Consider the following 144179-nt stretch of genomic DNA (forward strand, 5'->3'; position numbering starts at 1 on the left):
AATGTTTCTATTCAACAAAATTCTGCAATAATCGCTGCAAAGCTACATTTACTTTCTCACAGTGTATTCTGGCTTACGGGCCGTTTCACACGGCGCATGCGCAGGCAAACGGGGCATAAATACGACAGCAACAACAACAACATGTTAGTTAACCCATTGAAGCCTATACAACTACCACATATGAATGCGCGACAACTGCGCTGCTGCGGCCGGCAGCGTCGCCGTTGCTGTCGCGTCGGCAGCGCGCGCCTAAGCTGCGGCTGCGGCTCAGTTGCCGTAGCACCTGGCGCTCAGTTGTGGGCAGCGCGGCGAGCTAACAACAACGGCAAACAAAACGCAAACGCAAACGGCAAAGGCAAAGCCAATCGCATTCGCGACGTGCTTAGAATTTTGTTATTGTTACGATTTTGTTCGAGATGAGTTAGAACTTAATGTGGAGTTCGTTTGGGCGAAGTAAAACGAGAGAGAGAGAGAGAGCGAGCGTACGAACGAAAGATAGAGAGTCGAGAATTCAAGGAGCACAAAAAGTGAGAGCGTGAGCGCGGGAGTGTGTGCATACGTGTATGCCTGTGTCTTTGTGTGCGTCTGCGTCTGTGTGTGTGTGAGATCAAGATCTACTACAGACAGCAGCTAGCTGCAGCTTCTCATCGCCTGGCTGCAGCAGTTACGATTCGTGCGCGTCGCTTGCAACATCAAATTGTTTTTCGGTTTCCGTTTCGGCTTCCATTTGTTGTGTTGTGTTGTGTTGTGTTGTGCTGTGTGTAACTGTGTGTGTGGGAAAAAATGCAACAAAAATGTGTGTCCATTAGTTGTAAACGTTTTGGCGCTTGTAATTGGCGGCAGCTGCTTTTGTTTTGCCTTTAAGAGCAACCAACAGTGAAACAGGTGCGTCGACGCATGAAAACCTACCAAAAAAAAAAAATTAAATAAAATAAAATGAAAACAAAAACAAATATCCATTACAAATGCAGCTATAAAACTAGTTGAGCCTAGGATAAAAAATAGTAAAAAACATATAAAAGCAATTAAATCATTAAAAATGCATTATAAACAACAACAACAACAGCAGCAGCAACTCAAGGGAAATTCTGTAGTGGTCAGAACACCTGCAATGACTGGTAGAAAATTTACCAACCATATGCATTCGCTGTGAAGATGCTGCGACTACTACACTGATCTCTGCCCCTGGAGCGCAGCTTCGACCTGTTCCGCACTGAGTCATTAGTGCGATTCGCACTAAAAACGTACCCACGCCATTTTCAAGTGTTTTATATATCGTGTGCTTTTCGGACTTTAACGACCAAGCCAAATAACAAACAAAAAAAAAAACAAATTTACTAGCTCATACTCAAGTTTGCTTGATTTGTTGAGGCATTGGACTTGGCTAAAAGAATCGCTTGAATTGGCCAGCACACCAACGCAAAATACTTGATTCTTAATGTTTCGGCTTATGGCTTCTATGCGTGGGCTCAATTTGCCTGGCCAAGTTATGGCCACTAAGGCTACTAAGCGGCGAAACCGCGCAATGGCCAAATGTTCGTTAATCAAATGCCATGATATGAGTGCAAACTTTTAATTGTTGTAATTGAAAAATAGTTGGCATCGTTTCGCTCGGTGTGTGGGCTGGAAGATTAAGGCACTTAATGGAGCTCTGCTGCGTCTAACTAGAAGTTGCAAGCAATAAAGAAACTTTATACTTTTCGATATAGCAATAGTTTTATTATAAAAAAATCCAGTTTTCTTTATGTCTTTATTTTGTTAAATTCTAATTTTAAAATTTTAGAAAGCACCAATAAATTTTATAGAATACATATATATTTTATTAGCTCGTAAAACTTGAAAATATTTTTTGCTTTGATGGAGATATTTTAAGAAGATAATGCATTTTTTCTGATTATTCAATTTTGAAGTTATTTATGGCTTAGATTTTTAATATGTTGGAATAAAAATTTGATTGAACAGCAAAAGAATGTAAATATTCACACGAATCACAAATCAAATTCATTTTGCGGGATTATCCGAACTATTTGTCATCGAAAATATATAAAAGTTCTTGGAGCTTAAAAAACCAAATATAATTTTGCTTTGAGTTGAAAAAATCTATTTTAGGCAGGAGTCGTAAAGCTGAAAAAGAAATAAAAATATAACTCAATTTGAAAATGAGAAAAATATATATGAATATATAATATAGACTTACAATTATTGTAATGATTGATCGATCATCTCATTAAATCTCAAGCAAGCTTTTAAAAGCTTAGGTGTGATGGACATAATTAAATAATTTAAATAATAAACAAATTAAAGAAGCTATACAACATTTTCTGTTTTACAAAAAATATTAAAGTACTTAAATTTTACAAAACCTTTTTAAAGATTTGCTTATGATCTATTATTATTAAATTAATATTCACTGCAACTCAATGAGATCTCAGCGTCTTAACATTCTAGGAAAAGCAAATATCTAACTGCACTGTCTGGTGCATGACTTTATTATTGATTCATGTTCACGTCTTTGGAGTCATGCAGGCTGTCGCTTGAGTAATTTATCTAATGGATACTTGAACTGCTCATCAAGTTGACATAAAACAAATGTTAGGCATAAAGCTGCCTGCTCAGCATAACGAAACATGAACAGCAATAACCGCAACAATCGCTCTAACAACTTTACATTTGCAGTGAACTACAGCGACAGCAGCAACAGCAGCAGCTGAAGGCAAATGCATTCAAGGTGCGCTTAATTAACATGCAACTGGCAGCAGCAACAGCAACAGGCAAGCAGCAGCAACAACGGCGAGAGGCTAACGACAACAGCACGTCAAAGAGCGCAATCGCAGTTATCAAAAGAAACTAAAATTGCCGGTAGGCAGCAGCAGCAGCAGCAACAGCAACAACAACAGCAGCAACATCAGCGAAACTTTGCCAATCAGTCAAAGGCTAAAGATGAGTTGTGCAGCTGTGCCCTGTAGCAGCTAATTAAAGCGCACAACGACAGCAACCGTTGCAGCATCATCGATAGCAACAGCAACGACAAAATCAGCGACAACAGCAACACCAACAACTGGCAATAGCAACAGCAACTTGGCAACGGCAACGGCAACAGCAACATGTAAGTAGCAACATGGCATTTGACTTTCTTTCAGGCTGCAACAGCAGCAACAGCAGCAACTGCAACTGCAACAGCAGCAGCGGCAGCAGCAGCAATTGTTGACTTTCTAAGCCAGTTGCCAATTTGGTGCAATGGCAGGCGGCTGTTTTGGCAACAACAACTAGCAACAGGCAACAGGCAACTCGGCAACTGGCAACTGGCAACTGGTAACAGCCATTGCCAGTTGTTCATTGTCGCTTGGCTCCCGACAATTGTTTGGGGAACCACGGCGACTGGGTCGCGTGTTTGACACAAATGCCGCGCATAGTTTTGAAGGCGGTTCGGAGCAACTGCGCCTTATGGTCAAAACCAGCAAACAGTTAGCAAAAGAGGGGAAACAAAAAATCAGTATATATACCTATAAACTATGCATGTGTGTATGTGTGAGCAGTAACTGCTTCCTGCGCTGATTGCACTTTAATAAGCCAGCCGCGTATCTCAGAGATACTTTTGCCTGGCCCGGCAAAATGTTGCATGTTTGCTTAAGTAGCAAACAAAAAATAATAAGCTGAAGGCGGCACGCAAACAATGTGCAGACAAAATGCGGCTCTCGGGGGCTCCGCATCGCGTGCCAATGCCCATACCACAATGGGTCACAATGGGTTAAGCTGCCACATAAAGTATGCTGAAGTTGCAAAAAATAAAAGAAAAGAGAGAAAAGTAAGACTGCGGGGCTGCCAAATAAATTATTAGCAAATTCTGTTAAGATTTTATCTGAAAGGCATAGAGACTTGATATAAAAAGTATTTTATTGTAGATTAAATTTATATCTAATAATAATCTTCAAATATTTTATATATTCATAAAAATAATAAATTATATATTATTAAATAGTTGTTTAAGCTTCTTAGAAAAAATTATACAAATTATAACTACTCTACTTAAATTTAATTAAATGTTTTCATCTATTCTCTTTAGACATTTTTTAAAATTTTTTTAGTTTAAATAGAATTTTAACTGAAGTTTTAGCTATTTTAAAATGTCGAATTTCTCATGAAAACATATTTAATGTTTATTTAATAAACACCTAAATATATTGATAGTTGTTTAAGGTTCTTAGAAAAAATTATACAATTTTTAACTACTATACTTAAATTTCATTAAATGTTTTCATCTATTCTCTTTAGACTTTTTTTTTTTTTTTAATTTAAACAGAATTTTAAACGAATTTTTAGCTATTTTAAAATGTAAAATTTCTCATATTAACATATTTAATGTTAATTTAATAAGCACATACATTTCCTCACTGATTCATCCCCTTCATACAGCATTTTTTGCGCCATCAAGCTGAGTGCTTTGAAATTAACATACTTATTGTTTATTAGGGAATGATTTTCATTATTTTCTCATTTCTGACCCACTGTAAGGCACATTTCATCCCATTGAATGGCGGCAACTACTTTGATGCAAAGATCTCGGGCTTCGGTTTCGACTTGGAGTATTGTTTTTTTACGCTCAGACTCAGTTATTTGGCAATTTGTCCGATCGCACATTACGAGTAAAAGAGTTTTTTTTTTCCAGTTGGTTCGTTGGTGGCATAGTTTTGAAAAAGTATCTTTTATAAGCTGTGTGCGGCGAGCGCATTGCACATTGCCTGAGTTGCTTAGCTGTTAATAGGCTTAAAGCGGTTGAGCAATGGCTGCAATGGCGGCGTCGGCTCGTCTGAGTGGCATTATCCATCAGGCTATTTGCCACGCCTCGTACAACTGAATTAACAATACAATAATAACGACAACAAAGCTGGGGGTCAACTGGGAATCTTGTCTCAGACGAACTTGGCTAACAAAGTAAACAAATAAACAAGCACAAAATCATAAACAAGCGGCCAATAAATGTTTAGAGTGCAAAAGGCCATAATAATAAAGTTAAATAGAAACACCACACGAAGCAAAAATGAAAAAAAAAAAAAAACAATCTAACGTTGAGTTTAATGTGAACAAATTTGTGCGCTAGTCAAGCCATTACAGCAACAACAACAACAACAACGACAACAATTATTGCTGCAGTGCCTGCTACTGCCGCTTTTTATGTTTTTCTCGGGGTCGCTTAGCATTTTTTTTTTTAGTGTCAGTCATTAGCCAAAATATGAGCGGCAAAGCAACGAGCTACCCGGACTGAGTAGATTAAATAAGTTAGCTAACAAATTTATGCAGGTCTTACAGACATGACGATCAAGTGGTATTAGCGGAAAAGCGGGCGCACATAGAAAATCTAATAAATGAACTATGAAAATCATTTTGAAGTGCATATAAATAAGAGACACTAAATGAGTTGCTTGGATGACAATATTAATATTAAAATTAAATAATTCTGCTGGCTTGAATTCCATCTTCCAGTTTTCTTTTAAATTTCAATTCGAAATCCACTTTGCATTTCAATTCCATTTCAATTTAAAAAGCTTAGAGCAAGCAAAAAAAAAAAAAAAAAAAAAAAATTGGTTTTCACAAGTAGCTGAAAATAAAATATGTTATTTCTTTGACTACACATTTAAAATATGGATATTTCATATATCGCCGAATTTTTATAAAAATAATTGTTTGAGCATAAAATATCTTGCCTATATATTTAAAATTGTTAGTTAAAAAAATTAAATTCAATTTAAATAAAAAAAGAAAAATGAAAATTTGTAGTTGTTGTAATATCTTGTTTATTATTTTTGATATTATTCTAAGAATTTTCATATTTCCTGAAAATCTAAATTTTAAATCTGATCAAAATAACTAGAACTAGAATTACAAAAAATTATTTTGTATAAATTTAAAATAAATTCTACAAATTTGCATAATTTTGTGGAGTTTTTTACTAGAATAAAAATTATTAAAATTAAATAATAATAATAAAAAAAATATTTGTTGACATAAAAAAAAAAATAAAACACGAATTAACACATTTCTAATTACAAATAAACTTCCCATTTTATGGCAAAAAATTTAAATAGCTTTAAATATGCTAATAGTAATATAGTCGATTGCCAAACCAACCAAGTGGCCTAATATGTATTTAAGACGTAGTTCAAATAAGCCAAAGATGAGCAAGACTATTGTTTTTGTCGATATATGTATCTCAAATATGTTCACTAAAACCTGGTGGGTGCCTAGTTATTTATGCAGCATCATGTGTTGGGGGAGCTTATCTAAATGCACACGTTTTTCTAATCAATTAACTGAAATCTGAGACGAGCCAAAAACGCATTGTGTGGCTCTTTTTTTTTTTTTTTTTTGGTTTTTCTAATATCTCCACCGCAAGTTCCACAAAACGAGGCAACAACAACAACAAAACTCTAAAGTTGCGCGAGTCGTGTCAAAAATTGCTTTGTATTTTATTATAGTATTTCTTTTGGTTGTTGTTGTACTTTTTCTTATTTTCGATTTTTGTTGGTGCATTGTTTGAGCGATTTGTTTGAATTTTGCCGACCGGCGACGATTGGAAACTTGGAACTTGGAGCTTGGGCAGATGTGTCTCGCCAGTGCCTGGGTCCGAAGGGGTCCGAAGGGGTCCGATTGACTGTGTCTTGAGTTGGGTTGGCTTTGGCTGGCTTGGCATTTTATCCAGTCACGCTGCAAGTTATTTGCGTCGTGCCCAAGAAGTGCTCTGTTCTCTGTTATTATGCCAGCCGGTTCCATCATCAGTGCCATCGTGAGGAATAACGCTTGCCTCTGCAGTTTCTGGCCCTGGTAACTCGAGCTTTCATTTTGATTTATGCAGTTGGCAACAGAAATTGTTGCGCTTGCCCTAACCAAAAGGGTATATTGGGTTTGGGGTTTGGGTTTGTACAATTTTTAATGTGAACATTTTTGTGTGAAGTGGGAAATAGAGCTGATATGTGTTTAATTATTGCATAGCTTATTTAAATATTAAAATTTAGTATTACAATAATAATATTTTAATTTTTTAATTAAATAATTTATGATGTCTTTATGTCTTGCATATGATTTTGGCCATACTACTAAATAAATTTAAAATGATTATAAAAGTGCATTCATACGTCTTGAATCTTGTATACTCTTTCTTTTATTGTGATTTTGGACATAATATAATTATACAGAAATGAATTCAAATATTATAAAAATGTATTTTTACGACGATTATTTCTCAATTTGGTCTTTAATTTTATATACTATATTTTATTTATTTATTTTTTTTATTTTTTTATTTTTTAAAATTTTTCTCTAATCCTAGACGTAATACAATAATTTAAATATTTATAAAAGTGTATTCATATGTCGACTACTTTTCAATTACGTCTTTATTTAAATTTTTTTTTTTTTTTTTTTTTTTTGCATTTTGGGCTGATTTAGTTTTGTATGTTTATATGATATGAAATCCACTTGATGCTGCACTTGTTGAATTTTGATATGTTGTGGGAAAGTTGTTAAATGGGTTCCCAATTATTCTTGAGTTGCACATATTTGTGGCAGCAGCTGGCCAAAATGTATGCATAAATATTGATGCTCATTTCGTATGCAGCAGCTGCCTGAGATTGCCATTTTTTTTTATATAATTATATCTCAGTAACTGCCCTGCCATGTTTTGAGCCCGCAATTTGCAAGTAATTCAAGTCGAGTTTTATTTTGTTGTTTGTTTGAATGAATGAATGAATGAAATCGAGGTGGCCTTGGAGACAACTTCCGTTGTTTGGCAGCGAGTGAGTGCCAATTGTGAGAGTCACTTGTCGACGCGTTGTCTATTGTGTAGATATGTCGGAATAGCACTCTACACTCATCAGCTTAATGTCCAATTATAATTGGTCGACTGAAGGCTGCGCTCCATTGTCGTGAAATTCGCTCAGTGTAATGAGCACTCGTAACCATAATGGCATAATTATAAAGCCCCCAGGCCCAATTCCAAGTGTTGAAAAAAATATTAAAAAAAAATATATTTCAGTTTTGCCCGCGGTCCATTTCGTGTTGCGGTCAAGTGTCTCGATGATTATGTACAAAGTGTTTGCATGCGCTTTGAGGCTCTAGCTCTAGGAGTGGAAGTATCTATTACAGCACTTTAGACATATTGAAAAGGTACAAATGCCTTATGGGAAACTCATTCTCTTTGACTATCAGATATTTTGATATTATATCATGGCATGCATCCCTTTGTCCTACGCCTCTGTGTGGAACAGGTTTTCGGACTTACTGCGAACTGTCAACGAGGTTCTACGTATTCACAACTCATTATTTACACTCGACATAGTTGCTATTTTTGGGCTATCGAATTTCAGTTATTTCTGCTCGGCTCTGTTCTCACTGCCTCGTTTGCATATGACACAAATACGATTTCCAGATTCCACCACAGAGTTGAACAAAATTATGTTTTCTGTTTTTGTTTTCTGAGCGTGTCTTATGACCAAAGACGACTGGCGTTTAAAATATTTACAAGTTGTCACCATTTCGGGGCGATTCGTTTGGCCTCCAAATATTTGCATATACAATACATATTTATTTATTGACGGCCTCTAGAAACGTTCCACCTGCTCAATAAGCCGATCTCAAGCTAAGCTGGCCAATTGCGCAGCAGCAGAAAAAACAACAAATCAAAAATTCGATTTCAACTCGGAAATTGTTATGAGTAAATTTAGTTTTTTATTTCTTATTTTTTGCTTTTGTTTATGCCCTCACGACTGGCCAGCAATATTGAAAAAAAGGAAGCAAAAACACATTTTCTCGAGTCGACGTCATCGATTGCCGCGGCACCTCTCAATTGAAATTTGCAACTCACTTTCACCGACATGCATTTGAAATTTGAAATTTGAAATTCAATTACGGAGCCCAGTACGCCCAGGTCTTAAAAGTCGCTTCAACTTATCGCCGGCGGGCAATCAATGCAAAGAGCGTAAATGTTTATTAATTGGCGGCAAGCGGGCAAAAGCCAAATGCAACTTTTGCAAAACGGGTATACACGACTAGGAGGTATCCATTAATTGTGCAGCTATGAGTATAGAAAAAACTTATATTTATGCATTACAGTGGAGGCAATTTTTTATTCATATTACTTATGGTCAAAAATTAAAATTTCTTATTTTTCGACTTATCAGCTATAAAAAATTAAATTATTTTAATTGTATTTTATTTCAATTGTATTTATATTAATGTTTCTTTTTTAATTATTATTATTTTTTATAATCTAAATTTTAAATGAATTAATTATTTAAAATTATTTAAATAATTTATTATATTTTTTATTATTAAGAAAATTTTAAATAATTAATAAATTTTAAATTTTGTTAATAATAATAATTTTAATAATTAACCAATCATTTTGATAATTATTTAAATATTTAAAAAAAATTATTAATAATATACGAAGATTTTATAAAAAAAATGAATTAATGAACATTTTGATAAATAAGTTTAAAATCATATTAATGTTTCATACTTTAATAATATAAGAAGGTATTAAACTAGCAATCGTTGGAAATTTTATTTATAATAAATTGATGAAAAAGCTTTTTGCCTTCAAATACCCTGTATATTTGACATTTAGCAGTTTAGTCATCTGAATTGTCAACATGTTCGAAATCGATTAATTAGCAAATAGCGTAATGCGAATATATAAACTTTTCTCATTATATACAACGTGCATCATCTATTAACAATTTAATGGGAACTAGTTATAAAATTCACAGGCGAGCAGAGCAACATAGAGTAAGGAGTTGCTGAAGGTAAGTGTATGCAATGCATGTGCCGTGCCTAATGAAGCGGCGTCATCGCATCACAAGCTGCGACATATGCAAATTGCGTATACGCCCCGCAGCTCAAAGCGTTAGCCAAATGCCGTAGCTGAGTGTAACAGCATTTAGTTCAGCTTTGTAGCTGTCTGTAATCAGCGCTCAGTGCTAAATTGTTTGTGCCATGATGCAATAAGCGGATTTGACTCTGCTTTACAGTCCAGAGGCGTGCGATTGAACTGGCAGCGGATCGGTCAATGCGATAATTGACAAATAGCCCGAGCTGAGCTGAGCTGGCAAATATGCTCCGACTGTGGGTGGGCAGGTCGAGCGATGATCATGACTGAGATGATTGAGCTGGAGAGTTGCTCACCTTTTGCTAGCCGAGTCCACGTTCGATTGTAATCAACTCGAATACTATATTTATGCCGCCTGCCCCACGGCTGTCGCAGCTTGGCTTCACTGTAGAGAGCCTATCATAATTTACGACTTGCAGGGTAGCCGGGCAACCAGGCAACCGGGCAGGCGTCAGGCCTCAGCGCACGCGTTTATTCTGTTTTCGATTATGCGCCTCATGGCATTTGGCAGTCATAAGCTGGCGATTGGGTCGCCGGCCTTGATGGCAGCCGCCTTTGGCGTTTGTATCTTGCGCCTGCATCTTGTATCTTGTATCGCGCTGGCCGCCGTTTGCTGACCACATGGGGCGGCAGCAGGAAATTTGTTAGCCTGCCATAAACAGCGCCGAAACGTATAAATTATGATTGCAACGGGCCGCGACTAGACGCTTATCGATATGCAAAAAATAAACGCGGGCATAAATGAAATTGAGGGAGAGAGAGAGAGATGAATAATGAAAAAACGAAGCATATCCCAGCTCGTTGGTCTAGCGGGCGAAAGTGTTGAATGATGTTCTAGCAAAACGTTTTCAACAGCCGCCCAGCGGCCAAAAGCAATTTCTTTTAATTAATTTCCAACAACGATGTGAGCCGCTCTGTCGTCTAGACGCAGCCAGCCAGACAACAACTCGAAATACTTCACACGCCGACGCTCGAACCGTGTGACAGGTGCTGATTGAAATGACCCCAAAAGAGCGAGACATCGCTCTAAGTGGAAATCAAGATGGAGCTGCCATTCACACTTGTGCGGAAAACTAGCGTAAATACTGTGCACACAAACAAATTAAATGCCTGCAACAAAAAACTATAAATAAGACGAGAAATTCACATTTGATTTATTTCAATAACAAAAACATTCACTTTACAATTCAATTCCATTCAATGCAATTCATTTGGCTTGAGCTTAGGAGAACAAATCTTTAACTGCGTCGACAGCATCGTTCTAAAAAATATATATATTAAATATATTTATATAGTATATATATTCTATAAGGTTTATGCTGAATGCCAACCTACAAAGGTATCCTTAATACTGTCCCATAGATCACCGTTGGCCACATCCGCATTGACCGCCAACAGGATAACCGTTAAAATTAGTAAACCGTTGTAATTCATATTGAAATCGCGCTTTTATTTCTTTTTTTTTTTTTTTGTACAATTTTCGATGATGCAGATGCTGCTGGAATTATACGACTGTCGTCTTATCTGGTTGGCGTATAAATAAATAGCTTTACAGACGCAACGCAGCTGATAACGCTCAATTTGCCAAAAAAAAAATTAAATTAGAATTTGTGTCTTAGATTTATAGAATATGCAATACTCTGAATGCGAGATAAAATAAAAATCTAAATAAGAATTTGAAAACTTTTTTAAAGATGTAAAATAAAATAAATATTGAAAGTAATTCAAATCTTTTTTTTAACTACTCAAGCTTGAGATAAAAGTAGCTAATACTTACAAAAATATACCTATTTGAAGCAATCATTTAATTAAAAATAAATAAAAATTAATATATGTTCAACAACTTAAATTTTCTAATTAACAAAAAAAAACAAAAAAAAAAAAAAAAAAAAAAAGAAAAAAAAAAAAAAAAATAATAATAATAACAAATAATGAAAATAAAAGTTAAATATATTTTTAAAAAATATACATTTAATTTAATATTTACATTATTTTCAACAACTAAAACTTTAGCATTCTCATGATGCACATCTAGTCACCTATGCTATTGCAGTGTATTATTCTAATAGTTGTTTATTCCAAACTTGACTCCAGCATTCTTGTCTTCCATTTCCATTAGCAAACAAAGCAGAGTACAGCAATTGCTCATAAATGTGCTTTACATATATGTATGTGTATATGTATATATACTTAATCAGCTTAATATGTCTCTTCTTTTATAAGAAATGTTGTTCATATTGGGTATGCCCGACGACCAAATACTTAATAACTAAAAGCTGTACATATACATATTAAATTCCCATTATTACAAACATATTTCAGATTTGTCTTCTTAGTTCTGCGAAAAGAAATCTTGAGCAAAGATTTTATCCTAGAATGTAATTATTGGAGATTATTTATTTATTTATTTAAAAAATTATAACTTACGAGATCTTTTCCCATATTTTCGACTTCATTGCCTGACTTTTCCTGTATTAAAAGGTTCTCTTGAAATATGTTGACAGACTTCTTATATATATTCTACTTACAACATCTGCACCAATATCGTTTATCCAATTTGCATAGGCTTGAGCCATATTTATGGCCAGGAATAAAGCCCATAAGGCAAAAAATCTGACAGAGTTCATCTTGAAGTGAAATGTTGTTTTTCCTGTTGCTGCTGCAGTTGAACTACTGAAATGATTGCAAGATCTGTGACTTTTATATGAGATGCGATCAGAGATTAGTACGGGTTTAGATTCTGATTGGGATTTCCCCATCAGATAAGGGCATATGAATTCATTTTGCAATCGGATGTGATTGACTGTCTAATACAGGCTCAACGTTTGAAGAGCTGTCTAGCTTATAAGGGGCTTCTTTAAAATTGTGTGAATCCAATAAAACGAGAAAACATATTCCACATTTAAAGACTCTTTGGAGTTTACTGATTATGGAATATACTTTTTTGAGTCCTTGTCTGATATATAAAATTTTAAAAAAATTCTAGAGTCGAATGTTATTTTACTTAGAGCTGAAACGTATAATTTTTTGTATGATTTGGAATTTTAATTTTAGTATTCTTACTCATTATTATTATATATATTTTATTTTTATTTTATTATTTATAATTTAGTATTTATTTATTTTTTATTATTATTGAAAAATTATTTTAGCATTATTATTCTTATTTTTAATTTAAAACTTATTTATTTGCATTCATTAGTTTTCTTTTTGTTATTATTTAGAACTCTATATCACCACAAACGAGCGTTATGCAGTTAGTTGCGCCAGTTTACAATGTTCTAAGACTTGTTTTAGTGGCTGACTTTTCTCGTTTCTCAAAAATAATAAAGGGGCTCGCATCTGCATAATTGTTGGGCATTTCCAAAGAGCAAGTGATTAGCAGTCTCTAAGTAATAAATTGTATTATAGAAGAGAAAAATATCAATTAATTACACATACAAAATTCTAATACAAATATTGCTTGTTAAGAACTTTTTCAATGCGACAGTCATTCAGTTGACATTCGCTGGACAACTTTATTAAAGCCCCAAGCTAACTTACAAGCCACACAGTAGTCCATTGCTCTGCGGGGCTTCTGTGAAAAAAACGTCGAGTCGCACAAGTTGTAAAATTTAAACAGAGAAAAAAGGTTAAAAATGACAAACGCCATAAAAAAAAAAAGACTGATCCACGCCGGCGGTCAAGGCACATAAAAAAATAACCAAGTAAGAAAAAAAAAAAAACAAAAATTAATGACTTCCAAGCAAGGCGGCAACAATTTAAACAATACAAAATTACATTATCCACAACACATCAATAAAACATTTTCTTGTTGACTTCGATAGCTGGAGAACTGGAGAGCTTGAGAACTGGAGAATTGAGACCCGCAGAGGCCTCAGGCACCGGCTCAGCCAGCTATCATGGCGAAAAATCGATTGGGTGTGACGCATAAATGATTGCAGTCATTTATTGAAACATTTATTGCGGTGTCCGCAATGAGATTTCCATGTGCAGAAATCTCTAACGCATAATTAAAAGCCGCGAAGTCCGCAGGCCAAACTTGTTTATGAAATCATAGATACATATACCAAAAATACGATACGATACGATACGATATATGAATGCGAATTATAACCGGCTCACTTATCTCTTTTGAATCGGGTGTCTGTGCTTCTTTTATATTGGTTTTTTAATTTTTATTCTGCCAATAAGTCGCAGCTAATTTGTATCTACGTCTCGACGCGAGGGTCGCGACAATTAATAAGCAACGAAATTTCATGGAGCATGAAATTTTGCTGTTAGCTCATTAACAGTTCGGCGAACCAACTTCAAATTTCAAGCATTTTAATATATTCATTCCGACGTGCTTCCATCGACCGAACACATTAGCATAAATTGAAAAACAAACACATAAATCAATATGCAACTAACTAAAGCGTTTGCCTTCAAATAATGAAGAAATAAAAACAATTTCATGGACTAGTTGCAGTTCAATAGACGCCAAGCTGATAACCGACGTGACATGGAAATCTATTGGAAATATTAAGCATCGCCTATAAGGCGGCAATTGTGTAAATAGAGAGCCATAATGAGCCATTCATTGATAATTATAATTGCGGCTACAGGCAAACATTTCAGTTTCATTTACAATTTGAACAAGAAATTGACATAGCTGAGGCTTTGTGTCGGACGACATGAACAGAGCGCTGTATTAGTATTTTATTTATAGATATTTACATAGAGAGGAAAATAGTATATGTAATATATAGGAAGTCAATATATTGAAGTTGCTTATGAATACTTCGTATAGCAATATGATGCTGGGCTTAATATGAATAATAATTAATATTTTATTATTGCAGTTTTATTAAATTTAGTTTTAATTTGATGAACTGTTTTTAATTTGCTTCTTAACAGCTAGTTTGACATAAAATATAAATATTATAAATACATAACAATATTTTATACATCTACATTCCCTTTTTTATATTTTTAGCAATATATTAATTATTAAAAACAGTAAATAAAATTTCTATAATAAAAAAAAAAAATCGAATTATTATTATTTTTATTTATTTTATTTTTAGTTAATATAAATTGTATATTAATGATATTCCAAAAGGTTTCAATAATGCCTGTGTCAAATTATATATAATCTTCTCATATTATATGTAATACAGTACACATTGGCTATAGCAACAGCGAAAACAATTTTATTTTCTTTGTATAATATTTTTATTCATTATTTAAACGATTTTTACGCATTATTAAACATACATTTCAATCATTCAAGTAATAAAAATTTGCAATAAATATAGATCCTTTTTTTTTTTTTTTTTTTACTTTGATAAACATTGAGAGTGTTGTTAAATACAATCAGCTACGATGTGAAAATTTGCGCTGCTCCTCTGTTTACTAAACATTTTACTGAGTCTTTTTATAGCTGCTAAAATGTTTACATTTTAATAACATACATAAGAGCTCAATATTATTTATTTATATTTTATTATATTTTACTATATTTATAAGTGTATATTTATATCTACAAAAAATTTGTTGCATATAAATATGTTTTTGAAGACTTTACTATATTTATGTGAATAAATAAATAAGAAAAATATTTTCATTTACTTAAGATATAATTTCAAGCTTTTATGTTCTTCAGCCTCAAATGTGTAAACATCAAGGGCTCTTGGCACATTGTTATGTTAACGGTGTCTGTTGTAGTGCGTGTACTGACAGACTGCATGACATGCAGTTTGACACCTTGTAATGGCTGAAAGTGTTTAGGTGTTATCTTATCGCTGCTTGTCATGTGTGTGTGTGTGTGAGTGTTACACATGCTTTTTATTTTTTGGGGGCAACAATAACATTTTGCTTGCGATTGGGAAGTAGTTGGCGTCAATTCTGGTTGTTCTTGTTGTTATTGGATTTACTTTGCCGTTTCTGTTTACAAAGTGGGCGAATGCACTCGATTCTTGCAGCAATATTTACTCATGGCATATATGTATGTATGTATGAGTATATAGACAAAGTTGTCTGATGACTTTGCTAATTAAAATTGAACGACTCGATAATTATGCTGTTATATTGTCTCTAACAAATAGTAATTTTGAGCTGTTGCTGATATATATAAACGAAATGACTCTGCATTGCCTGCAACATGAAACATCAAAGTGAACTCTGGCTCCGTTGCCAGCCCTGCGACAGGCAGGCGACACCTTTTGGCTTCATCAATCATTTTTATGTGCACTGGAGGCGCAATAGAATCAACCATATCGACGCTTCTGTGGCCAGCCTTTTAAATGTGCACACAGAGAGAGGGAGAGAGAGAGGGAGAAAGAGAGAGAGAGAGAGTGATTGAGAGGGGGGGATATATAGACACTCTCAGCTAGCTGTAAGCGCTTATCGGGCATGACGCTTGTTTAGGTGTTTCCAACAGGTTACGACGACGCCGACTCCGGCGAACTGTTCAACTGGTTTGCTGAGCTGCTGCTGCTGCTGCTGTTTATATTTATTAATTATCGTATCGATAATTCTACCATCTGTGAGCTGAGCTTCGAGTTGTCTCAAAAGCAAAAATCAAATGAGAGAAGAAGAAAAAACACCAAAACACAAAAAAAGTTCTGTCTTGCTGCTCTTTGTGGCCGTCAGCAAGCAAAATAAAAGAAATAGAAATAAAAAGCAATATATAAAAGCAAATACACACACACACACATACAGATACAAGACAAATACATATGCATACAGAGCATAAAGTTTAGCGGCAACTCGTAAAGTTTTTCTCTGCCGCATTTCAGTTCGATTCGAGCGATTTTCGAGCGCGGAGCGTTGCGTTGCCTCGTTCACGTTGAACTAAAAAAGAAATAACACTAAATAAATAATATAAAAAAGAAGAAAAAACATTTTTACAAAATAAATCGTTTTTTGTTTGTGAAGTGTGTTACGGCGCTGAGTCAGCCGAGAGTGCAGCAAGTGAATAATAATAATAGTTCATGCAATGTGCTTTCTAGTGCCCGGATTCGCATTCAAATCTGAAGTGAACGTTGTCGCCATGGCGTGGCGTTTCGCTGCCAATCAAATTTAATTAATTTCGGGCCTAGAATTCCCATTTGGCCAAGAATAGTGTGCATGCCAATTAATTAGCCAGCTGACTCGAAGCGAAGCCATTCAGCATGAGTGTGAGTCTTGGTGATATTGGTATCGGAGTGGGTAGTTTACCCGGCGATTTGCTGTCGTACGATGAGTCAAAGTTTGCCCAAAAACTAACACACCTGACTCCCACGGAACAGGAAGCCGTCAAGCGTTTTTGGAGGTAATACTGATAAGCAGATAGGTATATTTGTGCGTTGGTCTCCCCACTAGCTCCACATTGAGGCCGGAAAGCCTAATTAATTGGGCGCTGTTTAGAGATTAAAGATCGCTCGTTAGACGCATTCAATGTGGCGGCTGCGACGCCTCTCCACGTGGGTGTGAGTTAAAGGTGTGAGTGTGAGTTCCATCTAGACCCACAAAAGTGCCAAGATGTGGGTAACAAAGCGAACCGCTTAAACATACAAATCAAATGTGACATAGTCCCAAGCTAATTGCTCAGAGGTGATAATGAAAAACCTGTTATGCGGCTTAAAGCAAAATGCCAAAAACTTTGATAAAGGGATTGCTTAAATAGATTTTTTTTTACCAAAATCAAACAAGACTTTAAAATATGCAATTTTTAAAAGCATTTCAGAGTATGTTGGATTTAAAATAGGGTTTGACAGCTTTATGAAACTACGAAAATTGAATTAACAAATATAAACAACAATTTGTAGAGTATTTTGAATGAAATTTTTTCTATATATATTTTATAAAATAATTAATACAACTTTTTGTTTTAAGCAATTTTTGTTTAGATATTTAAAATATTATTATTAAAAAATTAGTATTATCATGTAAGCAATAATAAGGAAAGTATTTAATTATTTAAATTACATGAAATATATTATTATTAAAAATAATAATAATAGTAAAAAAAAATAAAAAAAAAAATATAATAAATAAATAATATAATAAAATATAGTATAAAATTTGTAAAAAAAAGAAACAACAAACTTTGCTCGTAATGAAAAACTATTGACAGTAAATAAAGTCATATAAATAAAATTGAAAAATGAATAATTCATTTTTTTTTTTTTTTTTTAAATTTTTTTATGAACAACTTTAAGACATTATTTAATTTTAATTTTTTAAATTTATTTTGTTTTTATTTTCATTTTTATTTTTATAAAGCCTTACTATAGAGAAATAACAACAACATTGAAAGCGAATTTGACATTTATGTATTTTTTGCTATATTATTTTCAAAGTTTCTCATAAAATATGTTTTGATATGTGATTGAACATATGTACTGAAATACCACAAAAGCTGTCAATCAACTATTTTTTGTTGGTCCGCGTGCAAAAAGTTGAGCAAAGCCTGTGAAAACGCGCGTAGAACGCGTGTAAAACGCACAGGAAACGCGTGTAAGCTCTGGTGCACAAATATTTGTTTGGCTATTGACAACTGTTCAAATAGAACTTATCTATACGATTTATAAATAAATTAATGCTTTGGCTTTGTTAGTCAAGGGGCTGAAGGCAGCTGTCGCATAGAATGCAGCAAAAATGCGCTGTACAGATGCGTAGATACACAGATACTAAGTTGAGGCGCAGATACAGATACAGATACTGATGCAAAGATACAGAGATACTGAGCACACTTGCTGCGCCTCAGGGTGCACTGCTGCAGCAGTTGCTCGACACAGGAAAATTATAATAAAATATATCAAGCTGTCAACATTTTGAGTTTTGCCTGCGGCCCCTTTTGTTCTCATTGTTGTCATTGTTGTTGCTATTGTTGTTGTTGCTGTTGTCGTCGGTATTTTGAAACATCTTTGAAACTATGCGTGCCACAAAATCCACAATAATCTGTTTGCCATGCCATCAAGCACAAGGGTCTGCGACTATTTCATTTTCAGGCACTCATTAGTGAACTTCGCTCTCCCCTTTAGCTGCAGCCCCACCATTTAGAATATATATATACATTTCTTTTTTTTTTTCCTGGAAAATTGTACATGCATGCAGCATTTCTCATTTTCATTTGTTTCAACGGAAGCTGCAATTATTTATAATTTGTTGTTTTTACTTTGGTTTGGCCAAGTCCTCTAACCTGATGCAATTAGTCCCAAAAATGGGACTTGTATGGAAGCGAAGGGGGGGGGGGGGGGGGGGTAGACTCAGCCAGCGGGCATATCTTATTAAATTAATTGCCTGTCATGTTGCTCCACGCTTTCGGCAGCAACAAGCAGGACAGCAACAACAATGTTTGCTGAATATTAAAATAAAATAAACAAATCATGTTGAAAGCCGTCTTGCGATTTGCTGCCATAATTTTGTTCACATTGCGCTTATTTCGATTCCAAAATTTATGTAAAATGAAAATTTATGCGTCAACTGATTTATGCGGTTTTCCGTATCGCATGCATGACATCGCCATAGAGCCACAGCGCCATAGAGGCCGCCTCCCCCGCAGCTGATCATCAGCTACTCCCCCCTCGCCCAGTCTGTCAAGTTGCATCCATGTGCGACGAGCGACGAACGACGAGCGACGAACGACGGCGTCGCTTATTTTTGGAGCGCAGTCCAAATTAATATGTGTGTTTATGATTATGATACACGTATCATTATGCTTACACATAAATTTGTCTTTGCCTCCGAGCTGGGGGAATAACAACATTGTCAAGCAATCGACTAAGACTCTCTGGAGGAGGAAAAGTCTCTGTGTATATGTCGAGACGTCATATCGGAGCATAAACCCAAATCCAAGTCTGTCTGTAATATATTTTTATTAGCTCTTCTTTTCGAATAGTTGGATTATGCAATATTTTTGTTCGAGAAAATTGTTGAATGTATTTTTCTAAGTGAAAAATGTTGTTAAGAAAATTGTTTGGCTGATATAGAAAATATAAAATGCAAATGGGAATGTCTAAAATTATTTCTGGAATAGTTATTGGAGCGAATAAAATAAAGTCATCCGTGATTACTTTTGATTTAAAATTTTTAAGACTGTTTATAATTATCTTTATATTTTCCTACTTCAGACTTAAAACCTGTATTTTATTTATTATTGTATTTTATTTAATTATGTAAAAAAAATATTTCATCGTGTTTATCATATATCATATATAATTAAAATTTTTGTTGTTATATCTACAAATTTTTGTAAAGGGTATTTTACAATAATTTCAGAGTTTAGACTAAGAAATAGGCGTTTTCTACTTATATAGTTATTTAACTATTTAATTGTTAAAAAAAATAGCTCTACAATATTATTTATTTTTTAAATTATATGTTTATAATAATCATATTTTTAAGACATTATTTTCCAGGGTAGCCTTAAAATTTAAATTTATTTAAAATCAAATCACTTCAATTCACATGAGCCAATTATTTAGCATTATATAAGTAAATAAACTATCATTGCAATATTTAAATATGTTTTCTATTTTGCATTTCTCATAATAAATTCTTTTCTTTACTCCATTTGCAGGTCACTCGTTTTGCGGAGTCAACGCGCCTTCATTGAGGAAAATGGTACGTAAAGCAGCTGGGGCTGGGCGTGGGTTTTTATTTGGCCATAAAATCGCGGCTTAAGCCCACATGAGTGCCACTCTGGTGGAATTGGATGTGGGTCAACTTGACGCCCGCACAGAGCTCAGAGATTGGCGATGACGGCGGCAACACCCACCCACCGTCCATAAAAATGGCAATGTCTTTGCTCTGCGCCAATTTGTCGCAGCAGCAGCAACAGCAACAACAACAGCAGCCGCAGCGGCAACTGCAGCTCTCAGATTGGCATCGGCTGCACATGCAGGAATCAAGGCACTTTCCAGTGTCCATTGGCAGTGTCGAGAAAGAGAGTCAGCTGGCTTTGACGACAGTCAGAGTCGATTACGCCTCCAGGCGATATTTGCAATTCCACAAAATTTGGCTGCACAAAAATTCGCATTTGACTTTTAATTAAGCCCGAGAGCCAGAGCCGGTTTTTGGGCTCTGATTGATATAGATGGAGTTTATTCATTATTCATTCATTCATTTGGCTATGGCCAACTTATGACAGCGGATGTGAGTTGACGTTTTTGGGTGTGTGGGCGTGGCCGGTTTGCAGGCGTTAATTGAGGCAATTAAATACGAAATGTATATGCCAGCCGAGTACGAGCCAAGTCTGTGCCAAATTGGGCTCATTAGCCACACGCAGTTTACAATATTTTTAGTATTTTTGTTTTCTTTTCGTTTTTATTTACATTTTCATTTCGTTGCGTTTACACATAAAATTTATGACACGTGGAGCATCATAATCAAGAAAATAATAATAGCAACCAGAGCCAAGAAGCCGTGCATTAATTGGATAATCAAATGCATAGAAAATAACCATAAATTGGCCCACCGAGTCGTTCCGTGGGGAGCACTTTAAAGCAAATCAAAGCGAAGACCTGGGCGAACAACTGCAGCAATTAAGCAAAAATAGCTGATGCACTAAAAAAAGAGAGAGTCATTTAAATTGACTGATCATGAGGGATACTAAGATCGTTATGGGATATTTATTTATTTTTTAAAAGGTCTTTAAAGGCTCTTTTAGCTGTTATGTGAGCTTATAAAAGTGAGTAGGATATTTATCATCGTCTGATTTGGCTTTTGGTTGACCAATCAGCTTTATAGTTGGGCGACTATAACTATATCTTAACTATTGCCATCGAAATTTATTTATGGTGTGAAGTTTTTTATTTATATTATTTAAGAGTTGATATGAAGTAAACATAGTGCCATTAAATAATGATTTAAAAGAAGCCAAGAATTATGTGATGTCTACGACTATGCTGTATAGTCTGTGTAGCCTATTTATTATTATTACTCTTTATATCTTTTATATATATGTAAGCCCGACTTTATATCAGCTTTCATATAAGAACATTAGCATTCAGATTTCTTGTAAAAGATATGATATTCTTATATATTCATGGTATACTCTGAGTCATTAATTTTATTGACTATTGATTAAAGTGCCATAAACTCTGATTTGCGCACAATTTAGATAATCCACATCTACATTGATCAAAGTATTTGTTTACATTAAATTATTATATATTTCTTCCTTCTCGGCTGCTCCTAAAATTCCTAATTCATTAGCTCATTTGTATATTATATATATGTATGTAATGGAACTTTTAAGGAAGTAATTATCGCTCTTTGAGCTCTCGGAGCTGCCTTTGCTCGTCCTCCTTCTGTTTGCTCTCCCTATGCTCGCTGTTCCTCTGATTACTTACTGATTAAAGGCACTGTTAAGTAGAACGCTGTTGCGATTTTTGTGAATCTTCATATCAGAAGAAGAAAGCCGCAAGTCTCTTAAAATTCCAAGAAAACCATGATATAAGAATATAATATAATGATAATATAGCATATTTTTATTCTTTAGTAAATTAGAAAATAAATCTTAATAAATGATAAATAATAATTCACTGCCATAGAATGATAAAAAAGGGAACTTTAGGTCCTAAACAGTGACGACCTGCCTTTGAGCTAATTAGTATAATTTGCCATACAAATTCAGATTTCTTTCATTTGCTCAAATTTTCTTAAAAAAAAAAAAAAAAAAAACAAAAAAATAAATTAAATAAATAAATTACCATCGACTGCTTACATAGACCATTTCCCCTAGGTATCAATAAAAATAAATTATTGTAGCATTTTCTGAATTTATTTTCCTGCTGCTGTCACTCGAGTTGCGGCATGGAAAATAGATTGTGCAGCGGTTGCACGTGTTTAGCATAATTAAATTTTTGCACTTTACGGCCATTTGTTGTTGTTGTTGTTGCTCTTGTGGTTTGTGCTGTTTTGCTGTGGCTGGCATTGCACCGTTAGCTTCATTAGCTGCAGCTGCAACAAACGCCTACCCACTACAAATACCGACCCAGACACAGCGTCAGCCCCACAGCTCCAGCATATGTGGCTAAATTGGATGATGTATGTATCAGTCGGACATATGTATTAGTCGGGCAACCAGTTTTAATTTCAGTTTGTTTTTTGCTGCCTCCTTTGCTCTGTGGCTGTCTCTTGGCTGTCGGTCGGAAATTCATTCACAAGCCGGCTTCATTTCGTATGCTGGGCAGACGACGACGTCTTGGTCTGGGTCCGAGACGCCCACACAGAAGATTTAGTCATTACAACTCGATGATGATGATGGCGATGGTGATAATGATGAGAATGTGGAGTGCCTCGTTTTTGGGGTCTGTCTTGAATACTTTTGTCTTGAATACGAGTCGAAGACGGAGTCGGAGTCGGAGTCTGTCTACGTGCCTGGCCAGAGGCCTGGGCATGCTCGTAATTTACCTTTACTTGCGGCTCAGTTTGTTGCCTGTCCATTGGGCTAATTTCTTAATTTTTTTGTGCGCCGAGTGCGCGATTTATGTCATTGTACGAATAAATAGGCGCCTTTTATGGTGGCCCCAAAATCGTGTAAATAAAGTTGTTCACGTTGGCCAGCACACAATGTAACGATAACTGATTGAAGGGGTAACCGAAGCTGGCTCTTGGTTTATTTACTTTTGAAATGAGTCATTCGTATGAAAAAGGTGATGAATAGAGGATTTGCTACGTTTTAAGTTAATCTTGGATAATCATTATTATCATACTGAAATATTCCATGTTTGCCTAAGATAAATTCAAGCAGTGAAATAATGAGAATAATGAAATTTGTTAGATAAGACATTTAAGTAGGGTATTCGTATATACAGCGTGGCACATTAATATTCGTATTTTTTTTATTTATTTATTTATTTTTTTTTTTGTTCAACTTAAATGCAAATAAACATATGAAATTTATAAAAATAATCAAATTTTAAACAGACTTTGAAAAATAATAATGTATTTTCATAGGGATATACATGAAAATTATTAAATTGTTTCATAACTAGAAAAATTATATATAAACATATATATTGTATTTTCATTTATACATACATTTATTCATTTATATACAGTCGAGTCTCGATAATTCGTACCCCGCTAAATCGAATATAACGATAAATCGAAAAAAAAAAAATAAAAACAAAAATTATATCCCCTTAAAAGAAATTCGTTCTCAATAATTCTTGAAATTTTGAATTTCTTTGTAAATCAAACAAAATCGTATCCCCTTCCCATTTCGAATTATCGGGATTCTACTGTACATACAAAAATACACTCAAAAAAATATGCGTACGTTCAGGTTCTGAAATTGCCTAAAGTCAAATTTATTGATATATATTTCTATATTTATATGTATATTTGTATACATATTTATATTTTTCTATATTTATATATAAAAATATTTATATATTTCTATATTTACTATTCATCGTCGCTATTACCATATTGTTCGGAACGAGAAACCTGATGAAAATTTCAATTTGGTTGACTCTGCGGTTGGCGCTATTAGTTGATTATAAATCAGTCATCAGTCAGAGCAAAAGTTGTTATACATATATAGATTTGTTTATTCTCTGTTATATGTTAATTTATGCCACATATGAAATGCATAGAATTTTAATACAAATATATATATAAGCCGATGATCTAAGCGCTTCTATTTGTCAGCGATGCTAGCATGAGCTAAGCAAGACTTTAACTTTCACTGTTTTTGTCGACTTTTAGTGTTTTCTTGTTAGCACCGGCCAAGGTGCACATCTCTGGAAAGTGCTAATTATTTGTGGGCTAGTGAGCAGCTGTAAGTGCCGCTTGAGAAATATGGCTAGTATTTAAATAAAAAGCATTGCACTCAGCTCGTTTCACATGCCCATTTACACGTGCCGCGGCACAGCATTTACAACAGTCAATCAAGTGGCGACCATGTTTTGCAATTGAAAACGGCCAACACGCTGACGCGACATATACAAGCACTTAGCCAGACGAGCCGTTGTTGGCCACCAATTAGGCGACATTAGGCAGACTGCATTCCTCGACGCCCACAAGGCAAACGCAGCACATGCCAAACTCAACTCAAACAGCTGTGGTTTTAGTGTGTGTGTGTGGGTGTCCAATACAGCGATGATAATGAAGCCGGTAAGCAGCGTCATTAACACCACGCCTTCATTTAGGCCTACGCCCCCGCCTCTGCGATCGACCGTGGCCGTGACTGTGGCTAATTAGCAGTAAAACAAGCGTTGCCACTCAGCTCATCAATATGCAGTTTGTTGGCCTGGTTAGCACTGGAGCAACCTGTCCAAACACTTTCACAAGCGTCGCCCACAGAACGCCCACACAGGCAAAGAGCTGCACGCTTTTTATGAATGAATGAATGCCCACTGAGTGCCGTTGAAAGCGAAACCGAAATCGATTTCAGCTTTGCAGCCGTCACACATAGATGGCGCCACACGACACCGTGAAGAGCGCGCTGTTTAGCTGCCTGATAAGCGTTCTAAATGCTGCGTATCTTATCGCCAATTACAACTAACTGAGTGATGAGCACACTAAGAATTTTGATTCTTTTCCGATCCAGTTGGGTCGAGAACGTGCACACCAAATGGTCGGTCAATCGAAACTGGGCATTTGCTACGCGTATTTCTCAATCTATCGATTCTCTTGGGGCTCGCGACTGGACGAAGGTCAATAGATAATGCTTTGGAATTTCTTATGGTTTGCGGTACTCTGGCTGTTCTATGAGGCAAGAAAGCCTCGGCAGCGCCTGTGCGACGCAAGTGAGTGTGGCAGGGAAAGTGAAGTTATACATTTAAATATATATTAGATATATGTATATTTTTGAGGTGTGGCCGTAATTGCTTATATATATATAGAAATGATAGATAATTTTTTTATTTTTTTTATTTTTATATTGAGATACAAATTTTCATCTACAGCAAAGATTTAAAAATCCACTGTTATCTCAGCTTTTAAGTTTTTATTTATTTTAATTTTTATTCATTTATATATATTTTTACTATTTTTTTTCTTAATTTAATTTATTGGAACATTTATTTTAATGTTAAATATTTATAATTTTTTAATTATTTTTACAAAAAATCTTGTAAATGACGTAATTAAAATTACGTTATTTAGTTACTCTATTTTCAGTTTAATAATAGTAATTATAGAATGAAAATTCAATAATTTCTCATTTGGTTTTAATAAATATCATGTTTAATTGAAAAACAAAATTACTGAAAATTGATAGAAGCGGAGCTAATGGGCCCGCATAAAAGGCAAGTCAAGGCTTTCAAATTGCTGTTGACTCGCGTGCATAGTTCGTTATCTAAATTAAGCAAAATTAGTTATTATATGACGCAATTAAGCATAAATATAGCCAACGAATCAGACAAGAGCCAAACAGACGAATCTGTTCTGGGAACTGCGTTTGGGCGCTGCTGCGTTTGCGTTTGCGTCTGCGGCTCCGATTACCAAAAAGCTGAAACGTGTTTTAGAGCAGCGGCAGGTGTGGCTCAGGGACTACCAAATGCCTGCCAAACACAAAAACTAAGCCAGACGCAGACAGAATACACACAAAAAAAAAAAAAAAAGAAGAAAAGAAACCAAAAGAGTCAAAGATGCTGTGCGTGTGTGTGTGTTGCCAATACCAAGAATCAGATGCAGACGAACTCAGACGGACGTGACCTTGATAGTGACATTTAGATACACGTTGTCTGCATTTCAGATACAATTTTGTTTTTGTTGGCGCTGCTCATCCGGTCTCACTGCTTCTCTCTCTTTCTCTCTGCAGCACGTCAATTGCCGGGCAGTGAGAGTGGCACCCCGAACTCCACGCTGACCAGGTCGGTGCGCAGCTGCAACTGCTGTCCGTATGGCTACCACATCGACCTGGACTTTGTGCGCTACTGCGAGGCCCTGGCCAATGCCAAGCCCAGCGAGGAGGAGCTGCAGCGACGCGATCGTCGACGCTCGCGCAAGTCGATGGAGTTTATGTTGGGCTTCGAGAGTCTCTTTGGCAGCGACTGGCAGCCGGAAGGCCGTGTGCAGCCCAAGCTAATAGAGGTGAGTCGAATTTGGTGGGCTTTGATCTGCGGGCAGATCAAAGCGAGGCGCATTTCACATTTCGCACTTGATTAACTTGTCACCTGTTTACATTTCACAGGCCGCACATGAAAGCGAACCGGATTCGCCACGCCCCGCTGCCGGGCAGTCGGCCGGCTATCGGCCGCGCTCGGCGTCGGTGCCACGCTTCAGCTACGGCAGCAGCAGTTTGGCACCGCGCCCCGAATCGCCCTACGGCACTGCCTCCTCCACCTGCTCCTCGCTGCGCGGCGGCATCGAGAGCGATGCGGGCATCTATCCGTCGCCGAGGAGCCAGAGCAATCACAGCTACGGGCATGCCCGTCCGGCCGTTAGTCCGCCGGAGCGACGCGCCTTCCTCCACGAGGCACTCGACGAAGTCTGCAGCGATTTCGAGCGAACGCTGGAGCGGGCCTCGACCAAGCGGCGCAAGGCGGGCGCCTATAGCTCCCACTCCACTCCCATGGATCGCAACAACAACAGTCTCAGCCTGAGCCTAAGCCTCAACAATGGCTACGGCTCCAAGGAGGCCAAGGAACGCCGCATGGGCCATAGCACGTGGGATCGTTACTTTGATGTCGCCGCAGGTGAGTGAATATCTCTGAATATCTGCTCGCGTCTTGCGTCTTGAAATAGTCGAGGAAATACTCATGGCTGCTCGCTCTGCTCTATTCGGTTCCAATGCTGCATGATTCATAGTCGGCAGACGACTTCACTTGTATCTCTAAGATACTTTTGCTTTTTATTTCGCGCTTGCGTTTGCCGTTGCTTATCTTAGCAATTAGCAACGCCGCCGCGCGTGTGACACTTGAACGCATGAAAGTGTGAAAAATTTTGAACAACTGTTGCAAGCTGTCGAAATCCTGCACAATGGAGCGAATAGAATGAGTAATTGTATTAAAAATATGGCCTACAGTGGTCGTGCAATGAATTTAATTGCAATTTTCTTAAATGAAACAATTGCAATTACAGCAGAAATTGCGCTTGAGCGCAACAAATAATTGCCTTCAATTTTAGTTAGCGATGTTTTTAATTAACTAGCGGGTTTTTTGGGTTTGATTGTCTGACTAGTACCTCTATATATTTGGGTATATATTCGAAGATCTCAACATTGAGTAATGCTTATAACAAATAATAGTATTTCTTATATTATTAATTATTTTCGTAAAAACATCTTAGCAAATGCTGCTAAACTATATTTATTTCACTTGCAATATATATTTAAAAAAAAAGTCTTTTCATGCAATGAAGAGATCTGACACAAAAATTAATATGATGATGCCTTTTCAGGCATTATAATTTGTTGAAATTATTAATCAGGCACTTTGATTTGCATTGAAGTTTTTAATAGTTGTTAAAAAAAAAAAAAAAAAAAAAAAAAAAAAAACAATAAAATAAAATAAAATAAATAAATAAAATAAATTTAAAAAAATTTAAAAAATTAAAAAAAAATAAAATAAAACTAAAAATAAATAAATAAATAAATAATAACAAAGAAGTAGATTTAAAAAAAAAAATAAATAAATAAAATAAAGAATTAAAAAAGTTGGTCTACTTCTTTTTATAATTTTTATATAAACAGTATTTATTACATTTAAAAATATCGAAACATGTATATATTCATATATTATTATTATTATTTTCTGTTTTTTAATTCAAAGTATTTTTAATACTTAAAAAAATAGATATTTGCATATACAGATTAAAAATATTAAACATTAATTGCTAAAATATATTAAAAAAATTTTCATAATTTTTTAAAATCGTATAAATATAAAAATAAATTATATAGCTTGAATATATAATATACATTTGAATTTTCTACGTTTATATTTTCTACATAGGATTTATTTTCATATAATAATTATTAAAATTTAATTTTTTTTTTTTTTTTAATATTCAAAGCAAAAAGAACAGAAAATGCCTCTTTATAAATTTTTATTAAAAACTGCAAAACATCTGCAGGTCAAACATATATAAAATCCTTTAAAATATATTCCATCAATCTAATTTATGTTCCCCACTAATTTGAGTGAAGTTTTTACCATCCCATCGTACACTCATGTTTTTTATAGCGCTGCAAAACGCATGAAGCTGTCAACTCGACACGCAAACAGCTCAGATCAAAGCAATATTTAAATGTGCTTCCAAAAAGCGAGCTGCCACGACATAATTCAATTTTATTTTGCGTCGGGCTCCGCCCAGAAAAGTGTCTAGTCTGCCTCCAATCGGGAGACATTAAGCTGCATATAAAACGTTAAGCTGGCTGCATAGGCAAAGATACATAGATACAGATAGTTTATGGCCAGTGCAGATACAATCGCTTTGCATCTTTGGCATTTCAAACTCAATTGGAGTTTACAACCAACTTCAAGGCGATTCGAGGCGTTCGTATCTTAAATCAATTTTGAAATGCGCATTTGGCGCTCAATTTGCATGCAAATGCTGCTAATGTTGTTGTTGTAGTTATTCAGTTGTTTCTTTTATTTTTGTTTTGTTTTGTGTTTTAAGCTGCTAGCTCGTTTTTCTTGTATTTGTTTATGCCATAAATTTGCCATAAAGTGTGCAAAACGCAATGCAAGAAACTCAGCCGAACATAAACAAATCAAATTGTCGCTTTTTGCTCGCGGACCTTTCAGCTGGCCCAGGAGCATAGAGCTGACATTGATTAATGATAACTGTTGGAGTGATGGCGTCGCCGATAAGTAAAAGACCGGCTTGTAGTTTCCTCGTCTTTATTTGTAGATTAGAGCTGTGTCGCTCGTATAGTATTGTGAATATATAGTTGTATCGAAATGTCAGTACCAGGAGAGGCAAGTGACAAGTGTGTGAGAGGAAGTACTCAGCAGTACACAACAGAATGCTGTTAATAACATAACATTGTGTGGTGCGGGAGGAGCAATTCTTGTTAATGAGATTTGGCATTAACATACTCCCCCCCCTTGCAAGGATTGCAAATTAGGACGTCGCGTTTGAAGCTGGAGACCCTTTGGTGTGCGGATCAAAGCCGTCAGCGGAGCTGTGACCGCCTTTTTGAGAGCCGAGGCGGAGTGACGTGCTGATCCCTGGAGATGCAGGAGCGTGTGGTGATCCTGGCCACACGTTTTGCAACGTCCCTTGTTGCGGCAGGATTGCCCGGAGTGCTCGTGAGCCAAGCAGTTCGTGCAGTACTTATGCATAAGTACCGCACTCAGCCGTTTCTCCTCTGAAAGGCCCAGAAAACGCTGGCAATTCCGGAGTCCGTGGGTTCCTGGGCACACGCGGCACTGGAAGGAATTGGTACCGCGTGGCTTGCTGCTTTTGGATGACGGCGTCTTTATCTGGAAGATCGGATGAGTTGGAGGTTGAATTGCTTGCTCGTTAGAACACAACATGGAGGTCAGTTTGACAGCACAAGGAGGACGAGGATCGGGTTGGAATAATGGGCCTGAACAAAGAATATTATTCAGGCTGTCATTCAGTGCTGGACGGAGAGCATTGAAACCGACCCTCACTTTCGGAGTGGTGCTGTCGGGAGCTCGGAATGGAAGAGCTTCGTCAGATGATACGGTTGGCAGAGACTCAAGTTTCGCCTCTTCCGAAACAGAAACTTGAGTTGTGAAGGAGGAGACCGTTCCTGGTATCATCTGTGAAAGTGGGCCTGTCAGTACCCAACCGAAAATAGTCTCCAGACCTATAAGAGGCCCACAAATATTAGGGTGATAGCCTCCCTGAATGATAGTCGGAAGGATATCCGCGCCTATCAGGACATCAATTTCCGCACTCTTGTAAAACTCGGGGTCAGCTAGCTGAACTTTCGGAAGTTTGTTTAACAAGAGTTGCGGAACTGGGGACGAAGGGATGTTACCAGCCAGGTTTGGCACGACGAGAGCAGAAGCTTTGATTCGCAGTCTCGGCTTCAACGGAGAACCAATATCAAAGTTGCATAGCTTGTGTGCCTCAGCTGTCACTGCTTGATTCAGGCCGGATACCTGAGTATGCACGGATTTGAAGGGCAACTTGATATTATGGAACAGTCGCTCAGAAATGAAAGTCGCTTCGGACCCTGAGTCGACTAAAGCACGGGCGGGATAGGTTGCGCCGAAGTGGCATATATTAATCACCGCCGTGCCGAGGAGGACACCTCGCGTGTTGGCAGCCAGATACGTTTGGACGTTGGACATACCTGGAGTACGAGTCGGAGCTATAGCTGTTGCGGAGGCAGCAGCGGTCCGAAGAGTATTGTCCCTATGGAGTAGGGTGTTATGTCGACCATTGCACGTGAAACAGTTGTGAGTACTGGTACACTCTCGTAACTGGTGACCTTTAGCGAAACAGTTTAGGCAAAGCTTCCTTGATTTTATGTAACTCTCTCGTTCATGAATGGATAGTTGGAGAAACTGAGGGCAGAATCGGATTGGATGATTCTCTCTTGAACACAGATCGCACCTTGTACCGATTGTGTCCACTTGCGTTCTGAACGAGTTCAGTCGTTTCGGAAAGGCAGGGTTCGCAGATCTCGGAGTTGAGTTTGGAACTTTTGGAACAGAACGGTCACCTTCCATAGCCTCAAGAGCACGAGCGCGCTCGCTAAGGAAGTGACTAACGTCCTGCCAGGCTGGGATTTCGGTTTTTCGTGTCAATGAATGCTCCCAGAGAGATCGAGTGTGATCTGGCAAGTTGGATGTGCACACGAACACAAGGATACAGTCCCAATTCTCCGTAGAGATTTGAGCATGCTCGATTGCAGTGACGCATCTATGAATGGTGCCATGCAACTCTCTGAGAGCGGAGCCTGATTCCTTGGTGATCTTGGAAAGGTTGAGAAGAGTTCTAAGCTGGCTGTTGACTAACAGCCGCTTATTCTCGAACCGATCACACAAAGAGACCCAAGCCGATGCAAAGCCGTCGTTTGTGAGAGGATACTCTGCGACTAGTGCGTTTGCATCGCCTGCTGTTTTCGAATTAAGGTGGAATAGCTTTTCCACCGGAGTTAAACACGGATTTTTGATGTAGATCGCAGTAAAAAGATCGCGGAATGTTGGCCAGCGCAAGTAGTCGCCGTGGAACACTTCCATATCAACGGGTGGAAGGCGACAGCCTTCAGACGAGGCGAAAGGAGCGGACATAGGAGCGGGCGGTGTACTCGATGCGGAAAGTGCATCGATCTGTACACTCAGGTGGGTCGTACACCGCTCGTAGACAGCGTAGCAGTTGTCGAACTTGGCCTCCATGGCTTCAACTTCGCCACTGCTCGCCCCTTGGCTCAATGCTCTGGCACAGATCTTATATTGCTGCTCAACATCATCCCACAATGCCTTGACCCGATCTCGGCGGATCTCGAATGCTCGGAGCTGAGCCGCCTGGGTGGCGTTAGAGTCTCCGGGACCGTCAATGCGCGACTCAAACTTGATGAGCCTATCCGCAGCCGAGATGAAGTCAGACAACGACATTTTAGACGGACTTGCGGGCTTTGGACTGGATCGGGTGACGACCGGACTACGCTTGAAAGTGCTACTTGTCTGCGGTTTCCCGGACGGAATGGGTGATGCAGAGGCACTGCGCTTGATCAGACGCGAAGCTGATACACTAAGTTGCGCTCTACCCGAACGATCAGACATGGATGCTAACTAGAAGTTAGCTGCTGGAAATTTCTGATATGGAGGCAGAAATTAACTCAAAGAACAAAGTAATTCAGTTGACAAGAGCAAGAATGTTGTCAACTGAACGTAGAGCAAATTAGAAAAGAATTATTGCCTTGTTGCAAGTAAAGCGAAAACAAAGAAGAAGAAAAGGCAAAAAATTTAATTTATTTAATTAGGATAAATTAAATAATCAAATTCTTAATTTAAAATTCGGCTTTGTAATTAATTATTTTAATTAGGATAAATTTAATAATTAAATTTGCTTTACAATGTCTCTTTGAAATACGATAAATACTGATCGTGACACAACTATCGTTACGAAATTGTGGCGGCCGCTGATAGCTATTGAAAATGTTATCGATACTAGTGACGATCTCAGCTGCTTGGACACAACACAAAACAACCAATTTAACAATTTAAGATTATTGTTTAGTAAATGTGTAGTGTATATGTATGTGGAAGTTGCTATTGTGAATTTATATGTTAATTGTGTTGCTGGGCTGTTTGTACGCGAGTGAAATATGAAGAAGTTTCAAGATGCTCATATGTGCATACATGAATGTATGTATGTATGAGCGTATGTTCGTACAAACAGAAGAAAGCGGACACACAATTAGCAAATAGATAAGTAAAACTAGTAGAAATTAATTATTAAATTGCAAAATAAAACTATTAAAAACAACAAAGGATACTGTGTTTTATTTAATAGTTGAGCGAGGAGCATGTATATATGTATGTATACATATATATGTCTCTCTGCAGCCGGCGACTAGTTACATATGTATATGAGTACATATGTATGTATGTGCGGATGGATGAAAAGGCAGAATATGTAAATAAATTTATTAAACGATCAACAAAGGATATTGTTCTTCTCGTGTTAATAAATATTAATCGGATTTAAACACAGCTTAATACATATCTATATATATAAGAATATATACATATAGGCATGTAGTCGAAATATTGCTAGATTAGTACATATATATGTATATACAAGGGAAGGCGGATGAGAGGTGCCAGTGTATTTATGCATATATATATGTATGTACTACTCTAGACAAGAATGGGGTACTTATCTCGACGGCCGATGGAATGCTGGTGTGAAGGTGGATGAAGATCCGGCTCGAAGGACCAAATGTTGGAGTGATGGCGTCGCCGATAAGTAAAAGACCGGCTTGTAGTTTCCTCGTCTTTATTTGTAGATTAGAGCTGTGTCGCTCGTATAGTATTGTGAATATATAGTTGTATCGAAATGTCAGTACCAGGAGAGGCAAGTGACAAGTGTGTGAGAGGAAGTACTCAGCAGTACACAACAGAATGCTGTTAATAACATAACATTGTGTGGTGCGGGAGGAGCAATTCTTGTTAATGAGATTTGGCATTAACAATAACTGTTGTATAAATATATATATTTGTGTATGTGATATATGAGCACCTTAATAGCGTTTGCATAGGCTCGTTATAAATGGCTTATAAATTGCGTTTAATCGAATACGCGTTGCCAAAATATTGCTTGCCAAAAAAAAAAAAAAATCTTTACAATTGACGCCGAGCTGAGAGACGAGCCCAGCAGACTATCTAATTATAACCAAATGCCAAAATGTTAAAATGCGATATCATGTAGATATATGCTAACCTTGAGGCCTAAAGGCAAGTCTAGACAAGTACATCGAGAACAATTGAAAATTTGCAAAGTTAGATTCAAGATACACTCACGAAAGAAAAATTATAGATTATGAATGTTCTGTGTGTAATTAGTCAAAGTTCTTTATGAAACTTAGGTAAAAAAATAAGTATAATAAATATATATGCATATTATATATTTATTTTACATACATATATTTTTGTATAAAGTATGTAGACAAATTTGACACAGTTTTATATTTTTAAAAATTACAAAAGACTGAAATAAATTAATTGTGTTACAAATAAATGTATTTAATTAAAATGTCAAAAATTAATTTCAGATTATATAATTATAAATTGATATAATATTGATATTTAAGAAGCATATATATTTTTGATTATATATAAAGAGTTGCTGTTGCTTAGACTTTAGCTATATTTTGGCTAATTAATTTGAAAGATAAATGACTTCATTAAAATCTTCATTCCACTCCCGATTTCTTAAAGAGTATTTACTCTCATAATACGCATAACCCGTACCAAATTTAGATATATTTTTCTCATGATAATTAATTATTAGCAACTTCACTAATCTTATTTTTAGCTAGTTAAAAATTGCTTAATCATTGATCATTCGGCAGTAGCTGCAAAATATAGTCATGACTGACTGCTCTTGAAAATATGCCATGCGTTCGCCAGTGTGCAATAATCCCTAACAGAAAACATATGAGCAGAAAGAAGCATTAGCTTATCTAAGCTTATCTATATTTCAACAATATTCGAGTTACCTTGTTATATATGCTGCTCTATATTTAGTTACACATTTTAGCAAATTTTAAAATTATAACTAATTGCTTATAAATTGATCGATTGCCCACAGCTGATCGATTGACTGCCCCACAAATTTGTGGGGCGTTTTTTCATTGAAACCATAGAGCATAATATGTCAAGTCTATGCAAGGCAAATATTGAATACGAACACGAATCGATAGGCAAATAGTCAAATAAAACGTGTTAATATTTGTCTGTAAAACGATGAGGCAACCCAAAGAGAAGATCCACCTTGAAACGTAGTGGCCCCGCTCTTATGTGTAAATCTAAATATATATATATGTTTCTCTCAATATATGAACAAGTATATGTATTGCCAAATACTCTCTTCGCGTCATTATAATAATCAGCATTATCATTTATATGCATTTAGCTTATCTGCAAACTGTTGTCTAGTTTGACTTTATTTTTATTTGATTTTTCTATTTGTTGCTGTTGTACAATTTGTGTTTGCTGAGCGTGCGTCGACCTTATCGCTGAGGCTCTCCACTCGCGAACCTCTCTCAGTATAATATACTATTCTCGCTGTTTTTCCTTTTTGTTAGTAATACATAACAATTTATTTATTTATTTTTTTTTTTTTTTGTGCTTTGCTGTGCTCTGCCACAAGAGCTGTTAAATAATAACAAAATAAAATACTGTTGCTAAATAAATTTTGTTGCTTTTACGCCGCTGCCAGCAGCTCGAAAATCTCAGCGCAGTTTGTCGACGACTTTCGAACGAAAAACATAAAAAAAATGTGTCTAGCAGCGAAATAAAAAGCAATTAAACCAGCGAAATGATCTAAACGAGTAATTTAATTAAACCGAATGTAGCCAGACATATAATTTAATTAGAATATGCAAAATAAGTGCAATACAAAATAATTAAAATAAAATCAATTAACAACTAATCAGCGAGAAACGTGCGGACGGACACAAAAAAAAAAAAATTTTTTTTTTTAATTTAAAAAAAAAGTACGAGCATCGACAAACGCCGAAGAACCAACGAACTAAGATTTTATTTATAGAACACCCTGATAAAATTTTTTTGATTAACTCTCATTTAAACTACAGTAAATAACTGAATTCTAATTTTATACCGGAAAACGATGAATAATCGAATAGAGATCAAAGGAGAGCACAAAAAAATACACGAATTTGCGTAGGAGTTGCGTGAAAATATATGATAAGAATAAATCAATCGAAGAAGACAAAAAAAAAAAAAAAAAAAAACATCAAAGAGAAAAATCTAAAAAAAAAGACAACGAAATAAATTATAAAGAAAAAAAATTACATGAATAAATTCGACAAACAGTTTTTTCAATTTGCAATGCCAATGCTAACGATTTTGAAGCGAATCAAATATGAATTCATGCAGAGTGAGTTGCGAATGGTGGTGCACAGAATTCTGTGCAGCACTGTGAGAGATAACGCATGACGTCCATACGATTCGCATCGATTTGTGATGTGAATGTGCCAGCCGTTTGCTTGATAGCTGAGAAATCAAATCAAATTAATACCGCAATGCTTCAATTAACAGCGAACGAAAAAGCAAACCAGGTCGTCAAAAAAATTGTTAATAAATTACATTTTTATTATTATTATTTTTTTCTTTTTGTATTTTATTTTTCGCGCATTAACACAAAGTGCAATGGCAGCCGCCTTGACTGCTAGCTGAATGTGCTCTTAATTGTGTAGCTGCTTTTGTTCGAAATAATTGTGCTATTAACAAACTAAAAATCAAAGTCAACTAACAACAACAACAACAACTATAACAACAACAACAATGTTTGCCACAGCCAGCGATACATTGCGGAACAAGGAGACAACTCGAAAGATCAAAACAAAGTCGACGACGTCAAGGCAAAGTCCATTGAGAACCTGGTGGAATGATTGTAGGTTGATTAGCCACAGCGGGAAATCCAAATGTGATACTATAAATATATATATTTATATTAAATTGGACATTAGCTGGGCAAAGCTGGGCGGCTTTTTGATTTTCATTTCGCTAATTTTCTGGCCCATGAAAACTGATTAATTATGGCCCGGTCAATGCTACCAAACACGCGACTTGCGCCCCTTGCGGCCAGCCTTGCCTTGACCATCTTTCTCGACAGCTGAGCCAACTTGGCAGCGCACAGCGCGCACAAAATAGAAATCTTCTCTGCTATTTTATTTTTATTTCATTTTGTTTTTGCTTTCTTTATTTAAATCGTCTTAGCCAGAGTTCAGTGCACAGAAGTCGCTCGCTTAGCATAGAATTAAGTAATAGTAGCAAATGGAGCAGCGACAATAAAAAAAGACTTGGCAGCCGGCAAAAGCGATGAGTAACAACTGTCGAAAGACAGTGCCTGAGAAAGCTATGCGTACACGCAGATAGAATTTTTGTTGAATTTGAATTATTACTGCGGCATATTGCTTTGTGAGTGCTTAGGAATTATGCATTAGCAGCAATATTTAACTTGCAATTTAAACTGATAAGACCTTGAAATATGTACATATATATAATATGTATGTTTATTTATATTTTGGGTTAAACTTTGATATTTTCATAGACCAACTGATCAGTCTGCAGCATCTTGAATAATTTGTAGATATATTATTATTAATTATATATGGAATAAAGTAATTCAATTGTGGAATATGAATTATTTGTTAATTTATTTCATAGATTTCCAACATAGCCTTCAAATGTTCTGTAAAATTTTCTAATACATATACACTTGAGGTCATGGAAATAGTAGTGCTGCAAAATACAAATATAAACTTCATATTCGATCACTACTTAAAAATCTGTCTATTATTACCTTCACAGTATTACATTATGTTTATTACGAAATTATTGATTATTTCTAATTCATGAATCCACCCTTATTTAATCGCAGTATTTTATTTTTTTTTTTTTATGTAATTTTTCTATTTGAGAGTAGATTTTAATTTTATATATTTCATCTTTATTTAATCACTTAATATTTAAATTAAAAATAAAAGTCTTGTAAAAAAGAAACATCATATAAATATATGAAAAGATACTCAACTGTTCGTAACTTATCGAGTCAAACAATTTTGAAGTATCAATTCTAGAAATGGAAAACTTACTATTGAAGAAGCATTAATTTATATTGTTATATTCATGATGGAAATTTTATTTTACTTATAGGCAGATAAATATATAAAAATAAATATATGCCCAAAATTTATAAAAAAAAAAAAAAATAACTTTTATTCATTGGTAAACACCTACAACACTTCAACTTCACAATTTTTGCATTTGTCAGCGATTCATGGCCAGATCGTAGATATACATATATGAACTAGTTGGAGATAAGCATTTGCCACTATCAATTGGAATGGAAGTCGGGCAGTGCCCGAGTCGGGCGGAAGGCTCGTTGTCTCTTATATAAACAAACGAGTGCAATATATTGTCTGTATGTAGGTAAAATCAATATTGAATAATAGCGACAACAGTCGGCGCCCCGACTTATCAGCAGTCAGGCAGAAGCACACAGAGGACAGAGAGAGAGAGAGAGAGAGAGAGAGAGAGAGAGGGAGAGAGAGAGCCAAGTCTCTTTTGGCTTTTGGCTTGTGGCTTTTGCCTTCTGTCTTTTGGCATTTACACTCAGTTTGCAGTTTGTTTATTTATTTCGCTTCTTTCATTGTGTGTGCAAATTATGCGCGCTGTGGCACAGTTTCGATAGATATGTATTAACATTGTTTTATCACTAATATTAAAATATTAAAATAGCAAGCGAGTGACTTTTTTTCTTCGGCCGTCGCGCCGTCAGTAGCAAACTGTGAGCGTCTATGGCAAGTCTGCAAATTAAAATAGTTTTGAGCAAATCCATAGACAGAGCAAGTAACCAGCCGAGAAGTTGGCTAAAAGCGAGCCGTGGTCTAAACTGTATTTGCATCTTTTTATAGACTCCTGCATGGCTGGCAACCGCTCGCCGCGCTCGAGCACTCCGCATCTCTTCCAGCGCTCGAACACGCTGCCTCTGCAGCAGCGGCCCAGTCCCGGCGAGGTGCAGTACGAGAGCTATGTGCTGGCCACGGTGGCGGCCAATGCCAAGTCGCCGGTGGAGCAGCTGGAGCAGGTCAAGGGCGCGCCACCCCCACCGCCGCCGCGTCGCCATCATCTGACGGCCACGCCCAAAAGCACCAAGGAGACCAATGGACACGACACTGCCAGCCCGCTGCAGTCGCCCGCCAGCTCCGAGGCTGGGCAGACCACGGCGGATGCGCAGGCACTCTGCCAGATACGCGAGCAAATGGCGCTGAGCCTGAAGCGACTGAAGGACTTAGAGGAACAGGTCAAGGTCATACCAGACATGGAGGTGAGTCAAATATAAGTAAAATAAATATAAATTAAATAAATTTGTATGAAATCAATACAGAAATATATAAATAATATAATAAAAATAATAATAATAATAGCATAATAATAATTTGTAATACATATAAATTAATATATAGAAAAATTAAAGAGGTACGTGTATAATAAAATGATAAAATTAAAAATAAGAATATAAATAAATTAAATAATTATGTAAAATATTACAAATTTAAAAAATTTATATAAAAAATAATAATATCAAAAATTAAATAAATAATATATATAAAAAATATAATAATAAAAATGTAAATTAATAAACATCATATTAATAAATAAAACATAAAAAATACATAAAATAAAAAAATATGTACTAAAATGAAAAAAATATATTTAGAATTAATCATAAGGTTAATAAATATAAAAAATGAAGAAATAATTAAATATTTACAATAAAAATATAATAATTTGTAAAATATTCATATATGTAAATAAATATAAATATAAATATATATTCAATAAAAAAAAAAATACAATATTTTACTGTCAGTGTAAATGTCAGTGAAAATATTAAACTACCTAAAAAAAAAGGAAAAGTGTAATATATTTTTTAAAGAATACATTTTTTAGTACAGTACTATGATGTTGGAAATAAATGTAATCATGCAGACCTGCAATGGATATACATATACATATATAAACTAATAAATTCTGTCTCGTCTTGCAGCTGGAGCTGAATTCACTCCGCTCTGAGAAGCAGCGCCTGCAGCGACGCAACGAGGAACTGCTGCGCAGTCAGCGCCAGACGCCGTCGCCACCCAGTCCGGGCGTCAAGAACGGCTCACCCGTGCAGTTTACGCCGCAGCGCATCAGTCCCGTTTCGCTGGAGAGCTTGGGCGCGCGCATGCGGAGCAGCTCCAGCTCGCCGAGCATCATACGACGCGATGTGGCCACGCAGGCAGCGGGCAAGGTGACAGCCACACGGGATGCGGCCGTGGGCGCCAAGCTGAGCGTACGGGATGTGGCCACGCAGCAGGCGGAGGCGATCTACTCACAGGCGGAGCTGAAGCAGAGGATCGAGCAGGCGATCGGCGAGCGGAGGCAGCAGCGGCTCAGGCAGCTCATTTCGGTGGGCACCCAGATGTATGTGCCGCAGCGCGAGCAGCGGGAGAAGGGCATGCAGACGGTGCCGGAGCGGCCGGTGCTCAAGCACAATGTGAGCATCAGTGCCAAGCCCGCGACGAGGGAGAGCTTCACCAGCTGCCAGCCGGAAGTGCGCAGCGTGGGCAGCTCGGAGCACCGCACCACGGACGTGCTCTGCGAGAAGTGTGCCATTACCAAGCGCAGCGTAAGCGTCAGCTGCGGCACCGAGGAGCCGCTGGAGAAGCCGAAGCCAGCTCAGCTGCTGCCGGGACGCAGCAACACCTTCAGTCTCGGCGAGCACGAACAGCTGGCGATCAAGCGTAAGGCCATCGGCTGTCAGACGCTCTCCACTCCAGTCCACTCGGCATCGAGTCAAACCACAACGGCCACAGTTCGCTCGACCGGAGCTCAGGTCATGCCGGAGCAGCAGCAGATGGCCACCCAATGCGCGCCCGTGGAGGCGACCAGCCGGCAGACGGACACCAACGGCCTGCAGCGACTCACACGCAGCAGCGTCAGGGCCGAGCAGCTGATGGCGCCACTCGTGCGACCCGCGACCTGCCACACCGGCAGCAACACCGAGCCGCCGCCGCTGCCCAAGCCGGAGCGCCTCACGGTTCACTCCGCCTGCAACACGGAGCAGGTGCGCAAGCGAGACGTCGGCTGTGGCGACATCGTCAAGCCGCACATTTCGATCGCCTGTGCGGCCAACTACTGTGATTCCTGCAAGGAGGCCATCCAGGTGCTGGCCAAGGATTTCTCGAAAGCGGAGACAAGCGACTTGGCTCCCGTCTCCCCAACAGCTGCAGCAGCTACGCCCACAGCTACTTCCTCCACCACTTCCACGGTGCGCCGCTCCTCATCGGCGGACTCTCGCATACCGCGCCCCAAACATCTCACTAGTCCCAGCCCGGTGCGCAAGCAGTTCCAGCGACAGAATACCTATACGTTGCCAACGGCCGCAGGAGCAGCAGCGACTCCCAAGAGTCCAAAGGCGGAAGGAAAAACGCTTCTGAGGTGAGTAAGAGGGATGGGGTAAGGGGTATGGGTAGGGGAAGGGGTAGAGGTAGAGTATGAGTAGAAGTAGGAGAATTCAATTAATTATACTCATTGAAGAGGGAAATGTGTAAGTAGGTTTAGTTCAATTCCTGTCCGTTCCCCCTATGTCTCACTCTCCTTCCGGCCCTTCGTTCATACATCTCGCCTTCCTCCTTTTTGTATGAAATCAAACATATTTGCAGCTGTTAACATCTACTCTCTCGTGCACCCTCTTATAGACTTTTTAAAAATTTCGATGGGCGTGGCAAATCGAAAATGTATTTTCCGATTCTCTCTTCTCGCGTAGGCGCACGGCCGAAAGCTTCTATAGTTTTGCTAAGTTATGAGCTATATAAACTTACCTATTGAGGGCGTGGTATATTGTAAAATTAAAAAGCTGGTACCGCAGTCAGTAACGTCCGGTTGCAACGTTCTTATTTGTTACTAATTGTTCGAGAGCAACAATAGTAATATGTATCGTTCCACTGTGCCGCAAGTTTCAGTGATTGCTCTCGCTCTCAAAAAAAAATATCTGTTTAGCCGCCGTAAATTTCGCTTAACAAAATATATTAACAAATTAACAAATAATTACCATTTAAATAGCTTTGTTCCACTTGGCTAGATTTTTCCGCCTAGCTACAACATTTGTTCCACTGTATCACACAAAAGCTTGCACTGCAAGCTTTTAGCCAAGTCACGAACCAAGCGCAGGCAAATGCTGGTCATGCGCACTGCAGGCAACGACTCCGATTCGGAGTCCGAATTCCCGAAATGTGGCAAGCCAGTCGCATTGACCTTCAGGCACAGTTTTCGTTTTTGCTTTGGCGCGTTTGCAGCTTCGCCTCGTTTATCGACTTTTTTGTTTATTGTTTGGCTTTTCGTTCTTCCCATGGTGTTCTCAATGTTTTCCGGGCTGAGCAGCTTCACCTGCTACCCGCTGGTGGTCAGCGGCTGCTCCGTGCTGCTCCTAACGTGTGTCGCCCTTGGCTCAAAGTTGTCAATATTTTCATTAACTTCATTTCTTTTCGTTCAATAGCTCGCTGCAGGAGAAGCCGCCGAGCGCTGCGCTGGACGCGTCGCCGGAGTCTCAGAGCTTTATCAAACAGCCGTCCAGTAAGTCAACCGCCACGTCCAAGGATCTGGACTTCACCCAAATGGGCGACGACGAGTTGATTGTGCGCGAGGAAAAGCGTGTCAGCATTAGCTGGTCGCGCGATGCCTCGCCAGCCCCGCTGATGACATCGTCTGCCACCACGACGACCAGCACCAAGTCCGCCTCGCCGGAGCAAGCGTCCAGCGATTCCAATGTGGAGCGCGAGATTTCGCAGGGCGCGCGCAAGAAGTCCAGCACGCCCCTCAAGTCTAGTCAGAGCGAGGGCTCCCAGGTGACCGTCATCGAGCGGAAGACAGAGGATGCGGAGCCCAACAGCACAAAGGAGGAGCGCCCGCCCACCAAGGCCCAGCTACATCAGCTCGCCCAGGCGCCAACGGAGCCCAGGCAAAAGTGAGTTCGGGAGTGGAGATGTACATTTTTATTATTTGATATACTTTTTTAGTTTTTTAATTTCTCTGTAAATATTTGTTATTTCTATTTATTATTATTAAAATTTAATTTTTTATTTTTTTTATATCTAAATAATTTTTATTATTTTTTATTTATTTATTTTTAGTTATTTTTTATTTCTAATTTGTTAATTTATAAATATTTTTTGTTTCATTGTTATTTATTATATTTTTATATTCTTGTTTTATTTATTTATTATTTTGTATAATTAATTTTTGATATATAAATTATTTGTATTATTTTTAGCTATTTATTTTTCTTTTATTTTTATTTATTTTTATTTTTATTAATCTCGCAATAATTTAATTTATAAATATTTGTATATATTTTTTGTTGTATTATTATTATTATTTTATTTTTAAATCATTATTTTGTATATATCAAAATTATGTTTTATGTATTTTTTTTTTTATTTACAATTTATTTAATTGCTCTATTAATTATTAATATTGTCTTGTAACATTGTATGTATATACTTATATATTTCTATTCGCCCGCAGATCTGAGTTGGCCAAGGAGCTGAAGGAGGCCCTCAAAGTGATCAATGATTCGCTGCTGAAGAAGCTGGGCTCTCGGCCAATCACTTCGTTCAGCCTGAAGGCATCCAAGGCCACCATTAGCGACCACTGGTTCCGCATATCCAGCACGGCCACATCCAATCCCCACGAGGTGGAGGACTACTTGGACTACTTTGAATCTCTGTCGGTGCCACTTTTGGAGTACTGTGTCAATCTCTCCGATAGCAATGTGAGCAGGATTATTCCAGTCCGACCTTAACTCAAATATTAATATAATATCCCTCTCCTCCCTCAGGGCAACACGGCCATGCACTATGCGGTCTCGCATGGCAACTTTGACGTCGTATCCATACTGCTGGATTCCAAGGTTTGCAATGTAAACCAAATGAATAACGCGGGATACACGTGCGTCATGCTCGTCTCGTTGGCCAAGCTGAAGCAAGCGGCGCATCGGACAGTCGTGGAGCGACTGTTTCAGATGGCCGATGTCAACATACGAGCCAAGAAGGTAGGTAAAGGCCTGTCACCGGGTCGATTGGCACTGCATCACTCATACGGTACTATTGATTGTTCCACCCACTAACTCACCTCATGCCCGATCCTTTGTCCCAAAACGAACTCTTGCAGCACTGCCAAACCGCATTGATGCTAGCTGTGTCGCATGGTAACAGCGACATGGTCGAAATGCTGCTCGAGGCCGGCGCCGATATCAACATCCAGGATGAGGATGGCAGCACGGCGCTGATGTGCGCCGCCGAGCACGGCCGTGTGGATATTGTGAAGCATTTGTTGTCGCAGCCGGAATGCGATTCACTGGTTCAGGATGTGGTGAGTATTCAATGTCTGCTCTCAGCAATTCCTTTGCTCAACCACTTCCCACTTGATTCCCATGCAGGATGGCAGCACGGCCTTCAAGATCGCCTGGCAGGCCGGACATCGCGACGTTGGCTTGCTGCTGTACGTGCACGAGCAGATGCTGCGCAGCAAGCTGCCCAATCGTGGGGAGCCCGTACGCAAGTCTCTGCCCTTGCCCGCGCGCCCCAAGCAGCCAAAGTGAGGCGCAGCGGCTGGGCCGGGCAGCCATTTTTGTATTAGCGGCCAAAATGTCGAACAAAACGTTAGTGGTAAGATTTTGAATTAGCATTTCGTAGCGCTGCCTAGGGAAAGTAGCTAAAAAACCATTCCATATCGGTCAAGCATAACTGTAAAACCAACAAACAAAATTGTTCATAATTTAGCTAATAGTTAACACTCACACAAACAAATGAAAGGCGCAAACAATACTTTTTAATATTAATTTTAAGTCGTATTTAATTTATTCTCTTATTAATTTTGTTTAATGTCTAAAAAGCTCACAGCTGAAAATAATATATGCAAGAGTTACATAAGTAAATCTAAGTTTTATAATTATGCAACTAAAATCAAGTGGAAAATTGTCAAAACTTAATAACAAATATTAACTAAAGTATACAATAATTTACAATTTCTCTTAAGAAAATACTAAATATATGAAAAAAATAAAAATAAATAAATAAAAATAAAAAATCCACATTAACCTGGGCTACATACAGTAGCAGCCATAAAGCAACCATATCAGCAAACGACAATGCGAAAAACGAAAAGAGGACAACTTTAACAAAACACAATTGTAAACAATAAATTAAAATGTAATTAAATTATTTTTGCAGAGCTACTTACAATAAAATTAAAAATATATATCTATGTATAAAAATACAAATGTGGTTGATAAATAAATATTTATGGGAGTTTTAGCTACCCGAGCGTAGCAACAATTTAGTCAGAAAGTATACGTCTATTCAAATCTAATGCGGCATATTGTATTTAATAGTATATATATATCTGTATATGTATTCATTTGACGATCAACTATTTTAGAGCATTTTAAATAAATAAAATTTATGTTATGTTTAGTTTGTGCTCTCTTTTTTCACGGATATTAACTTGAATTCGGATTTTATAGAAAAGGGGTTTCGAATTGTTATTTTATTTTATTTTATTTTATATTACTATTGCTTCAGTTCCACAGGGAATTTCTTCGATATTTATTATTTTGGTAATTTATTTAAATATTCACTTCAAGCTTTCTAAACCTTCAAATTATTTTTATTTTATTTTATTTTATTTTTATTTTTTATATGTATGATACTCGTTTATGCCTTTGAAACTTTTAGTTTTTGTTTTCTACATATTTATAATATATATATATATATTTGTATTATTATTATTATTATTTTTTTTTTTCAAATATATTTTAATCGAAGTTATTTGTTTTACTAGTCATTCGAATATCCTAAAAAATTTGAATGTTATTTAATACTTTTTGCTTTTGTTTTGTCTTTATTTTTGAAACTATAATTTGACTTTTTAAATATCTTATTCTTTAATCCCAGTTAATTATCTGAATACTTTCATATATTTTCATATTTCGATACTGTCGTTAATAGTTAAAACTCTCCAACCATTTTTAATATAAATATCATTTGATTTCCTAAATTCATCTACTCCTTATATAGCTATTTCATTTATTTAATATTATATATTATATCCACTGTTTACTTTTAAATATCATTAAGCGTTTGCTAATATGCTTTTATTTTTCATTTGATCGTCATATCTTCCTTCATTTCCTTTACTTGGACTTCTTCAAGTCCAACTAAACTTTATTCACATTTTAAATTCATTATTCGTAGTCACACTCGATTTTAGACCGCACGCTCCTCCAGCCCGGGCTCGACCACGCCCAGAGGCGTCAGCTGCAGCGCGATGCCGTCCTGCAGGCTGACCAGAGGGCGTCTCGAGTTCAGACTGAACTCGAATTCCAGCAGCAGCAGAGCGAGTGCCACGCGCAGCTTCAGCTCTGCAAATTGCATTCCAATGCAGTTCCGCACCCCGGAGCCAAAGCCGAACCAGGTGCTCTGCTCCTTGAAGGAGTCGCGCGGACTGCCCCAGCGCTCGGGCTTGAATCGGTCCGGCTCCGGGTAATACTCGGGATCGTTGTGTATGGCGTGCGTCGGGATGATCACGAATATCTCCTTGGCTAGCGTGTACTTCATGTGATCCGGCACCGTGTAGTCGTTGAGGCAGCGTCGCATTATGTACGGCGTGATGGGATGCATCCGGAGCGTCTCGAGTATGACGTGGCCCATTAGCGTCAGGGATTGCACACACTCGTAGCTGAGCTGGTTCTGGTGCTTGGCCATGACCTCCTTCAGTTCCTGGCGCAACTCGCGCTGCACCTCCGGGTTGAGCGCCAGCTCGTAGAGAGCGAGGGACAACGTATTGGCGGTTTGCTCGTATCCGGCCTTGAGGAAGACGAATGCATGGGCGGCCAGCTCGTGCTGCAGATGCGCCTTCAGCTCCTTGTCGGCCTCGTACTCGTGCGTGGTCAGCTCCACGGCCTTGATATCCAGCAGCAGCTGCAGATAGTCCTGTCGCCGCTCCCCCGCCGCCTCCCGCTGCGCCACAATGTCCTCGAGCAGGCTCAGAAAGTAGTCCTCGGCCGCCTTAGGCGTTTGACGCAGCCGCAGCTTCCGACAGACGTTGGGAAAGCGTATCATCAGCAGATTCATCAGATAGCCGTGCTTGCGTGTGCTCAGTGCCAGCTCCGTCATCTGCTCAAACTCGTCCAGCGAGTACTTCTGCCGCTGCTCGGCGTTCACGCCGAACACACAGCTGGCCAGGGCCGAGAGCACGTAGCGTCGCATTAGCTTCTGTATGTGGAGCGTCGAGTGGGACTGCTTCATCAGCGTGCTGCTGACCGTTAGCAGCAGCTGCTCCGCCTCCTGGTAGAGGCTGTCATAGAGCCAGGCCATGCGGTCCCGCTCGAAGCAGGGATCGAGCTTCTGGCGCATCTCCTTCCACTTGTTGCCCCGCAAGCCGTACAGATCGCCCGACAGTGGATCCGACTTCTGATTGCAGTAAATGCCGCGATCATTGAAATTCCAGAAATTCTTGATCATGATCTGCCGTATCAGCTCGCGATCAAGGGCCAGAGCACGCGGCTGCAGCAGCGCATAGAATCCGCAGAACGGGCCGCTGCCCTTGAACTTGTTGTAGATGCTCGTATAGTGGGCGACCTTCATGTCGTCGGTGCTGAGGGACTGCGTGGCGAGCTGCTTGATGATGGGCCAGAGCTTCTTCGGCCTCTCGTGCGGTATGTCCAGATAGCGCCAGTAGTCGCGCTGATAACGCGCGGCCATGACGAGCAGTATCAGCAGACAGAGCACGATTAGGCCTAATATCATGAAAATTATCCACATGTCAGCCATTTTCATGTTTTCTGCGCTTTGAGCTCTGCACGGCAATTAGCGATCCGCAAATACATATAGACACGCACTATACACAGCTATAATCAGATACATATATATGTATATACATACATATATGTATATTATATCACAATATCACAATTTTGGCCAGTGACTCTTTTCGGGGCCGGAAGCCGTATCCGTCAATGATCTAATGCGAGTCGCGGACGCGTTCTCAGCGACAAGCTGAATCTGTTACGTTCATTACCAAAGCGCGCCGTTCGACTGAGTGCAATTGAGTAAAACATATTTACGATACGCTCCGCGCCGTAGCGAGCTTTTCATTTGTGAGGAGGGAATGGGGGGAGTGAGTGTTGGGGCCTGGAGTGCGCTACACTACAGCCATTGCTGCTTATGGCCTGACTTGGCTTAAATGCGCTGCGAGTGGGCGTTCGAGTGAGGCCAGTCTCAATAGCAGTCGCAATGTGAGTAAGTCCGGGTGTAGGATGAATCCATGAGTCGAGCATGAGAAAAAATAAATAAAAATAAAAATATAATAAACCACAAATAATCTAGCTCAGCGCACTTGTCGCTCAGTGTAGGGCATTTCGTCAGTCTGTGCGACAGCGCGGACAGAAATCAATTTAAAGTTCATTTTCGTTTGTTATCAGCTTCATTGTACACCTTTTATTTTGTTGCTTTTGTTATAGATAAAAGAGCAGTTGTTACCTTTGGAAATTTCGCTTTGAGGTGGGGTTATCTCAATTAAAAGTCGAGCAATAAACTAATTGCACCGAGTCAAATAGCTATTTGATGACGATGAGCAAAGCCAAATAAATGCTAAAATTTTGCTTATCGACTCGAAGAATGTCCATTCCTTAGTATTTACTTATTTATAATGTAATTTAACTTTAGTCATGTCATTTTAGCTGCATTTTACAAATCTTTAGATTAATCTGAGTAAACTTATTCGAGTGCTCTTCAAAAATTACTCTCTAGAAATTACTCGCGATGTACTTGTTCAGGTGACCTGCTGAATTTAACATTCAATTAGCGCTTTAATGCTACAACAAAAGCAAAGGAGATGAACGACTAAGAGGTATCCTATACTATATTTAGTAAAATTAGGTAAAATAATTTGGGATTTCTAAAATTATGAAATAAATATATTTATCTAATTTATTCATTCTTAACAAAATAGTTTTGAATGTTTAAAAATATACCCTACTCACTGTTATAAAAATTCATATAGATGTCGCCAACAAAAATAAACAATATAGAAATTTATTTTAGTTCATTTACTGCCATTATTGTTGTGTTATCCGCACTTGAAATCTAATCAAATGTCAAAATAAAATGCGACAAAAAGTAAATACTGGCAGCGTTGCCGGATCACTGTAGGTAAATATAACAATTGTGTGTACTTAAATGACTTAACATACATATATCACAGTGAGCCAAAAAACTTTGCCTCACCTGGCCAACTTATCGCACCGGCTCTCCGTATCTACGCAACGTATAGACCGCGTAGCTTAACTGCCTCATAGAGCTTGTATACATTATTCACAGGAGTCGGACTTGCATCGTGAGTAATCAGATATGAAGCTAGCAGAGCTTGCTTCGCTTTTGATGAGCATTCCTAGCCTAGCATTCCATATTAGCGTAACGTTTATATTGCTGCTTGTAAATTCGAAAAAATGTAAGATAAATGATTATTAAGTGTTTTTATACCCTGAACCCATTTTCAATGGGAAATCAGGGTATAATGGTTTTGTTGAAATGTATGTAACAGGGAGAAGGAGGCGTGGCAGACCCCACAAAGTATATATATTCTTGATCAGGGTGACGAGCTGAGTTGATTTGGCCCTGTCCGTCTGTCTGTCCGTCTGTCCGTCTGTCCGTCTGTCCGTCTGTCCGTCTGTCCGTATGTATGAACGCGTCGATTTCCGAAGATATAAGAGCTAGAGACTTCAAATTTTTTTTAAAATGTCCGTAATTACAGCGCGCATATCAAGTTTATCATTAAAATTCGATAACTCATCCCGATCTTTTTTTATCGATAAAAAACCTTATCGAAAACCAGTTATAAAATTATATCTTCTACACCTTTATTGCTAGAGTCTCCAAATTTTTAATGTATGCTTACATGCAATTTATACAATTTCGGTTTTTGTTAAAATTTACCCCCCACCCTTAAATTCTGCCCCTCACCCTCACTTTTGTAAAAAGCGTATTTCAAATACTAGAGACTTGTGCTTTGGCAATTACATGCATATCCATGTTATAATCATAATCTAAAAGTTTCATGAAGATCGTACGTCCATAAAAAAAGTTATTAAACAATTAAGTTCTCATAGTAAGCGCACACTGCAGCCCATGCGTGTTTATGCGTGGGTGCTTGTGTGTGTATGTGTTTGTGTATGTGTGTGTATGTGTTTGTGTATGTGTGTGTGTATGTGTATGTGTGTGTATGCGTTTGTGTATGTATGCGTGTGTGTGTATGTATGCCTGTGTGTGCGTACGTGCCTGTGTGTGTGTGTGTGCGTGTTTCTTGTGTAAGCTGAAAGACGCGAAAAATTATTGAAATATCTATTGCTCCAAGGGTTCAGGGGATCTCGTAGTCGAGCAGTCTCGACTAGAGCTTTCTTACTTGTTTTCTTTTAATTTTTTTTTTTATTTTTTATTTTTTTTATTAATGAAATGGTATATTTTTACAATATTTCAAAATATTACTTATTACTATTACTATTACAGTTTTGATATTTTTATAGTTAATTGACAATTTTGATTTCATTTATTTATCTAAGATTGTTAGATAGATAATTAAAAAGAATCCGTTTGCTGTCCCTAAGACTCAATAAATAGCCAAATCGGATTTTATTTCAACTGTGAGTCAATCACCAAGCAGCTCCATACTAAAAGCAAACCCAAACCACTTTTGTTAAGTAAGACTAAAAAAGTTTTTTCCACTACTTGCCACAAGATGGCGCTGCTAACTCATTAATATGTCTGGCTAGTTAGCCAACTTTAACAAAAAACAAGTAAGAAAGCTCTAGTCGAGACTGCTCGACTACGAGATCCCCTGAACCCTTGGAGCAATAGATATTTCAATAATTTTTCGCGTCTTTCAGCTTACACAAGAAACACGCACACACACACACACAGGCACGTACGCACACACAGGCATACATACACACACACGCATACATACACAAACGCATACACACACATACACATACACACACACATACACAAACACATACACACACATACACAAACACATACACACACAAGCACCCACGCATAAACACGCATGGGCTGCAGTGTGCGCTTACTATGAGAACTTAATTGTTTAATAACTTTTTTTATGGACGTACGATCTTCATGAAACTTTTAGATTATGATTATAACATGGATATGCATGTAATTGCCAAAGCACAAGTCTCTAGTATTTGAAATACGCTTTTTACAAAAGTGAGGGTGAGGGGCAGAATTTAAGGGTGGGGGGTAAATTTTAACAAAAACCGAAATTGTATAAATTGCATGTAAGCATACATTAAAAATTTGGAGACTCTAGCAATAAAGGTGTAGAAGATATAATTTTATAACTGGTTTTCGATAAGGTTTTTTATCGATAAAAAAAGATCGGGATGAGTTATCGAATTTTAATGATAAACTTGATATGCGCGCTGTAATTACGGACATTTTAAAAAAAATTTGAAGTCTCTAGCTCTTATATCTTCGGAAATCGACGCGTTCATACATACGGACAGACGGACAGACGGACAGACGGACAGACGGACAGACGGACAGACGGACAGACGGACAGACAGACGGACAGGGCCAAATCAACTCAGCTCGTCACCCTGATCAAGAATATATATACTTTGTGGGGTCTGCCACGCCTCCTTCTCCCTGTTACATACATTTCAACAAAACCATTATACCCTGATTTCCCATTGAAAATGGGTTCAGGGTATAAAAAAAAATAAATAAATAAAACAAAAACAAAACAAAACAAAACAAAAAAAAATAAAAAGCTTCAAAATGTCTACTGATAACACTTAAGAATAAAATAAAAATAAAATGAGTAAGCATTGACTTCCCTGAAGGTGGGCCAAAGTAGTGATCGTTGTGTGTGACCAGTAATACTTCACGCGATACCATAATACAAATCATTGTGACAATAGAGATAGCGAGTTATAAAGCCGTGCAGGCAACCATTTGAGTTCAGTGGTGTACGAGCATTTGCTTACACTACACGCACTGAGTTTAATTTTGAAGAACAGCAAATTTCTGTGATCATTATGGGTGTCTTCACCTTACTACTTACTTACTTACTTACTGCGCTAATAGCAGTGATCGGGTATCTGTTCATACGACTGTATCAACGCATGCACTATTGGCAGAGAAAGGGCATTCCCTGCGAGGAACCCAGCCTTCTAATGGGAAGCATGAAGGGCGTTGAAAGTGAGCGAGCGTTTATAGATATTTGGACGCATCATTACAACAAGTTCAAAGGAACTGGACCTTTTGCGGGCTTTTACTGGTTCCAACGTCCAGCTGCATTTGTATTGGAACCTTTCCTAGTGAAGCACGTTCTGATAAAGGACTTCAATAAGTTTTCCGATCGAGGATTCTTTAGCAACCCCGAGGATGACCCACTTTCTGGGCAGCTATTTCTGCTCGATGGCCATAAATGGAGATCTATGAGGAATAAGCTTTCATCCACCTTTACGTCTGGCAAAATGAAGTACATGTTTCCCACGGTAGTGAAGATAAGCCACGAGTTCATCAAGGTCTTTGGAGATATGGTAGACAGGTCTCCGGTGATTGAGGTGAGAGAGCTGATGGCTCGATTTACCACGGATGTTATCGGTAATGTCGCCTTTGGCATTGAGTGCAACAGTCTTAAGGATCCTGAAGCGGAATTCCGCGTTATGGGTCGCAAATCTCTATCTGATAGACGCCATGGTTTAGTGGGAACCGCAATAACGTCTAGTTTTCCAAAGTTTGCAAAACGGTTACATTTGAAAGCGACAGCGGAACACATCGAACAGTTCTTCATGAAAATCGTTAGAGAAACTGTTGACTTCAGAGAGAAAAACAATATTCGTCGCAACGATTTCATGGACCAACTGATTGACTTGAAAAATAATCGATTGCTAAAGACCGAAACAGGAGAGGACACGAGTCTGACAATTGAGGAGATAGCTGCTCAGACCTTCCTGTTCTTTGCTGCTGGATTTGAAACTTCTTCAACGACAATGGGCTTTGCCCTGTATGAGCTGGCCCAGAATGTGGAAATACAGAACCGATTGAGGCAGGAGTGCAAAGAGGTTCTAGCCAAGCATAATGGAGATCTTACCTATGAGTGTATCAAAGATATGCAGTATTTGAACCAGGTCATATCGGGTAAGCAAGAGAGTAAATTATATAATAGTTTTGTTAAATATAATAAATTTTGTTTGTTTTTTTTTTTTTTTTCAGAAACCTTGCGACTATACACGGTTCTTCCAGTTCTCAATCGGGAGGCCCTAGAGGATTTTGTTGTACCTGGATATCCGAATTATGTGATCAAGAAGGGCATGGCTGTTGTTATACCTGCCGGTCCTATGCATCGCGATGAAAAGCTATATCCGGAACCGAATCGCTTCAACCCAGATAATTTCGAGCCAGAAAAAGTGAAGAACCGTGAATCTGTGGAGTGGCTTCCCTTTGGAGATGGACCACGAAATTGCATTGGAAAGCGATTCGGAGAAATGCAGGCTCGCATTGGTCTCGCAATGCTTATTCAGCAGTTTAAGTTTTCAGTGTGCGATAAGACAACGATACCGATTAAATATGACAAAAAAACCTTCATAGTAGCCAGCGAGGGCGGCATTTACCTGAAGGTCGAGCGAGTCTAAAAAGTGTGGTCACAAATTTATTTATAATAGTAAAAATTGCTTAAATGACTTTGGCAATAAATAAAATGTATAGGAAGCAATGGACTAAATGGATAAGTGAATGTCTTCAAGCAAACATAGACACAAAAATTTAAATTCTATTTAGTAATTGATCACTTATTATAGTCATAAATATATCAAAACATTATTTATTTCTATTAGACCCAGGGTCACATGTAACACTTAAATAAAACAATAAAATTATTGTACTATAGATAATAAACTTATTCATACATTTCCATTATTGATAATTTTGGCTAATCGCAGTAAAAATACTTCAAAAACTACTAAAATTTTGTACTGTCATGCAGACTATGAAAGCTTCTATCTGCCGATAAAAAGAGACCCGCGTTCAGTCTGGCTCTCAGTATGCCACGAATGCTTATCGGCGACGGAAACGACCATGGCTTTCGGAATTATTCTACTTACGGCAGTTGTTGCCCTCTTGGGCTACCTCTTCTTGCGAATGAACCAACGGATGCACCATTGGGAGAATGCAGGAATTCCCTGCGAGAAACCTAACATTATCGTGGGATGCTTAAGGGGCGTGCAAACTAAGCGAGCTTTCCTGGACATTTGGATGCAGTACTATAAGAAATTCAAAGGAACTGGACCATTTGCAGGCTTTTACTGGTTCCAACGTCCAGCTGCATTTGTATTGGAACCTTTCCTAGTGAAGCACGTTCTGATAAAGGACTTCAATAAATTCACTGATCGAGGATTCTTTAGCAACCCCGAGGATGACCCACTTTCTGGGCAGCTATTTCTACTCGATGGCCATAAATGGAGATCTATGAGGAATAAGCTTTCATCCACCTTTACGTCTGGCAAAATGAAGTACATGTTTCCCACGGTAGTGAAGATAAGCCACGAGTTTGTCGAGGTCTTTGGAGATATGGCAGACAAGTCTTCGGTGGTTGAGGTGAAAGAGCTGCTGGCTCGGTTTACCACGGATGTTATCGGTAGTGTCGCCTTTGGCATTGAGTGCTGCAGTCTTAAGGATCCTGAAGCTGAGTTCCGTGTCATGGGACGTAGGGCTGATCTGCGTCATGGCAACCTGGGAATTGCGCTTCTCAATAGTTTTCCGAATTTTTCACGACGAATGCATATGAAACTGACACCAGAACACATCGAAAAATTCTTTATGAGAATCGTTAGAGAAACTGTTGACTTCAGAGAGAAAAACAATATTCGTCGCAACGATTTCATGGACCAACTGATTGACTTGAAAAATAATCGATTGCTAAAGACCGAAACAGGAGAGGACACGAGTCTGACAATTGAGGAGATAGCTGCTCAGACCTTCCTGTTCTTTGCTGCTGGATTTGAAACTTCTTCAACGACAATGGGCTTTGCCCTGTATGAGCTGGCCCAGAATGTGGAAATACAGAACCGATTGAGGCAGGAGTGCAAAGAGGTTCTAGCCAAGCAAAATGAAGTACATGTTTCCCACGGTAGTGAAGATAAGCCACGAGTTCATCAAGGTCTTTGGAGATATGGTAGACAGGTCTCCGGTGATTGAGGTGAGAGAGCTGATGGCTCGATTTACCACGGATGTTATCGGTAATGTCGCCTTTGGCATTGAGTGCAACAGTCTTAAGGATCCTGAAGCGGAATTCCGCGTTATGGGTCGCAAATCTCTATCTGATAGACGCCATGGTTTAGTGGGAACCGCAATAACGTCTAGTTTTCCAAAGTTTGCAAAACGGTTACATTTGAAAGCGACAGCGGAACACATCGAACAGTTCTTCATAAAAATCGTTAGAGAAACTGTTGACTTCAGAGAGAAAAACAATATTCGTCGCAACGATTTCATGGACCAACTGATTGACTTGAAAAATAATCGATTGCTAAAGACCGAAACAGGAGAGGACACGAGTCTGACAATTGAGGAGATAGCTGCTCAGACCTTCCTGTTCTTTGCTGCTGGATTTGAAACTTCTTCAACGACAATGGGCTTTGCCCTGTATGAGCTGGCCCAGAATGTGGAAATACAGAACCGATTGAGGCAGGAGTGCAAAGAGGTTCTAGCCAAGCATAATGGAGATCTTACCTATGAGTGTATCAAAGATATGCAGTATTTGAACCAGGTCATATCGGGTAAGCAAGAGAGTAAATTATATAATAGTTTTGTTAAATATAATAAATTTTGTTTGTTTTTTATACCCTGAACCCATTGAAAATGGGAAATCAGGGTATAATGGTTTTGTGAAAAAGTATGTAACGGGCAGAAGGAGGCGTGGCAGACCCCACAAAGTATATATATTCTTGATCAGCGTGACGAGCTGAGTCGATATAGCCCTGTCCGTCTGTCCGTCCGTCCGTATGAGTGCGTCGATCTCAGAAGTTATAAGAGCTAGAGAGCTGAAATTTGGCATGCATATTCGTGAGTACCATACGCAGTACGAGTTTGCTTTATTTTTTCGATAAATCGTCCGATAAATTTTTTATCGAGAATAATCGAAAAATTGATTTTGTTTTTTTAGCCTAATTTGAACATTTTTAGACCTGGAGTCTTCAAATTTGTGTTGTATATAAAGTTAATAGATACAAAGATTTTGTAATTTACAGATTTTGGATACCACGCCCCCTTCTCCCCCAATTTGTAAAAAACGCATTTCAAGTACTAGAGACTTGGGCTTTGGAATGTACACACATATTTACCATATGATTACACTCTGAAAGTTTCATTAAGATCATATGTTTACAAAAGAAATTATTCGACAAATAAATTCTCATAATATTGCCCACACTGCAGCGCAGCCCAAGCGCAGTCGCTGCTTACTGCGCAGTTAGCAGAGCGCAGGCTTATGCGTGCGTGTGGATGCATCTGTATGTATGTGTGCATAAAAGAAGTGCAGAATGATTAGAATATCAGCTTGGAGGGTTCAGGGTATCTCCTAGTCGAGCAGTCTCGACTAGAGTCTTCTTACTTGTTTTTTTTTTTTTTCAGAAACCTTGCGACTATACACGGTTCTTCCAGTTCTCAATCGGGAGGCCCTAGAGGATTTTGTTGTACCTGGATATCCGAATTATGTGATCAAGAAGGGCATGGCTGTTGTTATACCTGCCGGTCCTATGCATCGCGATGAAAAGCTATATCCGGAACCGAATCGCTTCAACCCAGATAATTTCGAGCCAGAAAAAGTGAAGAACCGTGAATCTGTGGAGTGGCTTCCCTTTGGAGATGGACCACGAAATTGCATTGGAAAGCGATTCGGAGAAATGCAGGCTCGCATTGGTCTCGCAATGCTTATTCAGCAGTTTAAGTTTTCAGTGTGCGATAAGACAACGATACCGATTAAATATGACAAAAAAACCTTCATAGTAGCCAGCGAGGGCGGCATTTACCTGAAGGTCGAGCGAGTCTAAAAAGTGTGGTCACAAATTTATTTATAATAGTAAAAATTGCTTAAATGACTTTGGCAATAAATAAAATGTATAGGAAGCAATGGACTAAATGGATAAGTGAATGTCTTCAAGCAAAAATAGACACAAAAATGTAAATTCTATTTAGTAATTGATCACTTATTATAGTCATAAATATATCAAAACATTATTTATTTCTATTAGACCCAGGGTCACATGTAACACTTAAATAAAACAATAAAATTATTGTACTATAGATAATAAACTTATTCATACATTTCCATTATTGATAATTTTGGCTAATCGCAGTAAAAATACTTCAAAAACTACTAAAATTTTGTACTGTCATGCAGACTATGAAAGCTTCTATCTGCCGATAAAAAGAGACCCGCGTTCAGTCTGGCTCTCAGTATGCCACGAATGCTTATCGGCGACGGAAACGACCATGGCTTTCGGAATTATTCTACTTACGGCAGTTGTTGCCCTCTTGGGCTACCTCTTCTTGCGAATGAACCAACGGATGCACCATTGGGAGAATGCAGGAATTCCCTGCGAGAAACCTAACATTATCGTGGGATGCTTAAGGGGCGTGCAAACTAAGCGAGCTTTCCTGGACATTTGGATGCAGTACTATAAGAAATTCAAAGGAACTGGACCATTTGCAGGCTTTTACTGGTTCCAACGTCCAGCTGCATTTGTATTGGAACCTTTCCTAGTGAAGCACGTTCTGATAAAGGACTTCAATAAATTCACTGATCGAGGATTCTTTAGCAACCCCGAGGATGACCCACTTTCTGGGCAGCTATTTCTACTCGATGGCCATAAATGGAGATCTATGAGGAATAAGCTTTCATCCACCTTTACGTCTGGCAAAATGAAGTACATGTTTCCCACGGTAGTGAAGATAAGCCACGAGTTTGTCGAGGTCTTTGGAGATATGGCAGACAAGTCTTCGGTGGTTGAGGTGAAAGAGCTGCTGGCTCGGTTTACCACGGATGTTATCGGTAGTGTCGCCTTTGGCATTGAGTGCTGCAGTCTTAAGGATCCTGAAGCTGAGTTCCGTGTCATGGGACGTAGGGCAGTGACTGATCTGCGTCATGGCAACCTGGGAATTGCGCTTCTCAATAGTTTTCCGAATTTTTCACGACGAATGCATATGAAACTGACACCAGAACACATCGAAAAATTCTTTATGAGAATCGTTAGAGAAACTGTTGACTTCAGAGAGAAAAACAATATTCGTCGCAACGATTTCATGGACCAACTGATTGACTTGAAAAATAATCGATTGCTAAAGACCGAAACAGGAGAGGACACGAGTCTGACAATTGAGGAGATAGCTGCTCAGACCTTCCTGTTCTTTGCTGCTGGATTTGAAACTTCTTCAACGACAATGGGCTTTGCCCTGTATGAGCTGGCCCAGAATGTGGAAATACAGAACCGATTGAGGCAGGAGTGCAAAGAGGTTCTAGCCAAGCATAATGGAGATCTTACCTATGAGTGTATCAAAGATATGCAGTATTTGAACCAGGTCATATCGGGTAAGCAAGAGAGTAAATTATATAATAGCTTTGTTAAATATAATAAATTGTGTTTGTTTTTTTTTTTTTTTTTTTTTTTTCAGAAACCTTGCGACTATACACGATTCTTCCAGTTCTCAATCGGGAGGCCCTAGAGGATTTTGTGGTACCTGGATATCCGAATTATGTGATCAAGAAGGGTATGACAGTTATCATACCGTCTGCAGCTATGCATCGTGATGAGAAGCTATATCCGGAACCGAATCGCTTCAACCCAGATAATTTTGAACCGGAAAAAGTGAAGAACCGTGACTCTGTGGAGTGGCTTCCCTTCGGAGATGGTCCACGAAATTGCATTGGAAAGCGATTCGGAGAAATGCAGGCTCGCATTGGTCTTGCAATGCTTATTCAGCAGTTTAAGTTTTCAGTGTGCGATAAGACAACGATACCCATTAAATACGACAAAAAAAGCTTTTTGATAGCTAGCGAGGGCGGCATTTACCTGAAAGTAGAGCGAGTTTAAGCAGCAGGTTTGGCAGCGAAAGCATTTTGTTCAAAGTAAAATATTTTTGTAGAAATTATAAAAGACATACATGTGAACTTCTTGGTGTATTAAGTGTAGTAGGCCAATAAGAGACTAAAGGGAATGGTATTATGGTTAACTATCGATGTTTTTGTTTTGTATTTTTATTATTATTTATATTTTTACATTTACTATATAAATTATATATATAATTTCTGCATGGCAGTCGGCTTTTTAATTTGTTAATTCTACATATATAAAATAAAATGTACATAAATATAAAAAAATTTTGCAACTCAAAATCCTAACAGCTCCCACTGTACGATTGGCAGTGCGTACAATACAACACACCCAGAGCGCAATCAATAATAGATAAGCACCCGGATTTATGCCGTTTGATAATTAGTATTATACAATGGGTGCAGCATGAAATATTTATATTTAATACAATATATATAAATATTAAATATGATATAAACAATATCAAACAAGTAAGAAAGCTCCAGTCGAGACTGCTCGACTAGGAGATACCCTGAACCCTCCAAGCTGATATTCTAATCATTCTGCACTTCTTTTATGCACACATACATACACATGCATCCACACGCACGCATAAGCCTGCGCTCTGCTAACTGCGCAGTAAGCAGCGACTGCGCTTGGGCTGCGCTGCAATGTGGGCAATATTATGAGAATTTATTTGTTGAATAATTTCTTTTGTAGACATACGATCTTAATGAAACTTTCAGAGCGTAATCATATGGTGAATATGTGTGCACATTCCAAAGCCCAAGTCTCTAGTATTTGAAATGCGTTTTTTACAAATTGGGGGAGAAGGGGGCGTGGTATCCAAAATCTGTAAATTACAAAATCTTTGTATCGATTAACTTTATATACAACGCAAATTTGAAGACTCCATCTCTAAAAATGTTCAAATTAGGCTAAAAAAACAAAATCAATTTTTCGATTATTCTCGATAAAAAAGTTATCGGACAATTTATCGAAAAAATAAAGCAAACTCGTACTGCGTATGGTACTCACGAGTATGCATGCCAAATTTCAGCTCTCTAGCTCTTATAACTTATGAGATCGACGCACTCATACGGACGGACGGACGGACGGACGGACAGACGGACAGGGCTATATCGACTCAGCTCGTCGCGCTGATCAAGAATATATATACTTTGTGGGGTCTGACACGCCTCCTTCTGCCCGTTACATACTTTTTCACAAAACCATTATACCCTGATTTCCCATTTTCAATGGGTTCAGGGTATAAAAATATTTGCATTATATATATCACAAGCATGTATAAGATTACAATTGATATACTTGAATAAAAAAGCTTTTACTGTCGGAATTCTATTTTTGCTACCCGTATTTGGTATTGTAATGTACACAATGAAAGCTTCGAACGGGCATTTAATATGAAAACGCAGCTTTGTTGCTCTCAGTTTATCGTGAGTGCTAGCTTGCAACGGGCACGACCATGGCTATCGGAATTTTATTACTTACGGCAGTGATTGCCCTCTTGGGCTATCTGTATTTGCGAATGCATCGCAATATGCAGCACTGGCAAAATGCGGGCATTCCCTGCGAGGAGCCCCACATTCTGATGGGCAACCTGAAGGGCATGCAGACTGAACGATCATTTCTGGACATTTGGATGCAGTACTATAGGAAATTCAAAGGAACTGGACCTTTTGCCGGATTCTATTGGTTCCAGCGTCCAGCTGCATTTATTTTGGAACCCTTTCTGGTGAAGCACATTCTGATAAAGGACTTTAATAAGTTCACTGATCGAGGCTTCTTTAGCAACCCCGAGGATGACCCACTTTCTGGGCAGCTTTTCCTATTAGATGGCCATAAATGGAGATCTATGAGGAATAAGCTCTCATCCACATTTACGTCTGGCAAAATGAAGTACATGTTTCCCACGGTGGTGAAGATAAGCCACGAGTTCGTCGAGGTCTTTGGAGATATGGTAGACAAGTCTTCGGTGATTGAGGTGAGAGAGCTGCTGGCTCGGTTTACCACGGATGTTATCGGTAGTGTCGCCTTTGGCATTGAGTGCAGCAGTCTTAAGGATCCTGAAGCTGAGTTCCGTGTCATGGGTCGTAGTGCCTTAACCGATCAGCGCCATGGAGCCCTGGGAATTGCGATCCTCAATAGTTTTCCGAATTTTTCTCGACGAATGCATTTGAAAATGACACCAGATCACATCGAAAAATTCTTTATGAGAATCGTCAGAGAAACTGTTGACTTCAGGGAAAAAAACAATATTCGTCGCAATGATTTTATGGACCAGTTGATTGACTTAAAAAATAATCGATTGATGAAGTCCGAAACAGGAGAGGATACGAGTCTGACAATTGAGGAGATCGCTGCTCAGGCTTTTGTCTTTTTTGCTGCTGGATTTGAAACTTCTTCGACGACAATGGGCTTCGTCCTCTATGAACTAGCCCAGAATGTTGATATACAGGATCGATTGAGGGAGGAGTGCAAAGAAGTTCTATCCAGGTACAATGGGGATCTTACCTACGAGTGTATTAGGGATATGCAGTACTTGAACCAGGTCATATCGGGTAAGCAAGACTGTAATATAACTAAATAGTTAATAATAAATTTGACTTCTTTTTAGAAACCTTGCGACTATACACGGTTCTTCCAGTTCTCAATCGGGAGTGCCTAGAGGATTTTGTGGTACCTGGATATCCGAATTATGTGATCAAGAAGGGTATGACAATTCTCATACCGTCTGCAGCTATGCATCGTGATGAGAAGCTGTATCCGGAACCGAATCGCTTCAACCCAGATAACTTTGAGCCGGAAAAAGTGAAGAACCGCGACTCTGTGGAGTGGCTTCCCTTCGGAGATGGACCACGAAATTGCATTGGAATGCGATTTGGAGAAATGCAGGCTCGCATTGGTCTTGCAATGCTTATTAAGCACTTTAAGTTTTCAGTGTGCGATAAGACAACGATTCCCATTAAATATAACAGGAAGACCTTCCTGGTGGGAAGCGAGTCTGGCATTTACCTGAATGTAGAGCGAGTGTAATGACGCAAGAGTAGTAAATCACACTTGCTGATTTTTGTTTTGTTTTAGGCATAATGGTAGTATATTTTATAATTATATAGCAATTTTAGAATATGATCCGAGCTAAATACATTCTTATTAAAATAACATGCATGATGTCACTTTTACAATTGTATAAAACTGCGTCGTATCATAACAAACATTTTTTATTGCTTATAAACATATGATTATTTATTTAATTTTTTTTTTTATTGTCATTGTGTGGAATTTTAAGCATCTACAGTAGCTAAAGTTCATTCACAATTTGTATGCGAAGTGGGAGAGAATGAATAAGAGCTTTTAAGAGCTTTACTCTCGCTCTCTCGCTTTGCCTCTTTATTCCGCTCATTCTCTCTCGCTCTGATCGTTAGAACGTTTCGTCTATTTGATTTCAGTATCAACATTCATGTTAAACCAGTTTGGCTGCTAAATTTAGTATTACGTTTGTTTTGTTTTTATCAATCGTGAGTGTTTAGAGAAAAGTTTAAAAAGAGGCAAAAACTATAAAAATAGATGATCGGTAAAATAAATAACTAGATAACTAGAAATTTTAACCGTAGCTTCTAGCTCAATGGCTCCAACTGCAGCCGGAATTCCTTGGGATGCAGCAGGAATGAGTGATTCTTGAATTGCATCGGCTGCGGGGTGTCGGGCGCTAGGCTAAAGCGAAAATTGCGTATCAGCGTGATGAGACCCACGGCCAGCTTCATGCGGCCGAATCGCATGCCAATGCAGATGCGAGGCCCCTGGCCGAAGGGCAGGTAGGCGCAGGTGGGCCGCTGCTGTATGGCCTCCTCGGTGAAGCGCTCAGGCTGAAACTCTTCCGGTTCCGGGTAATAGGTCGCATCATGATGGATGGAATAGACGGGTATGACCAGCTGAGATCCAGCTGGTAAATAGTGCTTGGGATAGTTGGGCACCTCAAAGTGTGCATTGACACGGCGCAGGTGCTCCGAGGCAACGGGATACATGCGAAGGGTTTCTGCGAGATGGTCGAGTGATGATGGAGATAATGGCATCGAATTTTCCTTTCCCCTCTACTTACCCGACATCACCTGCTCGAGGTATTTCATCTTCTGCATGGCCTCGTAGGTGAGTTCTCCGTTCTCTCCGTAGTTGGCAATGACCTCCTCAATCTCCTCCCTCAGCTGGCACTGAATGTCCTCATGCCGCGCCAGCTCGTACAGGGCTAGGACTAGAGCTGTGGCCGTCGTCTCGAAGCCCGCCACAATGAAGACGTACATCTGGGCGGCGATCTCGTTGATGGTCAGGCCCTCGGCTGTGTCGCCCCGCTCGTATTTCTGCTTCATCTCCACCATGATGTCAACGAGATCGTTGCGCTTAATGTTGTGCGCCTCCCGGTGGCTGATGGTGTCCTTGACCAGCCGCATGTAGAAGGCCTCCACGTCGGCTGGCGTCCGCTTGATGTGCAGCTTGAGGCTGAGCTCGGGAAAGAATAAGCAGAACAGGTAGTCGATGCGCTTCTTCAGCATCGCGTTCAGGCCCATCTGCACAAAGGGCGCCTTGGCGTCGCGCAAACTGTTGCACTCCAGGCCGAAGATGGCGCTGCCAATGGTGTCCATCGTGTAGCAGGCCAGCAGCTTGGTCACCTCCAAGGCGGCAACGTGTCCGCCACACCGCTCATGCACCGCACTGGACAGCTCGCGGGCAATGCGCAGCATCGATGGGAACATCAGCTTCATCTTTGCTCCGCTGAAGATGGGCGTTAGGCGTGGCCGCAGATTGTGCCACCTGGGACCGTCGATGGCAAAGAGATGCGCCGAGAGAGGATCGTCCTGTTCATTGTAGAACAGGCCTCGGCTGTCAAAGTTGCTGAAGTCCTTGATGAAGATCTGCTTCAACAGATCCATATCCGTAACCACATACAAGGGCTTCATGAAGAAATATATGCCGAACAGCGGACCAGAGTCCTTGTACTTCACATAGAGCTTCTGCAGCATTTGCGAGGTGTGCTGAGTGATTCGCCAGCCGAAAACATTGCCAAACACTGGCCGGGGATCCTCATGCGCAATGCCACGTCGTTTGAAATAGGAGAAACAGTGCCGCATCCACAGATAGAACGCGACCAGGACGCATGCGATGAGCGAAATTGTGGCGGACATATCAGTTGGAAGAAATAGTTTAGACTAGGTAGCAGAGCTATAACTCTGTGGCATTTATAGCGCCTGCTCCGGCACGTTTAGGAGGTCAGGATCTCCATATAAGTTTATGGTGTTGGCCACTGGGTTCAGCTAAAATTCTTTATACATTATGCTCGGCTAGCTAAACACTCAAATCGAGCGAGTTTTTACATAGGCACAACTAATTTTATTAGGAAAATATTTGTAAATAGAAAACTTTGAACTTAAGTTATCAAAAGACTTGAGATACATAAACAAAAATTCTTTATGGTAATAAGCTATAAGCAAACAAGTATGCATGCTCTTGTCAGTAGTGGACGACTAGAAAATACCCTGACCAGTACTTTAATGTGTGCGCTTGGATATGAGTTCTGGTTATGGGTTGCTATGTAAAAGCAGTTACGATCGACCTCGGTTCCATATGCATTTTTTAAATGAAACTTTTAAAAACTAATTTGATGCATTTGCTAAAGCAGACCCTCTACAGTTTTAAGCCCATATGCCATTTCTTAATGAGATTGTCAGAAAGTAATTTGATGCATTTGCTAAAGCAAACGCCTCTACAATTCAAAGTATATATGCACTCTATGTGAATATACATACATATATATGTATTTACACAGATCAGTAATGAAGAGAAGAGTTTTACACAGCAGAAATAGCTACATGACGTGACTGATAAATATATAACTAATGTTAAAGTTATAACGTTGCTGTTAAAGACATAATATTGCCCTTTTTATTTTGATACGCTTTCCACTTTTAAGTAAATTCCGTTCTGAGGTGTCAAAAATATATTTCTGGTGATCAACTTCATGGGTATTTGGGTCTGTGGTGACACACTGAACTTGAAGGCCCTGATCAGGTGGGCCAAGCCCACAGACGTTTGCATCATGCCAAAGCGTGAGCCGATGCAATTGCGCGGACCATCACCAAACGGCAACCAGCTGCAGGCTGGCCGAGCGGCAATCTCCGCCTCTGTGAAGCGTTCGGGCTTGAATTTGTCTGGCTCCGGATAGATGTCGGGATCGTAGTGTATACCTAAAACGGGTATTACAACTGAGGTGTCCTTTTCAATATAATGCTTTGGATCTCCGGGCGAATAGTCTGAGATGGCCTTTCGGGTAAGATGGGGTAGCACGGGGTACTTTCGTAGAGTTTCTGCATTAAAATATTCCAATTGTATTCAGGTTATTATAGAAAGATATATGACTTTACTTACCCATGACAACTTGTTCCAGATATTTCATTTCCTTCACATTATCGTAGGTGTATTCATTGTTGTGCCTACTCAACACCTCGTTGATTTCCGCTCTCAGCTTGTTCTGTATGTCCTGATGCAGGGCCAGCTCATAGAGAGCAAATCCCATGGTTGTGGAGCTGGTTTCGAATCCGGCTACGAAGAAAATGAATGCCTGTGCGGCCAACTCCTCAAACGACAGACCTTCTTCGGTGTTACCCCCCTGCTGTTTCAGGTACATTTCGATGAGCATGTCCATGAAGTCGTTGCGCTTCTCTTTGGTACTCAGGTGATAGTCGATGGTATCGTGAATGATGCGCATATAGAACTCCTCAACCTCTTCTACTGTTAGTTTCAGATGCATGCGACGTGCCAGCTTTGGGAAGCCAAATATGAAGAAATCAAACAAGCCATGATACCGTCGCTCCGTTAAAGCCCGTTTTCCCACGCGGACGAAATGCGCGTTTGGATCACGCAGGCTGTCGCAGTGGAGCCCAAAGGCGCAGTTGCCAATTACATCGGCCGTGAAGCGTCCCACCAAGTCGGTAACTTCAAGGACCTGGGCTGTGAACGTCTTCTCCTTGAAGACGTTGGCCATTTCCTCGGCCACGCTCAAAATTATGGGCAGCATGTTCTTCATCTTGTTGGAGGTGAAGGTGGGCGTCAGCTTGTGGCGCAACTGCCTCCACTTCTGACCCTCAATGCTGAACAATGTCGCGGACAGAGGATCGTCGAGTTCATTGTGGAATATGCCACGATTCTCAAAGTTACTAAAGTCTTTTATTAACACACGTTTGACCAGCTCCATGTCAGTGACTACCGCGGTCTTCCTGAAGAAGAAATAGAAGCCAGCGAAGGGCGCATTTCTAATTTTGTACTTTAGATAATAGTCCCTGTAAATGACGCCCATTTGACGCCTCGTCGGCCAGCCCGCCTGCCTTTCGGGAACCTAGGCACATCGTGTGGAATGCCACGGCGATTCCAATAGTTGTACCTATGTTGTGCTGCATAATAGAGCAGGGTCACGATGATTCCGATCAGCACTAGAATTGTCGACATTTCGACATCTCGATGCACACTGAGTCAATGATGCACCGAGCACGGGATATTTATGAGCAAAAGCTCTGTGTTTAGTCAAAATCACTCATATTAAGTTTAAGTTGAAGTTTTATACCTACATATGTTCTTGAGGTTCGGGACCACTCTAATTACTTGCGACTCATTGCATTATATGCTTACACTCATTCGTCTAACTTTAGGAAAACAGCGCTTGCCTAGAGTTTTCTGTAACTTAGTGTACTGAGAGCTCTACGAAAGAACGGTTTATTAAACGCACATCTATGTGCCCACATCAGTATTAAATCATCGTTTTTGATTTATCTTTTTTTTTTTTTTTTTTTTTTTTTTTTTTTAAGAATGTACCCTTCTACGTGTTGAAAATTCGGATAGTTGAGTATTGGTAGCGTCCTCTACCGATAAGCTAAAAATAGGTTCGACTCCTTGGAGGCGTAGCAGCGCAAGCAGTACAAGCAATCAAATATTTATTATTTAATGTCTAATAAATAATTTTAAGTAACTATTATTGTTCTTACGGATAGCACTCTTCTTAATTTAATGTTTTACGTTAATATATGTATATTATATGTATTATATTTTGATTAACAAACAAAACATATAATATAAAGCCCAGAGAAGGATCTCAGGGATCTGCTGTGCATCATAGAGGCCTGAGACGCCTGCCCACTTCACTTATTAATAATCACGGCTTTTCACTGATTTACGTTATTATACTTTTCTGCTATCCCAAACATCCTACTCGCACCAACTATCCCTCGCATCGACGCATGCCCAACAAATACCTTCCCTCCCTTCCCTCCATCCCGGCGAGCCATAGCAGGAGGCAAGAGTCTTTATCATCCGTTCTCTTCGCGTGCTCGAGTTAAAGGGACTGAGCTTCAGCTCTCTGCGTGGCTATGCGCCTTGGGCTTTGTGTTGCTCTTTTGCTCTGTCTCTTTCTCTCTCTCTCTCTCTCTCTCTCTCTCTCTCTCTCTCTCTCTCTGCTCTGCGCGGCCGATCGTTGCATTCGTCTATGCAATAATTCTTGATGTCGCGCGCCAAGCTGTCACCGTCCGTATTATTGCAGTATGTGTGACTCGTCGGCTGCACAGCTGCAGAGGGGCGCCGTTAGTTTTCTGTGCGCTGTTCTCTGCTGTTCTTCTGCCGGTGCATTAATGTGTGCGCTGCTGCTGTGCTTTCATATGTTTTCTCTGCCTGTGCATTCGTTGGCACTGTCGTTGTTGCTGTCGCGAGCTATGGCGTCGCTTGTCCTTACTGTCCGTATGTCATGTGCCGTGCTGTTGCTCTGAGTGAGCCACTGGACTGGCTCACTAGCTGTAGAGAGGCTCCGTTACCTTGGATGAGCACCGTTAGATTTCTCAGTGTTGTTCTCTGTCAGTGTCCCTTTTGTCGTTGCTCCTGTCCGGCGCCAGGCTGTGTCGCTGTGTCGCTCTGCTGCTCGCCGTTCTCTCGCTAGCCTATACTATGAGATTCTTCACAGCTGTTTATGACCAATATATGTATGTTTTTATTATCAAGCAAAAAATGTATGGCAACAAGAAAAGAACTTTATAAGGTTAGAGCTTTACAATTACTTGATACCTTTCTGTCTGCAAGATTAGATTGGAAGGGAGCAAAAGTAATGACAACAAGTAAGAAAGCTCTAGTCGAGACTGCTCGACTACGAGATCCCCTGAACCCTTGGAGCAATAGATATTTCAATAATTTTTCGCGTCTTTCAGCTTACACAAGAAACACGCACACACACACACACAGGCACGTACGCACACACAGGCATACATACACACACACGCATACATACACAAACGCATACACACACATACACATACACACACACATACACAAACACATACACACTCATACACAAACACATACACACACAAGCACCCACGCATAAACACGCATGGGCTGCAGTGTGCGCTTACTATGAGAACTTAATTGTTTAATAACTTTTTTTATGGACGTACGATCTTCATGAAACTTTCAGATTATGATTAAAACATGGATATGCATGTAATTGCCAAAGCACAAGTCTCTAGTATTTGAAATACGCTTTTTACAAAAGTGAGGGTGAGGGGGTGAATTTAAGGGTGGGGGGTAAATTTTAACAAAATCCGAAATTGTATAAATTGCATATAAGCATACATTAAAAATTTGGAGACTCTAGCAATAAAGGTGTAGAAGATATAATTTTATAACTGGTTTTCGATAAGGTTTTTTATCGATAAAAAAAGATCGGGATGAGTTATCGAATTTTAATGATAAACTTGATATGCGCGCTGTAATTACGGACATTTTAAAAAAAATTTGAAGTCTCTAGCTCTTATATCTTCTGAAATCGACGTGTTCATACATACGGACAGACGGACAGACGGACAGACAGACGGACAGGGCCAAATCAACTCAGCTCGTCACCCTGATCAAGAATATATATACTTTGTGGGGTCTGCCACGCCTCCTTCTCCCTGTTACATACATTTCAACAAAACCATTATACCCTGATTTCCCATTGAAAATGGGTTCAGGGTATAAAAATATACATATATAACATTGCTATTAAAGATATGACACTGATGTTAACGTTTTAACATTGCTGTTGAACATAAAACAGAGTAAACTTCCTTAATATTAAGTCTCTGCTTTTATTTTGATACTCTTTCCACTTTTAAGTAAATGCCGTTCTCAGCTGACAAGAGTATATTTTTAGTGACCCACTTCATGGGTATTTGGGTCTGAGGCGACACACTGAACTTGAAGGCCCTGATCAGGTGGGCCAAGCCCACAGACGTTTGCATCATGCCAAAGCGTGAGCCGATGCAATTGCGCGGACCATCACCAAACGGCAACCAGCTGCAGGCTGGCCGAGCGGCAATCTCCGCCTCTGTGAAGCGTTCGGGCTTGAATTTGTCTGGCTCCGGATAGATGTCGGGATCGTAGTGTATACCCAAAGCAGGTATTACAACTGAGGTGTTCCTTTCAATATAATGCTTTGGATCTCCGGGCGAATAGTCTGAGATGGCCTTTCGGGTAAGATGGGGTAGCACGGGGTACTTTCGTAGAGTTTCTGCATTAAAATATTCCAATTGTATTCAGGTTATTATAGAAAGATATATGACTTTACTTACCCATGACAACTTGTTCCAGATATTTCATTTCCTTCACATTATCGTAGGTGTATTCATTGTTGTGCCTACTCAACACCTCGTTGATTTCCGCTCTCAGCTTGTTCTGTATGTCCTGATGCAGGGCCAGCTCATAGAGAGCAAATCCCATGGTTGTGGAGCTGGTTTCGAAACCGGCTACGAAGAAAATGAATGCCTGGGCCGCCAATTCCTCAAACGACAGACCTTCTTCGGTGTTGCCCGCCTTTTGCTTCTGGTACATTTCGATGAGCATGTCCATGAAGTCGTTGCGCTTCTCCTCTGTGCTCAAGCGATATTTGATGGTATCGCGAATGATGCGTAAATAGAACTCCTCCACCTCCTCCACTGTTATCTTCAGATGCATGCGACGTGCCAGCTTTGGGAATCCGAATATGAAGAAATCCAATATGCCACGATATCGTCGTTCCATCACAGCCCGTTTGCCCATGCGAACGAAATCCGCGTCGGGATTGCGCAGGCTGTTGCAGTCAAGGCCAAAGGCGCAGTTGCCAATCACATCGGCCGTGTAACGTCCCACCAAGTCGGTAACCTCAAGGACCTGGGCTGTGGACGCCTTTTCTTTGAATATCTTGGCCATTTCCTCGGCGACTCTCAGAACGATGGGTTGCATGTTCTTCATCTTACCGGAGGTGAAGGTGGGCGTCAGCTTGTGGCGCAACTGCCTCCACTTCTGACCCTCAATGCTGAACAGTGTCGCGGACAGAGGATCGTCGAGTTCATTGTGGAATATGCCACGATTCTCAAAGTTACTAAAGTCCTTTATTAATATACGCTTCACCAGCTCCATATCAGTGACAATCGCAGTCTTCGTGAAGAAGAAATAGAAGCCAGCGAAGGGCGCATTTCTGTTCTTGTACTTCAGATAGTAGTCTCTGAAGATAACGCCTAATTGGCGCTTCGTCTGCCAATCGGCAATGTTGCCTTTCGGGAACCTAGGCACATCGTGTGGAATGCCACGGCGATTCCAATAGTTGTGCCTATGTCGAGCTGCATAATAGAGCAGGGTCACGATGATTCCGATCAGCACTAGAATTGTCGACATTTCTACACTTCGATGCACACTGAGTGAATGATTCGCTGAGCACGCGATATTTATTGGCAAAAGCTCTATTTATCAAAAAGCTTTTTCCATGAGCAATGAGCAAAGGGTGAGAAGGAGTGGGAGAGAGAGAGAGAAAGAGGGTGAGAGAGTAATATGATCATAAAGTGCACTTTAGAGAATAATGATAAAGTTGTGAACTATTAGAAAACTAACTTTTATTATATACTTAATACTAGTTTTCCAATAATTGTTGACTTAATTATACTCGCATTAAGCTTACATTTGTATTTTTCAGTCATTTATCTAATCTAAGTTCAGAGTATGAAATATCGCAATATTACACTGAGCAGTTGAAATTGAAATTGTATTGGAAAATGAATTTAGCAAAATCTTACTTAGTCATTGTGGGATATGAAACTATTTTATTGTACATCGTTTAAGAAATTGCTAAAATATTTATTTTTTATATGTATTATATTATATTATTTAATTATTATTGGCATAAGTCAGAGCTATTTTTTAGTTTTTGTTTTGGTAAAATTATTTTATAATAAAATTATTTTTTAAAGTTTTATATGTATATTTAAATTTGACTTATATATGTATATATATTTTCCTATGTTGTAGTACATTAATATTATAGAATCATAATCCATTAGAAAATGTTTACACTAACAACTATCAACTTTGATTTATTTATTTAATTAAAAAGAAAAATAAGATTAATTTTAAAGCAAAATAAAAACATATAAAAGTCAGACAAAATTCTATTTTAGTTTTATTTTAAAGTTTGTAATATCAGATTTTTTAAAGAACATTATCCATTATCAGGCAGTGGTCAATATAGTTATGGCTATAATGTACTATAGAAAATAAATGTATTTAAGTAGCTAACGAATTTATGGGAATTTAAAATCCATTACAATTTATTTCTTAAGCTCTTCAACTTTTAAGTAAATGCCCGTCGCTGGGCACAGCAATAGATTCGAGTTTTGAAATTTGATTTTGGGCTCTGTGCGCGGACAGACGCTGAACTGAAACCGTCTAAGCAGATGGAAGAGGGCGATGCTCGTTTGCATCTTGCCGAATCGCATGCCGATGCAGTTGCGCGGCCCATCGCCGAAGGGCAGCCAGGATGCCGTGGGTCGCTGGGCCATCTGGTCGGCCAGAAAGCGTTCCGGTATGAACCGGTGCGGCTCGGGATATAGTGCCGGATCGTGATGTATGCCATAGACGGGTATGTAAAGCATCTGGCCGGGCTCGATATAAAAGTGTCGATTGCCCTTGGCCGCATAGTACTTCTTGGAGATGCGCGAGAGATGCGGCAATGTGGGATACTTGCGAAGCGTCTCTATGGTAATGGAAAATCAATTAATATCTCTGTCTCTCATATCTCAAATATGACCTACCTGCTATAACTAGTTCCATATAGCGCAGCTCCTGCATGCACTCGTAGGTGAACTGTCCGCCGTGTGCCTGTAGTGCCAGCTCGATCTCCTCTCTTAGCTTCACCTGGATCTGCGGCTGTTTGGCCAGCTCGTACAGGGCGAAGGCCAGGGTCGAGGCGGAGGTATCGAAGCCGGCGGCAAAGAATATGAACGACTGCGCCGCGATCTCGGGCAGCGTGAGTTCGCCGCGTTGCTTCATTTCGATCAGGAGATTCATGAAGTCGTGGCGCACAATCCCTTTGGACTCGCGCTCCTTGACCGTATCGCTGACGATGCGCATGTAGAAGTCCGTGATGTCCTTGTGTATCTGGCAGAGCCGCAGGCGTCTGGCCAGATTCGGAAAGCTTTCAATGAAGCCATCGATGAGCTTGTTGTGGCGCCGATCTGTAAAGGCGCGTCGTCCCATGACGGCAAACTCGGCCTCCGGATTGCGCAGTCCATTGCACTCCAGGCCAAATGCACAGTTGCCAATCACATCCGAGGTGTACCTGGCCATCAGTTCGTTGATCTCCAGAATGCCGCAAATGGAATTGCTGGCCAGTTCGCCGCACACCTGCGCCAGCTGCTCGCCCACGGCGGAGACGGTGGGGAACATGAACTTCATCTTGCCGGAGCTGAAGGTCGGCGACATCTTCTGGCGCAGTGGCCGCCACTTGGGGCCGTCGATGCGAAACAGGTGTCCCGTGAGCGGATCATCGCGCTCGTTGTGGTACATGCCGCGATCCTCGAAGTTGGCAAAGTCCCGGATCAACACCTGCTTGGCCAGCTCCAGATCAAGCACCAGCACCACTGGTCGCAGCATAAAGTAGAAACCCGCAAACGGTGCTCCGGTGGACTTGAAGCTCTCATAGAGCGGCGTCAGAATGTCCTTAAAGTGCTTCGTGCTGCGAAAGCCTTCCAGATTGCCCATGGGAAAGCTGGGCCGCACATGGCTGATGCGACGTCGTGCCCAATAGCTGAGCCGGGTGCCCACGAACCAGAAGCTGACGGCAAGCGTCACGAGCAGCAGGGCTATCACGTCCAACATATTGTGCGTTTCACTTTCAACTGATCTGAGCCTGAGTCTGAGTCGGAATCTGTTCTCCGCAGAAGCGCCTAATCAGCTGCTCTGAGCAGAGTACAAAGTGCGTTTCAATGTAAACAACAACTCAATGGCAGACAGCTTCGTTTAATTGGCGCCCTGGAAGAGCGACGCTTGCCGATGATCATGAATGTATGTATGTATGTGACTGGAATTGGCGTGCTCTCAGCAGTTCCAGTTGACAGTGAGATGAGCGAATAGAAAGAGAGAGAGAGAGAGAGAGAGTGGTAGAGAGAGCTGAAAAGTGCGCCTTCAACTTGAATAATGGCATTGCAATAACGGCATTGCACACAAGGCGCCGGGTAAGAGAACTAATGCCATGAATTACAGTTACATTCGCTTTGTGGCGGCAATCACGTAAAGCGGGGGTCAGCTAGTAAATACCCTCTATTTTACTTATACATACATACTTATTAATAAATCGGATTAGCATGCAATTTATTTATGGAAGTAATTATACATTATTTTGATTACATTGTTACATTCTTATCAATTAATTTATATATATTTTTTTATTTTAATTATTTTTATATGTCAAAAGCTTGGAAATAATTAAATAGAGATGTCGAATATTTATATTCTAATAAAATAACATTTATAGCTTTATGATATTGAATAGAAGTTTTGATTATAGTAATATTTAATTAAATATGAGTACAAGCTCATTTTTACTTATCTACAGGGTATATTGAGTTACGAGTTCACTCTATTGGCGTGCATATGCATATGTGTGTGTGTGCGTCGGCATGAATGCACAAAGTCGTTTACACGTTTCATTTATTCTCGACGAATGTCGAGCAAGCGTAGGCAGATAGAAAGAGAGAGAGTGAGAGGGGGAGAGTGAGCGAGACAAAGAAGCAGAGAGCAAGAACAAAGCAATAACAAAGCGAGTAATATGAGGTTCGTCAAGTGCTGGCGCTCGAATTGAGCTTTTTCGCTTATCAAGTTTATTTTTAGTTGCAATGTTTGAATTCGCGTGGATACAACAATTTGTTATATTTCATCAATTTGGTGCGTATTGCAAATAACCGTTATCTTAGTACCTGACCTATGGCAACATTTTAACAATTATACTGAATTCCATTGAAAACGAAACTTATGAGTAAAAAGATTGAAGTCCAAGTTATTTGCTGTAGCTTTAGCTGTAATATGCGAAATGGCAAAAAGCTTGGCAAGTGGTAAAACGAGAATCGCACAGAAGACGCTCCATGCCAAAGCAGCTATGGACCTGAAGCATGAAGAGTATTCCCTAAGAGCCAAATTGGGCTTTGTCCTAAAGAGACGTTGGTTGTACTCAGTGCAAATATTCTTATCCACTCTCACTAATACATTCAAATCTGATGAGTTTCTTATTTGTATATTATTATTTACATTCTCCTCTGTTTCTTTCCAAAATAAAAATAATATATGTGCAGCTACCGCACTGTCAACGTTCTTATTGGTATTAAGTCGTTATCTGTGGTATTTAATTTGTGGCCCCCACAGAGGCTCTTACTCATGCTTTCTTATCTTCCGTTTGTTTATTTAATATTTTTTGGGCAAACTCATCGCGAATACACAAATATTTTGAATTGTTGTTAAACTACTATGAACAAATTAGGATTTTATTCAGTTCAACATCTTGCGAGTAATTAGATTAATATGTTGAGGTTAAAGCGCGTCTCTTCAAATACGCTCTACTTTCAGAATAATTCCATCTTGGGTGGACAACGAAAAGTTACGCTTATTGAACTTTAATGGAATCTCAGTGTGCTCGGAAACACTGAACTTGAATCGACGCAGTAGGGAGATTAGGCCGACTTTAGCCTGCATTTTACCGAAGCGCTCGCCGATGCAGTTGCGAGGACCGTCGCCAAAGGGCAGATAGGCAAACTGATGACGGGCCTTGATGGCAGTTGGCTCAAAGCGTTCGGGATCAAAGCGTTCTGGTTGGGGATAAATCTCAGGATCATGGTGAATGTTATGCACGGGAATCACTATGGAAGTGCCCTTCTCAATGACGAGGTTTGTGCCAGGAACTGGGTAATCAGTTTTCGCTAGTCGCATCAGATGGGGCAGAATGGGATGCTTACGCAAAGTCTCTGTATGAAAATAATGAAGGATGGATTATTATAGTGGAATATGGGATTAATATTTAGTTTTCCTACCGGCAAGCACTTTCTCCAAATAGCTCATCTGGCTAACGGCTTCGTAGGTGACCTCTCCATCAGCTGTCTGTTTGAGCACCGTCTCGATCTCTTCTCTCAGTCGCCGCTGTATATCCTGCTGCAGTGCCAATTCGTACAGACAGAAGGCCGTTGTGCTGGAGGAGGTTTCGAAGCCAGCTATGAAGAAGACAAAGGCTTGGGCGGCCATTTGCTCGATGGTCAGACCATGGGACAGATCAATGCCTTTGCCTTGACGTGCTGCCTCTTCGTTCTCGGCGCGCAGCTCGATCAGTTGATCGAGGAAATCGTTGCGCTTGATGCCGTTCTTGATGCGATGATCGACCGTCGATCGCACAGCCGTCATGAAGAAGTTCGCCACATCATCGCGCAGCACTTTCAAATGCATCTTTCGAGCTAGATTCGGATTTGTGAAGATGAAGGACTGAATAATCTGGGGATGACGCGGATTCTCGAAGATCAGACGGCCCTTGGACCGGAACTCGGCAAAGGGATCGGCCAAGCTGTTGCACTCCAGGCCAAAGGCGCAGCTCCCGATCACGTCTGTGGTGTAGCGAGCACAGAGCTCCTTTATCTCCACATCGCCATTCTCAGCGCTTGCTGCCGCTACCTCTTTGTCCATTGTGTCGGCCAGATGACGGCCGATATCCACAATTATTCCAAACATGTGCTTCATCTTGCCGGACGTGAAGACAGGCGTCAACTTGTGCCTCATGGAGCGCCATTCGTCGCCCTCGAGCGTAAAGAGATGGCCGGTCAGCGGCTCATCGCGCACATTGTTGAAAATGCCGCGATCCTGAAACACATGGAAGTCCTTGATCAACAGCTGCTTGATCAGATCCAGGTCGATTATGAAGGCGACCCTCTTGAAGAACATGTATAGGCCGGCAAACGGTGTCTTGCCCTTGAACTGATCATAGATCCGCTGATTAATGTCGCGGAAATGGAGCCTTGACCCGATGCCTTTCATATTTCCAATTATTGGCAGTGGCTGCTCGTATGGCACCCCCATGCGTTCCCAGTAGCTGTACGTATTTTGATAGAGGCTGTATAACAGCGCCAGGACCACGCCCAGCAGCGCGATCGTTAAGAAAAGCATGGCGAATGTATAATAATATATATTTTTAATTACAGTTTGAAGTGAATTAGGCACGCGTCGTGGGAGAACTGAATTGAAATACGAGCTTTTTATTCTATTTATGCATAGCACAGCTTGATAAGCTCCGAGAGCGTGCGGTTTGTAAACACTCTGAGCTCATAGGTTCTCTATAAAGCGGAATTCGAAATGAATATCTGATTTGTTTACCCTTTTATTTATAAAGTGGCTAAACCGGTTTGGAAGCTTTACGCTAAGTGTGGGAGTAAGGTGCAGATGCCTAGGCATATAGATCAATTTTTTACGTTCTTTCTTTCTAAATATTAAGAGTAGGAAAATTATCGAAAATACATTTAGAATATAAAATAAATAAATATAAAATATGTAAAAAATATAAAATGTATAAATAAATATTAATATCACTAAATGCATATATATATATTAGTATATTTTACATATGTATAATATATTATTATAAATACATAAATATAAATAAATAAAAATGTAAAATATTTATTAAATTTAAAGGAAATATTCATACTACTAATCAATTAGCTAAAAATACTTATATACTATTAAACACTTATAAATATTATGAAATAAAGAATACATACATATATGATATGTAGAAATCATATGTATTTTTTTGAAATTTAATAATATACAGATAAGAAACACAAGGTGTGGATTTAACTAATAGGACTTATCAGCTTAGAGTTTTTGTTGTACATTTCATTTCAAACATTTAATACAACTGTTATGATTAGATAGAGTATGGGAAAGCGAAAAGTTGGTCAATCATGAACTTTAATTTCGTAGGTCTTAGTCCAGTTTCACATAAGAAATTACACAAAAGTGTTTTCTGTTGTAATTATTATGCTGTTTTAGGTAATTGTTACTCATACAAAGTTCATAAAGAGCTTGCAAAAGAAAGAGAGAAATAAGATTTGATATGAAATAACTTTACCTCTTACTTTCAAATGTATGCACAATTTGTCGCTTTTCTTGTGGACTCACACCGTTTCAGGTCTCACTCCTTGTCCACCTTCGATTGTCTATTGGTAAATAATAGGTAATCGAGCTAGAGACGGATGACATTTTTTAATTAAAGTCTGTTTGGTTTGCGACTTTCCAATTGAAATGACAGCTGCTGCTTTTTTTTCTTCAATCTATTGGATTTCGTTTTGCGCCGTGTGTTGTTTGCCTTGATTGTGTTGGCTTCTGGTATTGTTTTAATTAAATTTGTCCCGTGGTAACTCAAATCTTCCGTGAACTCTATAAAGCTCACATTAAATTGAGAATCGAACTCCGCCAACGGCGCAGAGGCCCAGCGGGTGGAGCCAATTGACTGGCAGCAGCGAGACGGGGTGTCCGGCTTTATTACAAACTCGCGCGCAAATTTATGCGAAAGCGATTAGAGGTCCATAAAACGTTGATTTTGATGGGCAGCATCGCCGGAAGTTGGAGCGGCGCCCGCTGATTTCAGTGGCTCGCGCTCCTCCCGTCGTGCGTCCGGCTGCTCCTCGCATGTGCACGCTAATAAAAAGCCGTTGCGTGTGCCACATTGTGTGTGTGTGTGTGTGTGTGTGTGTGTGTGTGTGTGTGTGTGTATGAGTGTATTGGTACTTAAAGGATTTGGCCTAATGCCCAGTGCCTGTTTTATGCTGCTAATGCGCCATAGCCATTTTCGAATAGACATAAAAAAAGTGTAGCCCTGCGTTCTGGCCAAACTGCTCATGAAGTGGGTCGCATCAGATTCACAGCGGGACAAATCGAAAGTAAAGCGTGCAATCTGAGGCTTTAAGCTCAGTGTCTAGACACAAAATTTTTTATTGCAGTTACAGAGGCGAGAAGCCAGTTGGATTTTTATAATTTCAATGACTAAAATTTACAAAATGTTTGAAGCCTCGATAACGATAACGGAGAAAGGGGCTAATGCAATGATTTATTGAATCGAATTGAGGAATGGAAATGGGGAAAATGTGTGTATGATTTATGAGCCGTTATATAGCAGCACGTATGCGGATTAAACTCAAAGTAATATCAACTTTTTGCATACTAATAAATCTTTTTTTTTTCCGCCAATTTAATATATCTGGGGCATCTCGAAGCTCTTTTATGACTCAAGCTTAATTGCCGAGATGAGAAAATGATAAAAATCAAAATATGAGAAAATCTATATTTAATATATATTAAAAATTATATAAAAATATTATAATACAAGGAATACATTCATAATAGGAAAAAGTAAAATGAATAAATGTAATTGCCAAATATATTGTGCATATTCAATTTAGAGCCACTTTACAAATTTGTATCTACTCTGACATTTAGTTGCCATAAAAGGCTCCGCTTTTACAGCTTAAACGAGGCTGAAAGCAATGAATCTGATTAAAGATTCAGCCAACGGAGCTTAGCCAACTTTTCTGCTGGAGGATAAATAAAATAAAATTTTCGCACTCGTTAAGCCTTTAGCCCAATAGCCGAGGGCATTGCCCATGAATTATTTATTTGTTGGCAATATTTGGGTTTTTATGATGCTTATTGCTGCCCGAAAAAACTTTTCTAGGAGTGCGCGAGTAAAGACTTTGGCATCAATTGACAATCCAATTTGTGTGCACTTAAAGCCGTCTGCAGCACAAGATTTTTATTTAGATCGTTTCGGTTAGTTACCAGCGAACATTTATTTCCATGCTTAACTTTTATTTATTTTTATATATATAAACTTTTTTTTTTTTGCGTAGAGATAATTTATTTTGTGTAACGCTTCCTTGTCCTGCCTGGGTGTAACCAATAAAATTGGTTGGGGAAATTACAAAGGCAAGCCAATGGGACGCCAAAAGCAATTTAATGTGTCACTTGCTCCGTTGAATTGTGGTGCGAAATTGCTGGTGGCTTCGCTTGCCCAGCTGAACAACCACTTCAAAGTAATGGTCAATGGCTGAGGCTGCTCCAAATATTGATCTGAGAACGCAAAGGCGCAGATGACAATATGTTCAAATGAAACATGATATTCGGGCTCATCGAGCACAGAGCGTTACAATGTGATATATATATTTGTATTTTATTTTATTTATTATTTTATTTTATTTCTTTTATATTTCGGGTTTTATATTTTATATTATATTTTATCTTTTATATTTTAGAGGGAGATTTTATATTTTAGAGGGAGATTTTAGATTTTAGAGGGATATTTTAGAGGGATAGGGAGATTTTATATTTTATATTTTATAGGGGAGATTTTATAGGGGAGAGGGAGATTTTATAGGTTTATAGGGGGATTTAGAGGGGAGATTTTATATTTTAGAGGTTTATAGGGGAGATTTAGATTTTATATTTTAGATTTTTATATTTAGATTTTATATTGTATTATTTTATATTTAGATTTTAGATTTTTTATATTTTACATTTTATATTTTATATTTATATTTTATATTTTTATTTAATTTTATCTTTTATATTTATATTTTAATTTTATATTTTATATTTTATATTTTATATTTTATTATTTTATATTTATATTTTTATATTTTATATTTTATATTTTTATATTTTATATCTTACTATTTTATATTTTATATTTTATATTTTATATTTTATATTTTATATTTTGCATTTTATGTTTTATATTTTATAGTCATATCAATTTTTATCATTTTAAGCACTTTAAAAGTCAAACATAAATTTGCAAATTGAAGTCAAACACTTAAAGTGCAACTGCAAAATTTGTTCATCTCTCGTGTTACATCCATAAAGTGGTCCAGAAGAGCCCTTGGAACTTTGCCAGCCAGCTGTGCGCGTCGGCGGAGCTATTTTGGCGAGAGAGTTTAGGATAATACAGCAGTCGAGAAAACTTTTTTGCAGCACAATTTGACAGTGCAGTCACGGATGTGTTAGCCCTAAGGGCGCTACATTAGGGAGCAGGAGAGAAAAGTTTGTAAGCGAACAAATGCACTAATTAGCAGCATGAAATGCCAAATAAATATGTTGCGAGCAGCACACCAAAACCAGCGGAACTAGTTCCATTTGGCTCTGAAAAATGGAGTGAAATACAGTAACATGCGATTTAAAGTTCGTGCTTTAGTTCCATTTGCAGACAGCGAAATAATTGCAACATGGCAGATGGCCATCTGTCAATAGGCAGCAAAAAAAAAAAAAAAAAAAAAAGAAAAGAAAAACAGAAAACGAAACAAAATTCCATCCACTCATGATGCTACGTGGCAGAGCAGGCACAGCTATTGTGGGCGGCGCGCACTTCCATTGATTTTTGGCCAATTGGCGGCGTTGTCTTGTCCGGCGAACAGCTGCCATGATGTGGCGTTAAATTATATTTGACTAGCGCGTGTCCAGCTACAGTTGGCCATAATTTACTTGCAACAATTCCAATTTTCGATTACTTCACAGGCGTTGATGACATCATCATCATCAGCAGCAATGCCATCATCACCATCACTATCAGAGAGCAGGCCATTATGCTATTTACATTTATTATTGATTCCCAACAAATTGCCAAACATTGACTAATGAGCCTATATTGTGGCCGAGAGGTCAACATCCAGTTTGTGGTCAGCAAGAGACTTCGGCAAGACTCTCCGCGTAAAGTGTGTAGGTAATTAGGCTTGTGCACAGGTGTTTTAGCTAGAAGAGTATGTCAACAAATATATGAAAATAAATGGGATAAATAAAATAACTAACGAAAATTTAAATTTGCATTTCTTTTAACCAGTCCAATTAGCACGTATTTAGCTCACAATTTAGATTTCATCTTGACCTGGTTAGGGTAGTATGAAGTCGTTGCTTTTGACACTTATTCTTATGTATTTCGCTATAAAGTCGAGATTTATGGGCTGCGTCTATATAAATCATGCTTAGGTCACAATTCATTATGCTTAGCTGAGAGTCACTTGGTCTTTCTGCATACCAATTTGCCGTAGCATACTTTTCCGGGCAGCCCGGGCGAGAATGGCCAACGGCAAAGGTGTTCATTTTTACGATCCACGGACGGTGCTTTGGCCAACAAATGGCTTGGCAGCCAGACTGCACAAATTGCTAATTAGTTGAGCGGAAAAGGTGTCCAGCTACAACAAAAAATGGGTGAAAAAATGGGGAAAAGAAACAAATTTGCCAAGTTCAAGCTGACAAAGCGTTTTGTAAACTTATCAAGCACTTTATTTATGCTTTTTATTGGGTTGCCTCAAGCAATTTATCTAGAGAAAAACGCGAGCCATTGAAAATGAAATGCAAAATCAAAACACAGCGAAATTCATTTCCACCTGGCCATGAAACGCAGTCCACTGGAACAAAATGGCTTAGTAAGGAAAGCAAAAGTAGAGGATTTGGTTTTTCTGTAGATTTAATACGCTTACGATTTAATATTATAATGATATATATATATTTAAAAAATTTTTATTTATTTTTTAAATTTATAAAATAGATGATAAATTAATTTTTATTTCTGCATATATATATATTCTGAATATTTATATTAAATGATGCGCAAAGTCTCATCATGTTTTCTTTCTTATTATTTTTTTTGTCTTTCTCTATGCAAATCAATTTTTTCTTTGCTTTTCAATGTCTGCTTACTTTTCTTACACTTTTTCTAGCGAAGTTTTTTGTTCGTTGTGAAAGTGTATAAAAAGTAGTATAGAAACTTTTTCGGCAACATATAATTTATTACACTTTCTTGCAATTCTGCTTTGTCATCGTTTATTGTTGTTCACAGTGAATTGGGCAAACATTTTGTAATTTGTTTCGCTTAAAACACGATTTAAACTCCAATTTCATTATTTCCAATATTATTTCTGCAAAATTTATTGAATGCACTTATTTCATTGGCAAATTGTGCGTAACTAAGCGCCAACAATAATATTAGGCATTTGGCAGCTACAGCAGAGAGAAAAAAAAAAAAAAAATAAATAAATAAAAATAAATAGATATAAACGTGTTTTCAGTTTATGGTAATTTTGTTTACAACGTATTTAATTTAAACACATACCCTGTCCACTGTGCATAGAGGGCTTAAGGGGAGGGATTGTGATTTGAATTTAGAATTTGTATAATTATTATTTTTTTGTGAATTTGATAGCATTCTAATTAGCTTATGTTTTTTATTTTATTTATCTGCTAATTATGTCGAACATTTGTTGTTCTATATTCAGTTTAATATTTTGCAGACTTTTTAATGCAGTTAGCTTTAAATAGTCAGAAATGCTGTTACAAATAATAATTTCTTAACTTTTAATATTATATTTTATACTCTCTATAATGAAAATGATGTCCGATATAAATTATTATTCAGCCTTTTATTTAAAAATATTTTAAATTGCTACCACTCTATTTTACAGGGTATCTGGCACAGATCGCCACCTAGTGCAGCTGTTAAATTGTTGATTGCGTAAGCATTTAGCTTGACCCGAATCGCCTTAGATTAGTGGCAGTCGGCAAATGAATGTGTGAACACAATCAATTTTGCAAATCGTTTGCTGTCCACGCATTAGGCTGTCAAATGAACTCATGCAGGGTGCGTGTGTGGGACCAAAACAAACGAAAGTGCGCATTGCAAATGTCAGTGGGAATGAGAATAATGGGGTGTGTGTGTGGGTGAGGTGTGGCAGCAGGTCACGTCGTCCCTGTTGGCAGAGATCCTTTGGCACTGTCAGTCAAGGCTTAGACTGAATGAGCTGTGACTTTGCCGCTTGCCGTTGCCAGCTGTCGCCGTTGCTGTCGCTCATTGATTAATGAGTTGATGGGTTGGCACTTAGCTCGGCTTGGCATGCATGGCGTATGCGCAACTTGGCGCTTTGTATGCATTGGCTGCTTGCCACGGGCACGTGAACCAGCTGAAGTGCAGCTGTTGACAATGCCATCGTCAGCGCGAGCAGCGAGCAGCGAGCAGCGAGAAAGAGTTGTCATCGGCAGTGCGGCACGTGTTGCTGCCACGCACAGATGCCTCGAAAGGATGCCAGGATGGCAGCAGTGCCAGAAGCTGTCGCTAATGCACTCCAATTTGCCAATGGGTTATCACACGGCGACTATTACAGGCCGAACACCTTGATGCCGCCATCCGGTCGAGTCTGCAGTCACATTGTTGGCTTCTCTGTTGACTTTCTGGCTCGCTGCGCTCAATTGAGTGGCGAAATTGGCTTGTGGCTGAAACAATTCACTCACACCGTCTGTCTGTGCTCATTATGTCAGGTTTGCCTCTGCCCAAAGCCCGCTCGGCCGTGCACCAATTGCACTTCCCGTTCCGCTTCCCGCTCACCTGTGCAGCAGCACTGCTCACATCGATCGAAAGACCCGGACAGCTAATTCGCTATGCATGCCAGGCAGACAGCTCACGTGCCGCTTTAGCTGCTCAATATTTTATAGGACTTTCAGCCAGTTCTATGTACATGTGTCGTATAAGCAATCTCTACTTTTAGTTTGCCGCTCTTTCTCTCCCGGAATGAAATGAAATTGCTCGCATTCGTGCAGAAAACTTTGCTGCAATCATATATTTTCGAGCTGTCTTCATATTTTTTATGATTTGCATATCAATATATGCATGCCGAGCAGCCAAAACCTGTTACCAACGAAGTAACCAGGTAAAATCTGCATACATTACACTTTTGTTTTTCTCTTTTCTCCTTACGTTTTGTGTGAGAACCAATTGCAATTTTTGCTGCATTTTATGCGTTGAAATTTTGAATATGAGTAGTAATTGTAATTGTAGTAGTAAGTCTAGACAAATATCATATGATGTATAAATCATTTATATGAGAAATTTTCTAAGCTAAATCTTGGTAAATATAAATATAAATATAAGACATATTTAAGACATTTTAGCAGTGTATAATTATTTTATATTTTTATGCAGATATACTGTAAGTATTTTAAAGTTATATAATATATTTATTATATAATATACATATATTTTGTAGATATTCTCAGTTGATTTTTTTTTTTAATTTTAACATAAATATACTTATAATATAAAATATAAATATATATTTTTAAAAATATTTATTTTATTTTTTTTTTGCGTTACAGAATTGTGTTATTTAATTTTAAACAAAATCGAATTTTTATATTTTATTATTGTATTTTCTCGTTTTTGTAATTGCTCATTTTTGTGTTTTCTCCTTTATCTGTATGTTAAATAATAATCTATCATTGGTATTACCATACTCTATAGTACCACAACCTTAAACTTGAATTTGCTTGCTGTCAAAGCCACAGTCAAGGCAAAAGTTGCTCTCATCGAAACAAAGTAAATTTATGTTTACTTTGACACAATTGATTTCGAAGTATGGTTGGCTCTTTGATAGTTCTTTGAATATATAGTATATTGATTCAGTGCAATTGTCGTCTTGCTATTCGCCCATTGTCTGTCTAAAAGCAAACATTGTAGATGCTGTTGCAGCTTGTGACTTGAATATAGGAGCACTTTAGATTCAAGTTGAAAAATAATATGCCTGTGCATATATGTATCTAGGACAATAGGTAGCTTGACAATCGGTTGAAAAAGTTGCAGTCTCTAAAGTTTTATAGCCAGAAAATTTGTTAGTTGAATTACTGTCGACCTTTTCTATTGATTTATTGAAAACTTTTTTACGCCACTTAAGGGAGTGCCTAGCGTGAGAAAGCTGTATATTCCACAGTTTTCCCAAAGTTTGACAGCAAAGTAACTGTGCATCGCTTCTTAAGTCGGAGAAGTCAGCGGCTGCTGGTCATGCTCGACTTTTATACTCTGGCTTATAAGTTGACTTGTATTGTAATGGAGCTATAGCTTATAAAATTTAGATATTTACAAGAGTTGGAGATGGACCCATTCAAGAATTACTTTTCTACATAAATATGTGGACTTATATTAATTTGAATGTATTGCATGTATATTCATATATTCACAGTTTGTCTTAAGCTTCAGCAGCTTTCAGCTTATATATGTTATATTATTATTATATTTATTTTTTTAATTTAAAATATTTCATATTCCTTCTTATGTCACACGTTTCGCTGTCAGGTTTTTTCTTGACACTTTCTGCTCTGTGCCGTCAGGCTTTGATATTTAAATCATATTTGTGTCACCTTTCTGGTGTTTTTGTGCGTGTTTCCAGCCAAATTGGACATTGGCAATGTGTCGAGCAGACAGCCCAAGGCCGAAAGCCTTAATTTGTATGGCGCTGCCTTTGGCTGGATGTTTGCGTATGCAATTGATAAGCCAAATTAGGCTGCCAATTCACTGCAATTATCATTTAGAGCTCTAGAGAGACGTATCAGCAATTTGGCCTGCAACAGCTCCACTCAGCTCCATTGACATTGGAATGGACGTGCGAGTCCGGTTGGCTCATATGGATGTGGATAACACGTTCGTTGACACTGCAGATACTTTTAGTGTGCAGCGCGTTATAACCGAATTATCAGGCGAGTTATGTCGCCGTCTGCTTTGACACGCCGCAGAGAGTCGTTGACATTGCTCGACTGTAATGGCATAATTTAAGAGGCTTTAGACAATGCCTGGCAGCGGCCTCTCGCCGGATCTCACAAGCTGCCTCACGGCCAGCTGCTGTCCCTTTTTGTTGCTGTTGTTGCTGCTGCTGTTGCTTTTGTTTCTTATTTTTGTAGTAATTTATGTGCGTTGCTTTTTCTGTCAAAGTCGTTTGCTATGATGACAAACGCAGCCAGCAACAATTGTAAAGTACATGACATGGGTCGTATACGTTATATTTTGCGAGCCAACTTTTAACGCACAAATTGTAGCGATGTAGTGAGGCGAAGCGGCAGAAGAAGACGAGCTGGAGGTGGCAGTAGATATATGATTCACACACAGCCACACCCACACACGCACAGGGAAGCAGGCAATTTCCTTGAGGGTGTCTTGGCTTGCGACACGGGTGGCTGAGTTATATGTGCAACTTAATTTGCAGCTGCCACACCTGTGGCTTCTGAGGCTGGCTGTGCCAGCCTTGGCCCTTTTTGACATGAATTTATGAGATAATATTCGTGGCTCTGCATATTACTATATGAGTGCGTGTGTGTGTGCGTGTGAGGTGATGCGTTATGCATGTATGTGACATAAAACTGTTGCAACATTCATTAAAATATATTCCGTTTAATAAATAAATGTGGTAATGTATTTGCCTGACAGCGATGCTAACAGAGCGAATCCTTAAGAGCCACAAGAGTCTGTTGAAAACTTAAGAGCGCACGCCCTGTAATGTAAGTCAGTGGGTTACAGCTACTAGGGCTCGGCTGTTAACAGTCCACGCTGTTAACTCGGACACGTGTTGCATGGCTTTCACTTTTGCTAACTCTGTTAAAATTTCCCTCCAGCTCAGTCTAGTCGGGACCCTTGCGCACGGCGCCGCTCAGTATGCAGCGTAGCCGCGTGATCGTCTGACGTGTGTGTGTGTGAGAGTGAAAGGGAAGCGCAGCGCAGCGCTGTTTTCGTAATTCGTATTAACGTATTCCTATGCAAAAGGACGTAAGCAAATACTGTCAAAAGCAAAACCGGGCCTATGGAATTATTCATGAAGCAAAGCGCTGAGCGCCGTCGTTTTTCTCCGCCCACTTGCGAGGCGGCATGTGTATGATGCGTTATCCTTTGTGCGTTTCCCTGTATGCAAAGATATTTTGTGCTCGTTGTCCTCGGGCGGTCTTAAAGTTTTAAAGCTTCGAAAATTTGAGAACAACCAGTCAAAAAATGCGACAGCAAAGTGAGTGAGTTCAGTGAGTAAACAAACAGTGGATAATTTTGCAGAGAAATAATAAGTATAAATTAAATAAAAATATACTGAAGTGTTCCAGTTTCTTAAATTCATTCTTTTGTGAGTTTGGTAAGTCCTTGGAATAATCGTAGAATAATTCAAAAAATAATTTAATTTCGTTTCAAATCTCCTATACATACATCAATATATTATATAAAAAAGTTTTTATTTATTTAAAATCAATGTCGTCTTTATATATTTATTTAATTTACTTATTTGCATCTGTATCTGTATCTGCATCTGTATCTGTATCTGTATCTGTATCTGTATCTGTATCTGTATCTGTATCTGTATCTGTATCTGTATCTGTATCTGTATCTGTATCTGTATCTGTATCTGTATCTGTATCTGTATCTGTATCTGTATCTGTATCTGTATCTGTATCTGTATCTGTATCTGTATCTGTATCTGTATCTGTATCTGTATCTGTATCTGTATCTGTATCTGTATCTGTATCTGTATCTGTATCTGTATCTGTATCTGTATCTGTATCTGTATCTGTATCTGTATCTGTATCTGTATCTGTATCTGTATCTGTATCTGTATCTGTATCTATATCTGTATCTAAATCTGTAAGAATATATTCATTCATTCATTCATATATTATAAATGCAGAATATTAGTATTGCTGTCTTTAGAGTCTTGTCATGCTGCTGACAGTTCAGAGCAGGTAATTAGTAATCTTTTATTGATTACAATTTGAAAGCCTCTTATTGGATTTATGATATTCGAATGACTGAATAAATGTTTTTCTGCAATGATTAATGATTAAACTAATCAAAATTTGAGTGCCGCAAGAGACAGAGTTTAGAGTCCTCAAATTCTCTTTCATGTCATGATTGATTGATGGCTTATGAATAAACCGAATCATACTGAGGCCCCAACAAGAAACCTATTAAATCTTAAATATTTTTTTAATCTGTGAATTTTAATGGACAGCTGTCCTTACCACCAGTTTCCAACTCATCTCTCTCTCTCTCTCGCAACAAACGAAATCTCTCTGACAAATTTAAACAACTTTAAAAATATGAATTGGGAATTGAAGCAAAAAAGTTGTTTTTACATATATGGAATATATGCTTTTGCAAAAAATGTCTGTCTGTCTAGGGATATCAAGTGTAAACCCGAAACGTATCTAAAAACATAAAATAACAATAATTTTTATTTTTTTTATATTTTTATTACATCCAATTTCGGGTCATTGAGAGGCTTTGAATAATATATTATATTATTAATACATTTATTTAAATATATAATATATTGTTTTGGGGATGTTTGCATTTGTTCACATGAACATATTCATTAATTCATTCAGTCAAACACTTTGTTGTTTACCCACAATTAATTTTGTACTATGTAAAACATTTTGCACAGTGCACCGAGAGACAGGCGGCCCTGTAGATGAATTTATGACGAACACGTGTGAGTGCTAGCTACTATTGATAGCTCCAATGTATTGCATAGACACATAGGACATATATTATAATACATATATACTATGTATACAAGAAAATATATATATTTGGTTGCGTGCTTCAGGGCTGGAATTTATGTGAGGCAGCCGAATTTATTGTTATTGACTTAACGCATCGAGATTTTGGCTCCCGCATATAGTATAGTCGAGCACTTCAGAATATTGGGCCAGCCTTAATAAAAAGTCAATTTTGGGCAGCATATTGGAATTATTTGTGGCTGCTGCATTGACTTTGAAGAAATTCGAAGTTTATATCCCAAGAAAATTGGCTGATAATAAAACATTTAATTAAATTGGCCTAAAAGACGAACAAACAATTTTTATTTAATTTTTATTTGTTTATTTATTTGTAAAAATAAAAGTAAAAATAAAATTAAAGTAAATAAATTAAATAACTTACAATAACATAAAACAGCTAGTTTAAGTGATTTTTAATTTTTTTTTTTAATTATTTATAGAAAATTGAGAGCTTATATAATTTATTTATATATTACAAATTAACATACATCAACTATTAAATGAAGTAAGACTATATTTATTCTTTTGTTTTTATTTTTTTTTTATTTTTATTTATTTTTTTTGTATATATGCTCTTAAAAAAATTGAATCAAGATATTTTTATTATTAAATAATAATAAAATATAGTACAATCTTTTTTTTTAACTTACTATTGATTTTAATTCTTTTTAATTGCAATTAACATGATCCAACCCCTCATTATCTTTAATCAAATGCATATTGCTCTCGTCTATCTGCCTGTTTCTGACTGTAACTTTAGAAAAACGCATTCCATTAGTGCACGTTTGCTGCTAATTAGCAACTACTACAGCTGCAACGGGGAACAATGCGAATGCAAATTCAATTAGTAGTAAGGCATAAGACGCATTCACTTCCAGTTATTCACAACGTGAAACTTTGCCAGAGGGCTTACAAATGCATTAAGAGTTGTTTTAAAAGGAAATAAATCAAATTGTGAATCAGAAAAATATTATCTAACCAAATAAAATTATCTTAGCTCGGAATGCTGAAGCAGAAATCAACTTATTTAGCTTACTGCATTATAGAAGGATTTCATGAAAGTAAATGAGAAAAGGCTTTGAATGCTGGGATATTTTGCTCACTTACAAAACTGTTGATTAACAAAGTTCAGTTCTCAGAAAATATTTAAAAATGCACATTTTTACTATAAATTTTCGAATAGTACAAAATGATTTTCTATTTGAACTCGATTGAATTGAATCTAATAAAAATATTAATGTTGCAATAAAATGATAAAAAATTATTAATTTAAAGATAAGCTCTTATTGCTAAAGAATTGATATATATATAAAAAAAAATAATAATAATAAATAAAAAAAAACACACAATTTCATTCTTTGGCGAATTTACCATTATTTTGAAAGACTTACGGATTTATGTCAGAGCATTTCTCTCTCGGGGAAACCATCAAAAAAGGAATGCCTTTTTTGGTACGAGACGTTAACTTTAAGAGGCTTATAGTTTTATTTCTAACGAATTATATTCCTGACTCTTAGCACTCAACTATTTTTTATTCCTTTATTTCGAAATATTTCGTTTGCTCACTTGCATATTTGCTGCGCTACTGGGCGTCGAAGGCTTTGCTCTTACTTGCTTTGTTTAGACTTTTGCTTTATACCCTGAACTCACTGAAAATGTTTTTAAAGCGTAAACAAATTTTATGGAAATTGATGTAACAGGCGATTCATTAAAGTCTGTATGTAATATATATAAAGAGATAAATAGTATATATAGATAGTATAATATATAATATAGATAACAATTTTTAATTTACAATTTGCAATTCTAATTTATAAAATCGATCCCACTTTTTGTGTGGTATTTTTCTGTATTAAATATACTGAGTGCTAGTTTTTTTTTTTTTTTTTTTTTTTTTTTTTTTTTTGTTAATATATCCCGTAATTGCGCTCAGAGTAGAAGAGGGCTGTGTGCTTTGGCACATACATAGACGCTCAAACCGAACCCCTGCTTAATTGTGTGTATTATTTTTTCTGTATATATTATTAGTAAAATCGGTTCCATACAGAGTCTGAGTAATTTCTAATCTCTTACCTCTGACTAGAGCCCTCTAGTTTCTGCTATTTTTTCTTCTTACTCAACTATGCTTAAAATTCTTCATAGTCTGTGCTCACTCACATTTATTTGAGCATTTAAAATGCAATTTTCTGGTAACAAGTGCCAACATACGAAATTGTGCAACTCTTTCTTTTCTTCTCTCTCTCTCCCTCTCTTTCTTTTTTGTTTTTGATATCCTGGTTAGCCAAAGTATTTGTGTAACATGAGTGAACCCCTACAAGTATGCACATGTTTGAGAGTTATTGTTGTACTGCTGTTGTCGTTTGTCACGTGATAGTAGTGCACTTTCCACAACTACCAGTACAACACCCTCATCATGTGCTGCCTTATCACAGCTAACTTGCAGCTGCTGCACCAGCAGCTCGTAAAAATTACAAATTGAACAGCAACAGAATATGAAATGGAACTTGCCGCACTGAGTGCCGGCTGCTGTTCTTTCAAAAACTTTTCCGGCCGTACTTGCGTTTTCTTTTTTCTTTTCAGAATAAGTAAATGCAATGCATGGACATTGTGCTGCGAGCATAACTTAAGTTAACTGAAGCGAATGTGCGCAAATATTGTTAGAGTCAAACAATTTGATTTTTGGCAAAAAAAAAAAAAAAAAAAAAAATTCAAGAGAAAATATTTTGGCAAATTGCTGAACATTGCGTAAAGTTTGTTTTTATTTTATAACTATATAACTGTTGACTTGCTTTAATGTTTAACATAGATGAGAAATCAGAAATTCAATGAGGTCGAGCATATCTCTTAGTCAACCAATTTGGCGTGTGGCACTCATGCTTGTTTTTTAATACATTTTATATTATGTGTGCAACATTTTTGGGTCCTCTTTTGACAAAATTTGCTTATGGGTTTGCAGTTGTACCCTGTATGACTGTATAGAGAGTGAGTCTATTAGCTGTTGAGTGTAAACCGAGCGAATATATATAGCATATAACATATGGTACCTAAATACTTTCCCTTTGAATATAAATGAGCAAAAAGAAAATTTGAATTTAGACTAAATTAATAACTATCTAAATATAAATAAAACTCATTAGAAACTAATTTTAGCCCAAATTCCCATCTAGCAATTTGTGAATATAATTACGTGAAATTTTAAATATTATTAAATATTTTTTGTTTATTTATTGATATATTTATTTATTTATTTTAACAACTTAACAACTTATTCTACAAATATTTCTAAAAACGAATATAATTTACTTCGAACTCTTTTGCTGAGTATCTCATAGTCACCTACTCTCACAGCGTCCGTCCTCACTGGCATAATTTTATGTGTTTGATAATTTGGTGGTGCGCTTGGCTCAGCTGTGCAAGAGGACGCGCTTATATGGTACTATGTCTATACAGCTGAAAGTGCTGCTGAGAATTTCATAAGCATTAAATGTGCAGGCGGCGCCAACGGCAACGCGCACACGTCGCCAATTATGTCCTGAATGTGGTCATGGGATGTCTGTGTGCGTGTGTGAGGGAGAGTGAGTGTGTGTGTGTGTGTGAGAGAGTGTGCTGCTGGCTTGAGTGGTCTCAAACAGCGGACAAAGTCTTTGTGTTTTGTTTCTTGTGCCGTTCTTCCGACTTGTCTTGCACTTCCGTAAACATATCATTTGACGTGCAGGGGCTGTGGTCCGTGCGTGCTTTTCGCTGTCTTCAGCACAGTTTACGGTCTGAGAGCCTCGACTCGAACGGATTCACGTGCGGCGTCCTTTTGATTTTTTCTGCTGCTCACAAAAGTGAAGAGAGTATATTGGTTGTGGCAAAATATGAAAAGCTTTTGGAACTAATATATAAATATATTTTATGTGGCACTGCCAGCCAAAAGACTTCCATTGATTACCACAAATTGTACATAAATCTGTAAAGGGACACGGCAAATCCAAGCGAGTATTATGCAGTCACTCCCACCCGATTGCAATAATTCCCTTTGTTTGTGCACTCTGCATGAGTCGCGGCTTCATTTAAAATTCAATGTAGTACACGAGCTGCGTGATTTCCGAGCGCGTTGTCATGCCACGCCTTTCACGGCATTCCACATACAATTCCAATTCCAATCGCAGCCGGAGACGAAGAAGCAATCTGAAGCAGTGCGTCCGCCCTCACAAAACGGTAAATATTTGCATTTCCGTGCCGTGTAATGTTTGCCGCACTTGCGACAGCGCTGAAAGGATCTCAGTCGCATTCCTTTGCCACAGCATGGACAGGTTTACAATTAGCGCTCGTGCAGCCAGTTTGGCCAACCCAATCGAGATTCATGATTACAGCGCGGCACGTACTCAGCTATAGATTGAATGTGGAAGGAAGAGTGCGGGTATATGGCAGACAGAATTTCGTAGAATCCGGTTACGGATTCTGAACATTACATAAACAGTTTTTATATGAAATGCCGAAATGATTTTGTTAATAATAATACTTAGAAAAAAGTAAATATGAATTAACAAATTTGGAATATTATAGTTACTTCAAAAGTCTTTGACGATTGCAAATAAAAAAAATATTGATTTAATTAATGAATAATTTTGTTATCATAACTAACAAGTTTTCTGCTAAGCAAAATAAATAATAAATTGATTAAATATAAAGTGTCCCATATAAATAAATAATAAGATGTGTGGCAAATATAGAACTGATGTTATATTTATGGAAACGTTTTATTATTTATACTATAATATTATTTATTATTTATTTTTTTATTTATTATTTATTTTTATTTATTATTTATTTATTTATTATTTATACTATAATACTAATTAGTTTTTTTAATATAATACAAAAATCAATCAAGAAGCACTGGGAGAGTTAGCGCAGCGAGCACTGAATTACTTATCCAGTTCCAAAGGCGACCTCTTCTATTTATAATCAGAGCTCTCTAGTATATATAACGTTGTTCTCTCCTTGACAAAATAGTCTGAGTGCGACGGTTTTGCAACTTATATTCAATGAGATCGATCAAGCTCTTTACTCTAAGAGCTCAATGCAGCAAAAGGGCTTTTGTGTATGTGTTGGTATGCAAGCGACTGCTCTGCTCAGCCTACGTGAGTGAGGAATGTGTGCAGGTGTATGTGAATGTGAAGACTGTTTGCAAAGACATCAGCTATCTCTTACTCACTGAGTATTATCGTGCGAGCGTTAATCGTTTCACTCACCAAATGAGGCTCTTTAAAGAACATCAGGCAAATAGTTTAACCGAAGACGTAAATGGGAAAGACATGAATAGTTTCGCTCAGAGCGAGTGGGTACTGTGTATGCATTTTTTCAGTTTATCTACGTTAACAGTTATTTTCGAGCTATGCTTATAATAGTTTTTAGTATATAATGCATTCAATTGATTTAACAATATATTTTTTACACATATTATATATATATTATATATTATTTTATTTTATTTTTTTTATTTATTGTTTTAATTCATTCAAATGATTTAGCACCATAATTGATTTTTGATTTATTCATATATTTGTTTTTTGTGTTTTTTTTTTTTTTTTCATTTCACATTTATTTATTTATTTTTTTATTTTTATTTATTTATTTTTTTTATTATATAATTTAAGTACTTTCATTATTCTACAATACAACAGCAGTGTGCTATTAAATAATTATAAAATAAATAACAGCTCAAGCAGCTTGAAGGCGGTCTTTATCATGGCTTCAATACGTACGCCATTCAGCTTACAGCTGAACGCCTCAAGTATGAGTAGACCCTTTCAAATCTTCACCCAGTATTAAAATGCATATTGATGGGAAGTCAACAAAGAGTAGATTAATCTATACTCAGCAGAGTTAACAATAGTTGAAAACTTTAAGATAAGCCAAGCTGCTTATTTAGTTGATTTTAATTATCCCTACACAATGCACCGCATGTAACCTGAACATTGAGCCATTATCAACCGTATTACTATAAGCTCCCGTATTCATATAATTACTATACTGACTCTAAGGCAGCTGCAACGCAAACTAAGCCCGATTAAAAGACATGAGCACACATTAAATTGCTCTACGATTTAAATGCCGTCCATTATACTGTCTGATGGAATACTCTCTAAAGTAAATAAAAAGGTTAATCTTTGCCGTGCAACTAACAAGGATAAGTTCCCAAGGCCGCAGACAGACTTTCGCAAGTGAAAGGATGAAAACAGAGAAGAGTAAACTTTATGCAAAGCTTCATTAATTTTTGTGTGCTTCGCATCGAGGTCTGAGTGTCTGCGGGGGGGGATTGGGGCAGCAAGTTTTTGGCCAATGAAAGTGGGTCAGGCGCTGCGCTGCTAGACACTAAATCGGTTCGACACTAAAGCCATTTCAGCGCTTCGATTCACTTGCACTTGAATGTCAAGTGCAGGAGGCATTGAGTGTCTGGTCCTGGTCGGTGTAGCTGCAGTTTGTTGGCTGTTTGTTTGGCCAGCGTCGCTCGAGAGTTGGCCAACTTCTGGCTGGGCTTGAAGAGCCTCAACTTGGCTATTGTTGTGTTACGCCCCACTGTGTTCCACTCCCACTTGCAACAGGAGCCTCAGCCAACTGAGCTGCTCTTTTGCATGGGTATGCGCGTGTGTGTGTGTGTGTGTGTGTGTGAGGCATTTGCTGACCGGCTCTGCTTGCTTTTTATGGCAGCTCGTAAAACTTAACGCTCCTACATTGCTCTGATTTCGGGCAATGGAATTTTAATAAATTCCCGCCACATTGCAGCTTATTTACCGTTGCCAAGTCACAGACAAAGTCGCTTGCTCAGGTAAAAAATACTTGCCTTATTTATTTGCTCTGATCCGCTGCTGTGCACTCGCTCGGTCAGCTTGTCGTCATTAAATTCACGCGTAATTAACTTGATTAACATTTAATTGCAAAACGCCCACTGTGCGTTGAGCTATGCTGATTTTCTAAAAATAAAAGGGAAATCTCTTAAAGAGCCGTCGGCCACATCGCTCGGGCATTGCATAATCCGCCACGCTGCATGGCTACACGCTGAAACATTGGCAAATAATTAATGCAAACTCAATTAGAGCGCGGAGCTGGCACGCCAATCACACATACGCACTGTTAAACGTTAGCGCCGTGACAAGCGTAAAATTTACGCGTTTCGTTATATGGCTTTAATCTGCACGAAGGCCAATCAAAAGGGTGTAAAAATGTGGCAAGCAGGCAAACGAACCCCCACACACCCACACAGTCAGATAGAGTCGCCCAAAAAAGTATGCAGTAAATTTGGCACATTTTACGACTGCGCTTCGATTTGCAGCTGGCGTCGCAGTCAACCGCAGGTACAATCAAAACTTGAGTCAGAGCACAAACGAAAGCGAAAACAAAAGCGAAAGCGAAATCGAAAGGCTTACACACAAAGCATTTGATTTTTATTGCATTGCATAAAATAGCCAAGCGACAGTTACACGTATGCGTATACGCAGCGTCGAACAACTGAAATTGGAATCTAAAGAATATTGAGATATACTCAGCGCACAGAGACAACAATACTGCGCGAGTGGATGGCAAAATAAATGATAGTATCGGAGTGAAATGTTTAGCTGTTTGGGCGTTAAATGTGGCACATAATACGATTGCGGCATCGAGCAACTCCAATACAACCAGAGAGACTGGAGCCATGGTCACGGCTAGGATTTTTCCTTGTGCTTCGTTTTCGTTTTCGTTTTCGCTTTCGTTTGCTTTGCCTTTTAACGTAGTGCAATAAAACAGCATACAAATGCTGGGCATGCGGCACTTATTTATAGTGTAAGTATGCCCACAGTTAGCCTGGGAAATGGGAAAAGCTGTTTTCGCCAGCGCCAAGCGTGGGGTGCCAGCTACCCTCAAGAGGGCTCTATCAATGGGGAGGCGACTGAATTGCCTGGGCCTTAGCTGTGTAGTGGAAACGTTATCTCGGCTCAGCTTTAATTTTTGTACTTTAATTTAGGAAGTCATTAATTTTTAATTTCATTCGATTTTCAGTTGCCATGAGAGCTGTTTATTGAATTATTAGCTCAGTGTTTTAATTATTTATAGTAGAGCTCTAATGGTGCTTCAGCTTTATTTGTTGAATTTCTATAGACAAAGCAAAAATCGCAATGAATTTCTAAAATAAAGATATTTTCCATTATTTAATTAGTAATTCATATCGGGTTGCCTAATGGAATGTAAATAAAAATCAAAATTGGAAGTTATAAATAAATATGTAAATAATTAAATATATATAAATAATATATAAAAATAAAATTGTACATATTATTAAAAAATATATATACATTATAAAATAAATAAATGCAAACAAAAATTATAAAAATAATAATATAACAATAAAATAATAATAAAAATAAAAATAAATGCATGTATAATACATTTATTCATAATACAATACATTAATTGTAGATAAGTCAAAAGTGTTTAGTTATTAATTTATATATATAGAAAATAATAAATAAACACTAAATATATATATTTTTTATTATTTCAATATATTCATCATAAAAACTAATTTTCTATCATTTATTTTTTTTATTATTTTTATTATTTTATTTATGGTTATTAAAACATAATTCAAAAAAGTTTTCGAAATATTAAAAAAAATCCGTTGCACAATAAGTAATAATGTTTAATGGGGTATATATAATTTATTATATGTAATATATGTAAATAGCTATTACAAATGTATGTATATACACATAAATACATATCCATCCCCTTTGGCTGTATGCTCTTTGAGCAAGAGCTACGCCACTGCATTATCCATATATTCACTTTTATATATATTTTATATGGCTCGTTTTTTATATTAGCCCACATACGCAACATTTAAGTGGCGCCAAGGCCTACACACACACGCACACATCAAGAATGAACACTATCAAATGGCTAGATGTATGTATCTGTGTAAGTTGGGGCGGGTGGCAGCATTGGACATTAAAGGCATGAACATGCTCATTGCCTTGATATGCTTTTGTTTGCCATTAGGGCGAATGAATACAGGAAAAACTTGGCTTTCATTGCTGAATTGAATTTTTACAGTCTGCTGCGATTTTTCTCTGGGTGTGTGGATGTTATTTTATTTATTTATTTATTTTTTTTTTTGTGCTTTAAAGGCAAAAATGAAGTTGGAACAATGTCAGCTGCATGCGAGTAGAGAAGCTGAGTGAGCGAGTGCCACAGACTTGCTAAATTAATTAACTAATCTTCCCTCCCTTTTATGTCCCTGCCCAGATCTGTCTAGCTCTGTCTATCTTCATGTTTTGCTCATTTTCCTTGGATTGACTTAAATCAGCTTCTTTTCTTTTTGCCGCATGATTTTGCCATTTGCTTGATTTGCCTTTAGTTAATTAATCAGCTGTCGAGTGTGGAGTGGCAGAAACAACTTCAACTTGAACAGCGTCACCATCGTCGCTCGCAGCCGGAACTGGAGTACGGAACGGACAGCTGCTTGACATCGTTTTCCAATTACGAATATTCCGGCTGTTTTGGTGTCCTCGATGTAATCAGTCGTGAAATTATTTTGCAGCTTCCCATGCTCGGCGCACTAATTGCTGCGCGAAAATAAACTACTCGAAATTATTAGCCGGACCGGGTCAGACCGGACCAGAGCGGGCTTGTCACGCTTGTCCGCGCACAAAAAATGACTTTAAATTAGCTGCAGACACTCGACTTAATTTGTTATCTAGTATAAAATTATAGAGAAACAGACAAAAAAACTGACACATCATTTGATTCCAGCTGGATTTTCCGGCATTCAGATTTATAGCACGCGCAAGTTAATCAAGTAGAAGTAATAGGCGGAAAAAGTCATATTGGGTTCACATGGGGCAATCTTATATTAAAAATCTACAATCAATTTATAAAATTTATATAAAAAAAATCGATTTCAAATTCTTTCAACTTCAATGCAAGAAGAATTTATAAAGAAAAGGGAACAAGCGTAAGTATAAGAATAGAAAAAAAAAATTATATTCTGTATAAAGAGAAGAGAAATTAATATAAGAAGAGAAATAAAAACAAACGTCTAATAATTTACATTTAAATTGTACTTGAATTTAATGTAATGAAAATGAAAGGGAAACAAAAAAGGGCAAAAATCTAATTTAGATAATATTTCTTCAAGTTTTACAAAATAATAAGACTTAATGTAAGCTTTTAAAGAGATATCGTAAAGGGATATCGTAATATAAATATTTTTATTTTTTATTGTTATCATGTGGAAATTTATTTAAGATATTTTTAAATTAATTTTGTTGACCCCAAACTTTGCTATAAAATATTCATAAGCAAAATTGAATTTTTTATATATTTCTAATTTTTTATATCAATAAAAACATGAATAAAAATAAGCTGATAAGTAGTTAATTTCCTATTTAAGCATTCTAATTTGTCTGAAAATTTTTGTCATATATGTATATGTATTTTGGCATATATACCTCTGTACAAACGCATATTGCGTATACGCCCAGGTAGCACGTAGTAATTCCTTAAAATATGTGGTGAAAATAACCTGATTTATAAGCACTGCTGGAGTAGCTGCAGCACTTGCTGCACCGTCGAGCATTAAGCTGCCGTGCAGCATTTGCTTTCAGCTGGAAGACAGCTGAGCTGGGTCGGTGTAAAAAAAATTGTAAATTCTATAAGCAAACAAGCCACTTGGGGAAAAAGTGATGCCAGTTGGCGCTGCTCAAATAACAGAGAGAAAAGAAAAAGTTGTATTTTCACGGTAAATAAGGCTGTCAAAAGCAAGAGCAACAAGGACAATGGCCACACAGAATGACAGACGGCGAGAGTGAGAAGGAGAGGATGGGTAAAAGAGTGCGCGGGAGAGGGAGGGAGATGGGGTTGAGTGCTGCTGTTGAAAGCGCCCTGAGTGAAGGGTTGACAGAGGAAGGCCGGCGGGGCTGAGCCGCATAAAGTTGTGAAAATTTATGTAAATTGCACGATGAGAAGTCGACGTTTATAATTGTTAATTTGGCGCGCTGAAAACTGGAAATTTGCATTAAATTTGAGCTTAAAGCTTAAAGTGTGTTGCCAACAAGCACTTGGATCCAGTTTTAAGTTGGCCAACAGTTTGCTGCTCGCCATAAAAAAAAAAAAAAAAAAAAAATCAAATCAAATTTTGTTTACTATCCTCTTAAATTCAATTTACAGAAATCTACAAATTGAATATTTGTAAACATATAATAAACATGCGTAAATAAGCTGATTATACGCATATTTGCGCCTATATAGCGCAGCCAGCTATAATATCTCGCACGCCTCCCTGCCTCCTCCCTCGGCTCTTCGCACTCAATCTAAATGTATTCAACATTTATCTCATATTTTATCTCTACCTTTCGCACCTTTTTTGCCTCACGCCCCTCCCCCGCCTATGTTTGCCAATGATTGCTTTTTTCTGGTTTTTTGGTCGGGCAAGAAATTGTATATTTGATTTGAACTTTGCCCTGTTCGCCGCCTTCTGCCCCTCCACTCCGCCAGTCGCCAATGAGGTCACGATGAAATATTCACCGCAGGTGTAATATTTCACCCTTGTGTAATTCAAATTCGGTCTGGCAGTTGGCAGTTGCCTGTTAGCTGTGCCTGTTAGCTGTTGCCTATTGGTTGTTGTTGTCCGCTTTACATAGTCTGCGTTAATATGATTCCATTGTTGTTTGAAAGATTCATAATTTGCATATTACAAGTTGTCTGCTGATATCCTTAATTTGATGCTGATTCGTTTAAATGGGTAAATTGGAAAATTTATATTTATAGACCAGACATGAAAGTTATTTCGTTTATTTTCAAGGACAATTATTGCAGATCCCATTAAACCGCTCAGCTCATTAATGTTTTTTTATTGAATGGTCCAATTCATTAAAATTTCTTTCTTTTTTAAAGATAGTTTACACCCTTCACGCTCTCGGTTCATACTTTCCTACAATTTATTTGTTTTTGGTTTCTTATATATTCATCTTCAAATAAAATAAAGTTGACTTTAGAGTTATTGCAATAATTATTTTGTTAAAAATGTTGCAAAGGGATTAAAAGTAACTAAAATTGGGTTTTAAACAATCTAAATAGACAAAAAATAATTTATAATTAAATAGGAAATATACAATATAAAAACAAAATTTATTAGCACAATATTTGTGTTGAAATAAAAATTAATTTCAATATATAATATTAATTAAAATAACAATAATTAAGTATTAACTTAAATTCAAAGTGTTGAATCATTTTCATTTACATATTGAAGCTATAATATATTTAATTTCTTTAATTTAATTTTCATGCATGTTATATTTATGTATCTGTTAATATATATAAAATATTTAATAATAGAATTTGGTCCTTTGAATTTCTTTATTAATTAATTTAATAAAAAAAGTTTTCATTACATTTGTTTATTTGTTTGTTATTTTGTTATTTTTAATACAATAAAATATGTAGATGTATTTCAATTTTTAGATAAATAAAAAAAATATTATATTTATTATTAAATATAATTTTAGATATCTTAAATTTTTTTTGTTTTTTGTTTTTTAACCAACAAAAAATTCATATGAAAACCGTGAAAGTGTTTATACATAGCAAATATCAGAGTATTTGTGCTTTAATAAATTGCCATTTAAACTTGCTTTGAACTAGTTAAATATGCAACAAATGGCCATTGAATATTTAGCAAATGAAAACAACTGAATAGCATTTATTTGCCAATTAACTTTTCGCAATTTTAGCAATTTTCAAATTCCAAACATCAACTTTTCTATTAAGTGTTTCGAAATGTTTCGATAAAGTTAAAGCGCTGCGTAGACAAACACTGTTTAGCCAAATCTGTCTGGCTGTTTAGCTAACTGGGTCTGATTTGAATAACAGCATAATTTATTTGCATTCATCGGATTTGACAAGAGTCTTAGTCCCGAAAAGTACAACGACTTGAGCTTATTAACATTTATTTAGCCCGCTAACCGTTCGTCGTGGTTTCCAGCACTTGTCTGGCAGCAGCAGCCACAGCCTATAACGAAATTGTGAAACAAATTCGATTTTGAGAGCACAAATAAAATGAAAATGTGCTTGGTTGGAAAAGTGAAAGATAGAGAGAGAGAGAGACAGAGCAGATATTGAGGGCAGCCTAGACAATGCTATCACAAAAGTTAAGCGACGCGAGACAAAGCTAACATATACACTAGCACAGCCTCACTTAGGTGTATGTGTGTGTGTGTGTGTGTGTGAGACAAACTTTAACTATTGTCGTAATCTGGAGAACAGACAAAGAAGACGTTTTCAATGCAGCTGGGGACGTCGACTTGGGTATGCCAAGTATCTGTGAGGCAAGTGCTGTGAAGCATGTAAATTTCCTACCCAACTTGAGTTTTTATTAAATTGTTTGTGTGTCGGGCGAGCAGCAAAAATTTTATTTCCATCATGATTTGCATGATCTGTGTTCGGGTTTGGGTTTATGCTTGTCTCTTAGCCCGCAGTAAATGCCACAATGCGCCATTTGGGTGAGAGTTGATGATCATTTTGTGCCATTTTTATGGTCGTACGTGTTGGAGCTGTGGCCGTTGAATTCACAGCCCAAAACTGATTTTGTCAACATTTTGGTGGTTTTTTTTTTTTTTTTTTTTGTGGTTGTCTTTTTTTTCCGGCATTTTTAATTGCTAGGCATGAGTTGGCTTCAAAGCTGTGCCACTTTTAATTTAAGCTGAATAAAAGTATACCACATAAACATGTAATTTGCGCCAGTTGCACGTTGCGTCAAGTGCGTGACTTGTCTACACACAGACAGCGACACACACACACACACACATGCTTACTCAGCTGAGCTGGCAATCACAAGATTTTCCAGCAAGCTGCGGCTTTCATGTTTATACAGACTTACCCAAATTCGTGCACCACTCGCTTTACCATAAATCTCTGCCGCATCGCACACTGTCTTTCTCTATATGTATGTGTGTGTGTGTGTCTTTGGGATTGGGACTAGCATTGACACTTGTCCACTGAGAACCTTTTTCACATGTCAAGTGCGAGCTGTTTTAAAAGTTTACCCTTCAAAATACAGACATAAGCTGCTCTGCTCGTTTAGCGTAATATTATGTTAAGCTCAAATAAAATGGTGAGATATCTATGTAGTTCATATAATGTTTTGCTTTACATATAATATATATTATATATTATATATTCAGATCCAAATTAAAAAAAAAAAAAAAGAATAATATTTCACAGCAATTATCATAAGTTAAATGGTTTTCTAAGATATTAAAATAATAAAGCATTTACTTCAAGATATAACAAATAGATAAATCTAAGCCTCTAGTCTTCAATTTGTTAATCAATAAAATATTATTAAATAAATATATTAATAAACAAAATAAAAATTATGATATTTTTACCAAATAAAGTCTTAACTTAAACTATATACAAATATTATTATTCTTTTTTTTTTATCCTATTCCCATTCGCAGTTTATGTTTAATAGTAATTTACGTAAGGATTTTATGTCTTAAATTTTATATTTTAAATTTTTGATTAATATTATGTATTGTTCAGAGTAAAATAATAGATTAAAAGGAAAAAATTTCTTAGCAGATTCTATTTCCTCTTTACATACATTTTAATTTCAATGCTTAAAAAGAATTTAAGTAAAGATTATTTCAGAGAAACTATGCAGAGATGTGATGTCTTTATATGAAAAATTTTCTATTTTCTAAAATATGCAATATTTAAAGCATTCACTTGAAGATATACTAAGTGTTATCTTTATAGACTTAAGAAACATAGACACAAAATTTGGTTTTCTTGGGCGAAAAAAATTAGAGATACTGATCTGAAAAATGTATCATTTATTTTTAAAATTTGAGACTTGAAGCAATTCAATAAAATTGATCTGCCTAACGAAACTGCATTTCCCTTTAAACAAAATTTCAATTGAAGTTTAGGCCTTTAAATGCCCAAGTAATTTGTGTTTGCTTGTCATGGCTGCCTCAAGTTTGTTGCTCGATTAGTCATGTGGCAAGTTGCCCATGGTGTTGCATGATAGAGTTGCGTAAGGCCCGCATAGACATAATTGAGAGCGACTGAATCGTGCAAATAGCGGCGACTGCACACACTCACACTACACTCACAATCATTTACTCCCACACTCACACACACAGACTCAGAATTAACCATGTGATTATGGGGCACAAGTGAACAGAACTGGGTGCAATATGAACAATTAAGGCAAACACAGCCCACATGTGCACCTAAAGTGCGTACGTAAATCATGAAGATGTGGATTTTGGGGCAACTTAATTTATGCCTGCCTCGTCCTACGCCAAGCCCAGCAATGGTGAGCTTGCTGCCTGGGCCTCGACTCTGTCAGCAGGCTTTAGTCCATGCTCGCTGCTCGCTCGACTGTTTGACCACGCTCGCTTATTCGGCATTATATTAGTCCGACTGGCAGAAGGCTCTCTCATATCAGGTGAATAAATTTGCCAGCACTGACATATTGAGGGCCCAGCAGGAGCAGCAGCAGCAGCAGCGGCAGGAGCAGCAGGAGTAACAGGACCTCTGTACCTGCCAGCAACCTAAATGTGTTACATAAATTGGAATCTGATGCGGGCTAAATCTAATTTGTGACTAACAACTCAAGAGAGAGCATAAACAGATGCAGTGCATGTGCTCACTGTGCTAAAAGCACATTAAGATTAGCACAATAACTAAATTGGCTGTCGAGCAGAAACCTAAATCAGACTTTTAAGAAGGTTTGCAGGTATGAGCAGATGTATTGTAGAGTTACTGAAAACGTTGGAAATATATTCATATATCTATTGCCATCTATAAGATTCTCGATTCAGCTTAACTTGTAATTTCTATGAAATTAATTAAAATGTGTAATTCATAGAATAGCCATATATGTCCCTTTGGCACAGGATATTCTCCAACGCATTGTTCTCAAACTCCTTCACTCATTCCAAGGGCAACAGCTGCTGCTGCCAGAGCATATGCAAATTTGCACTCAGTCTAATTAAACAGAATATGCTATACATAATTTAATATACATTAGAATCTTGAGCTTGCAGATAACCACATGAAGGCCATAAACCATTTCCTGCTACGGTTAATTAAAATTGTAGTTTGCTATATTGCTCATACGACGTGGTAGCCGCAGCCTGACAAAGCTCAGCAAATATTGAAACTAGAATGCTTATAAAACATTCATTTGTTTGTCTTTCAGTCTCTAGTCAAATCTCAGTCAGATTGAGTTGCTCTTTGAGTCAAATGCAATTATTGCGAAATTAACTAAGCGCTTAAGTGCTTAGCTTAATTATTAGCCATCTATCTTTGGAATAAATATAATTAACAGAGTCGTCCGTCCAAAGAGGTCAGCGGTAAGCCGGCTATAATAGACAAATGGCTGGTGCACAAAACAAATATACTCTGCTCGCTTCACTCCATGGGCGAGTGCTAAAAGAGAAATGCGCAGATTAAGACATTTCTCATACAAATCCTCGGTACAGCCATGGCCAAGGACATTGTTCATGTCTTCTATCTGGCTTTAATGCTCTGAATGCAATGATTGTTCATTGTTGGCGCGACAATTGTCGTTAAGCGGTTTGCAATTTGCAGCGACTGAAGCCAGACAAGCTGGAATAAACAAACAGGCAGTCAACCCGAACAAGAGAGAGAGAGACATGAACTACATACATAAATATTGTATATATATAAACGTATATATATGTATTTGGTTAGAGTGTAATATTTTACTGGCTCTTTGAGCAGCGCAGCTCAAAGTGTTTTGCTATTGTCATTGATTTAATCAATTCTGTAAATACGAACTGTCAATTTTATATTGCCTTTACACTTGATTTAACGGCAAGCATATAATTGCTGGCGAATGCAGCAAAATAATTCATAATTTGCTTTAACAAATATGCTGCATATTTACGCAAAATGTATTTTCGAAATTCCGATAATTTGCATACATTAAACTTTGCTTCGCATAAATGACTCTAAATAATTTTTACATCTTACTTAAATGTTAAGCGCAGCATAACATTTAAGCTTTTAAAAGTTGTTAAATAGCTCAGCTGGCACTTACAAATTATTGCCGAGTAGTGCAAACATTTATCTGGTATTTATATTTGGCGAGGCAGATACCCAGCAGTTCTATAAAAATTAGTGAATTTACATAAATAATGCCTATATATAAGGATAATAAATTGGCTTCTTGTCTTTGCAAGGATTACTCAAAGCATATTCATAAATTATACTATATATAAGAAGATGTATAATTAATTGACTTTTTGTTTATATTTTATCTCTATACATCAGTTACTAAATATATAAGAAAAAGAATAATGAACTGACTATTTGCTTATGCAGAGACAACTCCTCAATATTTATTAAAATAAGCAACTTTTTTTTTTAGATAATTACAATAAATACTAGAAATGTAGACATTTTAGGAGGTTTACTCATATATAAAATACATAATATATAAGAAGTATAGTGACTTCTTGTCTATGCCCTAAATACAATTATAGCTGTATAGTATATGTATTAGTATTACCCCTTTCCATTGTAAGTATAAAGATGCTCTTACTTCCCCTACAATCTTGGGCTAGTTTCCTTTCAGATCTCTTCCGTCGGACTCTGTATAATGGGGCGCACTCTTCTCGTTTATCGATATCATAGCGAAGTATCTCAGCAGGCCTCTCGCTTTCACTCAGCAACACCCAGGACTACGCTCAGCAACAGTTATATAGTCGTCTCTCTCTCTCGCTCACAGACGCGACTGTCCCTAAAATGCCAACTCATTAGTTTAGTCTAGTAACTAAAACAGCATCAGGTTTTTATATATCCTCGCATTATTTATTATTGCATTAATTCATTATTTACATCCTCAGTAACTCTCAGAACTCTGAGTTACTGCCGTTAAATGGCATTAAAATATATTTATATTTTAATGGGTCTCTTTTCGGGTCTGTAATGAATTTTTGGTCAAGTTGTGACTTTGCTTTTTAATTCAGTCACCCTAATTCATTTTAGTGTCCTTTTTAGCTGCGGCCGCAGCAGCAGCAGCAGCAGGAGTTGTAATTTCTGTACCTGCCATTACCACCTAATCCTGTGGCAGTGTCCTTCCCTTGCACCGCTGCTTTTAATTATCTTTTATTTAATGGGCCTCCATTTTGTTTGTGCTTTTAGATTTTCTCATTTTGTGACGCACAATTAAATAACAATTTGTCGAAAAGTTGTGGCTATTTACAGCATTTTATACACTCTACCAGGGTATTTAAATTTTATTAAAATAGATGAGAACTCATCTTGATAAGTAATGCCTCGGATGTGTGGTGGCCTTAAAGCTAGATTTCTTGATCTCTTTGCTGCGTGCTTGGTTCAAGAAAGTCGTCTAGAGCATAATTTGAATTTAATTGGCAATCAGACGAGCAGCTAATAAAGGGTATTTGCGTATGTCTGAGTGCCATGCATGCCAAGCTGGCCACGCTTGGCTCGTAAAGGCAATGACTTTTTAATAGACCTGCCTATTTTTGTCTCTTGACTCTTGTGTCTTACTGCCTGGACAGCATGACTAAGAGATTCTTGGACTTAATTTTATGTGAACTTTAATTAGCTTTTTTTTCTTGCTGTCGATCAAATGGTTGCCATAGCAATCCTGACAATCCTGGCCACAGCGGGAGAGTAGAGACTAGCTCAACTAAAGTTATTTCGAAATTTGCACAATATTTGGTTTTTGCTCTCAATTAATCAGTGCATTCGTGCATACCTGCTGAGCAGGGGAGAGCACATTTTTCCTAGCATGTTCACAGCGGCAACTTCTGGCAGTATGTTGACACAGTTTTTTCCCTTCTCCTGCGGCTAGCCAGTCTTGTGGTGCGCTCTGCAGCACATGTTGAACAAATGACAACAATGTGAACAGCGGCTGTTAGCTCCCATGCCATGCGAGTTGTTTTGTTGCCCGCCGTTTCTTGTTAGTGCCGGCATATGTATAAAGTCTGAAACTCACACAAACATTCACACTTTGCATGTGTGTGTGTGTGTGTGTGTGTGTGTGGGTGTGTTTGTGTGTGTGAGTAGTTAAAAGTCGTCTGTTGCAGTTTATTTTCTCTTGCCAGAGATTCGCATGCCATATTTGCTTTCCACTTTGACATACGCAAACATTTTTTTTCTTTTGGCATTTTTGTTTGCCTCAAATTCTAAACTTTGCTGCTTTGTTATTACTGCCGCATGGAATGCAGTTTGTATCATTTTCTAAGCAGTCGAGGCGTATGTTGCTCCTGCTTATGCTTCGCCTGGCATCGAGCGTAATTTATATCATTCCTCAATCTCTTTTACAGAGCGCTACACAGCAAGCAATCTGAGAGATGCTAGATTTTCATACCTTGAACCCATTGAAAATGAAAAATCAGTGCATATATATATATATATATATTTTTTTTTTGTTTGTTTTTAATTAGATTTGATTAGATATTGGCAACTATATAATAGATATTAAAAAATGAATGCGAATGGAATAAACTAATATTCATTAAATGCACAGCTTAACAGTAAATTTATAATGCAGCTTAAATATTTAGCTGAGAATATGAAAGCTTTGACAAAAATTATTTTTATTTTTATTTATAAATATTTTTTATATGTCTTAAGTTTTGCCTTATATTTTTTACCAGCTTAGATTTTTTTTTTTTTTTTTTTTAATAATCAGTTAGTAAAGTATTAATTAAATTTTTTTTTTTTTTTTTTTTTTTTTTTTTTTTTTTTTTATTTAAATAATCAGTTGGTAAAGTATTAATTTCAAATATACAAGAGAATTTTTAGTAATTGATATTTTGTTATGTCTAAAAAATGCTTAATTAAAAATTCGTTGAACAAGCATTTCATAATATTCCTACAGACGGCTAAACAAGTTAGCTAAGGCTCATTATCTTATTGCAATTTTCTGAGAAAGATTTTTCGTTTGCAAGAAACAAAATCAGTAAAAATCGTCTCTTATTTTGTTATACTCTCTTTTTCTCAGAAAAGGGTTCATTGTCGTCTGTTCTGCCTCGTAGCATAGCTCGGACGATGATAAAATCATATCATGAATTTATGGCAGCTCACAAGTCTTACTATTGTCATCAAATCCTTTATTCTCCAGCTCATTTTACAATTTTTTGCTGCACACACAGATTGGCCAAATAGTACCAATTCAATTGTGTGCAGCTCATTAAATTTGCATTGTGGCGAAATGGATTCAACACGAAGACTGCAATGGCAAATCAAATAAAAAATAGAAAACTAAAACGAAAGCAACAAAAACTTTCGTATTAAATCGTTTTGTGGTGCACAGCGAGTGTCAGGCAAATGTGTGTTAAGCTCTTCAAGTGCCGCATTTTCATGTTTTTGGCTTGTTTGTTGGCATGAACCTTGGCTTAAATGTGCAAATTGAGACTTACTGTTAGCTCCTTGATTTTTGTTTTTGCTGCACATTTGTTAAGACCCGGTTGACAAGTGACATTCAAATGCAAAAATTACGAATAAATATTCAGACTTTAAATATACTCTGCTTGTGGTAAGCAAACCCATGCAAGGTGGACCTATTAAACAAATATGTGTAGTATATGAAATATATAAGTAAAGTAATGTTAAAAAAAAAAATAATACAAATTATAAAATATAAATATAAAACATAAAATATAAAATATAAAATATAAAATGTAAAATATAAAACATAAAATATAAAATATAAAATATAAAATATAAAATATAAAATATAAAATATAAAATATAAAATATAAAATATAAAATATAAAATATAAAATATAAAATATAAAATATAAAACATAAAAATAAGATATTAAGTATACATTAAATATAGCTTATATTATTCCTATCAATACTCGGATATTTCTATATATATATTTCATGAATAATTAATCTTGAATAGCATTCAAACACTAGACTCTTCTCTTTTAGCTTTTGCATTTCAAGTTAGTTTAATTATTGCAATTAAATGTATTCCAATGGTTAAAGCCAAGCTGAGCAACAGTTTGTGGCGTGAAATCGTTTAAGTAATTGTATTTAATGCTATTATATTGCGATTCGACTGACTGCATTATAATTGCCTTAATAATGTTGGCTAGCTGGCTAGCTGTCGGCATGACTGCCTGCCTGGGCATCGTTAATCAATATCAGCATTCAAGTCAAAGTTCTCGCTTTGGTCATTGGTCACTTTTTATTTGGTACAATGCGAATCAATCAGTTTCTCGGCATCAGAGAGCAAAGTTCGGAATATAAGCCAAATGCGATAAGTTTCAATAGCTTTGGCAGCCGCCCTGCCCGCCTCCCTCCACAGCTCACAGCCCCCCGACTGCTTAAAGTTTAAACCAAATCATGATAAATGAGCCACAGCCAGAGCTTAACTATTTCAATTTCATCAATGAGCCATTCATCGTCAGCTTCTAAGTACCAACTGTGTGTGTGTGTGTGTGTGTGTATGAATGTCAAACCGAGCATAAATAAATTTATTTGAAAAACATGCTCTCAATCAAGCACGAACATATTCTGGGAACTTCAACACGCCGGAATCAGTGATATCCGATTCAATTTTCTGCCGTCAAATCTAGCTTTTAATACGCTCACTTAAAAGAGCTATAAAGAGTGACATACATGTGGACATCATTCGTATTGCTTGCTTGCTTCTTCATCCAGCGAATCGAAAACAGTTTTGATAGCCATTTTATGTTAAATTTTTATTAGATTTTCTTTTCAAAGTCCCTTTAACGCTATCGAAACATTTGGTTTTTTGCTTTCCTCTCTTCAAATTTATATTGAATTTATTACGTATTTTTACTTACAAACGTTTATTTTAATTACGAAAAATATTTCTATAGCAAACTTTAGTATGACTATTTAATTAAATTTTATGCAAGGAAATTTGCCAACAAAATTTGTAACATTTTATTGAAATAGTAAAAGCGAAGCCAATTTGGCTATTTTAGAGCTACAAAAATGTCAGCTCATGTGGGATATTGTGCTATGAAAATCCATGAGTGCCTGACGTTAAACCATGGTGAAACTCAATGCTGAGCGTTTTGCAGTGCATTCTGAATTGTGCACTTTTTTTTTTTTTTATTTATTTATTTTTTTTTTTTTCAAAGTTTAGTCATTAGTGTTTAATAGTTGAACAAATACAGTTATAGTAGTAACTGGAAAAAATATATTGAGCTGTGCAGCATGATATCAACTGAGCCATTTCATGTTAATGTCGCCCTTGGGATTTTATTCCCTTTACAGCTGCAGTCAATATTGGATGAATCCATTCTATTTTATGATAATCAATTGAGTCTGAAATTATTGAAAATGCATAAAAATGAATATAGCTTTTTTTTTTTTTTTTTTTTTTTTTTTTTTTTTTTTTGTAAAAATGTATAAAACAGCGCAGATGATGGATGCTGACATTAAATTAATACATTATTGAATGGAAGTGATTGAGAAGCTGGTTAGTTCGTTATAGAAAAAAAAAAGATATGCAAATATATAATATATATACATATATACTTAGTTTAATCAGAATGTAAATTACAAACTTATTTTAAAATTATTGAAATTACCTGAATATAAAATATTAATGAACCAATATATAAACTATCAACTTTGAATAAGTTAGATATGGAATAGCTATAATAGCCTTCGCCCCTATGTGGCTCACCTGTCTCTGAATAACTCCTTTATCCAACTCTGAGCGTAACTAAACATTACAAAATCATTTTAAAATACATCATCATAAAATTTAAATTTAAATGGCTTGAGCAACATTTTGCTTGCTGACATTAAACAATTTCCGCCACAATTCAAGAGACAACAGTTCATTATTCTGAGCTCGCCCTCTGACGGGCATCCGCATAGTAAATACACATACATATACATATATATTATTGCTGGGAATTGTCTGTATTCAAAGCTAATAACCATTGGCACTCTCTAAAAGTCTGTTGTATTCAGGTCAAGCTGCCAAACACGAGTTGTTGTCGAGCATTTTAAAAGTTGTGTTGTCAGCTTGTAAATCTTTTAGTTTACAACTGCAACACAATTGCGACTCTGTGATTGCCATAAACTGCTGCACAAAGTCACAACTTAGAAACACACATACACACACACAGGGAGAGCTGGATACGTGTCGCACAAAGGACACGGAAGAGAATATCAAGAGTGAAGAGAGCGAAAGGACAACTCACAGCAGCGATACACTTTCCTGGGGGACGCATTAAATTCCATGCAGCACTTTTGACAGCAATTCAGCAGCTCGATTGGAAATGCTCTGACATTCCCAGTACTTTGCTTGACATAGATATCGACGGGCGAATGCTGAGACTTTAAGGCAATTTATGTGCACTGCTTCGCTGGAAATGTTGCCAGGAGTTAAGCGAAATCTTGCTGGGAATTTCATTAGAATATATTTGCTTCGTTGGCACAGCGATGCTTTTGTAATTCCCATTAATTTGCTAACAAAAATGTTGTTCACCTAATTTAATTTGATATTCTAGATTTTACATAAATATTAAGGATGCTAAGGGAATTTTCATTATTAGTGGAAAAATATATAATTACAATAAATTAAAATTTAAAAAATATTAAAAAATTATTTTTAAAATATTTATCTTTTAATTAGTAATCTTAAAAAATATAGTGTTTGCAATAAAAAAAAATAATATAAATAAAAATTTTATTAATTACGTTCACATGATAATTTCATAAAATATTGTAAAATATTTACTGGGAATATAAAAAAAAAAACATTTAACATTCAATTAATTGTTGAAATTCGATTTTGATTCAGGCAATATAGAAAGAAAGAATTTTTAAAAATAAAACTGCGATTATTTTATATATTAAAATAACAGTTATAAACCAAAATATAGATTAAGTTAGTTGTTAAAGAATTAATAAGCGAATATGCGAATATGCTAGTTGTTTTTTTTTAAATATACATATATAATTTATTTGCATACAATTAAAATTTACATTGAACTTTTCACATAAGATTGTTGGCAAAATATTAAAATGAATAAATATTTAGTTAACACATCAAATCAATTCCAACTCTTTCATCATATTTATAGTTATATAATCTCTCTCTAGCGCTAAGCGACACTCTTAAAGCTTCAACTGGAAAGCAGCAAATCGTTGATATGACATTGAAATCAAATGGACTGTGACTTCTCAAGTCCATTCCAGCCAGACAATAGTCGCGATTCATATTGCTCATTTAAAGTCCGCATTGGCCACTACAGCAACTACAGTGAGAACATGGCTCTGTAGTTGGCTAGCCGTCGTGTCTGACATGGCCATAAAGAGGACTGTCGTTGGCAGCGCTTTTACAGCTGCGCCTTGGTACAGCTCAGCAATTTGTCAGTGTAACGTGTCGCCAATTGATGCTTTTTTATGCGACGCCATTTTTTGGGGCACTTTCTGTTGCCCGAGTTGCCGGAGAGTGCCAACTTTGCAGAACGGAAACAGACAATGCCAACACACAATCGTGTCTGGGTGTGCGTGTGTGCGTGTGTATGTGGGTGTGTCAAAACGAACGTATATTATCATAGTAATTGGCGGTTCTGCTTCACTGCGCTGTCAACTCGAAACGCAGTCAATCACATATAAGCAGGCAGCCAATGGGCAAGCATAACAAAGCGGAAGCTTATCTGCCAGAGCAGAGGCCGTTGCTGTACTTAAATTCCATATGACTAGTCTATGAAAACATAGAATATACATACATGCTTAAATATGGTACATATAAAGAAATGCTGGCAAATACATTCAGGCCATTTGCATGCTCGAGCTGGGCTAGAATTTTGCATTGAAAGTCAGACGACCATGAAAATAATTTCTACATCATATCAATATGAGCTCATAAAAGTCAAACACGTCACTGATATAAATTTATATACATACATATACATTTATCTATGTGTATGTGTGGGCCTCGTTATGGCAGTTGAGCCTCGACAAAACTGTGAAATACTGCATACAAAAAACTTTTACACATGAACGCCTGCAGTGCATGTATGCCTGCCCATGTGTGTGTGTGTGCATGTGTGCGTGTGTGCCCTGTGTACGTGTGCAGTCGACAGTTTGATATTGTGGATGGGCTTTCAGCTAACGCTCGTTATTCATGCCACTTTGTGCTTAGTAGTTTAGCAGTTGCCTGACAACACAGCAGCACTGCAGCGCTTATGAACAACTGTTTTGTGTGATGCACAGTTATGCGTCTATAAACTGCATCCTCCATTTGCGTAATCCATATGCTTGATGATTTCGATAAAAAATGTTTACTCTTCCGATTTAATTTAAGCGAGCATGAGACTAGAGTGCTTGACTGTAGCACAGCTATTCAGATAGATTGTGCATATGTTTCTCTGTCCCTTCTTACATATGTATAGATATCTATCTCTCTCTCTTTCTCTCTTTTGCTCCCTTGAACTGCGACCCACAGATAAAGACTTTCAACAAATGAAACATTATTAGCCAATTGCCGCAACAAAAGTCTGATTGAGCCTAATTTTGTGCTGGCTGTGCATGTGCACCTGCTAGTCGATATCCAAAGAGCTGTTAACCTTGTTAACACACCACTAACAGACACACAAGCCGCTCCTCCAGCCACTCGTGCTGTTGGCCACAGAGCATGCAGGTCATAAATACTGCGAGCAGCACAGGAATTCAAGATTGCAGCCAAAGATTTATTGCAAGCATAATTCTGGTCGACAGCATAAACTATGCTAAAGGAGCGAGCATAGTGCTTTTTAGATTTATAGGGAAGGGCGTGGCTTTGGCACTTCTAGAACTAAAAGTGCAGATAGTTTGATTCACTCACTGGCCAACTGATGAATTAAGTCAAGTGTGAGCAGCGCACAGACAAATTTTAGGAGAACTTTTCAAGTGTTTTTCAGTTGTTTTAACAAAGTAGAAACAGTTTCAGATGAGCGATAAATAGAAAATTCATTTTGCAAAATGTGTAAATTTATCTAAAATGTATTAAGTTATTATTCAGGGCAAACAAGCGAATAGCAGAGAATGCAATATGTCCACAAGAATGCAATTCTAGCTCATGCCCCAACCATATTTATTTGGCTGTACCAAAAGCACTAAAGTATGCAATATATTTATCATATAATATATGTACACATGCATATGTGTCTGTGTATTTGTGTACGTATGATTATTTATGCTATAAATAAAATGAAGTAATCCTAAAATATTGCTGCATTTGGGAGCAGTAACCAGAGCTATGCTAGAACTTTGGTTTCAGAGCGGAAGTTGGCCTTCAAATTTTCGATTTGCAAGAAATTTATTGAGTGTGAGACGCACAGAGGGAGTATGTGAGTGGGGTGAGAGAAACAGAGAGGTGAAAGGGGAGGGAGAATGGGCGAGTGTGAGAGGAGTACACCAACTTTATTATTCTGATTGAGCTGTTGATATAGCTTCAACAGCCCATAATAATAGAAAAACAAAAATCACACAAACTTTTCTCCTCATGCTTTTCTCTCGCTCCCACATCACATCGGCTTGATCAAGCTCGTGCAATTTCTGCATATAAATTTAGAGCAGGAGGGCCAGAGTGACCTGTTCATAGCTGATTTGTGAGCCTCAAAGGGAATGACAAAATCTCGGAATTATGTTATTATTAATTAATCCAAAGTGCAATTCGTAGGAGTTTCATGGTAAGGCAATAATACTACGAGATTCTTACTAATTAAACTCAAGACATTGATACACTTAAAGAAATTAATGCACTTACAATTTGTCGTATTTGTTCTCATATTCCATGTAATTTTTTCTCATTTATTAACTTTCACTCACCTTTATTCTCTTGGACTAATGCATCATTCGCTTTTTACGTTACAGTTAAGTGCATCGAGTATACTGTGTCCTCCTCACACTAATAGCTGACAATATACGTGAGTATATATTTATAGCAATCAGAAATATTATTAAGCGCTAAGCAGCTAAGGCCAAGAGAAAAGATTTATATATGAAGTATAAAGAGAATATAGAATTCTCTATAAAAGATGCTTGACTAAATGGGTTGCTGTGTGTGAGAGCTGTGCAGACAAAAGTGAAGAGAATAATATATATATATTTATAATGGCGATGTTTTCTATATATCTAGAAAGGAGTTTGACCAATCGAATCTCTTTAGTAATTAGATTATTATTGATATTATTTATTGAACTATATTTATAGATAAGAAAATATATATAATGTATATATTTAAAAATAAAAAATAATAAATAACAAAATATAAAAGATAAATAAAAACAATAAATATTTTTTTTATGAATATTAATTTCGTTTTTAATTCCAGTAAATTATATACTTTTATAGAATATTTAAAAATATTTAAATAATATATATATTTAATATTAAAATATAATAAATAACAAAATATAAAAGATAAATAAAAAAAAAATCATTTTTTTTCTTAATATTAATTTGTTTTTTTAAATCCAGTAAATTATATATTTTTATAGAATATTTAAAAATTAAATCATTATATAAGAAAAATAATGAAAATCATATTTTAGAGCAAATTCATATTTAGCACAATATAATATTTTCCAGTTAATGAGCCATAAAAAAATGTAATTCTTTTTACCTCACAATAATCTTCGCAAAGTGAATTGACATCTGATGTCTAATGGCAGCTGATATTGCCATAAACCTTTTAGATCGTCAAAAGCTCATAAAATTTATTAACGATACACGCGTGGCTATAAGAGCAGATGACACAAATTTAATCAGTGTAATGAGCGCCGTTGAGCTGAAGTACTCCAGTTTATTTTTTTTTTTTGCGCACTTACAATAATAGAAAATAATTTCCATTTTCAGCTGGTGCAACTTTCAACAGCAATTAGATGTATATAATATACCAGATGCAACTTTCTTGATCTGACAAACTTCAACAAAGAGTATTTGGTCTTCAGTTTGGCGTATATAATAACACAATCCTTGTTTCTGCTACGTTTTACCGGCCATAAATTATGAATATTCAAAAGCTTGCCAGCATAAATGAGTTTTGGGGCTTAGGCCAGGCAGCCCATTGACATATTCGGGCTCAAGGCGGCTAAGGCAGCGCTGCGCTGCGCTGTTAATTCAATTCAATTCAGTTTGGGAGCTCATCTGGTTGGGGTTTTATGAGAAGAGAGCCCGTTAGGCTGCTGAATTATGAATGACACATTAGACAACATCAACATAATGATTTGCTGAGTGCTATTAACAACACGAGGAACAAAAGGATTTTTGCTCAAAGAGCATGTTTGAACGTGCGCCAGATTAATGCACGATATTTTAATCAAATCGAAATCATATTGCTTTGATTGATGTTTGAAGGTCAGCTCGCATGCACATAAGCTGCTTATGAACTGAAATAAAAGATATATAAAGAAATATTTTTTTTTTTATATTGAAATGCTATTATTTGAGCAGAATTTCAACGAGAATGCCAATTAAATTGAATCTCATTTGATTATGTTTGAAAATGCAATTTGAATTCTCCATTTTGGCAATATTTTTGAATGAATTTCTTTGTTTATCTTGCTCGGCGCATTGAATGTTATTATTTTGATTGTTCAATTGGATCGCTGGCATTTCGTTGACAAAGCAGCTGTAAAAGTTAATTAAACTTGGGCAGCCGCAAACAAATCCCAGAACTAATAAAAATCAAGGATGTTTGTTTTGGCCCATAGCTGAATTTTGAGTGCCTCAGTTGTTGTTGTTGTTGTTGTTGTTGTTGTAGATGAGGAATCTTGTTAGCAATTTGTTTGGCATTACCGAGTTGAGCTATCGCAATTTGTCTTGCTGTCTAAAAATATTTGAATATCCTATTGTCAATGCAATGAAAAGCAATTTGAAACCCACAAATTGGGCAGCTGTTTATTACAAAAAAATATATATATTTATTTCAAATAACTCCAATGCTAATGCTGCTGCGCCTGACTGCATGATACGCTGTAATCACAGATAGCTCTGCCATTAAATGCACTTAGTGAAATTTCAAATGCAAATTCGGATTCTGTTATTCCCATTTACCTTTTTACTCCCATAATTGAATGAACATAAAATCTGACACGCTATTAAATGCATTCGCTTCAGCTGGGCGAGAAAATTGAATTAGTTTTGCACCAATGTGCACGGATTTCAACACATTTCACATGTTTAACAAATAGTTGTGCTGCATGCCTAATTCGAAAGTTAAATAAAAAGCATATGGAATGCACAACATTTGCATACGCATGTTTGCACAGAGCAACCATAAAAATGATAAATATTTTATGCTGGCGTCTGCACAAATAACAACAAATGGCAACAACAAATGCCTTCAATTTCAACAGAGCAATCTTTTTTCTTCTTTTTTTTTTTTTTTTTTTTTTTTTTTCTTTATTTATTTATTTTGTTTGCCTTTTTTATACTGTTTGACACGTTCCGCTTGTGGCCTAATCTTTGCTGCGTTGCTGGCTTTTTGCCAAACATCAATTCGCTTTGACATTGAAGAATCCCTCTTGGTGTTCGATTTGTGGTTGGCCGAAGCCGAAACAAATTTAGCCTTGGCTTCGGCTACGGCTCTGGCTCCGGCTTTGGATTTGTGGCACAGGTTGGGCTGCGTTTGTTTTACAAACGGGTTAATAAATCAGACTTTCATTTTATGTTCATCGATTTATTAGCATACCCTGCCACAGGCCAAAGGTGTTACAAAGTACATATATAAAACATGTCTTAATCTGTAGGAACTGTCGCAGTGTTTCTCTATAAACGTAGGCAATTTATTAGCGTAGCTATCTTAAATGTGGGCGGAAGATTTACCTATATACTTCACATCCTTACTTTAAAAAAAAACTGGTTAAATTTTATGTAAATATTTAAAGAGTAAAATTAAAAGGAGAAGAATTATATAAATAAATATATAACTATTTAACTGTTGCTTAAAACTATATGCAGGGTATCTACTAGCTAGTCAATAATATTCAATCACCTACTCCAGTTTTCTCATTTTATTTGCTGACAAAAAAATAAAACCCAGTTGTGGTTCAGATCAATTAAAATGCATTTATGCTCATGTCACGTTCTTTCTCAATGTATGTTTTTAGCTTGTTTTGTATAACAGAATTTTGCTAATTTTTGCTTGTATTGTTTTATAAAACGAATTCCTTTGAATATCCACATTTCTATATGGAGTTTATTTATAGAAGTGTTCTTCCTTTAAAGTACAAAAACCAGTGTGTGATTGGTTGGCATTTTTAGTGCAGCTGACACAACGAAATTAGATTTTCAAATTGGGATTTTCGTTTCACAGTTTGAAGCCTTAAAGCAATATTTCAGTTTATTTAAATTTGGGGCAGACAACTAGGATATTTACAGAATGTTTCGATTTGCATGATTGTGGAAGTGGAAAATCTTAAAAAAATAACAGTGAGGTGAAAATTTGTAGTTCTAAAGTATTTGACACTTATGTAAATAAAGAAATTGTTTTTGTATTTTTTTTTTTTTTATTATTATTGTAAATTAAGTTATTAAATGAATAGTATTTTGATATTTAGCATTTAATAAATTTTAGGATTTTTAAAACAAAATTTAAATAACAAATAAGAATTTTGGTATTTAGCATTTCAAGATTTTTAGAATTTTATTATATATATTTATTATATATTTAAATTAAGCTCCAAAATCAAAATTAATATTTAAAATTAGCAAAAAAAAAAAAAGTATATTTTGCTTTGCACACAAAAAGGAAATTTAAATAAATTGTAGTTTTTATAAATATAATTAAATTTAGTTTTAAAATTAATATTTAATTTAATATAAACATATAAGGCACTTTTATTAATTTAATTTTAATAAAATAAATAAATATATAAATATAAATATAAAATAAAATAATATATATAAAATAAATATATATTGATTTCTAAAATTAATATTAATTGCATTATGAATAATTACACACTGAATATTTATTTTAAAAGTCCTAAAAAATCTAACCAAAATCATTCTTTACAAATTTAAAAATTTATTTAAGCAACAAGACTCAGCGCTTAGTCATCCAATTTTTAGTTGAGATTAACTGCTTTGATATATTCCGGAAAATATTGCTTGTAAAGCGGAAAGGAAAATGAAAATGAAAATGAAAATGGAGCTGCGCGCAGTAAAGCCATTTTTGGCCAATTCCCAATCGGTCTGTAGGACGCTGTGTTAAAATGTGTGTCACATGCAGAGTCAAAGGTCAAAAGCGAACTGTTGTCGCTTGGCATGTGACATAATGCAACAGACATGTTGTCCCATAAACCCACTTCACCATATGTGCGCCAAGAAATATTATACAGCGTGTGCAGTGTTTTATGGAAGAGTCAACTGGGCGTCAGCTAAAAAATATATATGTGTGTGGCTGATTGCCGAACTGTCGCTAGATGCTGCTCGGATGGCAATCCAGTGAGTCCTTTAGCTGATTAATATCCACAACTGTTGCGGCTGCAGCTGCGAGACTTGACCAAATAACCAGCTGCGCTCTGCAGCTCAAAGGACAGTGACAACAATTGTTGCACTCGCCACATTGTATAAGTGACTGCGAGCAAATTCAATTTATGCGCACAGAGCGTTCAATATGATTGCAAAAGCCAATGTAATGGAAAATTCCATTTTCCGTCTCAGACACACACACACACACACATTTACAAAAAAAAAAAGCATATATATAGTGAAGCTGGTGTTTTCATTTCACACACACATTTATTCTTACTAAAGTTCAGTTGAGCTGGCATTGGCATTACGTATACGCAGCATTGGCCCTGGAGCATTATGCATATGGCGCAACGGTAAGCGCCAGCGGGTGTGTCTTAAGGCTCAGTTGGGAGACTGTTATACAGAGTCATACACACACATATATACACACACCTATATATATATAAATATATATGTGCAGGCTAGGTTAAGCAAACGTTTCACTCCTGTTGCACTCGGTTGCCAATAAATTTGATTAAAATTCTGCATTTGGCTGGCCAACAAATCTGTTTAGCTAGTGCGAACTAAAGAGATCTGCTGGAAATCTTTTAAAAATCTTTTGTATACATTCAACATTAGCTTTAGCTCTTAAACCGACCCTTGATATTCAATGTGCAGCCCCTGTCGCTGGTGTCCGTCGTGTTTACGTGCTGGGTGAGCATATTAAGTAGCCGCCTCGGTGTACGGCAAGTCCATAAAAATGGGTGCATATGCGACCCGGCCAGCCAGCTTGTTGAATTTGTCTTCATTTGGCAGCAGCCTGTGTTGTGGCCCCAGTTCAACAGCTCTACCATCCGACAGAGCGTCCATGTCAAATGTATGCAAACACACAGAGAGAGAGGGAGTGAGAGAGAGAGAGAGAGAGAGAGAGAGAGAGAGGGAGAGCGCTTTCCCTGCCAAATGAGTGCCAGAAGACAAATGCAATGCCAACATGCAGATGATGCAGAGACAATGAATTTCCGTTAGGGTGCGAACGCTGACAACAAGTTGCTCGTTCAGCTGGCTGACACGTCCCAGCACTCAGCTCACTTCAGCTGCTCATTAAAAGGTCTTGCAGCAAAATGTTGCCCATTAACATATATGTATGTACATGCATATATGTCTGTATATATGCATATGTATGTCCTCATATATAACTACTTGTGTCTGCGCTGGCTCCACACTTTGATCTAGGCATTGCCTTTACAGCAAACCAAAAATAAATGTTAAGTCATATAAACTAAAATTATGTAATTAAAGTTGTGACTGCAGCCGAGCTATGGTGAGGTAGGCTGTAATGGAGCTCAGCTGCATGCGTGCACGGAAGCAGCTTCAAACAACCACTTCGTCATCTCCGAACGGAAATTATGAACTAGTCAGCCTCAAGTTGTTTACCCAGAGAGAGAGAGAGAGAGATAGGCGCAGTAGAGCCGTAGCAGAGGCTACTGATGAGCCGGGGAGCAGGAGTGTAATGTGTTGCCAGGGCAATGACAAAAGTTTCCGTTTTTGCTCTGTGCAGCGCGTGTTCAAAGTATTGCCCATAAACTTGACTGGCAAAAAGTGGGCCCATTCATATAACTTTATTAATTGCTTGCTGCTCAGATGCACTGGCAAAATTGAGGCAATTTACGATAAAAAAGAAGTAGAAAGCTGTTTACAATCTGCTGAAGATAATTAACAATTTTTAAGCTAAAATTGAATTTTAATTTCGAAGAGTTTCAGTGAGATGATTTTCGTTGATTAATGAAAGGGAATTTTTAAGACATATTTTAGATAATGAATTATGCGACATAGTAATTTGGGTTGAATATGTTTTTAAAGACTTATACTCTAAGAATAGTTAATGAATTTTAAAAACTCAATTTATAAATGGATAGATACATAAATAAATGGATAGATAAATAGATGAACACAAGCGGATAAGTGGATATATAGGTAGACAGATAACTAAAAAGATAGATAAATAAATAGGTGGATCCATGGATAGACCGATACAGACGATCCACCGTGATGCATAAATACATATATACAAAGATAACTATGTAGATAGATATGTAGTTAGTTAAATACAAGTATGGATAGATGTATAAGTGGATGGATTAATAGCTACGTGGATACATTGATAGACAGATATAATAACAAGTAAATCCTTAACTACAGAGCTAACCACAGCAACTACTCATTCTTAAGGTATTCAAGCTCTAACAACCCTCAAGAAATATTCATCGAAGTGGAAATGAATTTATTCACTTATAATAATTAATACAACGTTCCCAAGCACATATACATATTTATGCTATTATCTATGGAAATCCTAATAAGTAAATGCATTTCATTTTCTGACATTAATCACATCAGCTACTCCTTGAATATTCGCAACTACTCGAAACCCTGAAGATAAATTGTCAATTTGTGTATCGACAAATGAAAACAAATGTATTCATGAATAATAATTAACATTACATTCATGCGAATACATATCCTTAAAACTATATATAAGAGTATATGTAGATATAATAATAAGCAACTGGATTTCATATTTTGACATTAGTTGCAATATTTCCAAGTACTTCAAAGCCCTCAGGACAAGCAAACGCAAGCACTCGTCTCAACAAATACAAATAAAGGTATTAATTTTAATCTGACTTCGAGCAAATTATCAACGCTTCGGCAACTTTCGCAGAGCGTAGCAATTTCTTGCGAGTCACAATGATTATATGGCTCTGTGTTCGAGGATTCATTAAAACATGAAACATGATATATAGTAGAGTCGTAATAAATGGGCACTCTGAGACATTTGCATAGCGCAGCTGTCTCTGTATTGGCTTAGGGCCTTGGGAATATGTGGCATAATTAATCCCCTTGCCGGCTCACACATACGCAATTAAGAGGACTGCCAATGAAAGTGGAGAGACTCTCGACTTATCAACAGTGTTGCCCGAGAGCTCTTGTCAAATTTCGAACTATTGTGACGAGTGAAAAGTGAAAAGTGGCAACTGGCAAGTGGAAAAGTCGTAGGCTTAGGCTTTTCCGGCTGTCTAAAAAGTTTCTGTGCCGCCTTCGCACTGAGCGCAGTTAGCTGTGCTGAAATGTCGCACATCAATCATTCCCGCTGGGCCACGCCGTGACCTTCGATTAGAGCAGAAGAGTTGCTCCACTCGATTGAATATTCAAAGGTCACGGCAACAATGAAATATGAGTGGGATTGCGCTGCGCTCGCCCAAAGTGTTAGTTGATTAAATTCGAAATTTAATGCGAACGGGACAGTGGCGAATGGCAAAGTTTTTACAACTGCTGCGGGCCACCTTGAAAGTTGATAAATTGTTGCAAAAAGTAGCAGACACCAGACGATAGGCGACAGACGACAGACGACAGACGACAGGCAACATCCAATAGCGAATTGAGAGTAAGCTGAGCGAAACGCAGCCAGGCAGCAGTCATAAAATGAAATCTTTAATCATTTGAGTGACAGAGACAAGCCGGAGCTGGACCCACTGCACGCCGGATGGGAGCACACCCAATATCATTTCCACTGAGCCGCAAAAACGAAAACAAAAACAATGACTGCATAATGTGCAAAGTTTGTGGGCGGGCGTGCCATAAACAGGAAACAAGTCGAGCGAATTTCATTAGAAGTTACCACTAAACCACACTAAAACCGCCCAGATCCAATCCCAATCCACAAGCCGCAGCTCTAATGAAAGTTCCTCTTGTTTTTCTCCTAGTTGCTCAAAATGCCAGTTGTTGTTGTTGCTGGAGTTAGTTCGGTCGGCCAAAGTGTTGGCTCGTAAAGCGAAATGTAAACCAAAAACTTTGCACGAGAAACGTAAAAACAATTAATACAAATTAATTTGCAACAAAGTTTTCGGGCACCCGAAACTCCGGCGAAATGAGAGTGTTTCGCGCGAGCGACTGCATTACGGTAAATAAAAAACAAACGCAAATTAAATAAAACTAAATACTTAGTACTTGGCACACAGTTAAATATCAAAGAGAGCATTTCTATGGAAACGGGATTAAATGGAAATTATTTCTCTGTAAGAACTCTGACATGCTACAAAACATGCATAACTAAATGGTAATATGCATGCGCATGCAGAGATTTTGTTCTGCAAACTCGAATTTCTCTTAATAAACAATTTCACATAACATGTTGTGTTTATTTAACTACTGAAAAATGAAAAAAAAAAAAAAAAAACAATTGAGCTTTATTTATATTACCGAATTTTAATTAATTAATTTATTTATATATATATATATATATATTTTTTTTTTAATTTATGTTTTACTTATTTTACCATTTATTTATTTTAATTTATGGCCTACATGTATATATTTTATATATATATATATATATATATATATATATATATATATATATATATATATATATATATATAGATATATATATATTATTTTTTTTTTTTTATTTTTTATTTTACTTATTTTTATTATTGGGTATATTCTTATTTTTTAAATTATTACCGGCTTATTATAATTGTTTTATGTATTCTTTTATATATATGTCGTGTCAGTGCGATATTACACTGTTGAAGTTGCAATTTGATTTTTTGATGCAAAAACATACCCAATAATAAAAATATATATGCATTATTTTATTATATATATTATTTTATTTATTATAATTTTTTTATTTTACATTTAAAGTATATCTCATAAATCCCCAATCTCTTACTTGCTTTAGCTACAAGCAGAGCTTTTCATTTAGTCGTAAAAAAAATGTATATATCCATAAATATATTTTATTTTCATATTTTATATATTTCCACATATTTATTTATTTTTTTTCTTTTTTTTTTATAGCAGTCGCAATTAAGGATACATTTCATTTTTAAAATATGCAAATCTTTATCTAGTTTCGCATGTTTGCTCTGAGCATATCTTTGAACCTATCGCAGATTTTGCCTTTTTGTGTCTGCACGAGCTGACAGTTTTATGACAACTGAGTGCCCTGCCTCCCAAGCATTTGTCGCCACACATTCATCTACCACAGGAGCAGTCCTCTCTCTCTCCTTTCCTCTGCCTCCCCCATTCGCCCAGCTCAGTTCGCTCTGGCGCCAGTTTTGTAGCAAATATAAGCTTAAAGCCGATGGCTCCATATGTTTGGATATTTTGTGATTTGGGTTGACTAAACCAGAGTCGAGCGCCGAGAGTTGACCCCAGCCTCCGACCGGTCGGCTGGCTGGCTGGATGGCTGACTGGCTGCCTCTGGTCAGTTCGCTGACCTGTTTCTGTTTTCTGTTTTCTGTATTCTGTATTCTCTGTCTCCTCTGCAGGGCTATTTATGCAAATGATAACAAGCTTTCGAGCGGCAGCTAATGCTGTGGTGTGGGACAGGGTCGGTTCACAGGTTCAACTCGACGCGATGTCCATTTTGGAAGATAACGGAATGCCACATGTTTAGCAAATTAAAGCTACACGCAAATCCTCATTCATAGGAAATAGAACTTTAATTCGGAACACAAATTTTCTGAAATTTATGCAAATAATAATGAGTGAATATGAAACGTTGAGATGGAAGTAAATTGCTTCTGATTTTTGAAGTATTCCCATAATTTATATTAAATTTATTGGCTGCAGCTGTAGAGAAATTGATACAGAGAGAAAAATTTCGATAAAATAAAAGAAAACAAAAACAAAATTATTAATTTTCATTATTAAGGAATTTTGATCTAAAAAGCCAAAGCAAAGACAGGAATATATAGCAAATCTACTGCTTATGTTCTATACAAATTATTTTGGACATGCTCAAGCATTCCTGAAATTTCCAAGTTTCCCTTAGCAGCTTAGCACGCAATTTCCATAGAAAGCAGTTTTGGGGCTTTCTTCTTCTAATATAGGGATTTATAAATATGACCTTGCGTTTCAATTTCAACATGTATTCACAATTCGGTAAGGTAAGCGCAAAATAAGTGTGATAACTGAAAGTAGGATTAGAGAGCAGAGATAGAGCGAGATTAAGAAGTGCAAGCATAGGGAGAGAGAGAGCAAAAATAGGGAGAGCGAGCAGGAGCGAGGAAAAAGATATTTCTGCTTTTACAACATGAAATGTTGCTCTTATAGATCCAATACAAGGGCCGCTCTTATCTCTTATCGCTTATCATTTATTATGAATATATAACAGGAGTTATGTGATGTGCTCTAACTTGATAACAAATATACAGACAAAAATATACGATAAGCAATATATACATATATATATATATATATATATATATATATATATATATATATATATATATATATATATATATATATATATATATATATATATATATATATATATATATATATATAGTTGTATTTTATTTAAATTATTTGATTATATTTAAATGGATGGCAATATATATATAGCACACATATATATAGATATATATATATAATAATATAATAATAAATAAATTAATAATAAATAAATAAATTAAATAAAATACGACTATGTCTTTACGACTCTGATAAGTTTACAATATTAAATAGTTTAAGTTCGAATTCAATATATTCTATGGCTAAGAATAAATAACTTAAAAAATAAAATAAATAAATAAAATAAATATATATCACAGTCAGCTTTCAACAATTTTTAGCCATAGTTACAATGATACCAAGCGCGCAATTTAAAAATTCAAATTGAAATATAAGAATTTGTCTTCAGTATTATTAAAAAAATAACAGACAAAGGTAGACACAGAGAGAAAAAGAGAGAGAGTGGGAGAGATAGAGAGTGTGAGAGAGAGGGAGAGAGTGTGAGGGGAGATGGGGGGTTACAATGACTCCAGCTGCCCAAATTCCAGACACGTTCCGGCTGCCGCTTAGATTCTAACGAGTTCAAAACAGAGCGAAACAGAGGAAGCCTCAACTGGCTGTTGGCTAAATTGAACAACTGACAGTCGCTGCGTCTGTCCAGCTGCCATGCCGAGCTGTTTCATTTAATTTACAAGAGCTGCATATACCCTCACTTTTACAATACATACATATATATGTATATATATGCATAATATAATCAAGCTGGCAAACAGAGCGAAGATTCTGCATTTGCATATGCAAAATTCAGCTGGGTATAATTTCAACAAAATGTGGATAAAAACATTTGCGCAAAATGTTTTGAAATGCAGAATGCAACATTCTATTATGTGCAGCTGTTAAGTGCTTTTTACGATAATTGTTGTGCGGAAATGAAATTCAACTACCGAAACTGAATTCTAAATCTGCCTGTAAATTAGTGTAAGTAATTGAAAATGATTCATGCTGGCTGGGTTTTTCATTTGTTTCGTAGATTAAAGTTGAGAAGTTGAGAGTATTTGAGATTGTGTATATATATAATAGAGCTTTTAAGTTAAAGATTGGCATTTTGATAAGGTTTTAAGTTTTACGGTTCTTTAGATTTACAATATTTAGATTTAGCATGTTTTTTTATAGCTTTGGGAATAGTAGAAATTGGTCTCGAAATAAACAAATTAATTCAAGTTCTTATAATAATAAATATAAGAAAACATTTTTGATTTGTAAATTTTTTGTTTGTTAATTATTTTTTCTTTAATAATTTAATTTAATTTTTATTTATTTAATTATTATTTATTTATTTATTTTTTTATTTTATTTTTTTTTATTAATTTTTTTTGGTATCTATTTATTTTTATTTACTTTATTTATTTATTAATTAATAAATTTTATTTTATTTATTTATTTATTTCTTTTTTTTTTTTTTTTTGCGCTTATGAAAGGTAAATAACGATATTGAATTTAAATGTTTTTCTATATTCAGATTTCATTTTATTTAAATACTATCTATCAATATGTATACTAACGTTGATCCACATTTTTATTTTCAAATGATTCAAATGTAATATTTAATAATATCTAAAGATAACTAATAACTAAAAAGAGGCTAAGCCATTTCATATAGCTTTAACTCATTTTAATTACTATTAATTCTGTTTACCAAAATCTTTGCCTTACTCCCTTAATGCAGACTTTGCTTTGCCAAATTGAGTGTGTTAAATTGCCAAAGGACTTTGTCTTACTTGTACTTATTAAGGGCACACACACACACACATACAAACACATTTACTAGCATGTATATGAACATCTCACGCCCTCATCCCCTCACCCACACATCGCTTATGCATAGAAGAAACCTTTATCCCTCTCCTTATGCTCTCTAATTGCAAGCGAGCAAGAGTTGGCCCAAAGCAGCCAAACGAGCTGCATTTGCATTGCTCAAAGGGCAGCCCAGCAGCGCAACTATAATTAATAACTTTTAGACGGCGCCCAATTATTTTCGGCTGTTGTCCTTGTGCAGCGTGTGCAGGAGCTCGTTGCAATCATGATTGCAAGGGCGTGGCATACAGCTAGGGCGGACGCCCCAACGGTTGCATTAGCTTCATGAGTCTGCTATTATGATTATTGCTCGACGATCCGGACAAACTTTTACCACGCTGGCCACAAAAACTTTTCGTGTGTCATTTGCGCCAGGTCGCGCAAACACTGAATTTGTATGTATGTGTGTAGGTGTGTGTAAGTAGTACCCAGTTTATTTATTTAGTTTTTTGTTTAGGGTCCCTTTGTTAGTTGATAGCAGGACATGTCTAACCTTTTGACCACACAACAACAAATTTTGTTGGTCGGTTTTCTCCATGTTTTCGTGGCCTGGACATTGTCTGTACTCTGCCCAGATAGCCGCACAGTGCCGAGAGACATACACACATAGTACTCGCTGACCTCACACACATATGCATCTGGCTACTTGAGTAGTGGGCGCTTTACGAGCTGCAAATTAAACAAGTAAGATTGCTCCCGTTGGGGCTGACCCATCAGCAGATGCCTTGAAAGGAGTCTGAGTGTTACCTAATGCTTTAAGTTGAATGTAATACTAGCATTACATTCGAAGTCTGTAAAATACCTGCTCTTGTCTGTTACACATATTTTTGGGCAACATCAATATATCAAATTATAAACCATAAATCAGCCACAATAATAAATTTCGTATTTTAATGAGTGCTGAAATATGCAATATATATTATAGACAAATTAATGATATTTAATAGCACATTTTGAATTATGTAATTTGAGTATTTTCCAGAGAATGGAGAAATTTTAGTCACTCACTCTGGAGTTTAGTATGAATAGTGAATTATAAATAATTATTTGGTTAACCTTTACAAATGTGCCCCAATGTAAATATATATATTAGGGCTTATAGCCCCAAGGGAGATTGTATTTGGTTAAAAATTGACATCGTTTTGCCCTATTGAGCATGCGGCTCGTAAATACTGCAATCTGCTATTAAAAATCATACAGGAAATTTGGCTATTTGGCTTTGTTTGGCTTTTTTATTTGCTTTGTAGCGTGGCTATTTGCCTATGCTAACCAATATGCACACATTTATGGGAATTGTACAATGGGTAAAAATTGAAGTTTGTTGTGGAGAAAAAATAAAGTAAAATTTGGAAATTTATATATTGTATATTTATTACAGTCTGAAAACTTGAAAATATGGTATTATTATATTATTATAAAATTATATGAAAAATCCACTGAAATATGTGGTAATTAGTATATTCATTATATATATAATTTTTATATTTTTTCATAGAACTTTCTTTCGTGCTAATTAAAAATATTTATGATTGATTCTCAAACTTTTTTATTTAAATATATTATAAATAAAAAAAAAAAAAAAACACAAAAAATACAAATATTGAGATATTAATTTTAATATATATAATATTAATAAATATATTTTTAATGTTATATTTATATACATTAATATACAATAAAAATAACGCAGCAAACGCGTTATTTTGTAAATTATTATAAATCATTAAAAAAAAATTTATATGTAAATATTTTTAAAACTTTGGAGCTAAAAAAATTATGTGTTTGCCTACTTGAATTTAAAATGTTTTTGAGGTTTTTAAGCTGGAAGTCCAATCAATTCACACAAAAGCTCTCTCTCTCTCTCTCTCTCTCTCTCTCTCTCTCTCTGTCTGTCTCTGTCTCTCTCTTTCTCTCTCTCTCTCTCTCTCTCTCTCTCTCTCTCCCTCTCTCTCTCTCTCTGTTGTCTTTACTTTAAACTTAAAGTTATCTCTTCTGTGTTAAATGTTTAGCTTGGTTCGAAGCAACGATCAGTTAAACTGCCATATTGATGCCCTGATACCCTATTACATATCCTCAGTACTGAGGTCAACGTTCGCATTAGATGTACCTAATTGAAGCCCACCTTTGTGCGCGACAGCAAATAAATTGGCCTCAAAGGCACCTGCGTGTACCGCAGGTGGGCATCGGCCACACATGCAAAGAAATGAACTGCGAAGTGCTGGAGGTCAGCCAGCCTCTAATGGCCCCTGACAGCTTCAATGTTCAATGTCCGAGTTCAGGTTGAAGTTCTTGTCTGTGTTTGTTCGCTGGCTCGGCTCGCTCTTGGCTGCGTCACTGCCTCCCGGCGTCCCAGCAGTTCGCTGTCATCGTCGTAATTATGCTGTCAACAAAAAGCACATCACGGATGGACAGTCGACTGAGGCTGACTCTGCCTCTGCCTCTGGTGCGAGTCATCATCAGCTGCTTGTCGCCCTCTTAAGTTGTTCTGGCTCTCGTGCCTGACATCAACGTGCAAAAGTATTTAACGCCGCGCACGTTCGCGCCACAGCTAGGTTGACTGCCAGCCTCGTCCGTCCGTCTGTCAATTGGTCTGTCTGTCCATCAGTCTGCGAGCTGGTCTCCCTGGCATGCCTTGGGTAAATATTTATTTAATGTTTATTGGCACGCACTTTACCCGGTCTGCCTGCTTAATTGCGCGTTAAGCATTCAACATTCTTTAGCATTCTTTTCTTCCTTCAACCCCTGCTACTGCCCCTGCCACTGCCCCAACCACCGCTGCAGTTGTCAAGTGGAAAGTGGAAATGTGCAATGGCAAAATAATTATTAAGCATCAGAATTCTGAATGGACTGCAAATTATCTCTTGGATTCGCAATTTGCGCATAGTGAAAAGCATAAGAAAACAACAATTAAATTGGATTCACGCAAAAGAGATTTTGCAAAAGCAATTTACAGTTATAAAATGTTTTTTTTTTTTTTTTTTAAAGGCTTTTCCTATTCGCCATTCAATTTGAATGACTTCAGTTGCTTTCGCCCCAGCAGGAAACAGCCAAATTGAACAATTTATGCGAGCCCTTAAATATTAAAAATAAATGCATTTAGTTAAAGACTTTCAACTCTTATTCAATGCTGAAACTGAAGTTCGTAAATATTTAAGCAGACTTGGCACGAGCTCACACACACATATATCATTTGTTCGAGAACTTCAAGCGAACTGTGATGCCGGCTGAGAAGCCATTTTATTTATGCCCGCGTCTTTTTGGTGAACATAAAAGTTTCCGGCCCAGCAATGATGAATGGCTCGCACGCATTTGTCGCTTATCCCGATCTCATCAATTATGTTCTTATATATGTGTATGTATATATCATGTCCGTTTGACGTTAACAGCGTTAATGCTAAACGCGGCCATTTAATGTGTAAGCTGATTTGCATTGCCACACACTGGACAGAGCACGCTGCGTATGAGTGATGGGCATTATGCAGATGCTGGATGGAGTCTTTAATCATAATGAGTTCCACAATAGCAAACGTCTGTTGAAGTCACATTGTCATGTATCAAATAAACTCAGCTTTTGTTTTTCTCTCTATTTAATGTTGTCTGAGTTCAAGTAGGCTCACAATGTAAATACAAAGTTCAGGCAAATGACAGCAATGTTAGTCTAGCAGCTTGTTACATTTTTATGTTAAAGTGCCTAGCTACAGCCACTGTTAAGACACTCGCTGTTATCAGCTAATCGTGACTACAGCTTCCGTAACAGCACTGTTAAAAATTCCCAAAACAAACGTTAACAGCAGCGCTGACGAAGCGTCCTCGGCTGCTGTTCGCTTTATCTAACAGAACAGCGACAGTCTTGAACGCGATTCGAAGACGAACGGTATTGCGGGTCCTGGAGTATATTATTATATTATATTTTATTAAATGTAATGAAGTTGAAGACGAAGAACAGAATTTAAATATCATAATAGTGAAGAAAAAAAAAATCAAACAAAATTAAGTCAAGTGCAATAAAAATAAAAATTGATAAATCAAAAACCAAATTTATTTAGTAAATAAAATAAAACAAATAATAGTGAAAAAAAAAATAAATAAAAGTATTAATATATTATCGAAAAAAAAAAATGAATTAAGAGATAATAAATTGTAATTAAAGTGCAAAATGCGTTTGGCACGTTTAATTAAATCTCATTAATCTAGTTGCTACTAAATAATTAATATTCAATAAAAAAAAACATAAAAAATATACAAATACAAATGCAATTATAAATTGAATTTAAAGCCCTGAATACATTTATTTATTGCAGAGTGAAAAAATGAGTGTTATAAATATGAATAAATCATACGTTTAATTAAGACTAACGGAAAATTGTAATAAAAACATTTGATATTTAATATTTACGGTAAGTCCGTATAATTCAATACAATAAATATGTGCTTATCAGGATATGCTGTTCAATGAGCCATGATTAAAATCACGTATTTAATTAGTCAAAGAACCGCAAAACATATATTTATCTAAATAACACATTTCGTGGCCAACGTGATTGATATTTGAGATTTGGTGCCAAATTTCTTTGACGATTGCCACGCATTCCGTGCGACAAGTAAAATAAATTCTGGTCTATTAATTTTGGCTTTCCATCGTAGGAGCAGATTTATGGCAATTCAAATTGAAGGAATGCCTGGGCAGACGGCAGAGCCAACATTCATATATACATACATATATATTGTTTCTGGCTTAGAGTTATGCGTGGATATGATATGATAGATGTGCGAGAGTAAAAAATGAAATTAATTTATCAGCGGCTGCCTGGAATGTTTTATGCAAATATCTTTTCAGCCAAACAATTTGAATACTGATGAAATTTATGATTGATGCGCCAGCGAATTGTTAATTGGAGCAGGCCAGCAACAATTTGTGGGTCAGGCGAATTGAAGAGCATATGGCATAGGCGATGTTAGCTTATGTACTCACTTCATCTAGATATTTCATAGGCCTTTGCCTTTAGCCGGCGCCATTCTTAATTTTGAAATTTGTGTGAATGTCTCCAAGAGCGCTTTATGCTTTTTGGGTTAACGAGCTGCAAGAGCAAGAGCCCCGTCTGGCCCTTTCACGCCTCCCTTTGGCCACCCGTCGTTGTCAATCCTAATGAGTTTGTCACGCGCAAGCCACTAAAATTTATTACCCAGCCATTTGCGCCTTGCTTTAAGTACCAGCATTTCCACATCACTGATTGTCCCGCTGCACTATGCAATTTTTCACAGCAATCAACTTTTTCATGTTTTTATGTATATATGTTTTTATGTATTACACATATATATATTTATATGTATTATACCCTGCAAAACAAGCAAAAAGGATTAAGAAGATCAGAATAGTGTCTAATAAAAGACAAAATAAATGCATGCTTTAAAGTTGCTATTGAAATTATTTTAAAGCTTTGACCTTAGAAAGTTGGAAATGCTTAAGTTTAATGTATTTTAATTTATTTGTGAACTTTTGAGTATGCAATTGGATATTTTATTACAGGGGAATATTTATTTTTCCAACCGGAAAAAAATGATTTCTTGTGTGTTTGATCCCACATAATTTCTATAGAGAATTTATATTGAAATTTATGATTTAATAGTAAATTTTCGAAGCATAAAATATTTTAATGCAGCATTGGGAAATTATTTAGTTCAATAAAGCTTCAAATTTATTATTATTTTAACATGAGTTACGAAGCTTTGTGCTTGGCTAGATTGTTTAGGCTATTTAGACTTTAATACTAAAAAAATAAAATAATATCTATTTAATTACATAAAAAAAATAAAAATAAAAAAAATAGTAAAAAATAATAATAATAATAATAATAATAATAATAATAATAATAAAATTATAAATTATAATAATAATATTAAAATATTAATATTAAAAACTAGTTTAATATATAATTGTTAAGTAAGTAAAATATAATAATATTCAATATTCAATTTTTTTTTAATTCTAGTTAAATATTTAAATGTTAGTTCAATATTAATAACTCAAGTAAGTTGGTCCCCTAAGGACACGGGGTATCCCCAAAGTTGAACAGCAACTGACAACTGGCTTCAGTGTTCTTCTGTTATGTTACATTGACAGCCCATTAGTTTTGGGCCATTGGGCAGTTCCCAATCGTTCGGCTGCGAAAGCCGTCAGCCGTGGATACACAAATGCTACAACAAGTCAAAGCCATTGCCAAAGCCAAAGCCCAAAATGTTGCTTCAGCACTTTTGACCGCATTTTAATAGCGAGAGCAGATCTTAATATGCACGTAGTACATCTCTGGCTACATGTAGGAATAGACATGGTGTTAGCTCAGATCCGACGTAAGTTTCACTCAGACCCCGGCATAATTAAAGCGAAGAGGTAAATTCTTGTTAATAACTTTTAACCCGCTCTAGATGTTGCTCTAAAAGTTTTGTCGCATCAAACTTGTCGAGCTCCACGTAGTTGCTATATGTATGTGTGTGAGTTATAGCTGTGTGTGTGTGTGTGGAATAAGTTTTGGAGCTGACCGGCCTCTGATGTGGGTGTAAGTAGCCGTGAAAATGGATTTAAAGTGGTTTCTGCCACTTTAACTGCCTACGTGTGGATAGCAGCCGAAAGTATTCTTAATGCCTTTGCCTCTGCTCCCAATTTATTATATGTTAAAGCGCGAATTTATGGTGGAACTTACTCGAAATTAATATTTGAAGCTCCAGTCGTTTGGCCAAACGAAACGATTTTTTAATATTGCTCTCAAAAGTTTTCTTATACATATATTTCTGGCAAATGCACGCAATATTTGTATTGCTTTAAAATGAAGGCTGAATGCGAACAGCTGCTACTGAAATGAGGTTTGTTTTATTTTGTGGGGCACTTCATGTATGTTCGTAAATATATATTAATATATTTTTTATTTTCAGCTCAACATGAAGAGATAAATTAAAGAAAAATATATATATTTTTTTTATTTATTTATTATTTTCAAATATTTCGATTCGATTTTAATTTTAATAATATATGTATACACTGTTTTAAAAATATAGAAAAATATTATATTAAATATTATATATATATATATATTTTTTTTTTTATATATTAATATATATTTTTTTTATTTATATATTTATTCATATTTTTTATTTATTTTTATTTAATTAATTAATTTAATTTTTTTTTTTATATATTTATTCAATGTTGAACATTTCAAATTTTTTTGCTTTATTAATTTATTTATATAGTTTACTCTAGCTTTCTATGATTTAGTCATTTAAATTAAATTTTTAAAGTTTCATTGCCATTAAACTTGTTAATATATTAAAGTTTCTTTAAAGAGCTAACTTTTATTAAATTATGCTTAAATTTAAGTTTGCCAACATATAAATAGAAATGAAAAGCAAACTGCAAGGGGTCAAGAAACCGACTGAGAAAATATCTAAATGATTTTCATCTTTCGTTTTGCTTATTTTTCGTATATTCGTTTGTCAAACACTTTGGCGACGGATGTGAAATTTTCGCACTTTTATTTTCTTCAATATATCCTAATCATAGCTTAAAGCGGGTGCCCAAAGGACTGGAGATATATGTATATAGATATAATATATTGATGTACATATATATATTTGAGCATGCTGAGAAAATTAAATCTGCTTGGTCGTTCGCTTGGGTTTGCGAATATTATCTTACAAAAGGCTATTCTTGTCGCAGTTGGGTTTTTTTCGATTGTGTATATGTATGTGTGAGTGTGCATATGTGTGTTAAGTAAAATCACTCTCTCATTGTCGAATCTCACACGCACAATTCGTTTGCCACATCGTAATCAAGTGCATACTTATTTGAATTCGGGCGAAGGGCAAACTCTGAGGAATCACTTGGCAACCTTTTGCTGTGCAGGCAATGGGTCTTCGCAGGCAGCAAAAAAGTCTGGTCACACTTGGGCGCACGCATTTTTCTTTAGCCCTGCCCTCAGCTTGAGTGATGCGGTCCATCAGGAATTGAATAATGCGGGCCCATTGCCTTAATTAAATTCTATATGCGACTGCCAAAGATTAACAACAATGAAAGTGTTTCAATGCAAATGATGCCCTAGGCGCGCGTTTTGTATGCTCGGCAAATAAATAAATATTTTTGACGGTGAATGTAAACAAAGGCGAAGAAAGCGCCCCTCAGTGGCAGCGGGAGCTGGGGACCTGCGGGCAGCCTTCGGGACCGGAAACGGAAGCTCACATTTAGCCTAGGCCGGAACGCGAATGCCGCAGTTAGTTTGCCTACCCGAAGCGTCGGCCTCAGCCCAAGTTCCTTCGCCTCAGCCTCGCTCCTTCCCCATTAATATTTATTATGGCATCCGTTTTTATGGCACTTTAAAGCTGCCCGCCGTCGGCATTTAACAGCAGCCTGCCACAGATTAACGCCCGCTCACAGCGCACAGCACAGCGAAGCCCAGCACGTGGCTGCCATATTTTAATGAGGTGAAAAGCAGCAGTTTTGCCATTCAGCTATCACAAGAGCCAGCGAAAATATTGAAAATGTTATTATAAATGGACCGTAATGGCACTAAGTGAATCCCCAATCCCATTTCGGGGACGTGAAACTTTCCCCCAGCTGCCCACGCATCGAAATGTTAATTAAATTTGTGTCCAATCAGTCCACGCGGCTATGCCGGAATGTGACAATGTGTGTGAAATGCGGGAATCAATGGGAAAATGCTTCAGTTCACTTGATTAAAAAAAAGCGAGAAAGAAAATGTTTCGTATGAATAAAAGAATTTTATTCATTTTTCAGCTGTCGTTGGTAAAGCTTATCAAGTTTAATCTATATCTGTTTAATGATTTATAATTTGCTATTTATTAAATAAATTAAATAAAATACAGTTTAAATAGCGGACGCTCATTCGATGAAACCTATAGTGCATTGAATTATTGTTGATCTGCCGATTGTTTTCTATATACTTAGTGTCAACGATGCCATGAGATAAACTATTAAAGAGCTTAATTATTAGGCATATTTTTAATAGTTGAGCTTGCATAAACATATTCTCAATGAACCCATATGTTGCAAATATTTTATATTATTTAATAATTTAACAAGCCGATTAAGAGTCAACCTATGAATGATTTAAATCATAATAACTAATTTATAAAAAATTAAATTAATTTTTAAATTTATAATAGTAACTAATAACAAAAAATATTAATATATTAAATAACAAATAATAATATTTAATGGCACCAGCCTATATAAAATTGAATAATTTAAATTATAATAATTAATAAATAATAGATAAAAAATTTAATTTTATTTATAAAGTAAAATTTAAAAAATATTTAAATAATATTTAATAGCACCAGCCCATATAAAAGTAAATTAGTCAATTAATAATCAGTTAGTTACATTATAACAATTAAAGTAGTGGCATCTTTCAATAGGAATTTCTGTTAAAGAGAAATTCCTTGCGTTGTTGTTAAAACTTAAAATGTGTTAATAAGAGAAATGGAAGGGCATTTAAATTTTTGCGTCGACTCAAGCTAAATTTTTGAGTCGCTTCAATATATCCAACTTACATGTTGCAACTCACTTGTTCCACATGAAAATAAAAAGTCTCTCAAACTAATAATTTAATTTAATTAATTTAAAAAATTATATTTCAATAATAATAATTTAATTCAAATAAATTCATAAATTAGAATTAAATACTGATAGTTTAATTTGAATACTATTAGTTGAATCCAGTTTTGTCAATGTCTTTAAATAAAATTAAATTAAATAAAAAATGCAATAAGAACATAAGTAACAGAAATATCTTCAAAGCAATAAAGCTTAAAAAAAATAAATAAATAAAATAAAATAATAGATCAAATAAATAACAAAAAGTTCACTTTTGTTGATCAAGCATTTATTTATACGCAGCATTTATAGCAGTTACTTTCGGGCGAATAAAAACTTGTTCTACATTAATGGCAGCTATTAAATTAAGCTGTCTTATAAAAATACAAATATATATATAGGCATTTCTTACCCATTAACTTGAAGTATTCAGCATGACTTTGATTCTCTATATGAGTTTTTAAAACAAATCGTTTATTGAAAGACATATGCAATAACCTTTCCCTCTTATTGGTAAATTTACATATTTCACAAAATTCATAATATTTAAGTGCTCTCGGAAGCGTACATCTATCACAATTATAATTTATTATAACTTGGCACACTGGCTTTAAAAATTCGCCCGAGCTCAGCTGGCGAAGGTGTAGTAAAAATCAGATTCATGTGGCTCGATGATGGCCATTGAAGCAGACACAGCTTAAGCTAAGCTCAAGTCAACGGCGAGTCAGCTGGCTCTCGGGCTCATGGCTGCATTTGCATTTCAATGTAATTGAATAAGCCAAACTTAGTTGAATGTGGGCGTGTCTGGGTGTGGCTTTGTGTCGTTTCGGCACAGCCAGCAGCTCAGCAATAACAATAAAGGACCTAATGCCAATGTCCTGCTCCCATTGTGCAGCTGGTGAATTATTTGCATTGAATTTGGCCACAGAATCGTGGTCGAGCGTAAAAGCCTACAAATTGCAGCGAGTGCTCAATGGAAATGCCAAGCGTTTTCTTTGAGCTGGCAAAAGAAATAAAAAGAAAATCTGAAATATTAAATATAGTATCAATATTATGTTTTTTATTTTTTTGCGACACTTTCTACAATGTCTTTATTCTGTCGCATTTGAATTTTATCCACAATTTATTATTCACTTTTAGCCAAGCCGAGGCTAAAGAGCTCGCATTAGCCATGTGTGTGTGCCATAAATTGCATAATTTATAAGGACGCCCCTGGCCAGGGTCATAAATAGATCAGACGCTAAGTACACATACGCCACGGGCAAGTGGCCCAGTGGCTCAGTGGCTCAGTGGTTCAGTGGCTCAGTTTGTTTGCCTGCCAGAGCAAGCTTGAAAAATGACTGAGTTTGTTATTCGAATTACACTTGATAGACTTGAATAATATGGTTAATTATGCTGCGTGGCAGGGCAGAGCATGCGTGCCGCATAGCAAGCGGATTACAAATGATGCTCTCTCCCTCTCTCTCTCGCTCTCTGTGCGCGTACAAGGTCAAAGGTCGCACACTGGCTTTGAGCCAGTGATAAATTGGCAAGAAAACCGATCAAATTGCGTGGAATGGAATATATAAGTTCTTTGATTCCGGGCCAAGTTAATACTCTGATCCAATAAGCAGCCGCCCAACTGAGAGAGTATGCAAATTGCTTAATCTAAAACTAATTTAATCTGTCACTGAGCAATCATGCCTAATACACTCTGACGCTGGCTAATGCCATTGACAGCTGCAATCAAGTGTCGTTTCGGATTTTGATATACTAAGCGCAGGTGCGGGCAGCGCCACAGGTGGGCGCTCAGTTAAAGCGACTATTTTGCTAATGCCAGGGGATTCCCAAGTGCTTATCACCTTAGCATAATCAACAAAAACAAGCGTAACCACAAGAATGCTGGCTGTAGGCTGAATGGCAGTCAGTCAGCCGCAGTCGGAGTTCGCAAACTTTGCTTCCTAATTTATTATTACAAGCCATGTAACAGGCTGTGGCAGTGGCAGTGTCTGTTAGCTCCCTCCCTCCCTCTCTCTCCCACCCTCTCGTTGCCTCTGTCTTTGGCTGAGTAAAGAGCATATCAGCAATTACAGCAACTGGCACGCACATGCCATGCGAGCGGCCCAATTTCAAGCACAATCAACTTTAGCCTTCATTTGAAGCCCTGAAGCCAAACCAAACAGCAAATGCCGACGACAAACCCGTCAACAACAACAACAACAAAAGAAGAGAGTGAGAGGAAGAGGGAGAAAAAAAAACACAAGACAAATAAAAATAAGAACGATTCCCCTGTGTGTAATCCAGAATGTGGCTGCGGCTTTAATACAAAATCCAGAACAGCAAAGGCGTGGGACCTGGCCATGTTACAGCTATCAGCTGTACGCACCATTTGCCAGGCATACGGAAGAGTGACAACATTAAATAATCCATTTAATGTGCCGTGTATATCATTTCAATATTATCAGCGCCAATCTACTTTAGCATGTTCGCTTGAGCAGCGCCGAGACCGAATCGATAAGTGCGAACAAACAAACAGACAAACAGGTCTTAAATTCTCCCTCTCTCTCTCTCTCTCTCTCTCTCTCTCTCTCTCAGCAGTGTAAGTGAAACAGGCCACAATTTGAGCTGCTCAGACAGCCAGCAGGAGACAGCCGAGAGCAGGCGAGTGCAAGTCCTTGACTGAGTCTTTGTAAATTAAAAATTGATAACGCACAGAGCACGAAGAGTGCAGAGCGATTTCGCTGTTGACTGCCTCTTGTGGCATGCGACAGTGATTCCAATCGAGCATAACTTACCTCGCCTGTCATATAAATGCCATTGCAGCGGAGGCCACAGCAGTACAGTGGGGTGGGGCAGAGAAATGTAGGGCAGAAACTTGTCTAGTGAATACTTTATGCAGTGCAAAGTGCAGTATGTGAAAGTGTGGAATGCTTTGAGGTGGACCTAGATGATACCCGATATCCTTGAGCTGTCGCAATTCTTATGATATATAAATATTGTTAGCAATATATTTGCTAAAATATATAAAAATAATATTAATAATTTGTATTATTATATTATACTTTTATATAGTATCTTTCATTGTTTTTAATTTTTACATATTCAGTTTATTTCATAATTTTTATTGTAGTTATTTATTATTATTTTTATTTTTATTTTATTATATTATTTTTATTTTTATTTATTTATTTATTTTTTTTTTTTTTTTGAATAGAAGTATATTTTAAAATTATATTTAGTTACATAATAAAATATTTAAGAGGTTTTTTTTTTGGTTATCATAAATTTATTTTTGTTAATTACGTTTTTTTATTTTTATTTTTTTTAAATTTAATTTAATTTATTTATTTTTTATTTTTTGCATAAGAGTGTATTTTTAAAATTATGTTTAGTTACATTATAAAATATTTAAGATTTTTTTTTTGGTTACCATAAATTCATTTTATATTTTTTGTTATTTAAATTTTTATTTATTTTTTATTTACATAACCAAATATATTTGTTTTAATATTTACATATATGAATATTTACTATTTTAGTATTTACATTGAATAATACTTTCTATGCTCTATATATATGTAAATATTTTATTTTACTCCCCACTAGCGTATTCCCTAGTCGACTTCCTTCAGTTGCCTCTCTCAACTGCCGACAAAACAATATCAAATATTAATCAAGCTTATCAAGAATTTATCTAGTTTGGTAAAATTTAATAAATTTCGGCCACTGTGCCGCATCGGTGGCTTCCACTTGCCCAGCCATCAGTCAGTCGCTGGCATTTTGGGAGTCGCTGCTCGTTGTCTCCTGCTTGCAGGCGGAGCTCGTTAACTGAGGCAGCATCTTCCACAAATATTGCCCATATGCTTCTGGCGTGTTGTCCTTTGGCGTCTTTGTCGTGGCACTAATTGGTGGGCGTGACCCTAGCTGCTTGTTGCCTGCTGATGGGGGAACGTTTGTTTATTTACTTAGCTCCGACATTGAGGCTCACTTCAATGGGCATATCATTTGCATGGAGCCTCCCGACTCTTGCAGAAAGCGTTTACCTTCCACCGTCCGACCGACTCCTGCTCTGTGTTGAGTAATTTCCGTAATGAGTTCGGCGTGCTCTTCACAAAGTCGACGTTCGCTGAAAAGTGTTTGAAATTCGAAATTTCATTTGAGTTCGTGTCTGAGCAAAAAGCAATCATATCACATGTGCGCACACATGTCAACTTGGCAAATGCGTAAATTTTCGTTTGTGCCTGTCTGGCGGACTTTGTTTCCACCGCGCACCTTCGTCCGGGAACTGTTTTCAAATTACAGACGAAAGGCGTTTGATCAGCCCACGTTGCATAATTAATTTTCACGAATTCAAGACTTGGTAATTATTTGAGAAATTGAAATTAACTCTATATATAATATAATTGTAAACAAAAATATAGTATTTAATTTTAAATAACTTCTGTTAATCTTTTCAACATATTTATTATATATTTTTTTGCAACAGTAATAAATATGTTTAAAAAATATATATTTTTTAATTTTGGTGAATTAAATATTAAGTTTTTTTTTTCAAATTCAATTTTATATTTTTATATTTAAAATTTTAATTTTTTTTTTTTATTCTTTTGAAAATAAAAATTAATATCGTGATTGATTTTAGAGAACTTGAGAGAAACTTATTATATTAAAAGCTAAACATTAAATTAAAATTAATTTAATTAAATTTTCTATTATCAATATACATTTTAAATCAATATGGTACAACAATATTTTTAAATTCCAATTTAATTTATCATGAAATGAAAATTATTGAATGACTTTCAGTTAGTCTAGTCGGCTTTCTGAGTTTATATAAAATGACGCATAGAATTTTTACATCTGAATTAATTAATTATTATATAGGAAATTATTATAGAAAGAGTATCAGTATAGTAAAGTGCTTTAACATATTCTTTAAAATCCATTTATGTAATGCGATTAATTTTGATAAATTTTGCTTTCCTGCCGCGAGAAATGCTTGAGCATTCTTTCATCTGCCACTTTGCTTTGGCTTCCCTTTCATCTTAAAGGAAAAAATTGAATAAATAAAACTCTAATGTATTTAAACTTGTTTGCCAACTTTTGCAACAAATTTGTTGTTCATAAACAAATCAATCATCCGAAATGGACTGTTACACATTTCATACATTAAAAAACAAACAAAAATATAATGCGAAGCTGAACAACAACAATTTAATTAGCAAAATATGCGCACTTAAGCACTAAATAAACGCTTTGACGCAGCATCAATTAACAAAGTGAACATCTAGGCAAATGCGTCGGCCCACGCACTTAATTACTTAATTTATGCCCGAGGCCAGTTTCCTTTGGGTCTCAGTTCCAGTTTGCAGTCCCCGGCCCAGGCCAAGGCGCAGCTTTCCGAAAATTGGATTAATTTGTTTACTACACAGCGAACCGAAGGCAGCAGACATCGGGCAGCCAGCCCTCAGAATGCCGCCAGTGTCAGTATTTGGCAGTTTATGGCTTGAAGCGGCACACGATATATCCTCCTATACACTGTCAGCGCTTGATATAATGCGTATGTCATCTATGTGTGTGTGTGTGTGTGTGTCGGGGAGGCAAGAGGAGTGAGTAAATCACAGGTATCGATGCATAGGCAGTCGACTATGATCTCTGTGTGTGGCAGTTGAATGTATTAGAATTTAAGAATTTAAGTTTACTTTTGCTGGAACTTGTCTTAAATATCTTAAAGATTGTCGAGCTGACACAATGAAAAAGTAAGAGCTGCATGACTTCACTGATATTATCATACATACGTTAAACAGAGTCCATTCGACATGCATATGCTTGAGTGAGTTCATTGAAAAAGTGATTAAGTTATCAAACATTAACTTGAGCTCCTTTTATAGTCAACTTATGCAGTCTATCAAGGAGTTAGTTCCCAGAAAGCCATTATGAAATTTACAAACTTGGCAATACGAGAGTACG

The 144179-nt window shown here is 36.9% G+C and overlaps 13 protein-coding genes across 21 annotated transcripts in view; 6 read left to right on the forward strand and 7 right to left on the reverse strand.

Annotated features, from left to right (window-relative positions):
- Positions 1-284: 284 nt before the first annotated feature.
- On the forward strand, positions 285-45509 carry Kank (KN motif and ankyrin repeat domain-containing protein 2 kank). Of its 4 annotated transcripts, XM_018012866.2 has the most exons (12): positions 285-885; positions 2677-3106; positions 20433-20476; positions 26631-26902; positions 27003-27507; positions 38907-39319; positions 40043-41475; positions 42533-43000; positions 43561-43807; positions 43874-44086; positions 44206-44406; positions 44474-45509. In XM_018012866.2, coding segments are annotated over exons 2-12 (3960 nt in total). In that variant the 5' UTR covers positions 285-885; positions 2677-3104; the 3' UTR covers positions 44636-45509. The 4 variants fall into 4 exon arrangements, with proteins under 4 accessions (XP_017868355.1, XP_017868352.1, XP_089328082.1 ...); XM_018012863.2 differs by lacking the exons at positions 285-885; positions 2677-3106 and adding an exon at positions 16656-17180; XM_089471956.1 differs by lacking the exons at positions 285-885; positions 2677-3106; positions 20433-20476 and adding an exon at positions 24615-25614.
- LOC149268592 (uncharacterized) lies at positions 11813-12570 on the reverse strand. Its single transcript, XM_089471957.1, has 3 exons — positions 12412-12570; positions 12311-12352; positions 11813-12254 (listed from the first exon to the last, which is right to left on the reverse strand). Exons 1-3 carry the CDS (start codon positions 12508-12510, stop codon positions 12216-12218), a joined length of 180 nt encoding a protein of 59 aa, XP_089328083.1. The 5' UTR covers positions 12511-12570; the 3' UTR covers positions 11813-12215.
- Positions 44886-48361, reverse strand: Cyp317a1 (Cytochrome P450 317a1). The gene has a single exon (XM_018012599.2). The coding sequence runs from the start codon at positions 47871-47873 to the stop codon at positions 46302-46304; it is 1572 nt and encodes a 523-aa protein (XP_017868088.1). The 5' UTR covers positions 47874-48361; the 3' UTR covers positions 44886-46301.
- A 3704-nt stretch (positions 48362-52065) lies between these two features.
- On the forward strand, positions 52066-53851 carry LOC108614975 (putative cytochrome P450 6a21). Its single transcript, XM_089471876.1, has 2 exons — positions 52066-53261; positions 53337-53851. Exons 1-2 carry the CDS (start codon positions 52154-52156, stop codon positions 53753-53755), a joined length of 1527 nt encoding a protein of 508 aa, XP_089328002.1. The 5' UTR covers positions 52066-52153; the 3' UTR covers positions 53756-53851.
- Positions 53852-54131: 280 nt separating this feature from the next.
- On the forward strand, positions 54132-57262 carry LOC108614976 (putative cytochrome P450 6a21). Of its 3 annotated transcripts, none has more exons than XM_089471878.1 (3): positions 54132-55211; positions 55819-55894; positions 56748-57262. In XM_089471878.1, exons 1-3 carry the CDS (start codon positions 54198-54200, stop codon positions 57164-57166), a joined length of 1509 nt encoding a protein of 502 aa, XP_089328004.1. In that variant the 5' UTR covers positions 54132-54197; the 3' UTR covers positions 57167-57262. The 3 variants fall into 3 exon arrangements, with proteins under 3 accessions (XP_089328004.1, XP_089328005.1, XP_089328003.1); XM_089471879.1 differs by having other exon boundaries at positions 54132-54716; positions 55318-55894; XM_089471877.1 differs by having other exon boundaries at positions 54132-54677; positions 55279-55894.
- A 281-nt stretch (positions 57263-57543) lies between these two features.
- Positions 57544-59431, forward strand: LOC149268593 (putative cytochrome P450 6a21). The gene is made up of 2 exons (XM_089471874.1): positions 57544-58704; positions 58788-59431. The coding sequence occupies exons 1-2, from the start codon at positions 57609-57611 to the stop codon at positions 59204-59206; spliced, it is 1515 nt and encodes a 504-aa protein (XP_089328000.1). The 5' UTR covers positions 57544-57608; the 3' UTR covers positions 59207-59431.
- A 1211-nt stretch (positions 59432-60642) lies between these two features.
- LOC108616995 (putative cytochrome P450 6a21) lies at positions 60643-62389 on the forward strand. Its single transcript, XM_018012601.2, has 2 exons — positions 60643-61788; positions 61845-62389. Exons 1-2 carry the CDS (start codon positions 60693-60695, stop codon positions 62261-62263), a joined length of 1515 nt encoding a protein of 504 aa, XP_017868090.2. The 5' UTR covers positions 60643-60692; the 3' UTR covers positions 62264-62389.
- On the reverse strand, positions 60936-64870 carry LOC108616997 (putative cytochrome P450 6a23). The gene is made up of 2 exons (XM_018012604.2): positions 63327-64870; positions 60936-63263 (listed from the first exon to the last, which is right to left on the reverse strand). The coding sequence occupies exons 1-2, from the start codon at positions 64402-64404 to the stop codon at positions 62845-62847; spliced, it is 1497 nt and encodes a 498-aa protein (XP_017868093.1). The 5' UTR covers positions 64405-64870; the 3' UTR covers positions 60936-62844.
- Positions 64871-65132: 262 nt separating this feature from the next.
- On the reverse strand, positions 65133-68721 carry LOC108616996 (putative cytochrome P450 6a23). Of its 2 annotated transcripts, XM_089471875.1 has the most exons (3): positions 67522-68721; positions 65645-66492; positions 65133-65583 (listed from the first exon to the last, which is right to left on the reverse strand). In XM_089471875.1, exons 1-3 carry the CDS (start codon positions 67539-67541, stop codon positions 65162-65164), a joined length of 1290 nt encoding a protein of 429 aa, XP_089328001.1. In that variant the 5' UTR covers positions 67542-68721; the 3' UTR covers positions 65133-65161. The 2 variants fall into 2 exon arrangements, with proteins under 2 accessions (XP_089328001.1, XP_017868091.2); XM_018012602.2 differs by having other exon boundaries at positions 65645-68074.
- A 636-nt stretch (positions 68722-69357) lies between these two features.
- On the reverse strand, positions 69358-70982 carry LOC108614974 (putative cytochrome P450 6a23). The gene is made up of 2 exons (XM_018009198.2): positions 69865-70982; positions 69358-69803 (listed from the first exon to the last, which is right to left on the reverse strand). Exons 1-2 carry the CDS (start codon positions 70943-70945, stop codon positions 69382-69384), a joined length of 1503 nt encoding a protein of 500 aa, XP_017864687.2. The 5' UTR covers positions 70946-70982; the 3' UTR covers positions 69358-69381.
- Positions 70983-71699: 717 nt separating this feature from the next.
- On the reverse strand, positions 71700-73583 carry LOC108616998 (cytochrome P450 6a22-like). Its single transcript, XM_018012605.2, has 2 exons — positions 72355-73583; positions 71700-72296 (listed from the first exon to the last, which is right to left on the reverse strand). The coding sequence occupies exons 1-2, from the start codon at positions 73418-73420 to the stop codon at positions 71872-71874; spliced, it is 1491 nt and encodes a 496-aa protein (XP_017868094.2). The 5' UTR covers positions 73421-73583; the 3' UTR covers positions 71700-71871.
- A 1455-nt stretch (positions 73584-75038) lies between these two features.
- Cyp6a14 (Cytochrome P450 6a14) lies at positions 75039-76738 on the reverse strand. The gene is made up of 2 exons (XM_018012600.2): positions 75622-76738; positions 75039-75555 (listed from the first exon to the last, which is right to left on the reverse strand). The coding sequence occupies exons 1-2, from the start codon at positions 76736-76738 to the stop codon at positions 75140-75142; spliced, it is 1533 nt and encodes a 510-aa protein (XP_017868089.1). The 3' UTR covers positions 75039-75139.
- Positions 76739-87098: 10360 nt separating this feature from the next.
- Positions 87099-144179, forward strand: part of mtt (mangetout) — a 151754-nt gene continuing 94673 nt past the window's right edge. Inside the window, exons 1-2 of one of the 3 annotated variants that reach the window (XM_089472198.1) lie at positions 87099-87552; positions 115880-115932. The gene's annotated coding sequence lies outside the window, so the exon portion shown is untranslated. Of the gene's footprint in view, positions 87553-115879; positions 115933-131920; positions 133021-144179 lie in introns of those variants that run through there. The other 2 variants (XM_089472197.1, XM_089472196.1) reach the window with 2 other exon arrangements.

This window comes from Drosophila arizonae, chromosome 5, assembly GCF_054131065.1.
Source record: "Drosophila arizonae isolate 15081-1271.41 chromosome 5, UAZ_ARI_1.0, whole genome shotgun sequence".
In the NCBI taxonomy this organism is placed as follows: Eukaryota; Metazoa; Arthropoda; class Insecta; order Diptera; family Drosophilidae; genus Drosophila; species Drosophila arizonae.

Excerpts from the sequence above, each read along its gene's own strand:
- LOC149268592 (XM_089471957.1), bottom strand. The coding sequence starts at position 12,510 with ATGAACTCTGTCAGATTTTTTGCCTTATGGGCTTTATTCCTGGCCATA. Across the intron at positions 12,353-12,411 it reads ACGATATTGGTGCAGATGTT|GAAAAGTCAGGCAATGAAGT; the intron begins GTAAGTAGAATA and ends CTTTTAATACAG. Across the intron at positions 12,255-12,310 it reads AAAATATGGGAAAAGATCTC|GATAAAATCTTTGCTCAAGA; the intron begins GTAAGTTATAAT and ends ATTACATTCTAG.
- Kank (XM_018012863.2), top strand. The coding sequence starts at position 17,041 with ATGAGTGTGAGTCTTGGTGATATTGGTATCGGAGTGGGTAGTTTACCC. Across the intron at positions 17,181-20,432 it reads GCCGTCAAGCGTTTTTGGAG|GTCACTCGTTTTGCGGAGTC; the intron begins GTAATACTGATA and ends CTCCATTTGCAG. Across the intron at positions 39,320-40,042 it reads AGGTCATACCAGACATGGAG|CTGGAGCTGAATTCACTCCG; the intron begins GTGAGTCAAATA and ends CTCGTCTTGCAG.
- Cyp317a1 (XM_018012599.2), bottom strand. The coding sequence starts at position 47,873 with ATGAAAATGGCTGACATGTGGATAATTTTCATGATATTAGGCCTAATC.
- LOC108614975 (XM_089471876.1), top strand. The coding sequence starts at position 52,154 with ATGGGTGTCTTCACCTTACTACTTACTTACTTACTTACTGCGCTAATA. Across the intron at positions 53,262-53,336 it reads TTTGAACCAGGTCATATCGG|AAACCTTGCGACTATACACG; the intron begins GTAAGCAAGAGA and ends TTTTTTTTTCAG.
- LOC108614976 (XM_089471879.1), top strand. The coding sequence starts at position 54,198 with ATGGCTTTCGGAATTATTCTACTTACGGCAGTTGTTGCCCTCTTGGGC. Across the intron at positions 54,717-55,317 it reads ACAAGTCTTCGGTGGTTGAG|GTGAGAGAGCTGATGGCTCG; the intron begins GTGAAAGAGCTG and ends CCGGTGATTGAG. Across the intron at positions 55,895-56,747 it reads TTTGAACCAGGTCATATCGG|AAACCTTGCGACTATACACG; the intron begins GTAAGCAAGAGA and ends TTTTTTTTTCAG.
- LOC149268593 (XM_089471874.1), top strand. The coding sequence starts at position 57,609 with ATGGCTTTCGGAATTATTCTACTTACGGCAGTTGTTGCCCTCTTGGGC. Across the intron at positions 58,705-58,787 it reads TTTGAACCAGGTCATATCGG|AAACCTTGCGACTATACACG; the intron begins GTAAGCAAGAGA and ends TTTTTTTTTCAG.
- LOC108616995 (XM_018012601.2), top strand. The coding sequence starts at position 60,693 with ATGGCTATCGGAATTTTATTACTTACGGCAGTGATTGCCCTCTTGGGC. Across the intron at positions 61,789-61,844 it reads CTTGAACCAGGTCATATCGG|AAACCTTGCGACTATACACG; the intron begins GTAAGCAAGACT and ends ACTTCTTTTTAG.
- LOC108616997 (XM_018012604.2), bottom strand. The coding sequence starts at position 64,404 with ATGTCCGCCACAATTTCGCTCATCGCATGCGTCCTGGTCGCGTTCTAT. Across the intron at positions 63,264-63,326 it reads CCTCGAGCAGGTGATGTCGG|AAACCCTTCGCATGTATCCC; the intron begins GTAAGTAGAGGG and ends ACCATCTCGCAG.
- LOC108616996 (XM_018012602.2), bottom strand. The coding sequence starts at position 66,572 with ATGGGCGTCATTTACAGGGACTATTATCTAAAGTACAAAATTAGAAAT. Across the intron at positions 65,584-65,644 it reads TCTGGAACAAGTTGTCATGG|AAACTCTACGAAAGTACCCC; the intron begins GTAAGTAAAGTC and ends ATTTTAATGCAG.
- LOC108614974 (XM_018009198.2), bottom strand. The coding sequence starts at position 70,945 with ATGTCGACAATTCTAGTGCTGATCGGAATCATCGTGACCCTGCTCTAT. Across the intron at positions 69,804-69,864 it reads TCTGGAACAAGTTGTCATGG|AAACTCTACGAAAGTACCCC; the intron begins GTAAGTAAAGTC and ends ATTTTAATGCAG.
- LOC108616998 (XM_018012605.2), bottom strand. The coding sequence starts at position 73,420 with ATGTTGGACGTGATAGCCCTGCTGCTCGTGACGCTTGCCGTCAGCTTC. Across the intron at positions 72,297-72,354 it reads TATGGAACTAGTTATAGCAG|AGACGCTTCGCAAGTATCCC; the intron begins GTAGGTCATATT and ends CCATTACCATAG.
- Cyp6a14 (XM_018012600.2), bottom strand. The coding sequence starts at position 76,738 with ATGCTTTTCTTAACGATCGCGCTGCTGGGCGTGGTCCTGGCGCTGTTA. Across the intron at positions 75,556-75,621 it reads TTTGGAGAAAGTGCTTGCCG|AGACTTTGCGTAAGCATCCC; the intron begins GTAGGAAAACTA and ends ATTTTCATACAG.